This window comes from Solanum dulcamara, chromosome 11 (assembly GCF_947179165.1).
Source record: "Solanum dulcamara chromosome 11, daSolDulc1.2, whole genome shotgun sequence".
Classification (NCBI taxonomy): Eukaryota; Viridiplantae; Streptophyta; class Magnoliopsida; order Solanales; family Solanaceae; genus Solanum; species Solanum dulcamara.
In genome coordinates, this window is record NC_077247.1 from 59226900 (window position 1) to 59353694 (window position 126795).

The 126795-nt window shown below is 32.2% G+C and overlaps 11 protein-coding genes and 1 long non-coding RNA gene across 16 annotated transcripts; 4 read left to right on the forward strand and 8 right to left on the reverse strand.

Annotated features, from left to right (window-relative positions):
• The first annotated feature begins 1209 nt into the window (after positions 1-1209).
• On the forward strand, positions 1210-9308 carry LOC129872914 (uncharacterized). Its single transcript, XR_008762617.1, has 2 exons — positions 1210-1709; positions 8304-9308. It is a non-coding gene; the product is annotated as an uncharacterized LOC129872914 (long non-coding RNA).
• Positions 9309-10323: 1015 nt separating this feature from the next.
• LOC129872913 (vegetative cell wall protein gp1) lies at positions 10324-12330 on the reverse strand. Its single transcript, XM_055947868.1, has 2 exons — positions 11614-12330; positions 10324-11516 (listed from the first exon to the last, which is right to left on the reverse strand). The coding sequence occupies exons 1-2, from the start codon at positions 11801-11803 to the stop codon at positions 10573-10575; spliced, it is 1134 nt and encodes a 377-aa protein (XP_055803843.1). The 5' UTR covers positions 11804-12330; the 3' UTR covers positions 10324-10572.
• A 6448-nt stretch (positions 12331-18778) lies between these two features.
• Positions 18779-24629, forward strand: LOC129872021 (E3 ubiquitin-protein ligase At3g02290-like). The gene is made up of 5 exons (XM_055946855.1): positions 18779-18973; positions 19718-20056; positions 20774-21200; positions 21375-21484; positions 24235-24629. The coding sequence occupies exons 2-5, from the start codon at positions 19940-19942 to the stop codon at positions 24259-24261; spliced, it is 681 nt and encodes a 226-aa protein (XP_055802830.1). The 5' UTR covers positions 18779-18973; positions 19718-19939; the 3' UTR covers positions 24262-24629.
• Positions 24630-24840: 211 nt separating this feature from the next.
• On the reverse strand, positions 24841-27553 carry LOC129872020 (uncharacterized). Its single transcript, XM_055946854.1, has 8 exons — positions 27432-27553; positions 26795-26942; positions 26594-26713; positions 26452-26495; positions 26233-26358; positions 25687-25771; positions 25230-25286; positions 24841-25138 (listed from the first exon to the last, which is right to left on the reverse strand). The coding sequence occupies exons 1-8, from the start codon at positions 27470-27472 to the stop codon at positions 25052-25054; spliced, it is 708 nt and encodes a 235-aa protein (XP_055802829.1). The 5' UTR covers positions 27473-27553; the 3' UTR covers positions 24841-25051.
• A 743-nt stretch (positions 27554-28296) lies between these two features.
• Positions 28297-33913, forward strand: LOC129873323 (ultraviolet-B receptor UVR8). 2 transcript variants are annotated; one of them, XM_055948398.1, is made up of 9 exons: positions 28297-28480; positions 28617-28878; positions 30010-30203; positions 30289-30336; positions 30804-30876; positions 31091-31262; positions 32742-33173; positions 33261-33452; positions 33625-33913. In XM_055948398.1, the coding sequence occupies exons 2-9, from the start codon at positions 28626-28628 to the stop codon at positions 33659-33661; spliced, it is 1401 nt and encodes a 466-aa protein (XP_055804373.1). In that variant the 5' UTR covers positions 28297-28480; positions 28617-28625; the 3' UTR covers positions 33662-33913. The 2 variants fall into 2 exon arrangements, with proteins under 2 accessions (XP_055804373.1, XP_055804372.1); XM_055948397.1 differs by having other exon boundaries at positions 28297-28878.
• A 2185-nt stretch (positions 33914-36098) lies between these two features.
• Positions 36099-41356, reverse strand: LOC129872879 (truncated transcription factor CAULIFLOWER A-like). Its single transcript, XM_055947824.1, has 8 exons — positions 40990-41356; positions 38220-38298; positions 37501-37565; positions 37174-37273; positions 37042-37083; positions 36871-36912; positions 36670-36773; positions 36099-36497 (listed from the first exon to the last, which is right to left on the reverse strand). Exons 1-8 carry the CDS (start codon positions 41175-41177, stop codon positions 36365-36367), a joined length of 753 nt encoding a protein of 250 aa, XP_055803799.1. The 5' UTR covers positions 41178-41356; the 3' UTR covers positions 36099-36364.
• Positions 41357-50280: 8924 nt separating this feature from the next.
• On the reverse strand, positions 50281-55551 carry LOC129872880 (agamous-like MADS-box protein MADS2). 2 transcript variants are annotated; one of them, XM_055947826.1, is made up of 8 exons: positions 55063-55551; positions 52873-52951; positions 52543-52607; positions 51540-51639; positions 51394-51435; positions 51254-51295; positions 50843-50982; positions 50281-50621 (listed from the first exon to the last, which is right to left on the reverse strand). In XM_055947826.1, the coding sequence occupies exons 1-8, from the start codon at positions 55245-55247 to the stop codon at positions 50534-50536; spliced, it is 741 nt and encodes a 246-aa protein (XP_055803801.1). In that variant the 5' UTR covers positions 55248-55551; the 3' UTR covers positions 50281-50533. The 2 variants fall into 2 exon arrangements, with proteins under 2 accessions (XP_055803801.1, XP_055803800.1); XM_055947825.1 differs by having other exon boundaries at positions 50843-50985; positions 55063-55544.
• A 9885-nt stretch (positions 55552-65436) lies between these two features.
• On the reverse strand, positions 65437-70700 carry LOC129874978 (agamous-like MADS-box protein MADS2). Of its 2 annotated transcripts, none has more exons than XM_055950391.1 (8): positions 70219-70700; positions 68029-68107; positions 67699-67763; positions 66696-66795; positions 66550-66591; positions 66410-66451; positions 65999-66138; positions 65437-65777 (listed from the first exon to the last, which is right to left on the reverse strand). In XM_055950391.1, the coding sequence occupies exons 1-8, from the start codon at positions 70401-70403 to the stop codon at positions 65690-65692; spliced, it is 741 nt and encodes a 246-aa protein (XP_055806366.1). In that variant the 5' UTR covers positions 70404-70700; the 3' UTR covers positions 65437-65689. The 2 variants fall into 2 exon arrangements, with proteins under 2 accessions (XP_055806366.1, XP_055806365.1); XM_055950390.1 differs by having other exon boundaries at positions 65999-66141.
• Positions 70701-76064: 5364 nt separating this feature from the next.
• Positions 76065-77031, reverse strand: LOC129874616 (MYB-like transcription factor EOBI). Its single transcript, XM_055949926.1, has 3 exons — positions 76839-77031; positions 76620-76749; positions 76065-76528 (listed from the first exon to the last, which is right to left on the reverse strand). The coding sequence occupies exons 1-3, from the start codon at positions 76984-76986 to the stop codon at positions 76084-76086; spliced, it is 723 nt and encodes a 240-aa protein (XP_055805901.1). The 5' UTR covers positions 76987-77031; the 3' UTR covers positions 76065-76083.
• A 16587-nt stretch (positions 77032-93618) lies between these two features.
• LOC129873101 (tRNA (guanine(26)-N(2))-dimethyltransferase 1-like) lies at positions 93619-102744 on the forward strand. 2 transcript variants are annotated; one of them, XM_055948106.1, is made up of 13 exons: positions 93619-93915; positions 95749-96033; positions 96129-96216; positions 96733-96854; positions 97074-97213; positions 97298-97370; positions 97666-97754; positions 97846-97951; positions 100196-100408; positions 101229-101423; positions 101570-101647; positions 102163-102460; positions 102564-102744. In XM_055948106.1, exons 1-13 carry the CDS (start codon positions 93763-93765, stop codon positions 102566-102568), a joined length of 1845 nt encoding a protein of 614 aa, XP_055804081.1. In that variant the 5' UTR covers positions 93619-93762; the 3' UTR covers positions 102569-102744. The 2 variants fall into 2 exon arrangements, with proteins under 2 accessions (XP_055804081.1, XP_055804080.1); XM_055948105.1 differs by having other exon boundaries at positions 102163-102744.
• Positions 102745-103192: 448 nt separating this feature from the next.
• LOC129874063 (probable UDP-arabinopyranose mutase 1) lies at positions 103193-104794 on the reverse strand. The gene is made up of 4 exons (XM_055949287.1): positions 104461-104794; positions 104115-104365; positions 103739-103907; positions 103193-103665 (listed from the first exon to the last, which is right to left on the reverse strand). The coding sequence occupies exons 1-4, from the start codon at positions 104764-104766 to the stop codon at positions 103324-103326; spliced, it is 1068 nt and encodes a 355-aa protein (XP_055805262.1). The 5' UTR covers positions 104767-104794; the 3' UTR covers positions 103193-103323.
• A 4360-nt stretch (positions 104795-109154) lies between these two features.
• LOC129875118 (cytochrome P450 85A1) lies at positions 109155-112257 on the reverse strand. Its single transcript, XM_055950548.1, has 9 exons — positions 111952-112257; positions 111526-111847; positions 111285-111434; positions 110951-111196; positions 110775-110861; positions 110470-110548; positions 109729-109835; positions 109511-109635; positions 109155-109418 (listed from the first exon to the last, which is right to left on the reverse strand). Exons 1-9 carry the CDS (start codon positions 112140-112142, stop codon positions 109331-109333), a joined length of 1395 nt encoding a protein of 464 aa, XP_055806523.1. The 5' UTR covers positions 112143-112257; the 3' UTR covers positions 109155-109330.
• Between the last annotated feature and the right edge of the window lie 14538 nt (positions 112258-126795).

Here is a 126795-nt window from a genome sequence, read left to right on the forward strand (position 1 = left end):
TGTTATTTTAATTTAAAAATAAATATTTATAAGTGTTATTTTTTTAACTATACTATAAAAATACTTAAAAACTATTTTAACTTATAAGTCAATCCAAATAGACTATTAAATCATCACATTCGAATTAACAAAAAAATATTGTTTACTTTAAAAAAAAAAATCCAATTTATGACATCATGTGACTATTCATTGTAAGATATTATTTTTTATAGTTGATTTAATTGTAGGTTTCATGTAAATTTATCATGTCGAATAATTTTACCATGTTCTAAGAATTTGAGATATAAATCATATTTTATATTTTTTTAGAAAAAATACATTCAAACAATTAAATATTCTCGTAAAAAAACTTATATAACTAAAACAATTCCAACTTCAAAAATTTATAATAAAGTAATTTTTTTACAGCCAAACATTAACTAAGCAAGCATTAGGTCATGCAATTTCATCTCATGAGATGAAATTAGTGTTTAGACATGTAATTTTATATTGATTTTATTTCACGAGATGAAATTTCATATTCACCAAAAATCATGATATGGAAATTTTCAAATATAAAAATTGACCCATGAGTATATATTTTGTAAAAATAACCCATATTTATTATATATGTAAATAAAATTTATAATTCATATCACTACCTTTAAAACCGTTTATATTTCATATAACGATTATTCTCTTCAATATAAAATTTATTTTTACTTCAAATCAATTCTTAGTTTATCATTTATATTCACCAAATTCATTATTTTTGATAAAATTTATTACTACTCCATTCAAAACAATGTTTAATAAAAAAAAAAATTCATCACTATATTGAGGGGAGAAGACTAATAACTGTAGTCTGCGGCATTAATTGCAAAAATAATTTCCTTAGCTACTAACAACTTAAACACTACAAACTTATGTTCAATTTTATTTTCTTATTGAATTAATTAAGCTTTAATCAATAAACGTTGTAATTTTTATAATAGCTTTGTGATATTGTATAATGCGAATTTATAAACTTTTGCTTATTTGGTAAGATTGTACAAACAATTGGGACAATTTGATAGTTTTACAATTTATGAATTTTTATGTTTATAAAAAAAACATACAATATAAAAAATCCAAATCGTACGTACAAACAAAACTTTAAATCTCATAATTTGATATCACATGGTCAAACATGATCTAAATGTATACAAACATGTGTAAATGTAATTTATTTATTTTTAAAATTAAACCCGCAAATAATGTACATTTTCACCGACAAGAAGCGTCCGGTAAGAATGAAAGCCAACTTCATTTTTTTTTTACTTCCCTCCAATTTCTTCTATCTTTTCAAATTCTCTGATCTGCCCGCATTCTGCCCCCCGCCGCCGCCGCCGCCAAGAGTAAACCCAACTCATATCTTTCATTTTTTCCGGCTACCATGGAAATTCAGGTATAAAGCTTTTAGGGTTCACATGAATCTGAAAGAACCGAGTAGCTTTTGGGTCAGTAAATGGTGTTTCTTCTGGACTTTTTATTTGCTTTGTGTTTATACATGCTTGTTTATATGTCTCGTGGTTGCTTAATTTCACTTTGATGTCCCAATTTATTGCTCGTTAGGCTTATTTTTAATGCTTCAGATAAGTGAGCTAATAACTAATCCATTTCCTCTTTGTTTATTCCTATTTCTTTTTGCTATACATCATGGAACGAGAACATACAAACATATGTGTTAGGTGTTAGTAAACTGTATTGGAAAATATTAAACAGTAACAGAAACTTCTGAAAATAATAAAAACAGAATCTGAAAATATTAATGCAGAAACAGAATCGAGCCCACTGAGTGCACAGTGTGTCCTTAAGGAAATTATTCCCCTCAAAGTACCCGAGGTTTTTGGAACCTTTCCTCCCAGGATAGAACAATTACTCACCAAAGTAGAGGTACTGCAAAACTTTGATGACAACGAACCACTTGAAGGATGTATATCACACGATTTTAGGAAGTGCAGAAAGAAGAAGAAGATGATTTGTTTAGAATTTCGTATGGAACATTCTGAAGATTTTACAGATATATATAGACTGTTGATACCTTTTCAGAAAAGGCACCTGTTGGGAAAAGGTTTGCCTGTTGAGAAGGTTTGCAACTTTTCGGACAAGGTTGCAACCATTCAAAATTCCGTTGGAAAAAACGGAGGGAAATTTTAAATTAATCCGGGAAGAAACGGGTCGCGGGTCGCGGGTCAGGATTTTTTTTTTCCACTTAATTAATTAATTAAATAAATAATATTAATTAATTAAAAATTTAAAGAAAATTTGGTCCAAAAAGATTATCAATCAATTATATCAATTGACCAAATCCAAATCCGAAGCCGTAGCCGTAGCCGTAGCCGTAGCCGTAGCCGAAGCCGAAGCCGAAGCCGAAGCCGAAGCCGAGCCGAGCCGAGCCGAGCCGAGCCGAGCGAGCGACGACGATGATGGCGCGAGGGGAGACCCTCTTCTTGACCCTTTAGCAACATGGATGAGTGCTTCTATTTTTAAATAGGAGACTTTTCATTTCCACCACCTATGTGGGACCAAAGCTTATTTAATAAAATAAGAGAGAACATATCATTTCCTCTCCACTTCTTTTTCCCTCAATTTCCCATTCAACCTATCAATTAAACCCAACAATCCCCCACATGAATGGGGAATGTCTACAAGATAAAGGAATGCACGGATAAGTGTGTGATATACAAGCGAAGATTAATTGCATCTGGATAAGTAGGTTTCCCTTTGAACTTTCCATAGTGAACTTATATAGGATATACTCGATCAATCGGTAGATGCGATATCTTTGAACCGTCGAACTTTGTTGTATAACTAGACAACACAAGTCACACAATCAATCATCAACCATCTATGGTTCTCACGGTTGTGTTCGTTTCAGCCATGAACACCGCCTGGTTTCGTGAATGCATAGAGAATGGGCCTTTACTGTCATTCCCCTTGAAGCGGCTTATACTTCACATTCACATAGGTGATTTCTAAACGTGTAGTCCTATAGACACACTATCTAGTTATTTTCCATCAGATTTAGATAATCATTAAAAAACCTTTAAAGCTTTATTAACTCATTAAAAGCCTTAAGGTTTTATCCTTTGTTTCTGAACATTGTCATCATCACGAGAATGGGTTGAGTTATTTGACAATGTTGAACCGTCAATCATAACTTTGTTTGATCTCTTTGAACCTAGTTCTTGGGATCTCCAGTCTACTAGGTAGAGTTACCGCCATGTTGACTTGTCCTAGGCCTAAACCCATTCCCCTCGATGATCTTTCAACAGCCTCTCTAGATAAGCCTTTTGTTAGTGGATCCGATATATTATCTCTTGACTTTACGTAGTCAATAGTGATAACACCACTAGAGAGTAGTTGTCTAACAATATTGTGTCGCCGTCGAATGTGACGCGATTTTCCATTATACATAACATTTCCTGCCCTCCCTATTGCCGCTTGGCTATCACAATGTATACATATGGGTGCCAAAGGTTTGGGCCAAAATGGAATATCTTCCAAAAAATTTCGAAGCCATTCAGCTTCTTCACCAGCCTTGTCTAAAGCTATAAATTCAGACTCCATTGTAGAGCGGGCGATGCATGTCTGTTTTGATGATTTCCAAGACACTGCTCCTCCACCAACGGTGAAAACATATCCACTTGTGGATTTAACTTCAGATGATCCGGTGATCCAGTTTGCATCACTATATCCCTCAATTACTGAGGGATATTTATTATAATGCAAAGCATAGTTTTGGGTGTGTTTCAAATACCCCAAGACTCGTTTCATTGCCATCCAATGAGTTTGATTAGGATTATTCGTGAATCGACTCAACTTGCTAATAGCACATGCTATATCTGGTCGTGTACAATTCATAATATACATCAAACTTCCCAAAACTCGTGCATAGTCCAATTGTGAGTCACTTTTACCTTCGTTCTTTTGAAGTGCAAAACTTACATCAATTGGAGTTTTTGCAACATTGAAATTTAAATATTTAAACTTATCAAGTGTATTTTCAATATAATGTGATTATGATAATGCTAGACCTTGTGGAGTTTTATGGATCCTAATTCCTAAGATTAAGTCAGCAACCCCTAAGTCTTTCATGTCAAATTTGCTAGCAAGCATACGCTTCGTAGCATTTATATTGGCAATGTCTTTACTCATTATCAACATGTCATCAACATATAAACAAACAATGACTTCATGATTTGGAGTATTTTTAATGTAAACACATTTGTCACACTCATTAATCTTAAATCCATTTGCCAACATTGTTTGGTCAAATTTTGCATGCCATTGTTTAGGTGCTTGTTTAAGTCCATAAAGTGACTTAACAAGTTTGCACACTTTCCTTTCTTTACCTGAAACTATGAAACCCTCAGGTTGTTCCATGTAAATTTCTTCCTCCAATTCTCCATTTAAGAAAGCCGTCTTAACATCCATTTGATGAATTTCAAGACCATATACAGCTGCAAGTGCCACTAACACCCGAATAGATGTTATTCTTGTTACCGGCGAGTATGTGTCAAAGTAATCAAGACCTTCCTTTTGTCTATAACCTTTGACCACAAGTCTTGCCTTATATTTATCAATAGTGCCATCAGCTTTCATTTTCCTTTTAAATATCCATTTTGATCCTAAAGGTTTATTTCCAGGAGGAAGATCAACCAATTCCCATGTATGGTTATTTAAAATTGATTGAATCTCACTATTGATTGCCTTTTTCCAAAATGATGAATCAGAAGAAGACATTGCAGCTTTAAATGTTTGAGGCTCATTTTCAAGCAAGAATGTCACAAAATCTGGTCCAAAGGAAGTAGATATCTTTTGACGTTTGCTACGCCTTGGATCCTCTTCGGATGGTTTACTTTCCTTTTGAACTTCTCTTGGTCGTTTAGATCTTTCACTTGAGGATTCACTTTTAGTTTTATACGGATAAATATTTTCAAAAAATTCAGCATTATCTGATTCAATTACCGTATTAACATTAATTTCAGAATTGTCCGATTTGTGAACCAAAAATCGACAAGCTTTGCTGTTTGTAGCATAGCCAATAAAAACACAATCCACGGTCTTTGGTCCGATTTTTACCCTTTTGGGCAAAGGAACTTGGACCTTTGCTAAACACCTCCACACTTTGAAGTATTTCAAGTTGGGTTTTCTTCCTTTCCATAGTTCATATGGAATAGTTTGTGTTTTGCTGTGGGGTACTCTGTTGAGTATTCGATTAGTTGTAAGGATAGCTTCCCCCCACAAGTTCTGCGGTAAACCGGAACTTATTAATAAAGCATTCATCATTTCTTTTAATGTTCGGTTTTTCCTTTCAGCAACTCCATTTGATTGAGGTGTGTAGGGGGCAGTAGTTTGATGAATAATTCCATATTCTAAACATATCTTTTCAAAAGGAGATTCGTATTCTCCACCCCTATCACTTCTAATCATTTTTATCTTTTTATTCAATTGATTTTCTACTTCGTTCTTGTATTGCTTAAATGCATCAATTGCTTCATCCTTACTATTAAGCAAATATACATAACAATATCGAGTGCAATCATCAATAAAAGTTATAAAATACTTCTTTCCACCACGAGTTGGTGTAGACTTCATATCACAAATGTCTGTGTGAATCAATTCTAAGGGACTAGAATTCCGTTCAATAGATTTATAAGGATGCTTAGCATACTTAGATTCAACACATACTTGACATTTTGATTTATTGCAATCAAAGTTAGGCAATATATTTAAATTAATCAGTTTTCGCAAGGTTTTATGATTGACATGTCCTAAACGTGAATGCCATAAATTATTTGACTCAAGTAAGTAAGAAGAAGCTTGAACTTTATTATCATCAACAACCATTACATTTAGTTTGAAAAGACCCTCAGTGAGGTAGCCTTTTCCTAGATACATTTCATTCTTACTAACAACTACTTTGTCTGAAACTAGAACACACTTGAATCCATTCTTGATAAGAAGGCCGACAGACACCAAATTCTTTCGCATTTCTGGAACATGATACACCTTGTTCAGCGTCACCACCTTGCCGGATGTCATTTTCAGAAATACTCTCCCATATCCTTCAATCTTTGCAGTTGCAGAATTTCCCATATAGATCGTCGCATCAGGTGCTGCAGGGGAATAAGTAGAGAATGCTTCTCGGACTGCACACACATGCGAAGTAGCTCCTGAATCAAGCCACCATTCTTTGGGATTACCTACTAGGTTGCATTCTGATAGCATTGCACACAGATCATCAATAGCTTCTTTATTTTCCACCATATTGGCTTGTCCCTTTCTCTTGTCCTTTTTCGGAAGACGACAATCTGGAGCTTTGTGTCCAACTTTCCCACAATTATAACAATTGCCCTTGAACTTTTTCTTGTTCTGCTCCTTATTCTTTCCAAAAGGTTGCTTCCTTTTCTTATTCTTTGGAGCAGCATCTTCAACGATGTTCGCTCCCATAATTGCTGAATTTCCACGCAACTTCTTTTCTGCTGTTTTGTTATCTTCCTCAATCTTGAGACGAATCACAAGATCTTCCAACTTCATTTCCTTACGCTTGTGCTTTAGATAATTTTTGAAATCTCTCCACGAAGAAGGCAACTTTTCTATCATCGCAGCCACTTGAAATGCTTCATTAACTACCATGCCTTCAGCAATAAGGTCATGAAAAATAAGTTGCAGTTCTTGAACCTGGGTTCCAACAGTCCTGCTATCTATCATTTTATAGTCTAGGAACTTAGCAACCACAAACTTTTTCAAGCATGCGTCTTCAGTCTTGTACTTCTTCTCAAGTGCATCCCACAATTCTTTAGAAGTTTTTATAGCACTGTAGACATTATACAAATCATCATCCAAAGCACTTAGGATATAACCCTTGCATAGAAAATCTGCCTGTGTCCATGCCTCAGTAATCATAAACTTTTCATTGGCCGGCATCTCAGCAGCGGGCACAAGAGGGTCTTCATTAGTGAACTTCTGCATACCAAGAGTGGTAAGCCAAAAGAACACCCTTTGCTGCCATCCTTTGAAGTTGGCTCCAGAAAATTTTCCTGGTTTTTCTGCCGGTGGCACAGAAGTGCGGTTTGTTGCAGCAACAGTCGCAAAAGTAGTAGCAGTATCACTTGTCATTTCTTTTCACTGTCAAAATAGACAAACTGTCTTAATATTTCAGAATATCAGACCTTTTACAAAAACAACGACGAAGTTTTTATACTCTTCAAATCGTTGTACAAGTATGAACTTTAATATTCCAATGAAGTTTTTATACTCTTCAAATCAGAATATTTATTTCATACGGAGTAGAAAACCACACAGGTTTTAGTCTCCAAAGACAGAATACAGTTTGGTTAGAAAACAATAATAATGTAATTTCCTTAAGATTGTTAGTAAACTGTATTGGAAAATATTAAACAGTAACAGAAACTTCTGAAAATAATAAAAACAGAATCTGAAAATATTAATGCAGAAACAGAATCGAGCCCACTGAGTGCACAGTGTGTCCTTAAGGAAATTATTCCCCTCAAAGTACCCGAGGTTTTTGGAACCTTTCCTCCCAGGATAGAACGATTACTCACCAAAGTAGAGGTACTGCAAAACTTTGATGACAGCGAACCACTTGAAGGATGTATATCACACGATTTTAGGAAGTGCAGAAAGAAGAAGAAGAAGATGATTTGTTTAGAATTTCGTATGGAACATTCTGAAGATTTTACAGATATATATAGACTGTTGATACCTTTTCAGAAAAGGCACCTGTTGGGAAAAGGTTTGCAACTTTTCGGACAAGGTTGCAACCATTCAAAAATCCGTTGGAAAAAACGGAGGAAAATTTTAAATTAATCCGGGAAGAAACGGGTCGCGGGTCGCGGGTCAGGATTTTTTTTTTCCACTTAATTAATTAATTAAATAAATAATATTAATTAATTAAAAATTTAAAGAAAATTTGGTCCAAAAAGATTATCTTGACCGAAGCCGAAGCCGAAGCCGAAGCCGAAGCCGAAGCCGAAGCCGAAGCCGTAGCCGTAGCCGTAGCCGTAGCCGTAGCCGTAGCCGTAGCCGAAGCCGAGCCGAGCGAGCGACGACGACGACGGCGCGAGGGGAGACCCTCTTCTTGACCCTTTAGCAACATGAAGGAGTGCTTCTATTTTTAAATAGGAGACTTTTCATTTCCACCACCTATGTGGGACCAAAGCTTATTTAATAAAATAAGAGAGAACATATCATTTCCTCTCCACTTCTTTTTCCCTCAATTTCCCATTCAACCTATCAATTAAACCCAACATTAGGATCAGAAGAAAATTCTATAAGGATGTGAGATTTTCCGACGAGATCCAAATAGCTTTCCTACCGTTTTGGATTGGAAGCGCTAGCTCTTATCTTCCCGATTAATATTTCTACTTAAAATCACTTATGTGCTCCACCTCAATAATTTTGTTTTATGTAAATTATATTTCTACTTCAGAAATAATTGAATCTTTACTGGAAGTTTGATTTCTTATTGATATTGAATTCGTTGCATCTCAAAGAATTGAATAGAGGTGTTAATTATGATATACATATGAAGTCTCTGCAAGGGGAAATTTGTCTTACCAAGCCAGGGTTCTATTTCATGGTGGATATTTTTTTTAAAATTGCTACAAGTAGAGAAATTGACGTTTTGATGGATAAAAAAGTTTTGTGGATGTTACATTTTTCTCAAATATCTGTGGATATTGTGAAGTCTAGTTGCTGGAAAACTCTAGCTGCCAGTATATGATGACATTGCTTCTGAACCAAAAGTTAAAGAAAATGTTCTAATGTTGTTGGCCTAAGAGTAATAATTCTTCTCTTGATTATTTGTTGGAAAGGAAGATGGGAAGGGAAGAAAAATGAGGGGAAGAAGCTGATGATTATTATTGTAAGTTTCGATCAAATGACTCACTTCTTCCAGGCTTACATAATGATGTTGCATTAACATCAGTGGAGAAATTTGTTCTGAACCTAACACACATGCTTACTTCTCAGCAATACATCTTACTGCTTTATTATTTGTTGTATATACTTGTGGATGAGCCTGGCACACAATTGTTCGATTCCTGGTTCTACACATTGTTTTATTCATCAGATCGCACATGTAGTTAGTAAGGTATTCATGACTGAGGAAGATGTCAGTTCACGTCCATGTCTTGGTAAAGTTCAGGACATCAATGGAAAATGGGATTATGGCAAATGAGATAGTTTTTCCTTCTTAACACACAAGCACATTACATTAAGTTGACGAAGTGAAAAAAAAAATCAATTGCTACAATGAATTCAAATACTGAAATGCAATCAGCCAGTATTTCATAATTTTAAGAATGTGTGAATTATGATGTTACGAGCATAATTTTCCATAAAGTCATATGAGTTCCATGGTTTTGGTTTAATAATATTGCTTCATTAGTATAGATGAATAAAAGGGACAATTTTGGGTTTTGGTCTAAATGCTTGTGCTTTTTCCTGTCTAAATGGATTTTATTTGCATATCTGACAATATTTCTTAATTAAGGAAGCTAGGCCATTATACTTATTAGGCATCACCTTGTCAACCCCTCTCTTATAAAATATTGATAGTTCAGCTTTTGCTTTAATGGAGAGCCAGAAATAGGAATTCTTTAGTTTCTCAAACTTCCACGAACTGTGGAAATAATGAAACTGATCTGATTGTTTCCAGGGTAAAAAAGAAGCTATTTGATCAACATTGTTGTTATTGATGATAGCTGGAACATTATTGGTATAGCTCTTTTGGTAATCAGAACTCTACGTAGTTAGGAGAACCATAATTCAAAACCTGCAAGGTTCTCTCTAGATAATTGTTTTTTATAGGGGATAGGGTATAAGATTCATAAAATAAAAAAAAGTTTTAGTAATATCAGTATTAGCATATAAGTAACAACTCTCAGATTTGTCCACCAAGCTACACTAATTGTTAGTGTAAAGTTTCCAGTACTTGCTCATCTAAGAATTAGTTCAATTCAGCTCTTCTTTTGAGCAGGAGTTCAGAAACTATATTCAGGCATTTGGTTCCTGACGTATGTAATAGCAGGTCTACCATTTTTCTTTAACACTAGGGGGTCGTTTGGTGTAAGGGATAAACATAAATAGTCTTGGGATAAAATTTTTGTGTCTTGTTTGATTGACAAGTTTGGGATAAGTTATCCCACATTACCTTAGGATCGCTAATCCCAGGATAATTAATCGTGGGATAACTAGTTCCCAATCAAACGACCCCTTAAGGTTAAATATGTACTAGCAATAGCCATTATCTTCTATATACTGTATACTCAGTCACCGATAAGTTTAGCTTTTATTGAAGTAGCTTACATATCATACAATCACTTGATTTCCTATCTAATATGTCTAACAAAACAAAACAAGATGAAACAGAGGATAAAAATTACAAAGGTAAATAGAAATTAAGAAATAAAGAAGGTAGTAAACCACAGTGGAGTCGGTTTATTGGAGAAGTACACTGAGGCGTAAGGAAGAAGTAGTTGCCAAGCTATATTGCTGGTGTTTGTGTAACTGTACTTTTGACTAAGGAGAGGGGTTCTTCTTTTGCATAGATGAAGAAGTGGAAGCTGGAGGAACACCAGGGAAACCAGGTATCGGTGGGAAGAGTGGAGGGAGAGGTGGGAATAGAGAAGGGGGCGGTGGTGGGGGAGATGGAGTTAAACCAGGTATGAGTGGTGGGATAAATGGAGGAAATAGTGAAGGTGGAGGACGTGGAGGTGAAGGGATTACTGGAGGAATTATTGAAGGTGGAGGAGAAGGGAATAAGGGAGGAAATATGGAAGGAGGAGGAGAGGGGATGATAGGAGGAATAATGGAAGGTGGAGGTTGAAATGGGTTTGGAGGAAGGATTGAAGGTGGCGGAAGAATTGGATTCGGAGGCAAGGGAAGTCCTCCTCCTATTGGATTGAAAAAACTTGGCTTAGCTGCAGCTTCTGATTGAGAGTAGTGTTTGCTAGAGTCTTTAGGCACTGGTGATATCGGAAGTCCTGGAAGATCTGGCAAAGGAGGGAGCAATGGCAAAGGAGGTAGCATAGGAATAGGTGGAAGTAAAGTACCTGGCGCTGGTGGATCTTGAATTGGTGGGTAAAATGTAGGATCATTGGGATTTGAAATAGCAGACTTTTGAGGATCTGTTGATTTCTTTTTTGAATTTTGGATGCTTGGCTTTTGGCTACACAGATCTGGCTGGTTGAGAGGTTTGAAAGTGAAGAAACCAGCAGAGAAGATGTGAGTCCCTTGTTTTCTCGACTTGAGATGAAGAGAAGATGAAGTTGCTGTCGACGCCACAGCACAATACGGCTCGCTGCTCTTAATCAGCTTCACAGAACATCCCTTGATTTTCCTGATATGTTTGCTCACCGAGATAGGAAGGTCTACACTGAATTTCCCATGCTCATTGGTTTTCACCTCCTTGTAAAAACTTGATCTTCTGACTGAGTCTACACATTCTACAGCAACAGTAGCACCTAAACGCACAGATTTAAATGCACATTAATGAACTGAAAGCTATATAGAAACCCAATAAAGATGATATAGTTAAAGATTTTGACAAGAATGATGAACCTGAAATGAAGTGACTAGCCCCTGAGAATTGCTGCTGGAAGCAGGTATCACAGAAAACAGTTCCCTCAACAACTGCAGTTGGGTGATGCCTATGCCTAGTACTCTTTGCCTGTGAAGTCGAAAGGTTATGGAATGTGAAACCAAGAAAGAGGGCTACAATCCAAACCCAAGATATTCTGATATTCATCATGTTTTGGACTCCTGTAAAGTTCAGTTATTCAAGATCAGAAACAACCATATGAATTCTCAGTTTGTAAAATAGAGAATTTCAGTCATTTGCTTGGCTTTCTATAGTTAGAAAGGCTAAAATATATTCTGGGATTCTTCTAGTTTAGTGGGAAGCTGAGACATGATATTCAGAACTCTGTGACGTTAATTTATAAGGGGAGTGGCCAAGTCCTCTTTATGTCATTCATGCAGAGACCAGTGAGCTGCTAACTAGCAACAGTAACTTCACTCATCTTCTTACTACGACCAGACAGGGACAAGAAAACGAGAAAGTTTTTGGGACAGATAAGCAGAAGCAGTATTAATTATAAAGGTATAATGCTTACTTTGCTTGTCTGTATCTTTTCTCTTTTCAACATAGTGGGTTTGTTTTTTAGTTGGTAAGGAATGAAAAATACCATCGAGATACAGTTGGGGTCCCAGTTGGTTCACGAGACCTCTGTAGCAGTCACAAAAAAAATTGACACCTTGTGAACTTATGAAAAAAAAAGAGTTGTCCATTTTCTTCGCACCATAACAGTTATAGAATAGGAACAAGAGGGAGGGGCATGCATGTATGTGTATGATAATGTATCAAGTTTTTGCTTATCCACACTTTTAGGTTGGTCATGCCTATTTTGATTTTTACAGTTACCAAATTATATCTGCTTTTTAACTGTCAATGGAATTTCAAGAAATCTCATTCTTAGTCATGAAACTTTTATTATCCTCCATCTTCATAGAATAAACAATAATTCCTCACTCACATGCTGACAGGACTTTAAAAAGTGCTTTACAACTAAACAATCCTCACTCGTTTGTTAAACCTGCTTAATCCTTCTTAAATGCAGAAAACATGTTGCAGAATTCCATAACATAAGATGAATAAGATTAATACCCAAATACATAGCATAGTTGGGAAAAGAGGTTACTGCATGAGCAGTGGTACGCAGTCATACTCCTACTTTCAAAAATTGTTTTCAATACATCCTTCGAACTTGTGAAGCAATAATTTTGATGAGAATGAGATGATTATTCTCTTTTATGATATACTTAAAATTGAAAATGACCCACGTGATCTTTCTCTCTCTTCACGGGTTGTTAGAAGAAAATTGGGCATTGAGGTATAATATCTGTAGGGGTGGCAATTGGACGGTTGGGTTAAGACAATAATTGAGTCAAGATTCAATTCAATTTAAATTAGTTTGGGTCAAAATGAGTTAGTATATAGTGGGTTAGGACTTTATCAGTTCAATTTTTACTAAGCTTAATTGTTTTATTTGTTCTTAAAAATTATTTTAGTACCTAATAAAATTATTTTTTCTTTATTATGGCTATATATAACATATCAAAATGAATAAAAAATATTTTAACAAGATTTCTTGTGAGCCAATTTGATTTATATATCAATTCATTTTTTTATGGATTGAAATGGTTGAGCTAATGAATGAATGGATTAATAACCAACCTAAACTTAATTTATTTTGCCACCCCTAAATATTTGTTCCCTGTTCCTATTTGGCTTCTGGCCAGAAGCCGTGTTTAGGAAGAAAAAAGTTGGACGTCTCTGATCCTATCGAGTCAAATCCAGTTTGGAATTTGCACCAGCTAATACGAAGCATCTCTCATTTTTAAATCCTAATCTTCTCGGATTAAGTTAATAAGTTATATATTTGAGTCCTAATTTAACTATTACTTGACCATAGTTAGCTAAATATGCACTAGGTGTAAGTATTTAGCTAATATTTGACCATAGTTGGCTAACATGACAAAACTTTAATTTTTTTTTGAAGCAAAATGCATGTTCAAACACAATTTCAAAAACTCAAAATTTTAAATTTCAACCTCAAAGTCTATTACCAAACGGGAGCTTAATGGTTGCCGTTTGATTGATTAGATGTTTCTCATGAACATCAAACTTGCGTACTAACTAGACTTAGAAACTATATATGAAACTAAACTGAAAGAACACATAGTGGAATTTTAACATGAGGATGATAAATTATCAATTTTTTGTTAGATTAGATTTTTTTTTTTAATATATACTTTAAGATTGTTTTTCGCCAGAAACTAGGAATAGAGCCTAGTTATGAGGCTCTAAAACAATATATGATGAGGCTCAAAAGCCATTTGACTTCGAAGCAACACAGTAATATATGGTAAAAAATATTTGAAGTTGATGATCGAGCTAAATGACTAGTTTAACAGAAATTTCACTGCAAGGCCTAATGAGACGGTTTTCTTTTTTTTTTTTAAAAAAAAACAAACTCTCTAAAGGAATTGAATATAGAAAAAGGGATTAGAGTTTTCTTTTACCGCAAATAATAAACAATAATCTAAAGAAGCAACAACGCAAGTTTAATATTTCAAATCTTCAACTTTAAATTCAGTCAAATTCTACTACAAAAGCTAACACAGGCCACCAATAAATTTCAATGGCAAGTAGGCAAGGGAGGCCTAACAAATCTTATGGCTTAAGGAGAAACCATATTGAGAAAATTTTAAATTTATTTTATAAAAGTTGTACACTAATAAAAAATATTATATTTTTTTAGATAAGCTAAAAATAAGAGCACAAGAAAAAAAATAGTGGATTATGATATTGAGGTCCAGAACTAAAGTAAAAAAAATGATTTAGCTATCATTACAAACAAGAAAAAAATAAATGAAAATACATAAAATAATAGTGTAAGTTTTGAACATGAATAATATCAAAGATATTTATACCTTCGTATCAATTTAAATGATAATTATAGCTCATTCGAAACGGTCCAACACCGGAATATAGGAGGAAGAGAGGAAGAGGGGTTTAGGTATATTTGAGTGGTTTTATTTTTTTAAATGAATTTTAAAATTGGGTGTTTTTTTTTTCATTGGGAAATAGTCATTGAACAAAATGAGTACGCGTGCCCCACCTTGGTTGTCCGTTAGAGAGGAGGCTATAATTGTACTAGTTTTTGGACGACAGGGATATGGTTGTATTAAAAGTATAACGGAGAGTATATTAGTATAATTTTTGATAGTTCGAAGGTATATATGTCCTTTTTTCCTTGAGTTATTGCTATTGAGTTATTGGATTAATGAGTTTTTAATGATTTTATAAAAAAAAATGTTTATTGGTCGATATTGATTTTTAATATTGGGTAAACCAATAACCCATTAAGACTATAGTAATTTATTATTTTACCCCTAAATAAATATTAAATATTAATATCAATATTTTATTGATTACTACATTTTTCCTTTAACCTTCAATTCATATTATTATTTTGGTTCTTTTATTTGTGTTGCACTTGTAGATTTCTTTTCACGTTAGTCACTATTGTTTCTATTTTATGAGCATTCTGTAAAGTTATATTGTTGTTTTGTCGCACCAAATTATTGAAGATGTCATATAATTTATGAGCATTTTCTTATTGGTTAAACTGAAAATCGAACCATTGAAGACCAAAATTGATAAATTAAAAATAAATAAAAAATATCTTATTGATTTGTTATTGGATTTACATATTTCAAAATTGAAAATCGATAAACCAAATCGAACCGATCGATCGATGCACACCCCTACTTAAAATGCCAAAAATAAAATAAATATATATAAATTTTATTTACCTTTTTTCTTTTTGGTATACAAAAGCATCTTGGTTTACGTAAAATCACTATATCAAACAAAATAAACCATTTATAAAAATTTAAAAGGTATTGATAGTATCAAAACTAAATTAGGACTCGTGAATCGTGATATCTAATTTTCATCAACTTTTTCTTTTTAGTTATTGAAAACACCTGGAGTTTCTAATAAAATCACCATGTCAAACAAAAAAAAATCACTTATAAAAGTTTAAAAGCTGAAAATTAGTACTCATGGATCATCATATCTAATTTTAATCAATGTCTTTTTTTTTGAATCATCTATATTTAATAAAAACGACGAATAAAATTAATTCATAAAAGTGATTATATATCAACTATCCATCCATGATCCATCAACAAAAGAAAAAGAATAATTGAGTGCGTAAAGTGTCGGCAATTGCAGTCTAATGATAATGACCTCATGTTTACTTTAAATGTCGTTACCTACAACAATATGCTGCTAACAGTAGTTTTCTTTGAAAAATGTTAGCGGCATATTAAACAATACAATAAAGTTATATCACAAAAATGATTATATTTGATTTCTGGTACTACATCAGGATTACTCTATTTGTCTTTAAGTATAGTCTAGATTGGTGTACTGTTAAATAACTACTCCGCCGGTTTTATTTTTGATTAAAAATAATAATAATAATAATAATAATAATAATTTAATCATGTATCTTAAATTAAAGATACTCCCTCCATTTATATTAATTATCCATTTTCATTTACGAAATCTTTCTCTCTATATATAAAGAAGGATCACAGACAAAGTGATGTAACACATTTCTAAAACCTTTATTCATATTTATCTTTTTTTCTCTTTTTTTTTGCCTTTTCCCTTTCATTTTTTTCAATTATTTTATTTTATAAAATCATCTCCTTAATACAGAAATTAGAACTGTAGTATCAAATAAATATATATTCAAAACATGACAATTAATAAAATAATGTAATAATTCAAAACTTCATCGGATTTTAGCCAATCATTCCCATGTCTTGAAAAACAAAGTCTTGATCAATTAATTAAAATGTATGTTTTAACTCTTTTGTGTAGGAAATGTATGTTATAGTTGAATTATTTGTAGAAGTATATTGTACCACTAAATATACTATAAATAGAAGATAAAAAATAAAGAAAACAACAAAATACATACCTTCACTCCATATTCTGCATCTTTAATTTGTATGTCTGTATATCTAAACTTTGAATTGCTTAAAATTTTCTTTATGTATTTAGGCAAACGATTTTACTTTTTTTCTCACTCTACTAAGCTTTTCTTCCTTATAGTCGTAATCATGAGTAAGAAGAAGAAAAAGAAGGGAAAAAAATCAATTTGTTTATGTAATCTGCAAAGCAATATGGGACGATCAGTCCCTGTTCTTCTTTTACTTTTACATTATTTTTTATTTTATTTTTCAAATTAAAACTCCATTAGTGTTCATATATGGTTAGAAAAATCCTCTCCGACTACTATTTTATGGACGGAATTTCTTGATTTGGTGTGCAGGGAGATGAGAGAACGTCGAAATCAATGGATTGGATTGTTTGTGAATTTTCCGGAGAAGACAAGGAGAACAGTAAAGGGTGGAGGTCTCTATATATCTATAAATATTTGGTTACTTAATTAACTTTCAACAAAGCCATGAGTTAATATTTTGAACTAAAAGATATTATAGAATTATGACAAAAGAGATTAATTACTAATTTAAGTCTATTTGCTGTAAAAATCCAATTAGGCATAATTAATACATTAAATACTCATTTATTTATAATTACTCAAATCCGTTAGTTTACTTCATGTTATGTTGCTATTATACTATAAATACTAAAAAGTAAGTCATTTCTTTCATCTCAAGCTAATCTATGTATAATATAAAGTTAGGGAAAAAAAAAGTAATGTGACATTTTTTTAATAAGGAATTTATTTATCTTTTTTTTTTCCAAATGTTATATGCAACTATTTAATTGATTTTTTTTATATTTATCATGATTATTAATAACTACAAGATGAAAATTACCAGATTTTAATTGTTTTAACTTTGCCCTTATTTTTAGTACTCATAAAAAACTTTCTTAAACAAAGATAAAAAAATAATAATATTTAATTCATTATTGAAAACCAACAATCATTTCATTTTTTCACTAATATGCTAACTTTTTCACCCGACGTGTTAATTGGTAACTAGGTTTGCCTTACCAAGTTTTGACGTTATTTTTTTTATTTCTTATTTAAGCTAATATTATACATTAATTTAAATGAGTAATTTTATAGACCGCCGTCTCACACATATTCACTCGGTAAAAAAACATATATATTATCTAAAGAATCATGAAAAAGTAATAAAATCATGATTTTTTTTCATTATAATTACTGTTTCTTTTATAAAATTATAATACTAATTACTAATATTTATTCATATTTTATATTCTTTTGAGGACCGCACGAAGCGCGGACAAGTACACTAATTATAAATAAGATGGATAATTTCACTAATTTATCCTTTCTGACTCTTTTGGAAAATAAGAACTTATAAGTATACTTTCGAAAAATATTACTTCCTTCGTCCCTTTTTAGTCGTCATGATAAAGTTTGGATAATCTTTATGAAGAAATTAATCAAAATTGATGTTTGACTAATATATTCCTTATTAGTTATTTAATTTTTATCTATATATGTTCATTTTAATTTTAGAATAATTAATGCTGAGGACAAAGTTGAAAAAAAAGAATTAATTCTATCTTAATTGTTTAAATTGAAAACTATTTTGAAACAAATATTTTTAGTGTACATGATAACTAAAAAGGGATAGAGGGAGTAACTGTAGGAGTAAAATAATTTTTTAATCAATTTTACCTTGAATTGATAAATTGACAAGTACTCCATCCGTTTTTATTTATATGTCACAATTTTAGATTTTACGTCCCTTAAAAAATTAAATAAATTTATCATTGTATCCTTATTTAGTGTTCTCTTGAAATTAGTTTTCAATAAATGAATATAAATTAATTTATTTTAATTAATAAAATTGATCAATAAACTTGAATTAATCATTTAATTTTTTTATGTTGGTCAAATTCATACTTTTAAAGATAAATTAGAAAAAATAATGTTATTTATGTATTAATTTTATAAAATGACGAATATTAATGAGCTAATACAAGAATGATATATAAATAAAAACGGAAGGAAGGAGTAATTTGAAATATCTAGAATGTGAAATAGAAAATATGCAGAATGTAAATGGACAAAATAATATAGTATTTTATTAAATCGACACTATTATTGAGTAGTTCTACTATTTTGGCATTGATTATGCTTTATTTAGTGGTATATTGATTTTGGGGCAACTTTTATTAGAGAAAAAGCAAGAACATTGTTCGGTGTGTACATAAAAACAATAAAATAAAAAAGCTTTGACCTCTGGAATCTGTAATCTGTAATCTAGGCTTATGTCTTCGAAAGAATAGAATCATCCATCTATTTTTATCTCCCGCAATCTCCGCTATTTTCAGGTAATTTTCTTGATTTTTTTTTTAAAAATATTTTCAGTGTATTTTACGCTCTCTTTTATCTATCTCCCACTGATTGGATTTTCACAATAATCGATTGAAAATTCTCATGACCTGAAATGGGTATCATCTGAATCGGTTGATGCACAGATTTTCACAATAAAGTTCTTTTTTTTGGGATCGGAAATACAATTTCTTGATTTGAATTGTAGAATTCTTGCTTTCTTGATCACTGTGTGTTTGTTGATCATTTTTTGTTTTAATTTTTTCTTCTTTTCGGTTAAACGGTGTTTTTAACACTGTTGTATGAGAGTTTCCTTTGCTTCTTTTCAAAGAAATTAGGATGACAATAACAATTTAAGAGTTAAGTTCACACCAGTGGAGTTTATGATTAGGAATTAAGAAAATTCTTTTCTGTAATTCCCTGGAAATTATAGTGTCCATTTTAGTTTCCATATACTGTTTGTTTTTTTCAAGTGATTTTTTTTTCTTGCAATTCGTTGGGTGCTATGCAGCTGGATTATCCCAAAGAAGCATTTTGTTATTATCGAATTTAATCTGATTTTTGCACACTCATATATCTAATTTAATCCGTAAGCTTATTCATTTCGTATACTGGGGACTTCTGCAATTCATCTCTCATTCTTCCAAAGCTATACTTTTGCAAGAATTATGTGTCGTTTGAGGTAGACCATCCATGTATTTCTCTATCAATCCTTCTATCATAGTTGTTCTTTACTTGTACAGGTGACACACAGAAATTTTTAAAATTTCTGCTCAAGTACTTGATCAGGAAGGGCATCAACTCATTCAGGGTTTCCTGAAGAGAGAGGGTGCCCAATTGTATTTTCCATAGTTCCTATTGTCAAACGTTTTGCATCCATAACCACCCAATCACAAGGATGGAGGATTGTCAATGATATCCGTGAAGCTTTTTTGAGTTACGGACATTTGTTTGAAGACAGCATCATGGGTGCTGTTTGTTGCTGCTTGCGAGATGAATGTGAAGATTTTGCCAATCCAAACAGCTCAATATATAGGAACTGCATATGCCTTCGATGTTTTATTCAAAACTTCTTGCACGTGGTATGCTTTTTCCACCATTGTGTTGTACAATTTTCTTTTCTCTGCTACCTGTATTTCACCCCCTTACAATGACCTTTCAGTACATCCAAATCATGACTGATTTCTGTTATAACTTTTCTTTGAATAGTCAAACTGTATGTCTACTGATCTAATTAAGAGTGGTTCAAATTGAACTTGTCATCATTGCTGCTATTTGAGCACATAATTAATCAGTTTTTATCAACATTTTGATATATGATCGGATACAGTGGCAGTCTATTATCAGAAATTCTCAGTTAGGTGTCTTGAGTAGAGAGACTTCTTTGATTTCTTGTGAAACAGAACTGCACTGCATTTTTGGCTAAGTTAGTTAGCTTTGTGTCGGATTGTTCGCAAAATCTAAGGGAAACAATAGCCAACAATTATGGATAAGTAGAAATTACATAACTTTGGGAACCTTGTACATGAGACTCCTCCACGGCATAGCAAGGACTCCACTGGCAATAAGACAACTTTATGATTTCTCTGTTACTGTTCATCAAAAGTTCATGCATGGACTATGAAGAATTGAATACTGCAACATCATTTCAGTAGCTATTATCTGTAATATGTAAGCACATTATCTTAGAGCAGTAATCATCATCAAGACTTACTTCATTCCCTAATGGTAAGTACCAAAGGTAATTGCTCTCCTTCATTTGCCATAGAATTTAGAGCACTCCATGTTTTCTCGTGCAGTATGCATTATTGTTTCATAGGGGAGAACAACATGCCATTGCTTCATCCACTCAAGGTACAACATCTTTGAGTTCCACAGCATCCCTTGATAACTCATTATCTGATATGTACCGCTCTCCTCCAAGACCACTTCCTTACGATGCCGATCCCAGATACTTCCGCTTGCAACGCGATGGGCTAGTCTCAAGAAGGGAGAAAGGCTCAAGTCACTCACATGAGGAAACTGAACCACTACGAAGAAATGATATTGATGATGATTCTGAATTGTTGGGTACGGGTAATAAATGGAAGGAGTCTGTTTGTGAAGAAGGATCAAAAGAATACAATTCTAAGTCATTGAAACTCTCAACAGCTAAAACAACTACTGAATTTACTCAAATTTGTTATTCTTCAGAAGATGAAGATGTCTGCCCTACATGTCTTGAAGGTAGGTCATGCTTTAGGTGTTTTGCGATCCATCTTGTTACACTAATCGCTCCTATAATTTGTTTGTCTTCTAAAATAATTTTGTTTCCATTTTATATTTTAGTTCAATCTTTACCGAAATTCAGGAATATCTTGACTATTAATTTCATGATATTGATGATACTCCCTCTTTCAGAATATACAGAAGAAAATCCAAAAATAATGACAAAATGCTCTCACCACTTCCACTTGGGTTGCATATATGAGTGGATGGAGAGAAGTGACAACTGTCCAGTATGCGGCAAGGTAACTGTGATGTCCTTTATATTATATGGATGCTCAATAAATAGTCTTGTATGACTTTGTGATGAAGTTGTGCTTTCCCTTTGTATGCTACTCCCTCTGTCCTAATTTATGTGGCATCCTTTCCTGTTTAGTTTGTTCCAAAAAGAATGTCACCTTTCTATAATTTGAAATAACTTAACTTTAATTATTGCAACATCGTTTCAACGTTTTAGGAGAGATGGTTAGATTCTTTTTCATGGGTTAACATTTGGTAAGTTTGTTCTTTACCAGAAAGTCCAATCTTCAATCCAGTGTGTACCAAGGTGCGGAAGGGTGTTAGATATATAAGAAGTCCTATATATAAGAGGTCGGCCATCGTCCGCTGGGTATCAAAACATGCACCAATAGGGATTTCTCGGTTATAAAGAAAAGATGTCCTAGATGGTATCAAAGAGATTTCTGAAAGTGTTCATAATGGTTTTTGGATTATTCCATCCGCTGTCTAGGGTGTGGGTAAGAGGTGCCAGATTCTTTTATGGGGTGCAAGTAAAATGGCTGTAATGAGGAAGAGTGGACACTGGACTAATTGGTCTGTCCATTCAGGTCTATTCTTGGCTAGAAAAATTCGTCTATGCTTGATTTGTGCCAGAATATTTGCCCTATAAGATATTGAGTCCAACTAGTGGGGGCCATGCTATGGCCTACCTAGATCATTTATTACCAGATTCTTTCCAAATCAAACTCTGTACTGATGCCTGTGGTTCAGACCAGGGTTTAGGCTGGGCATGAGCACATCTGTCATTTTGTAGAGTACTTTGGCTCACAAGCCTGTTCTCTGCTCATACATAAATCTCTGTTCAACTTGACACCACATTTGACTGTGTTCCTGGGGAGCTTTTATGATAGGGTTGAGTTACGATGGTTGGAAGTTTTGAACTGTATTGCTGTTATTAAAGATGTTAAAATACGGCTCTGGCAGTATTTAGAACAAAGGTTGCTGAACCTTGTTGATTCTGATTCCGTAGCATATACTAGTCTTCAGCCTGATGGATAACGAACAATGAGGACAAAGAATGAGAAGAAAGCTGTTGTAGGTACTTGTAAGGAGATCACATGCATGGGCAGAAAAGTACAATTTCTTTACTGACAGACACCAATGTTAACATCAAGCAACATAAAAGATATGCCTGGAGACCTTATAAAGTTCATGGCAAAATATATCTGTGACTTCCAGAGGCTACAAATTTATACTGATTTACTGTAATACCATAAACTTGCCAAGCCTACCCAATATTCCTTCGTATTGTGACTCTGCCTCTTGTCCTTGCTGTAACCTTTTCTTGGATGTTTGTTCCACTGTGCTTTGCTACTACCCATTCCCAGTGAGTGCTTACTCATTTGGCGAACAAAATAGTAGAAGGCCTGCTAAAATCATGTGGTTGTCATCCATTGGGAAGATAGGATATTGTCACAATCGTTTGAGCTGAAGGTCGACTAGAGCAGTCTGCGGCCCATGGCTCTAGTTTGTGACACCTAAGATCTTGTGGTTTTCTTCATTTATGTGATTGCGGCTGTTTCTTTTAGGATAATTAAGAACTAGAGGTTGAAACTTACATTTTAAATGTTTAATCTTATAGGAGACATCTGGCGTAATGCCACTAGAAAACGTAATAGTAATCTTTCTTTGGAGGGTTAGTCATCAATAAAAATCTAAACTTAGCCACCAATCAAGTACCAAAAGAAAAAGTATGAATTATATTTATTTATTTTGACAAAGGTAATGTTGTATTCCTCAACATTAAGGCTATGCTGGCAACCTCCAAAAATTGTGCCCAGAAATTACACAAGGGTGGGTAAAAACATAATGGCTGTTATAAGTGACTCCTCTGTCTTTTAAAGAATGGCTGTTAGAGAATGGAGTCATAGATGTTATGTCTGACCTTGATGAATGAATATGTTATCCTCTGTGCTCACTCTCCCACAATGAGTAAAATTTCAATTTTAGGAACAGCTGGTGTTTGGCCTGGTTAAGAACACGCCACGTTGAAGTCTATAGTTTAATGCTTAAATTTGCTTCAAATGATCTAAAAGTGTGGTCTAATTTTACAAAATCAGCTTCTGCTGTCACCTCTTGCGGTTAGTTGTGTAGATACATGAATATCTGAACTTCATAATTTGTATCATTGCCTTGTCAATAGAAGTTATATTAACTTCACTTTTAAACTGTCTGGAAATGATTAAAGCTCTTATTTTGGTTAAAAAAAAATGCTAGTAAGCGGGCTGTCTTGCGATTTGGCTGAAGCTTAAGATACTTTGCACCTTTTGGATGCAAAGTTTCAAAGCATATGTCCAAGTGATGGGTTGATAAGTGATGAATCACTTGCAAATCTCCCTTTCCCTTGATGGAGAAAACGAAAAAGAAAGAGAAAATTGATCAGAAAACACAACAGGGAAGGCTGAGAAACAAAATCAATTCAAGAATCCATATAATCGTGTGGATATGATATTTTCCTTCTGATTTCTGTTTATTGTTTGCTTCAACTCAGAAAACATCTAAGAAATTGATGTGGAGTTGATTATAGTGAGGAGCAGAATATTTGAGTGCATAAAAAGTTGTTCAATCTCTCTAAGAACCTCACTTCTCATTAAGTGTAAATTTAGACCGTTTCAAAGTTCTATTGAGTAATTTTTTTACATTCATACGTATATAACATTATATTATATGATGCATGGTATTTTTTTTCTTTTTTAATGACCTCTTTGCTTTGTAGGTGATGGTATTCAACGAGTCGCCATGATCTTTGCTCTTAAAAAGCTCCAGTCGTGGATGAAACCAGCAGGAGATCAGGGCAACAACTAATAAACCAGAAAAGCTAATCAATATGAAGTCATTGTGAATATCTGTCCAGCTAAATGTGTGACCATACATAAGTAAAAATGAAATTATTGTTCAATGTAACTCTCTGTTTGGAATTTTGAGTTCATATTGATCATTTGATGCAACAGAAATTAGTTTCAAAGCAATTTATGTAATCTTGTTTTGATTTGATGAATGATTTCTCCCAGTGTATAGCACATTGTTCCTACTTTCAAAATTTGAATGTTGGCACATTTGTCTGACAATATCACTATAGTATTATACCTTGATTCTGATGTTATCTTATAGTATCTGATCCAACGTCATTGGGTGTAATTTCCTGGAATGCTTTTATTCAAGTCTATTTTCGAATGGTCATTGCACAACTATTAGAAATGTCGTATCATGCAAAAATAAAGAGACTCAAATAACTGATGCAACTGAACCTTTTTTTTTTTTTGACAGTTCAGAATGTGCTCAAATAAAATGTAATCTGCAAATATCATCTCAATTAAGCACATACTGTCAATATTCTAGGTGGATTTTATTATCATGTCATCTTTTCACATCCACTGGTAAAGCATCCACAATATTTACTTACACTAGAGTAGAGGCATATATAATACTAATCGAATATTTCATCCCACTTTAAGAAAGAATCACCAGTATCCTATCCAGTGGGTATACAACTTCACAAAGGTAGAAAGACTCAAAATGAAGTTGGAGACGAACTATGTTGCGACATTTGAAGCAGCTTGAAAAGCTTGGATGAAGCTCTCTGGAGGTTGGCCACCGCTCAACTGGTACTTGCCATTTAACTGCCAAATATATCTGTTTAATAATTTCTTATTCGCGGATTAACATATTGAAAGTGCTTATGGAACAATGTGCTAAAATGTGTCTACATACCACAAAATGTGGGACGCCTGATATATTTGATGAGTGTTGCTGAAGCTCTTCATTCACCTTCACATACCCAAAACCAACAAAATTTACTTTAGATATTTATAAAATTGTGATCTATCCTACTGCTGAGCCAACCCGCAGAGCGGTGGGGGAGTAGTGGTGGGGGAGTAGTAGTAGTAGGAGTGAACATGAGGTAACATGTGATATGAGTGACTTGGTCCATCATGGAGCAGGACAAAAGACAAGTCATACTGCCAATTATAGATATCGTTGAGCTAGGCAGCATTACTTCTGTCTAGCAAAAGTGCTACTACATAATTGACCGTGTCGTTAGCAGTTTTCCAGCAGATACTACCTACACCTCCCCCCTCAGCGAACGTTCTGAGAGAAAGTAAAAGAGCAAGAAAAATAGAAGACAGACTCTCCAGTTGACCATTGAATAAAAGCTGCGAAAACATACCTCCTTTAGCCCATTGTTGGGATCTTCAAGGAAGTCAGCCGCTCCTTCTACACCAACCTTTCTTGCAGCTTCTATAAGAAATTCCCTTCAAGTTGAGAGCCAAATGCTGTCACTTTAAACTCTATATGACATCTTCTATACCAACTATGTCGCCGCATTTATTATGTGTAGCATCTGCTTATGGTCATAAAACACTAAAAGAACGAAAAATGACTATTGACAAGTGATGCCTCACTGTAATGATTCTGTTAATTAGGAAAGGTTAACTAAAGGTCAATTTCTTGCGCTGCTAATCAAAAGGAAAAGCTCATAGTGAGTTTTTATTCACTTGTAAGCAAGAAGCTCAGTTAAATATCAGTGTTGGTCAATAAGCCAAGGGGATTATACAAGGAAGAAACTTTACAATCTCTGCTCGTGAATCACTAAAAGTCAGGAGAAAGATTCAATTATAGAAAGGAAAAGGAAAATAAAATTGAATGTTGTTACTGTGTAGCATAGTATGCTAATGCAACTAATCTCAATCTCTCAGGGAAAGAAGGCACTAACCTGTCACCTATATACCTTCCCTGTGTGAAATAGCCAAGAAAAAGCTCCTCAGCAAGATTATTTTGCTTGTCAAGCCCCTGTTGTCCTGCGAAATATAGTAGCCTGTGGCTGTCCAGACTACTTCCCCTGCATACCCAAAACAAACCAACTATTTTTAGTATTTTACACTTCACAGCTTTCTTATTTTTGGTAAACCAGCCACAAACTAATCAGACTTACGTAAGTCCTGACATGTTATATTCCAGTCCAATGCCCTTAAAAACCTGCATGATTTTGAAAAGGTTGAAATAAGGTAATTCAGACTGGAGGCAACTTTTCAAGGCACATTGTTTGGGCAACAAGAATAAAAAAAAATATGAACCTCTGACATTCTTGACATCATTTGTTCAGAGCGAGGTCCAAACTTATTTCTGTAGTAATCTTTCTTGTTAACCCCTTCTTTAGGCGCAGAAGGGTTGAGAAGAAACGGATGCCACTTAATCTACAAAAAAAGAAGATTTTTTCCAGTGAAGATAGAGGAACAGGCAGTAAGGGAAGTATGGATAACAGAAGCAAATGGCACCTCAAAATCATATTGATCATTGGTTAACGCTATAGCTTTATCAAGGTTCTTTTTCCCCACAAAGCACCAGGGGCACACAGTATCCGAACTGATATCAATTCGTATAAACTTCTTCCCACTGTTGGTGGCCATTGATCGATGCAGGAATCTGATTACACACATTCAGAAACATGTCATCTTAAACTAGCCTCGCCCTCGTACCGTTCTTCTATTATACAAAATAAATCATTTACTAGAATAAAGTACAGATCCCATCAGTTATCATATTTTTCCTAGCCCACACACACTAAAACTAGAATTGGCTTTATCTGTCTTTGATCTTTAATCATTTGTTCTGTAATTTAGCTGATATTCAAAAAGAAAGATGAAAAATCTGAAGAACCCCAATTCCAATCTCCAAGAAAACTGTTGACTTGTGAAAACGGAATTTCCAAGCCTAATAAACTACAATTAAAAAGGTTAAACATATATATGTAGAAAGCAGAACAGCAAGAACATATTTCACTTAAAAAATCATCAATTTCGGAACAAGAAAATTAAATTAAATCCTGATAATGATCAGAAACCCGTAATTAAACATAAATAAATTAGTGAGAAATTGGTAAATTTTAACTCCCATTAAAACGAAAAGCCCTACCTCGCCGGAATTATGAATCTTCGGAGACTCAATGAAAGCATATACTCTCCAGAATTGCTTCTTACATATCTATTTATTTTGTTTTTAAAAGTTGGAGTTTGGTGTGATGTGAAAAATGTATTTAGGAAATTTAAAATCTCGGGTTTGGGACTAATGTGAACAATTGTTTGATGTTAAAATGACACATCAGAGTCTTATTTGAGGTGTCTAAAATGAACAAAGCCTAATTAAAGTGTCAAAGTGAAAGTTGATGCCAACTTTAGGCCTCCGATGAATTTCGCCACCAATAATATATACGGTGTAATTTCATGAAATAGGATCCAAAAAAGTATGCAAATTTTGTTATTATTGCATTAAAAATTGAAATAATTTTTAGATAGATTCAAAAAAGAAGATAATTTCAATTATAACTATTGATTTCGTTGGTCAATATAAAACTATTAAATAAGTCGATTTATAATATCTCACCCTTTTTCGTTCAAAGTCAAAAGCAACCAAATCATAGGTTGAGATTTGAGGTGATTTAATTAATAAGGCAATGTAAAAATGTTTTGAGATTAGGAGTTTTTAGATTAATTTTCATCAAAGCACATGAAATGTCAACTATTAGTATTAAAAATATTATTATTCTTTTCAAAAAAGATTGATAAATTATACCACAAGAAATAATCAATAACACATAATAATATCATATTCAAGTCAAACCATACTAGTAATCAATAAGAGGTTTATTTTCTCTTATTGTGTAAATATTATAAATTCTTTTCATCTATAATACCCCAACCAATCCAATTTTCAATAAAGCAAAATTTTATCAATAATTATAAAAGCAGAAATTCCAATTAAATTCTTTGTAAATTGAGAAGTATCCTTCTTTGAGAATAACAAAATTTGGACATTAGAGTCTTTTAAAGTGTTAGAAAAATCAGTTGGGGCAAAACGGTCGGGCAGGAATTGGCAATCCTGCCCTCCCTTCATCTGTTAACTCCCAATTTCTTTGGAGCTGAAACTGCAACCTTAGATTCTTCAAATTTCCCGGAAGAAAAATCGTAAGTTCTTCAGTGCGTTTCATTTATTACCTCCTTTTCCCTTTTGAAAGTCAAAGTTAGGGACTTGGGTTCAAAATCACTAGTTAAAGATCGAAGCTTTGTGGTTCATTTTTCATCTGGGGTTTTTTCTTGATAGTTGAATTAAATGGATATTGATGAAATACTTGGGGTATCTCGGCCTGTGAGTCTCACAAACAAGAGTGCGATTTACGTTTGGGGTTACAACCAATCTGGGCAAACGGGTCGGAGAGGGAAAGAGAGGAGTTTGAGGATCCCAAAACAGCTTCCTCCAGAGCTATTTGGATGCCCGGCTGGTGGGAATTCCCGTTGGTTGGATATTGCTTGTGGTCGAGAGCACACTGCTGCTGTCGCCTCTGATGGATCGCTTTTTACATGGGGTTTGACATTTTTCCCCTTTATTTCCCTTCATTTTCCAGTATCCATGTTTTTGCTGTATCTCTTATTTGAATTGCTTTGCCAAAGATTTGATCTTTTCTAGCCAAGTTTTTTTTTATTTTCTTGAATTATGTTATCAGCTGTCTCTGTATTTCTGACATAAATTGGGTGGAATGAAGAAAGAAAACCATAGTCTTTTGTTTGATTAGGCTACTATTGGTGTGATGACATTGGATCGAAATTGGGTTGAAAAAAGAGTTTCTGAAGATGTTGTACCCCAAGAATGTGCAAATTATATGGAAGTAAAACCAACTTTTATTTTTTATCTTCTGTTTCTTTTGTGGTCTTAATTTCAATTCACAAACTAAAGTGTTTTTCTGGAAGGTAGGAGCAGAGAGACGTAGTGTATTTTACAACAACAACATACCCGGTGTATTCCACAAGTGGGGTCTGGGAAGGGTGGTGTGTACATAGCCTTACCCCTAGGTAGAGTGTTTTATCAGTGGTATTTGTATGGATTACCTGCCTATACCATCGGAAAAACATTCAGATGTGGTGAAAGAAATTAGGAAGTTGGGAGGATAGATAATGATAGCAAATTTCCTATTGGCTTCTTCCAAATAAATGATGAATTCTCATGTAAACCGTGGTATCATTTAATTTTTCCTGAACATGGTTTGATCTCGGTTGGTTATCCATTTGCTATAAATTGTGCCTTTAAAACCCATTGCCTTATTTGCCCTATTCTTACTGATAAAAAAAGTCATTGCACTATTTTGTTGGTCATTTATTGCCTTTTTTATTTGATTTTGCTACGGTTTCGTGAATTTTCTACTCAAATAAGTTCCTTGATGTAATAGTTGTTTTTTATTCCTAAATTCAAAGAGATATGCTGCAAAGCAGACGTCACCACTTTATGCAATTTAAGTTCATATTGAACAGTTAATTTTACTTGTAAAGTTTACCTCTTTGGGAAAAACCTAGATTTTAATTGATATTTGACAATTGATTTCAGATGCCTGTTCCTGCTTTTGTTTGTGGGGAACTTATTTTTCTTGTAAGAGAGTTGTATTTTGTTCGTTGCAACATGAAATAATTAATAGAACACTCCTAATTTTTATACTTTTAAACAGGGGCTAACGAATTTGGTCAGCTGGGTGACGGAACTGAAAATGCTAGGAAGCACCCCAAGAAAGTGAAACAATTACAATCTGAATTTGTTATTAGTGTTTCATGTGGAGCACATTGTACTGCTGCCATTGCCGAACCACGTGAAAACGATGGTAGCATGTCAGCTCGGAGACTTTGGGTCTGGGGACAGAACCAGGTAAGTCTCACAAAAAAACCTTTAAGTCAACAGCTACCTTGTTTATTTGAGGTCACAATTTGCTTGCCTGTGTTATTCTATGCAGGGATCCAACTACCCACGACTCTTTTGTGGTGCCTTTTCTCCTTCTACGGTACCAATTTTTTCTTGAGAATGAATTTTTGTGGAGATATCTCTATTTCTCATGCAAATGCATCACTTCTGTGTGGTCCTAGTGAGGCTTAGCCGTTTATCTAGTCGCATTTTTGTTACAATAGCAGATTTACCTTTTCCTGATTTCTCTATCTAATCTACGCTCACATTTTTTTGGTTAAGAAGTTGCTTTACATACAAAAACAACATTTTTATTGGGTTGAAGCTTAAGTTTGTTCGAGTTCTAAATAGGCAATTTTATTTTATGTGCAAACAGATGTGCGTTTGATATTGGTAAATATTGCGTGCAAGTATTTATCATGTATACAGATATACATGTATAACTTATATACTTTGGTTGTTACGTGCAAATCATATTATTGAGGGTTTGTTTATACAAGAAGTGACTTGACATTCGCAGCGTGCAACAAATTTTCTGATTTTTGTATGCTCTTTCAATTCATTCAGGTTATTCGCCAAGTTTCTTGTGGTGCTGTTCATGTTGTAGCTCTATCAGAAGAAGGGTTACTACAAGCTTGGGGTAATTTGCACTTTCTTAATTCACCTGTATATACCATTCTATGCTTAACATATCCTCTCAGTAACTTTGATGAAGTCAGTGCGCATGTGTATGGATCCCCGCATGTGATTTTAGTTTTTATGTGTACATTCTCTATAAGGTTACACAGCCTTAGAGTTAAAAACATATTGTGTCATGTATTAATGAAAATTTTGTCACTGCTCTGGTAAAGCAGGCTATAATGAATATGGTCAGCTTGGCAGAGGTGTTACATCTGAAGGCCTTCAAGGCCCTCGTGTAATTAATGGATATGCTAAATTTCTTGATGAAGCCCCTGAACCATTGAAGATTACCCAAGTGTCATGCGGGGAGTACCATACTGCAGCTATATCAGAGAAAGGCGAGGTGTAAGTGTTCATTGGACCTTTCTTGACGGAGATAAGTTTTGATGCTAAACATGAGAATATGGTTATCCGCATGGCACAAGTGGACGTGGATGTCAGGGAAAATTAACCATAAAGATACACACTACTTGATCAGGATTTGTTTTTCCCATTTGTTGAACTTCTCTTATTTATTTTTGAATCATTGAAGTTGCCTGGTCTTACTGAAATATTACATTTAGAATTTTTCTCATGGCTTCTGGTTTTGATTATAGGATTTTGTTAGATAGTCATTAGTAAGAAGATTCCTAGAAACTACCCCATTTAAACATACACACACACAACACACACACAAAAAGGAAGATAAAGGAGAGGGGAATCCTCCACAGTAGAACAAATGTACATGTTGAAAAGCTGTAGAAGATCAGAAAAGGAAAAAGAGAAAAACATTGTGCATTCGAGTAAATGCACTGAAAACTCCATTAATGATCTATAGATTAACAGAGAAATATGTCTCAGTTTTTATTCAGTCGGTCTTGCAATGATTGTTCAGTTCTCTAGGAAGTCAAAAAGAATCTTCTGCGATTACTTTTAGTTTCTTCAGCAGAGATTTGACATGAACTAGTCATATTGATGCATTTTTAAGTATTCCTGTTCTTATCTTTGTATGAGGGAAACAGTGGTGCATCCTTACTCATTTCTTCTTATGAGGTGGTAGTTGTTTTTCTATGCATTAAATAAAACTTAATTGTCAGAGGTTGGGGTAACTTGTATCCACTTTACTTAATTCTTCTGTTCACACGTTCGCTCTTTCGAGTTTTGATTATTTCGATTTCCAATTTAAGTAGGAATCTTTATCATGAAGCTCTTTGAGATAGTAAATTTCCTTCCAACCCCCCCCCCCCCTAATAATATTGTACTGTCATTTGCTTATGGCTTATGCTATAGCAAAGCTAAGTTCTCTTCCTTGCTTGTTCTTTCTTATGCTGTTACAAATTTATGGTAAGAATTGAATTTCTTACCATAAATTGAACTTTTTCTTGTGCTATGATAAACACATCCCTGCTCCCCCGAACAGCCCTAACCAGAAGCCAATAGTGTCCCTCTCCCACTTTGGTCCCTTGGTGACGAAAACTCCCAACCACTTGGTCCCTTAGTCATTGACCCTTCATCAAATGAATACGAAGCTTCACGACATGTATCTTCATGATGACCTGCCATTTTTCTTCTGTACCCCTCATTATACTTTTAGGACTTAACCAACCAACAGGGCTTGTGGACTGAAGCTGATATAATTGTTCTGAGCCTCTTTTTGTTTAATTCTTAATCACATGTTTCATTGAATCTCTTGAAGTCCTGTACAAATTAGTGATGGTTATGTTTTGCTTTTCAACAGATACTACTCTACAGATCATTTGATTGATACCCTTTTCGTTCCCCTGTTCATTTCATAAGATTTTGATACAGGCAGACTTATCGTTCTATCATTTTGACTAACTACAGCTATACTTGGGGATTGGGGAGCATGGGACAACTTGGCCATTGTTCCCTTCAGTCAGGTGACAAGGAACTTTTACCTAGGCGTGTAGTTTCCCTTGATGGCATATTTATAAAAGAAGTTGCCTGTGGTGGTGTTCACAGTTGCGCTGTGACTGCAAAAGGGGCTCTTTATGCTTGGGGTGGAGGTCAGGCTGGGCAATTGGGAGTTGGACCCTTAAATGGATTCTTTTCATGCAAGCTCAATGAATCTGAGATGATGCTCCGTAATATACCAGTGTTGGTTGTTCCAGATGGTGTGCAACTCGTTGCTTGTGGGCATTCACACACACTTATATCTGCTAAAGATGGGCGAATACATGGATGGGGTTATAACTGCTACGGTCAAGCGGCTAATGAGAAGTCAACATATGCCTGGTATCCATCACCAGTTGATTGGTATGATTCGTGAGAGCTATTACTTGACTAGACGTTGGAAATCTTTTGATACAAATGTCATTTCTTATTTAAGTACCCTCTGTTCAGGTGTGTTGGGGAAGTCCGGAAATTGGCTGCTGGTGGTGGACATTCAGCAGTGTTGACTGATGCATGCTCGCTAAAGGAGTTGTGCGAATTTAGGCTTGCAGAAACCGTGAATCTATCCAATGCTTCAGTGGTTGAGGATGTCGCCTCAAGAACAGGAGCTGATGCTTTGGCACGGCTTTGCGAAAGATTGAGGTAGATATACTGTTGAAATGATGTGCTTCTATTTCAAACTTTGCAGGCACTTTAGACGTCCAAAATCTGTCTTCTTATAAAATTTCATTGCTTCCCCTCAATTTCCCTCTCCTTTTCCGCTTTATGTGTGCTATATAGCCAGTCATGATTTATTTTTTGTTGGCATTTGCAGGGAGCATTACTACAATGATGATGAGTTTGGTCTGTGAAATCACTGATGGTGTTAATGTGTAATATATCAATTATTCACCCATTGGGATTGATTCATGAATTCATGTAGTACAATAGAGAAACCAGACTATTTATTTCTTCATTGAATAAATGTATTCCCCTTACTGGAACTGGGGTGGTAGTGCATTATGAAGTTGGTAGGTTTTACTTTGAAATGAGTTGTATATGGTAATAGAAAACTGTACATTTAACCAAAAATTGAACCGTCTGAATCAACTCCGTTTTCACTTCCTCCATGTTTCCTTTCATTCAGTCCGTTATAACAACTAGAGTGACTATTTGATATTGTAATTGCTATTAGCTAGATGATAATTTTGAAACTTAGTACTGTATAATTTTTGAATTTGTAACATAATACGTACTGTATAATTTTTCCACGCTAATCCAAAGCAAAAAATAAAAATAAAAAATAAATCCAGAGCGTGTTTTCGGAATGGTCTAGAAAGTTTTATCAGTTAATTTAAACTTCTTTTGTTATTTCAAAATATCAAAATAAGAGAGGCGAATGTAATAGCTAAAAATCTCAAATTAAGAATATTAGTGTTATAAAGCTAAACAAGAAAGGAAATTGATAGAATATATGCGTTCACAACACGAGTCAGGGGACCAGGTCCCTTGACACAGTCAATTAACAGAATGCTCAATAAATGGATAGCTAATGCAAGTAATGAACAAGACAAGAGTTTTACGTGGAAAAACTCCTTGCTCAAGGGAGAAACAACCACGACCTGTCCAACAGGATTTCCAACCAATCTTCACTACATGCAAGAGCAAAGTGATCTATTACAACCTATGTAACTAGATACAAATACTCTTCACCCCTATGCTTGCAACATCCTATCACAAGACTTCGAGCCCAAGCAATATAACTATTGCCCACTACCCCAACTCACTCTAGTTAACGTAGACTTCAACACTCCGATCAAGGCTAGCTCTAGCAATGACTTGAAAACTAAGCAATAAGACTATTGCCCACTACATAACCACCCCTAGGTTAATGTAGACTTTTCTAACTACTTCAATGTTGACTTTAGCAAAGAAGTCACAATGACACAATACAAAGAAAAGTAATCAAGATTCCTTTATATGATAGGAACTAATTTTACAATGTTTAGCACACTAGACTCAACATTACAACAAAGCAACAACCTAAAACTATTCTTCAATAGTAGCTCAACCAGATCCCTGCTGCCTTGAGGAAGTTTTCTTTCTTTTGAGCACACACACCACCTTTCTTTTTCCTTGTAAAAATGATGTATGAAAACTAAGTTGTTTCATGTCTCAAAGATAGTATTTAGCATATGGACGAAACAACCTAGTACCTTCTGATTGGCTGGACTTCTTGTCCTTCAGCTGCTGCCCATCAACCACAGCAGGTGGTGACAGCTTTTACAGCTAGACCAAGTCGACCGATCCCATGGTTTGTAGTCTCTTCTGATTTGCCCCGATCAGGTCCCATGATTTCTTTTGCCTTCTGATTGGCTGGGCATTTTTTCCTTTAGCTGCTGCCCACCAACCACAGCAGGTGGTGGTAGCTTTTACAACTGGACCAGGTCGACCAGGTCCTCCGATTAGGTCCCATGATTTGTTGATGCATCAAAATTTGAATTATAATATTTTTCCCCTTTTTGATGATGACAAACCATGTGGACTTGTGTTCATGTTTCTACAAACAGGTAGCTGGTCCTCCTGTCACATAGCTTCGAGACATACCATGAACACAACTCAATTTCCCCTATCAGTCTAACCAGGTCCCTCATACATTCCCCCTATCAGACTGCATTTCTTGTCTCCCATGTCCCTCTTTGCATCAATTTTGTTGAACGATAGTTTGTTAAATCATCAAAACCCAAGATACAACAAAAATCTTTAAAACTATACGGTAATCGTTTCATCCTTTTATTCAAGTTTCGGTTTATCTTTTATTCCTTGGACTATATCGCCATCTTTATTGTTATCTCTTACTTACATATAATATCATTTATAAAAGTCAATAGCAAGTAAAGTATATACGTTCATTTTTGTGTTAGATGAAATCGCACGACTGAAACTTGCTCACTCTATAACTTCATAGGTTTGGTCCCCTTCAATATATCTTCTTGGATCGTTCTCATTAGAGCGTGAAGAGCTCTGATATCATGTAAGAACTGAATAAGTTTTGAAATACGGTACTTTATTAATGAAGGCAAAAAATATATATTTTATATAGAGTTACAGAGAAAATACGAAGACTCCTAAATGAACTGAATTAAGGTAATCTAAATAGACAATGAGTACTAAAACAACTGATATAGTATCCTAAATAAAAACAGAAACAGTTGAAACACTAATATGACTAAACTAAGAACTAATAACTGAAATAACTCGTGATGTTCCAATAAATTTAAGGTAACTTTTGAGTGTAACATCGATGGATCGTCTCAGAATAATGCTAACCTAAAATAATAAATAACTATCTATAATATATATTCTTGATTCCATAACATATATATAAAATCGATTACAACAATGTAAGCCTACGCTGCTTAAATCTGTTTAATTTATAGGAATGAGCGATATGATGGATAAAAATTGAAGGATGAAAGGTTTTATACTTTTATTAGCTTAGCTAATTATACATCACAAGCTGGAAGGTTCATTAATATTGATTGGAACAAAACATATACAATTAATTATACGTTTCACCCTTCGTTGCTGACATGTCGGAGCATCCATGGCGGAATCAAGGAAGAATTATTATTATTATTATTATTAGAACCTGGATACTGATGAGACTGACCTGATCCATCTCTGTTCATTCCTCCAAACGCCCCCCTGGCACACATTATATATGAATTATTTTTACATTTAACATGTTATGCCATAGCATATACCATAGGTTACCAAATCCACTTAGCAATTATATGTCGCAGTAATTATCTTTTAGATGACTCGATATTATAAAATTTGTTCCTTTTACGGAGAGAAAGAAATCGAGAGTACGTACCCAATTGTTAGGTTAGGAAGTTGGTGAGACTGTGATGGAGGCACATGAAAAGTTGCTGAGTTTTGGCCGGATGAGTTGGGTTGTGTCTTCTCGTTTTCTTTCAGCTGTTTTCAGCTCACACATTTCTTTTTATGAGGATATAATATATATAGAGATAAAATTGCAATAAGTTTAAGATGTTAAAGAAAGCAGGATATATACCTTCTTAGTAATAAAGTTGTTTTGTTCTTGCAGCGCTTTCTCCTGCTCATATATAGTGGAAGTATTACTTATAAGACAAATTATCATAAATATATAAAAGACTGTATACATAATATATATATTCTTTGTTTACATGATTATGTAATACTAAAAGAATATATATGTTGTTACCTTTTTCTGCAGCTCAGAAATGGACTCGTGCATCAGTTGGTTCTACATATTATTCAAGTGACACACTTCTTGAGAAATAAACTAATGGCACTATAAAAATAAGAGTTCACTTTCTATATATGACTATCTAACCTTCCTGCTTCGAATTCTCTTTAATGAAGTATCAATCTGTTGCTCTAAACTCTGGAGCTCTCGCAAACTGAGAGGGTCCAGATCCTGACCCATGTAATGCCTACACATTTTCATCATGTCATGTGAACACATAGATACATATTATGAACAAAGCATGTTATGTTATGTAGGACGCGTGTGTGTACTTGTGCACATCCAAAGTTGGGAAGGTATAGATGTCAACTGAAGTCAAGTGAAACGACATGCTTATGTATTATGCGAACAACCGTGTATTAATTAATTTCTTGTGCTTGACGTCATGAAGTGAAGTAGGGGTGGGGTACGTACCTTATATTTCTTTGTAAAAGTTCAATCCTGGGCATGAGCTTCGGATATTCCAGACTCCAACTTTCCTACACAATGCATCAATAGTACAGATCAATAGGAAAAAATAACGAGAGAGGATCAAATTAGCAAGTGAAGGATGCATGTTAATTGTTATGTTCAAAACATGAACTTTGCTTGGAAGAAAGTTTGTGAAAATAAAAAATGTGTGAGTAAAAAACACTGGGGAGTATTTCACTTAAAAAGTATCGATCTGTTCAAACTAATATTCCCTCTATTCAACTAATTTGATTGAACATAGAATTTGTGAAAGAAATAAGATGTGATGTTAAATATGTCATTGTATTTGTGTGGCTATAAAAACTTGTTAATAATGATAAAATGGAAAGTTCATGTTTCATTGTGAAAATAAAAAAAAAATAGTTTTTGATAATGAAATAAATCTGAGTTGTTTTTGAATCTTTGTGAGTAATTTGGAGTGAAAAGGGTGAAAACAATTATTCGCTATTTTTGGAATTTTTGAAAATTCTTAAAAAAGGTGAAAACACATTTTTTCAGAATGTTATAGCCAACATAAACTCGGGAAAAAGTGAAAACTTTCATGGCCAAGCGCCCTAAAATGTGCCACTTTTTCTTATTGCCAACAATGATAAAATTCAAAGGATAAATCAAGAGAAAGAAAGAGTTAAGCAAAATGAAGTATTTATTAATTTGCATATCACCTTGGGATGAGAATCATTTGCATTCATGTTTCTCTCTGCATATGAGTATCTTTCGTATCTTTCCAGAATACTCTCCATACTACAAAGAAAACATTATGTAGGTCAATAAAAGCCAGTAAAAAAATTGAACTTAACTGTATGCTTCTTCTAATATTATAAAGTTTATTTTGTTTCTTTTTTGTTTTTCATTTACACTCACTAAACTCTTCCATTAATAATACTTAAATAGGCTTCTAGCTAGGTATTAGAATGAGAAGTTTTTGCATTTAAATCAGGTTAGGTATATCAATTCAAAGTGAAGAAGATAAAATGCAAGGTGAAAGTGGCCTCTATGGTGTATAAGATGAATCTCTTACACCTCCTTACTAGGCCATCTGCACATCTCTTCTTCACATGCCCAAATCATGTGATTGGCGATGACAGGTTTAAGGAGAGGTAAAGGTAGGCCAAAGAAGTATTGGGGGAGAGGTGATTATACAAGACATGCCACGTGCATCTTCTTAGATAGGAGGATAATAAGGTCGTGGATTAGCATAGAAGGTTAGTAGGTAGTTGAGCATCGTCTCGCTTTTCTACGAGCTAGGCTACATTTTTCTCCTTTCATACTAATACTATTGTCATAATTTCTTTTCCATCAATTTATGTGTTCTTATGCTTCAGTCATTACATTATTTTTCTATTGTTACTGATCTTTTTTTAATGCTATGTAATACTTTCATTAATATGTCTTCTTTTCTTCTATATTTTCCTCTTCGCACTACTTTGGTATAAATTAATTGAGTCGAGGGTCTTTCGAAAACAACCGCTTCTCCTCAGTAGAATGAGTCGGCCCACACTAGCTCTATCCTCCTCAAATTCCACCTGTGAGATTACACCGGGTATGTTGATGTTGTTATTTTAAGCTTGAATACATGATCAAAATTGCTTACAATTACTATAACAAGTAAAGCTATACCTAGATCACTATGCCCAAGCTTGTGCCTTTTTTTCTAGCTGAATGAGATTATTTGACAAGATTGTCACAAAATAGTGTCTGTTCTACAAGTTTCATCACAATGATGTTCTACAAGATGAGCCTAAGCGTGATCAAATCTAGTTATTAGGTCTTTTAAACTCATTTGATAATGATACAAGCCAATTCTAAAGCCAAAAGTAATCATGTACCTTTTCATTAATGTATCTTATTATACCAACAAAGTATTATAGTACTCTCATGAGCTCCAAAATTTATCCTTATTAATGAGTCCCTATGATTTACGTTAGTGCATTTATTATATTGGTGTAAGCAGTTGTAGTTTCCTTCTTTTTGAGTGCACTCGTTATGTATTAATCATTTTGATATAACATGAAATCATAGTCTATTAACATTTTACTAAAGGATTTGGATCAATATTAAGACATAGATTGAGTCACTCGGAATAACAAACCATTTACTTTTCTATTACATAAAAGAATCATCAGAGATCGACTGATCAAAAGACATTTTATACATTGACAGTGTAAAGAATTTTTACGCTGATGTGTATTAGACAATTTGACTTACAATATCACATTACAAATCTTTCTTTTCATAGACAATTACCTATATTAATGATGAATTTGACTAATTAGAGTATAAAATTTCATTTATGAATTGTGTATGCATAGAAGTTACTACTAATTAATAACATTGGAGTACACGTACGTCATTAAGAGTGCTCCTCGTACAATCAGTGAATGAACTGACAAAGAGGCACAAGGCTCTAGGCTTAAAAATGAAATGTTCTTTCTTCAGCTTTTGCTTTTGTTGTCGTTTTCTAAATTCCTTTAATCCAAGTAAAATTTCAAAAACTCCCCACAAAAGAGTAAACACTGGAGTTAATTTAGTAGGTTGAGTACCAGTTTATCACAGTTCATCGATGCTTAATTACTTCTGACAATAGTTGTACTAATCGTAATGCAATATTGTCAAAATACTAACATCACTACCTTCAAAATATATTGAAACACAAGGGAAGTAATATATTTATGTGGTTAATTAGGAAGTTTAAGGGTAAAATATCATATTTTTTCGTGTAGCACATATATATAAATTAGTTTTAATGCTTCAAAGATTAAGCTAGCGTTTAGCCATGGATTCTGGAACAAATTTTTAAAATTTATCTTCAAATATCTAGTTGGTCAAAATATTTGAAGATCTTCCACTCTTGTTTTTTTTTTTCCAAATAAACTTCAATTTATCTTTTTTTAAATAAATTTATCTTTTTTTAATGACAAAGAAAAATCCTCAGCCGCTATTCTTTGATTAAAACTTTTTATACAATAACTTGCAAATCATACATAAGAGGTAAAGCATAATAGATAAAGTAATACGTTTAACTGAAACATACAACCAATTACAGAAATTAGTGATCAATGGACTGATTAATAATTACTAATTTATTAAATATATATATTTAGCATATATATTTATATATGAATTTTCATCCCAGTTATTCCGTCGTTAATTAAGTAATCTTTCCGTTTGATTAATTTTGTAACGTAATAATGTCAAAATAAAAAACAACATACTACCAAGTCAAGTGCAAAAAATATTGAAACACGAAGGAAGTAAGAAACTTTAAGGATAAAACAGCATTTTGTTTCCGTATGGCATATATAAATAAATTTCATGCGTTTGTTCATAGATTATTTGTTTCAAAATTCATCTTCAAATACATTGTTGGGGGAGAAATTTTAGTTTGGGTGAGAAAAGGAATGAGTTAGATCGAACAAGTTGTAGATGGAGTACCTGGAGTCAGTGGAGGAATACTCGAATAGCTTTCCTTTGGTAGAGAAAACAATCAAAGCAACATCAGCATCACATAGAACGGAGATCTCATTTGCTTTCTTCAACAATCCAGATCGTCTCTTTGAGAATGTTACTTGCCTGCTTATCTTATTCTCGATCCGCTTCAACTCTACCTTACCTCTTCCCATCTTTACTCGCGCGAATTTGAATTAATCGGACTCAATATCATTTAAAGAGGAGTAATTAAGGTTGTTTGTCCCCTACCATGTGTGAATGAATGGAGAAGGAAATTATATGGAAGGAGAAGCACGAGGACAAATTAAAGGTGTTATTTGTGTTGATTTTTGATTGATTGAGTGAAAGGGCACAAATAACCTGATAATATGATAAAAAGGGAAAACAAGACTGGTTTAAGGGGTGTTGCGTTGTCGATTTCTCATGGGATATAACGTACACACTCCTAGTGCCTGCTGGTTATGGGCCACAGGTTTTTGGTACAAACCAAAGGAGGGTATATACTATTAATCATGTATTTAGATATAATATTTTAATAATTTTTAAGATTAAATATTTAAGTGAGAAATTGTTAGGATATAATATATTATACTAATTATGATGGTTAAAAGTGTGAGTGGGAGATTGTTAGGATATATACTATTAACCATGAGTTTAGATTTAATATTTATTATAGAACAATTATTTATTCAGTTTTAATAGATCATATATTCGTTATGTGTCCATTTACTTATATAAAAGATGATTTAGTGTATAGAGTTTTAGTTTATATACATAGAATTAAATCATCGGTTCTTATGAGCATAAAAGTTTTTGTTCACAATTTAAGATGAAAATTAGACAGGTTATCGGTATGATTTTAGCACAAGATTATATATGATTCATCTTGATTATGAGAATGGTATAAGTTCTAACTTCTTGTGCTAGTGCATTTTGTATGTATTGAACGAGACCGAGTAAAGATAGTTATTTTAGACTGACTGACAAAAGAATATTCTCTAAATTGTTAAATGTACTTATATTCTCAATCTTAATATATCTATTATGATGTGTATATATTAATTATCATTTTTATTTATTAAAAGGTGAGATTCTGAGATGAGTCAATATGCCTGGTAGATTGGATGATAATAATATACATTGGTGAAATAATAAGTTAGTTGATGGAATTCATGTCTCAATATAGAGATTGATGATATGGCTTTTTGAGAAGCTTATAAGTTTTCATTGTGTCAAACCTTGCAAGTAGATTTATGAATTCGACACATGAAATAAGTTAAGTAGTGCTCTAAAGAAAATTAATCTTTAAATTAAATTCGTCAGTAATTTAATTTATTTATTAGTATCTGTAATCTTAACATGAGAAATTACATAAGTGTTTAATGGAGAATTTTGAAATATAAATGGAGGAGTGTAATTACAAATTTCTATTGGAATGATTTGTAATTTATTATGATAAAAATAATATCAAATTAATTATTTAAATTATTTTAATAATAGGGAGCCTCAGTTAATTCCGTGGCCCTACAATGTCCATATTTAACTAGAAATCAAAATTCTATTTTCTTCTCCTTTTTGGATTGGAAAAAGGTTCCTATAAATAGAGGTTTTCTATGCGTTGTGAACTTGGGATCACTGTAGAAGACCGCAGAACTATAATCTAACTTAGGGATTTGCTTGAAAGTATTTTCTCATGCTTCAAGAGGTATTTATCGAATTAAATTTTAAAAAATTTATATGTTCTAGCATTAACATATGTGTTATCTATTGTTCATGTAATCAATATGATTCTAGTATGCTTCCGCTGTACATATAGTTTTCCAACGACCACAAGACAAAATGCAGTAACTCGTGACATTATTGTCATGATGTAGATGTGATGTATTTACGCTTAATCAAATATTTTAAATTTAAAAATTTAAACATAAAAATATTTTCTATTTTAGTAAAGTTTATATAATATAAATTTAAATTAATAGAGATTTGTATATAGATATTTAGTGAAATTAATAAACAAGTACAAACGAATTGCTGGGCCACACTTTTTGACTGACTAGTTGTATGTTAGAGAGCTATTTGTATAGTTGTGTTGACGGCGCTTTACGTCATTCTCATTTAGTATATCACTATATCTCTTTTATGTGTTAAGGTCCTAAGACATTCATTACTTATACCACCTTTAATCTTTTTCCTATGTAATATTTTATTTTATTTTATTTTATATTATTTAATCCTTCTTGACTTAATATATTTTTTAAGAAAATTTAAATTAAATATATATTTTATTAAATTAATTATTAATGGCATTTTGAATTATTAACTTAATTATTATTATTTTCTTTGATTATTTAATATTAAAGATAGTATGGAAAAAAAATATTTTCCAACCAAAAATGAAATGAAAAGATCAGTATATATAATACAGGATCCAAGTCCATCTTACTTGTCAATTTTGTCCTCCATCTTTTTTTCCTTCGAACCACAATTTCTACTTTTTTTAATCATCTGATTAAATCGATGTATAACAACATTTATTCTTTTATAGTCATTTGATACGATAATTTGAAAAATATAATAATAAATTAATAATTGGTCCAATAGTGTGAAAAAACTTGGGAGAATAAGTATATGATAATTCAAATATAACAAATTATGTGTCAATGTCACTAATCTTTTAGTTTTTATCAATAAAGTCATTCAAATTTGCTTATGTGACACTAATATTTCTTGTGGTTTATAACATTATGTTTTTCTTTTTTATTTTTGAGGTAGCTCGCGATCTTTTGTTTGTCAGTGTGACTCCACCATGACACATACCGGATTGAACCGATAATCGTTAGTCAGAAGGGTATAATATTTGAGATGAAAAATAACAGCGGAGCTTTCACGTACGGACTAATAAGTTGGGAAAATGTAGGACAAATCAAACACCTTTAAGGGTAAATTTAAATATTTTTCCTTTATAGTATATTATTACCAATAAGCAAATAATGTAATACAAGTTACAATTTTTTAATTTTTTGGGCTTGAAATCATGAATCAAGCACAAAATATATAAAATGAACAGTTGCAAGCAGCTTAAGGTTTAAGGTGGCCAAAAAAACAAGACGAGGGATGTGTTTATAATTAACTTTGGTGAATTGTGGTCCTTATTTTGTAGTTAAAAGATTTACTAGAATTCTATATTTATATCAGTCCAATAAATTATCATATATCTTTTTTAACTTAACGAGGATAAAGTAGTGTGGTTGGTGGGAACACTGGTCACTTTTGTTTTCCTGTTACCAAGATAAGTTCTTTATTAAATTGGAAATTTTAATGAGTAGTAAAACTATGTACCATGTACTACTTAGGTTTCTTGGAATTTTAATAACAAGTTGTTTCCTAGTAAGACACTTCACGCGTTACAAAAATAAATATAGAATCACAGGGGACCATGGAAATTTTATTAGAATATTTATTATATAGTACAGTAACAATTGGTTTTCTAAATCCTTCAAATTATATTACAGCTTTAAGTGGGGGACCATGACACAAAACTTAAAAGAGCTATTTTATTATGGTAAATTAATATAACAAATAAATAAAAAATTAGATTAGAAGGACAAAAGCATTAGGAGTGTTTAATATATTTTTTTTATTCAGAAGAGACATTACTCCGTTGATTATGTAATACATCAAAATCTTAAAACCCTACTTTATTACTATGTTACTTTAATTGAAGACATTGTATCCGTTGTTATAAGATGAGAAGACAATCTTAGCCATTATACTTTTTTCTTATTGGCAATTTAATTATTATTAACTTTTCTCTTTTTGAGAATGGCGAGGTACTACTATCTTATTATCAGTAGATTTTGGCATTGTTAAATTCCTGCAAGGACAATTTGGTGATCTAGAGGACATATTTTAATGAAAAACTATCTAATTATACAAATATTCTTATCATATTTATTTAAAAAATTACATATTGTCTCGCTATTAATAATTTCATGCCAAATTACAAGTGAGATACACCTAGTGCTACCAGATACACTATGAATACATATTTATAGGGAGATAGGCGAGCGAGAGAGAGGAGAGAAGCAAGCGAGATAGGAGGGGGGCGATCGAGGGAGTCTGTATACTCTAGATACATGTGAATCATAGTAAATACATGTATCTGAGATACCAGATACATTTGGAAAGAAGATACAAAGGAAGAGAGGCGAGCAAGAGAGTCAGATAAATGTGAATTTACTTGGATACAATGTATATAAACTAAATTACACCTTTTGACCCCATGTATCTGTATTAATACATGTATCTGAACGTGCCAGATACATGTATCCGAAGTCTGAATTCTAATAAGATTTGTTATATTGAAAACTCGCGTGAAGAAAGATAATTTGCTCCTAAATTAGTGGAATTTTGTGTTGTTTACCCTATTTTAATCAATTTGCCTTGTAATGGCGAGGTTTTTGATATAGACCCCTACCTTGTGAATTAATAGCCGAAAGATAAAAACATAAAGGAGGAGGGTCGAGACTGATCCAAAATTTAAACTGTATGAGTCTAACTTTTTAAATTTTTTAATATTGAACTTATTATATTTTAAAGTTACGAGTACATTACTTCATTCTACTATTTATTGCAAATTTAATAAAATTTTTACATATAAATAAGTTCAATTGAATCCGTACTTAGGTGTATAAATTAGTATGGAGAGGTCCTCGATCCCCCTACTATAGTGCTAATAGATATGACTTTGCGGACAAATTTGTCTTACTTAAATAAATTTATTGATATAAAATAAATATAAGTAATTTTAGTGAATCATTTGCTATATTTGAATGATCATATATAGATTATTATATTCATTCAATTATGCAAAGAAGAATTGGCCTTTTAGGGGCAAAACATAGTGCGAACATTCTTTTTCTTAATTCTACATTTCAATTTGTCCCTCATTCTTCATTTTTTATATATACTTCACTTAGTTTTGTTTTTATCGTTAATTAAATATTAGCCTAATAAGCCATAAGTTTATATTCAAAACAAGCAACTCTCAAGGGGGGAGATGGAGGTGGAGAAGGGTGTCATAATTATAGAAAGTTTTTTTTTATGCAATTTGAGAGTTAAGAGTACAAAAGGCAAATTAATTAGTCAAACAAAATACAATACTTATATGATTATGGGACACTAACATTCCTGGTAATTATTAACATTTACAAAGTTGCTTCTTGATATGAAAAGGTTAATATATATATATATATATATATATATATATATATATATATATATATATATATATATATATATATATATATATATATTTAACATTCAACCTAGATTATGTTTTATTGGCTAAATTAGGCAAAACATGAGTATCTCAAAGCTCTTCTAATTATGGCAACCACTCAATTTTTTTATGGCCTCTACCAACCTATGTTTTTTAAAAAACAAGAAAAAAAATTAAAGAGTCCATAATGGTGAAAGCTATCCTCCTCTATGTAAATTTTCTATTTTCCATTCAATTTTGTTCCCAAAAATGGCTTGTTGTTTTTAATAAAAGACACTGTCTGTTTTTCCTCTTTTCGTGTCTTTTCTTATCCATTGTACCAAAATAAAATGAATATATAACAACCAAGTTGGGAAAATCCTTTTACATTCTCTCAAGTACTTTTCACATTCATATACTTCATATTTTTTCTATTTCAAGAAAATAAAAGGAATCCCAAGTATAGTGGTGCAACCCCAATTTTCATTAAAAATGTTTAAAATCGAAAGAAGTAAACACATAAAAAAGTAAGATTATTTATTTATATATATAAATAAATAATTTTTCACCGAAAGAGATTCGTCTAAAGCCTGAGCCCTTGGTAGCTCCGCCCAATGGCGGAGGCATAAATTTTATTACGGAGTTCAAAATCTGAAGAAGTAAATGGTTGAATAATGGTCATCAATGAAATAAATTCTCACTAATATGGTATTATGTCACTGTAATTTTCTGGAGGATGAATGTGGACACTTTCACCATAGCAAATGTCAAAAGAATAAATCTTCCTTTTGAGATATCACAAATTTTCCTTGCCACTTAATTAAAATAAGTTTAAATAAAAGATGGATGAATAATCCATTTGAAATTCTCTTCTTTTTCATTTTAATTAATCATGGCATTCTTGTTATTTAAAAGTGTGACAAGGATCAAGGTTTGCCAAATGGAAGAGCATAATATTTATTGGATTAAATAAATTAGATAGAATTAAAACATAAATATCCTAATCATATGAAGCTACACTTATATGATGATCTTGCGGCACACCACAATAACTACTTTTGTTATCAACAAAAAATAAAAATATCATTTTGGTTTAATATATATATATATATATTCCTAACAACTGTCTTCTGACTATCTAATTAAAAAATATGAGTGGCCATGGCGGCTAAAATTAAAAATTAAAAAGAAAAAATGAAGCCCAGATCCGTTGCCAGGGCAATCAGAATTAAATTAATTGGAAACAGAATATTATTGTGTGCTACAAAAGAAGAAAAGCAATTTCAGTTTGCTTAATTTATAGTATCCCTAAAGAGGAAGAAATTATACCACGTAGCCACTTGCAGCATCCATATTTAATACGTATATATTCAATAATTAAAATTTAATTAAGATCTAGCTAGTTAGATTTAACAAACTTCAAATAATTGAAATCACTTGACATTCTGCGGTTCCATTGCATGTGCTTTGGGAATAAATTTTGTATACATGGATTATCATCCTACTAAGTATTTTCATTTAAATTATTTCGTATCTAAGATGTGGAATAGATCAATAACATGATTAAAGCATAATGATCGTATATTTATTTAGGAAACTTAAAAAAAACAACTTATGAGTTAATTATTGAGATACATATTAGTTTGCAATAGTTTGTGAATCTTATCAGATTTTGAAGTGTCTAGATACATTTATCTCAGGATACATGGGTTAAAATTATGTGTAATTTGTTCAAGGTACATTATATCCAAATAGATTCGCATGTATCTAAGATACATAGACAAATCTCGCTCGCCTCTTTTTCATATCGCTCGCCACTCTCTTATGTATCTGGTATCACCGATACATGCGAATTACACTTGATACATATTCAAATACATGTATCTAGTGTATATCTAGTGTAATTCACATGTGTCTGGGATACATAACTATCTCGCTCTCCTTCCTCCTTATCTCGTTCATCTCTTTCCCTATTTTAATGTATCTAGTAGCAAAAATACACGTATCTAGATTTTTTTTTCAATATATAGTACTCTTAATTAGTGATAAGATACGTAATTATTTGAAAGTATAGATAAAATTAATAAATCTAGTATGGATGTATGACTAATAAAATTGTTTAACCTATTTATAATGCATTGTATGTTTCTTACTATTTTCCATTCTTTTACTTTTTTTCGGAATTCGTTGTTTGCCCTACTATTTCTTCCTTTATTTTTTTTTTCGAAGTCAGAGCCTAAATTCAGATGTATGATCTAAAGTTTTAAATTTCATGTATAAAGTCAATTTTGAGACGGCTGAACTTTTCTTTTACAAAAATGTATATTTAAGGTTTTATTCAAATAGGGGTTCAAAAAACAGCTATTTATGCACTTCGGCCGTAAAAAGTATATCTTTGAAGATCCAGCACCTTTGTTTGTAAGTGGTGACACTAAAAGCCCAAAAGAACAATTTCTTTTTTTATAATAAATAAAGCAAGAAAGAATAATAGGGGGTATTTAATTAAATTTATCATTTTCTTTACGAGAAGGTTGTGCAGATACCTAAAACTACTTTACTCTATGAAATTACAAGTAATATGATATAGAATAATTCCTTATTTATTTATATTTTTAATAGAAACTACACATTAATTAGATTCTTAAATAAAACGTGAGGTCGAATAATAAATTGAGTGGGTTTTAGATTTAAAAGAAAAAAAGTTTGGATGGCTACTGCTAACTAACATATATTCACAAAAGAATAATAAATTCAATGTAGTAATCCAACAAATTTATTCTTCAATTAATAATGTAGAAAGTACTTTAACAAAATTCCTGCTAGTGAAAATAATAATTGAGAAAGTAAAATATACTGCACAGATCTGTCAACCCAAGTAGAGTAGTTCATTTCCTCTTTGTTCATAGTTAATATTTGGAGAAACTAGGGTGATTTTATAAGAATGACCTTGTAGGTGAGCGGTTTTGAATTTTCTGATTGTTCCATGAGCAAACCTTATATTTTTATACCAAGCGGAGATCAAAAGTCCAAGACCATTAATTTCCAAGATTATTAGGTGTAATTTCGTGAAAATGATGCATCTAAAAGCCTTTATGGAAATTCCAGTGGGCTGTCTTTACAAATGAGTTTTGAAGGACTAACTTAAAAGCCATGTTTTGTCTTGGGCCATATAGTAGTTCATCTCACTAGTTTGGGCTTTTGATAACAGAAAAAAATAGAAAAAATTACTTAATTGAGTGTTTTTTAAAATTTAATTACTGATTTTAGCAATATTTTTTATTTATTATAATTTATAGAAATACATAGCAATATTATGATAAATCTACACTTGTATTAAAAATGAATTATGCATACAATATAAATGTATTATAAGTGTTTTAAAATATATATTATGTTTGTGTAGTAAGAAATTGACATAATGTATTATAAATCTATTAAAGTATGTGATAAATGTATTATCTATCTATAAAACTTGTATTATATATATTTTATAAATAGTTCTCTGCAATATGTATTAAAACTGTATTATAAGTGTTCAGTGATTTTTTTTTTATTGCTATAGATGGTAAATATTTTCTTAATATTGTATATTTTCTTATGTTCGTGGATAAGCAAAGAAATATTATTCTTTCATGAATAAAGGGTGTATTCAGTAGAAAAGAAAATGTTTTCATGGAAAAGATGTTTATTTGAAAAATAAGCGGGTTCTTGTTTTTCTTATGTTGGTGTGTAAGCAAAGAAATATTACTCTAAAAATAATTAAGTACTATATATATATTATCTATACACATTGGGGATTATGTGGGGGTTGGGGTTGTGGGGTGGGAATTACAGGATGAAATGAAGATGAGGTGTATTGAAAAGTGGGAGGACACAATCACCATGGAATGTCGATTGTTAAACTTGTTTTCCCTACTTCCATTAAGAAAGCCATTTTGAAGGAACTCTTTTTTCTAGAGAAAATGTTTTGATCAATCAAACATAAAAAGTTTAGAACATTTTCGGCACACCCAAAGGAAACTGAATTCACAGAAAAAGATACTAATAACAATCATCCTTCAGCAACATCCATCCATCCACCTTATGATATGAATACATTTCCAAGCAAACAGGTTGTTTTTATGCAAAGAAAATGGTTCACCTTAGTATTTATCAATAAAACTATGCTCAAAATTAGAAAAAGTACTGAAGTTTTCCTTTTTATTATAGAATATGCTTTTATGCAAAGCTGAAGATAAGTCAGAGTAGGAGTGTTTGAGGGACATTAATTCACAGCATCCAGCCAGGTATCATACCAGTCACGTTTTGGGCATTTGTTACTGCTGTTATTTGGCTTGAAGTTGTTATTGGATCGTACCTGTAATAAATCAAAATAAAAGAATTTTCGTTTTAGACTATAAGCGATATTGGTTTGCTTCTCTTTTCTTTCTTTTTTCAGAATCACCTATAGTTTTTGCTCACACTTAATCAAAGGTACTTCGTACTAGAGCAAGTCTTGACATTGTCAACTAATCGTCAATTGCAAATAGAAATAATTCATTAAAAAGTAACATATTTAACGACAATGCTAGAATATACCCAATTTGCAAGGAAGAGTTGCACTCTAGAGGTTGGAAGAAACCCTGAGATTGAGCATGTTGCTGCTGACCATAAGTGAGACTTTGCTCAGCACCACCCCATGTTTGTTGCAGGTTGTTTTCAGCATATATCTCTTCCATCTGCTAACAAATTATATGCAATTCAATGACATTACAACAGTGTGGTTGATCAATAAGTAATTAATAAAGAAATGGATCCTCAACCTAACTCAACCCCAAAAGTTAGTTCGATTGCTCAAGGCCATATAAAGAAAATACACATTTTAGCTAGGTGAATATAAATTGATGAAAAATAAACATTAAGCGATATTTCCAACAACAATCAATTGGAATACAACTATATAAATTGAGCTAGGAAAATGAGTTACAATCACATGTATGGGCAACCTACCTTTCTTTCAAGAACCTTGTTAGCCTCATTCCACAATTTCTCCTGTTATAATTAAATGGAAAGTTAACCTCAATTACTTAGTACTATTTAACACATACATCATGTTGATCTAACAACATTATAGAATCAAATGAGAATACCTTAGTTTGAAGATCAGAAAGCTGGTCAAGCATCATTTGTGTCTATAGAGCAGACAGAAGATACAATTAGGATACTTGAATAAAAGAGGATCCAAAAATTTCTTATTGTTTTATTTTAATAATATGCTATTTATAAGTAAGCTTACCCTGGTGGACCTAATGTGTTTGAGGGAAGTATCAAGTTGGACCTCAAGATGCTCAAGATCATCTATAGTCAGAGGCCCCAACTCATCTCCAAGAAGGTGTCTGTCAATGAATATGTCAAGTATAATAAGTTATCAAGAATACAAGTTGTGTACATTCTAATATGTCACATAATTTAGGTAGCATGATTATGGTTAACTTAGGGGTGTCAAATGGCCGAACGGATTAAAATAGGGCTGAATAAATAATTAATCCGCCCAAATTTACTTGGACTAAAATGAATTGAGCAAAAAATCGGATTAGATCATAACCCGTTCAATTTGATTCATTTAATTTGAACAATACTGACATACTGCAATAATTCATAGATCTATACTAATAAAGGAAAACCAATTTCTCAACAAAAAGAAAAGCTAGAAAATAAGAATATTTGTGAATAGTACTTTTAGAGATGTCACTTACAACCTTATTTGGTTTGCTATATTTATTTATTTTGAAGCTAATGATAGCATTATCGAACCATTAATTGGTGACACTCTAAACCTCCACGTATATAGTTACATAACAAATGATATTAATATGTTGAATTACTATAATGTTACTAGACTGTTATTTAGATAAATAATTTTTTTAACCAAACCAATCTAAAAATATGAATATGTCTACCTTTTATAAGTACTCATAGAGAAGACTAAAGATATTTTTTTTTGAAAAAAGAGAGACTAAAGTATCATATAAACTGATGGCCTTTCGTAATGATTACATAACTGCAGTCAACGTCTATTCCAATAAGCAAAAATAAGTTAAAATGCTGGTTAATTTGGACATAAAATTGGGCTAAGTTGGCAATTATTTTTAAATGGATTGTGATTAAATGTGCTATGATCTATCCCATTTTTAAATGATCTTGATCCCAATTCATAAAATTTTGGACGGATTGGATAGGTCAATGGTATTTAGGTCACATGTGACACCCCTGGGTTAACTAACTAGCTAGTTAATTACCTTTGATATCGCTGCAGTGACTCATACTTAGCTTTGAGTTTCAAGTATTCCCTGTAGCTGCTTTGCTGCAATGGCTCACGAGATGATCAACAACTTGAAAGAGGTCAATATATATATATATATATTTAAATCACGAGTAAAAATCTTAAATCTTGCTTACTTTATTCACGAAAAAAATATGATAAGAAAAAGTTGTGATCAAGCATCATTCAATATCATGTCAGAAATTAAATCAACTAAATGACATATAAGTTATGTTGTGGTAAAATCATACATCTTTTCTTCCTTTGAAAAGGTGAAGTCGAGGTAATTACTACTAGTTTTTGTTACCTCATTATCTTTGATTGATCGATTAACTTCCAATGTTCCATAGCTGCATTTTTGGTACCTCTCAAGGGTTTTGAGCATACTGTTGCACAAGAGAAATAAAAAATAAAAAAGGTAATAATTGTCAGCTTTGTAGATGTTTTACATCACAATTTAGCACTTGCACACTTAAATAAGGGGAGAACATAACTTATATGACCAAGAGAGTGGCAAACAAGCAGATCGAATTAAATATAGGCGAATTTAAATGAAAATAAATAAAATATTCAATCCATTTTTAATTAATACAGCTATAAAATGGGCTAACCAACAAATAATATTTTTATTCAAGGGAAACTTACATAAATATACAATATTAAGAAAATATTTACCATTTATAGCAATAAAAAAATAATTTCACTGAACACTTATAGTACATTTATAATACAGTTTTAATACATATTGCAGAGAACTATTTATAAAACATATATAATACAAGTTTATAGATGGATAATACATTTATCACATATTTTAATAGACTTATAATACATTATGTTAGTTTCTTACTACACAAATATAATATATATTTTAAAACACTTATAATACATTTATATTGTATGCATAATTCACTTTTAATACAAGTGTAGATTTATCATAATATTGCTATGTATTGCTATAAATGGTAATAAATAAAAAATATCGCTAAAATCAGTAATTAATTTTTAAAAAGCACACAATCAAGTAATTTTTCCTTTATTCAATCCATCTTTAATTAATACAGATATAAAATGGGCTAACCAACAAATAATGTGGATAGAATATTATCCATGACTTAAGAAATAGTACACCAGCGAAAAATCAAAATAATTTATTTTTAAAGACATATAAACTTAGACTCCAAAAAGTAAAAACTTACGGAAATAACTAGCATACAAATGGGTATTGATAATATGGATATTCATATTATTCTTTTGTATTTCCATTTTCTTAGTGAATAATATGAACAATATCCTTCTCCGGATTGGATGGCTACTCCTTTTTTATACCATTTTGCCAGCCCTGTATGACCATGCAAATTATAAATGTGATGAAAACATTAAACAGGTTTGAAGAATGCTCTTATCTTTGAGGTTTCGATTTTTATTAATTAATAAAAAAAAATATTTTTTTAAAAAAGGTTTGAAGAATGCACTCGAGAAATAATTGAGGATAAAATTTAGATGTGTGATCTATGTAAAATATCTTTCTAAAAGTAAGATTACAAAGCTGACTTGAGGAGGTTGCATCTAGCAACAAACTACCCTAATGTACCCAACTACTTCATCAGGTCCATTTACTTGTTGTATTAAATAGGTAATTAGTTTTATTTTTAAGATTACAAATTTATTTATTAAAATTGAAAATATCTTTTGAATGACCTGATAATTCTTTATATTAACGATGTAAATAACTTAAATTCTTTAACCGTAACAATCAACTTGATGATTTTTCCCACCGTGTTAATTTACAGCCTTTCCGTTAAAGAAGTCACAACTCAAATGATACGTAAAGGGAAATTTGATTCACAAATGATAAAAAACCAAAACATGCATGCCATCAGATTACCCAAAAGATATTTACTAAGCTTCTTAAAATGTGAAATGATGCGCATTAGTATAACTTAAGCTCTTTATTTAGTTATGAATTTTAAAGTAAGGAACTTTACGAAGCACATAGTAATACCCGGTGGACAGATTTATCACAAATGTCTATGATCACAGAGGTAAAAAAGGGGATTCAAAAAAGACATCTTGAAGACTAATTTGTTAAAAGATGAGCCATATCTTTTACCAGAGTTTTTCCATCAACAAAAAGATCAAAAAAGGCGTAGAATTAAAGACTGGGAGACGGTGTTTTATCTGGTTAATCAGATCTGTAGGTACGACTACTCATATTTACCCTAAGAGGAGATTGACAATATAATATATGATCGATCTAAACTTACAAGTCAGGATCTGACACCAGAGGTTGCTCGGATGATAAACAACCTCCATCACCAACTCGTCACTAACAAAACAAAAAGAGTGAGATCGAGCTCCTAGAAACATATACTATTAAGTAAATTTTTGATGTTGTATTTAACAGATCTTTGATAACATTATGACCAAATTGATTAGCAAGTGTTAGATCATGTAGCTAATTTCAGATCTTAGAAATAGAGTAAAGATTAATTACTTGTTTGTGCTGCAGAATTCATATAGCTTTCCACGATTAGAGAAAACGAGGAGAGCAACCTCAGCATCACAAAGCACAGATAATTCATAAGCTTTTTTGAGCAATCCATTTCTCCTCTTTGCAAAAGTGACTTGCCTGTTTATCTTGTTCTCTATCCTCTTCAGCTCCACTCTTCCTCTACCCATCCTGATCTTTACTTTTTTATTATTATTTCTTCTCTTGGCTAACTATGACACCCTCTTTTCTCTCCTAATGAGTCAACCAAAATTGTGAAAGAAATGCAAACCCTAGCTAGACACAAAGAAAGGAAAAATGATTTTTATGAGTTTTTTTTTTGGAGTTTCAATGAGAGAGAGAAAATGAACATGGGTTGTTCTTTGTCTATGCCATTTCTTCTTATCTTCTTCTTCTTCTTTAGGGATTCTTTGTTTTAACTTTAGGATTTGCTTAGGTACTACAAATTTAGATACCTTAGAGATTTAGGGTTGGTTCTTATTTCCACTACTTTTTCAAGTTTCATGAATTTAGCCAATGCATTAAAGGGATGTCTTACGCTTCAATTTGGTGCGTGGACTACACGACGGATGACTATTCGCAGTTTGAGTTTCACGCGACTGGTTAATTGTTGGAGCTTTTTGGTTTTCATTTGTGCGGTCCATCAGTGAAAAAACAAAGGCGTGTACTAAATTGGATGGACACGTGTCGATGGATTAGTGGATATTACGTACATATCATGCGTATGCAAATTCTCACTTCTTTCACCGTAAAATTAACATTAAAGAAAGATAAAAAAAAATGAATTTATGGAATGTTTTATTGAATTTTTGTTTGACAATTTACAGCAAAGTTAATTTTAATATTATTACATGTTATTTTATTTATTTTGTTTATCTTGTTATTCACGCTTATTTTTTAAAAAATTAATTCTTCTCTAATACACTTTTTTGAGCCGATAATTTATTGAAAATATAATCTCTTTATTTCATAAAAATATAATAAAATTTACGTATATTTTATTTTTCTCATATTTTATTTTATGAAATTGTCCTTAATATGTTGTTATTGTTGTTATTGGTGCCATGGATCAATGGCCTAAGATTAACACGAATAACTGTAAACAATTTTAGAATTAAGATAACATTTTAGAACCAAACGAAAAAGTGTATGGAGTTAAGGAGTGGCACTATCGAATTCAATGTCTTTTTCAACAATTCATTTGTCTACTTATGCCTTATTGGACCCTTTGATCTTAATTGTTTTATTTTATTTCTTCTCTTATGGATCCCATATACTTTTTGCTTAATCAACAAATGGGTACTTGGCCAATGAAGTTTGATGTCTAAATTTCAAGAGATTTTTCTATAATTATTTTATTTCGTTGAATTAATTTTTTCTCGAAATTAAACATGTTTGACATTCTGCAATTTGAGTACATTAGGCAAGTAGTTAATAATGGTCGCTTGTATGAATTTTTGAGACTCCAAATGAAGATTAAGGCTAATAACATCTCCAATATTTAACAAAAATGTATAAACACTCCTTAATACCTAATTATATGAATGACATGAGATTCGTTGATGTTGATGTACTTTATTAATGGAGTAGCTAAGGGGAAAAAAGACAATATCATATATAGGGGTGTATATTTTTTGGGACATTCTTGCACTTACGGGGGGGGGGGGGGGGTGACTTAATATATATTACTCCTAGTAGATCTTTTGAATTTTGGGAAATCGCCCAAGCCAAAAAAGTCTAAATATGTCATTGGGTTTTGGGAAATGGCTCTCGTATGCTATCTGTCGATAGTTGGGGAAAAATATGTTTTTATGGTTACAAAATTGGTCCAAGTATACCAACCTTATTTACTAAGGTCGAAAGCTTTACAACACAAAAAAAAATTCTACGAGAGAAAAAACTCAAAGTTAAACATATTAAGCTTTGAAGGAATAGTCTCGATTTGCTTCTGAACTTGGCAAAATTGTTCTCAACTACCATTCATAGTAGCTCTAAATGAATCACCACTATAACAATTGATTCTTTCCCCTTTAAAATAAATGCCACTTGAAAACCACCATTACTGTACCAACACTTCACCTCAACGACACACACAAATACTCCATACAAAATTCACCATATTCAAACAGTCTCTCTCACACCTTCATCTTCACGCAAAAAATAAATAAATCATGTCTATATTTTATCTCTATTGTATGACCAACAATCTTCAACCACTATAACCCAACCTGACCTCCATAATATTGCTGCAAAAAAATTAGAAGCTAAATACTATATACCTAGATTTATTTTGGCATTAGGAGGTTGATGTGGAGATTTGTCTGAGTTTGGCATCACTATTGTTGATTCGAGAAGGATTGGACAGATTGGTGATGGATCTCTGTTGATTGAATTTCCAACAAAGTTGAAAATTTTACTTATGGTGCTATTGTTCATTGCTTGAGTTCTATTTGTGATGATTTGATGCCTGAAGAGTATTAATTTAAGTTTTTGTTGACTAAATGATTAATTGACAAGCTAATGGTTGTTAGGAGTTAGTTAGACTAACTAAAAGTAGTTAGTAATCTGTTAAGAAGCAGTTAAAGGAAGTTAGTAAGTAGCTGTATTCAATACTCTTCAATGTACAAGTATAAATGTATAGATGTACAGTATAAGGAAGAGAACATACTGATATTTTTCTAAATTCCTCTCTCTTACTTTACTCTTCTATTTCTCTTTATCTCTTTCTCTCTATCTACGCTTTCTATCTCTTAGTTCTCTCTTCTTCTCAGCTCACTCTTCATCTCTGGAAGAGTGTGTTTGAACACCTTCAATGGTGTTTTAACATGGTATCAGAGCCATACGATGGCCTACAGTGTGTTACGACACTAAATTGCTTAAGATTCAAAGCCTAACAATGGAATCAGATTCGCAACTTAGAAGGAAATCAAAGCTCAAGGTGTGAAAATATGGCTGTCACAACTGAGGTTGAAGCTGGATCTGCAGAAATGAACAACCCAAACACAAACTTCGCAGCTAAAACAGAACACTTTAGAGTTCCGATGATAGACCACAACCATCCACTCTATCTTCAACCAAACGACACTCCAGGAAGCTACTTGATCTCCTTGCAACTCACAGGTTTAGAAAATTACGTAATCTGGAGTAGATCCATGCGTATTGGACTTCGAGGTAAGAGCAAGCTAGGGTTTGTGGATGGTAGATTTCCTAAGTCTAAGTTTGGTCCTGAGTATGTTGACATTTGGGAGAAGTGCAATGCGGTTGTCCTGTCATGGCTCATGAACGTTGTAAGACTAGGACTGCTCAGTAGTGTTGTGTATAGTGACGATGCCCACAGAGTGTGGTGTGACTTGAAGGAGAGGTTTGAAAATATCAATAGAGTGCATGTGTTTCATCTTCATAAGGAGATTCATAGTCTAAACCAAGGAGTTTTATCAGTAACTGACTATTATACTACATTGAAGAGCCTATGGAATGAGTTTGACTCAATTATGCCTTGTCCAGGATGCTCTTGTGATGAGTCCAAGAAATTCAAAGAACATTTTGAGTATCAACGACTACTTCAGTTTCTAATGGGACTGAATGAGTCCTACTCAGCTGCCAGAGGTCAAATTCTACTTCAGACTCCCACTCCTAACCTAAACAAAGCTTTCTCCCTCATCCTAGATCATGAGAGTCAGAGAAATCTGATGCATGCAAGTTCGGACACTTCCAATCATAGGACTATTAAAAGCACAGCCCTATTCAGTCAGAAAACTCATACTCAAGGGAGTGGTAACTTTGAACATCAACAAGGAGGATGAGGTGGAGGTATTCAACCAAATAGAGGACACTATGACTCTCAATATAAGCCACATTCACAGAAGCCTCAGAAAGCTGTGGTGGTGTGTGAAGTGTGTGGATACAGGGGACACACCAAAGAACAATGCTTCAAGGTTAAAGGTTATCCTGAAGGCTGGAAGTCAAAGAAGAAAGGTGCTACTTCCTATGCAAATCAAGCAGAGACCTTCCAACCTGATGTTACCAGTTCAAATCTCCCAGCTCCAACAGGCTTCTTCACACAAAGCCAGTACCAACAGATCATGCAGATGCTAGCAAAAGGAACTGAAAATGCAGGGGAGCACTCAGTCAAAGCAGCCTCTGCAGGTAGTATCTTGTCTGCTTTAGTATCCAAATATGTACCTATGGAATGGATAGTTGATACAGGAGCAACAGATCACATGACTGCTAGTCTTGATGCACTGGACACAATTCAACCTGTGCCTAACTCTGATAAGAGAGAAGTACAACTTCCCACTGGAAATGTAACATCCATCTCACACACTGGGATAATAAAAGTGTTTGGAAACCAAAGTATCAGCAATGTGCTATTTATTCCAGACTTCAAGTGTAACTTATTATCTGTATCACAGCTTACTAAGGAACTTCATTGTATGGCTGCATTCTTTCCTGATTTTTGTATCTTTCAGGATCTCTCCAATAGACTGGTCAGGGGGATTGGTAGAGAAGAGCAAGGTCTCTACATCCTCAAGGAAAATTTCATCAATTCAGTCACAGTTGTTCCTGTTCCTTTAGCACATCAATCAAGTCAAATTGAGTCCATGTCTTTGTGGCATAGAAGATTAGGTCATGCACCTATAGATATAATAAAGAAGTCCACAGGTCTTGACCTTGTACAAACAACTGTGGATTTATCTTGCACTGTTTGTCCTTTAGCTAAACAAACTAAACTCCCATTCCCAACTAGTTCTAATGTGTCTAAGTCTGTGTTTGAACTTGTTCATTGTGATATATGGGGTCCCTATAGAGTACCAACTCATGCTGGAATGAAATATTTTGTTACTATAGTAGATGAGTTTTCAAGATATACTTGGGTGTTTCTTATTACCTCCAAAGCTGACACTATAGTGGTGCTGAGAAAGTTCTTCTCACAGGTTCACAATCTCTTTTCTACCACTGTTAAGACCTTTAGATCTGATAATGGCAGTGAGTTCTTCAGTCATGAATTCCAATCTCTACTGTCCACCCTTGGGATCCTTCATCAGAGTACATGTACATATACACCCCAACAAAATGGTGTTACTGAAAGGAAACACAGAACTATCTTGGACATGGCCAGGGCTCTCAGGTTTCAAGCCAGCATTCCCTTGAAATTTTGGGGTGAGTGTGTTACAACTGCTGTCTATCTTCTCAACATACTTCCCTCCAAACTACTTCATTACAAATCTTCTTTTGTATTGCTGTATTCACAGCCTCCTTCACTCACTCACATCAGAACCTTTGGATGCCTGTGCTATGCTGCTTGTCCAAATGTTTCAGACACATTTGCCCTTAAAACCATTCCTACAGTCATGATGGGGTACTCTATGTCCCAAAAGGGCTACCTTCTATATGACCTGCACTCCAAATCACTGTTTGTCAATAGAAATGTAGTGTTCAAGGAAGATGTCTTTCCTTTCAAAGATTTACAAACCTCCTCAAATCCCCTTTTTTCTGTTCTCACTACTCCCACACACACTGTTGAACCCCTTCTACATCACCTCCTCTCTCCCCTCATTTGCCTTCAATCCCCTCTAATGTCTGTCCTGCTGTGCCTTCACCTTCTACAGACCTTTCTTCTCAAATCCATGTTCTTCCCACTAGGAAGTCATCTAGACAAACTAATCCTCCTCTGTGGCTTCAGGACTTTGTCAGTGCCACTCATAGTACCTCCTCCTCATACCCCATCTCTGCACACTTGTCCTATGCTCATCTGTCTCCAGCCTATGTCCACACTCTTGCTGATTACTCTGCCATTTTTTGAACCTTCATCCTTCTCTGAAGCTTCTCTAGATACCAAGTAGATTCAGGCTATGCAGCTTGAAATTTCTGCCTTGCAGGATAATCATACATGGTCTGTGGTGGACCTGCCTCCTGGCAAGAAACCTATTGGCTGCAAGTGGGTATACAAGCTCAAGTATAAGGCTTCAGGTGAGGTTGAAAGATTTAAGGTCAGACTAGTTGCAAAAGGGTACAGCCAACAAGAAGGTTTGGATTACAATGAAACTTTTAGCCCTGTTGCAAAGATGGTCACTGTCAGGTCAGTTATTGCTCTAGCTGCTGCTAAAAGCTGGTCTATTCATCAAATGGATGTCCATAATGCTTTCTTCAATGGTGATCTCTTAGAGGAGGTCTACATGACTATTCCTGCTGGGTTTGCCAGACAGGGAGAGAAGGGTAAAGTCTGCAAACTCCATAAGTCACTCTATGGCCTCAAACAAGCTCCCAGACAACGGAACCTAAAGTTAACAGAAGCACTGGTGCAGCTGGGATTTACTCAGAGTCACTATGACTACTCCTTGTTCACTAAGCAGGATGAAGGTGACATAGATATTATATTAGTCTATGTAGATGATCTTCTAATCACTGGGAGCAGACAAACTCTTATAGACAGCACAAGGAAAGACCTACAGAAACAATTCAAGATGAAGGATCTAGGAGAACTCAAGTTCTTCCTAGGAATTGAAGTTGCCAGATCCAGTCAAGGTATACACTTGTCTCAAAGAAAGTATGCCTTGGAATTAATAGCTGAAGCTGGTCTCGGGGGAGCTAAACCTGCAGGTACACCACTTGAACAAAATCTGAAACTCTCATCTGTAAAGTTTGATGAATGTATTCCTCCCAAAGAAGAACACACAGATCCTCTATTGAAGGATCCTGGCAGATACCAAAGGCTAGTTGGAAGACTTCTCTACCTTACAATGACCAGACCTGACCTAGCATTCTCAGTACAGAAGTTAAGTCAATATATGTATTGCCCCAAGGAATCACACATGGCTGCAGCACTCAAAGTGGTAAGATACATCAAAGATGCCCCAGGCCTTGGACTCTTCATGCCAGCAGTCTCTTCAAATCAACTTCTTGTTTATTGTGACTTAAATTGGGGTGCATGTCTAGAGACTAGGAGATCTATTTTCATGAACATCTAACCTCAAGGAAAGAGTAGGGCACATGGGTGGACTCAACCCATGTTTTGGATAGCCTTACATACCTTAGTGAAGACTTGAAGAAAACCTTGATGTTGGGTCTTCAATGGAGAACTCAAATCTTGAAGCTCTTGGAACTCTTCTTGTTGGAAATGGGGAAGAAGAAGAAGAGAGAGAGAGGGAAGCTCCTGGGGCTTTTTAGAGAGAGAGTGAGGCTGAGAAAATGTGTTCCCAAAAGACCAAAAGCAATACATATATAATTTGGGTAAGTTCCCAAATTGCCCCTCCTCAAAAGTTCTGAAAATAGGCTAAAAATGCACCTGTCACGATAGTGGCGCATCGCGCCATTGCAGCGCCAGACTGAATACGCCTAAAACCTGCATACCTCGTAGTGGCGCGCCACGCCAGAGACCAAACTACTGAGGCATGTTTCTGGCGCAATAGTGGCGCGTCGCGCCCTTACAGCGCCAAGGCCATTGTTCTGAGTTCTGGGAATTTGGCCTGAAAAAACCTGCACAACTTTTAGTGGCGCATCGCGCCAGGGGCCAAACTACTGAGGCATGTTCCTGGCGCGATGGTGGCGCATTGCGCCACTACGGCGCCAAGCCCAGATTTCCAGCGGTTGAACCCCAGGCCTGAAAATCTCTGTTGTGCTCGCTCATCTTAGGATCGCCATACCTTTCGACTCCGAATTCCAAAAGTTACATTCTTGGTGGCGTTGGAAAGAAGACTCAACGACCTTTAATTTGATGGGTCGTGGGCCACCGAGATTATCGTCTTTCAAAAGATAGGGTCATTAGAAGTCGACCCTTTATGCGAACTCCTACCCAAACTTAGCCACGACGAATCTTTTGGATTTAATTTGATCCTAGGGGTCCTTCATGACCCCACCTCACCTCTAACGCTCCTCAAATTCTCAAGGACTCATCTCAACTCATGCATACGCTCCTCAATACTCGAGTTCGACCCTACCCGTATACAAGAAGGGTTTGAATTCTAGGAAAAATTTTTGAGGGGTGTTACAAATAGTTTGTGAATCTTATCAGATTTTGAAGTGTCTAGATACATTTATCTCAGGATACATGGATTAAAATTAGGTGTAATTTGTTCAAGGTACATTATATCCAAATAGATTCGCATGTATCTAAGATACATAGACAAATCTCGCTCGCCTCTTTTTCATATCGCTCGCCACTCTCTTATGTATCTGGTATCCCCGATACATGCGAATTACACTTGATACATATACAAATACATGTTTCTAGTGTTATCTAGTGTAATTCACATGTGTCTGGGATACATAACTATCTCGCTCTCCTTCCTCCTTATCTCGCTCATCTCTTTCCCTATTTTAATGTATCTTGTAGCAAAAATACACGTATCTAGATATATATTTTTTTCAATCTATAGTACTCTTAATTAGTGATAAGATACGTAATTATTTGAAAGTATAGACAAAGTTAATAAATCTGGTATGGATGTATGACTAATAAAATTGTTCAACCTATTTATAATGCATTGTATGTTTCTTACTATTTTCCATTCTTTTACTTTTTTTTCGGAATTCGTTGTTTGCCCTACTATTTCTTCCTTTATTATTTTGTTTTGAAGTCAGAGCCTAAATTCAGATGTATGATCTAAAGTTTTAAATTTCATGTATAAAGTCAATTTTGAGACGGCTGAACTTTTCTTTTACAAAAATGTATATTTAAGGTTTTATTCAAATAGGGGTTCAGAAAACAGCTATTTATGCACTTCGGCCGTAAAAAGTATATCTTTGAAGATCCAGCACCTTTGTTTGTAAGTGGTGACACTAAAAGCCCAAAAGAACAATTTCTTTTTTTATAATAAATAAAGCAAGAAAGAATAATAGGGGGTATTTAATTAAATTTATCATTTTCTTTACGAGAAGGTTGTGCAGATACCTAAAGCTACTTTACTCTATGAAATTACAAGTAATATGATATAGAATAATTCCTTATTTATTTATATTTTTAATAGAAACTACACATTAGATTCTTCAATAAAACGTGAGGTCGAATAATAAATTGAGTGGGTTTTAGATTTAAAAGAAAAAAAGTTTGGATGGCTACTGCTAACTAACATATATTCACAAAAGAATAATAAATTCAATGTAGTAATCCAACAAATTTATTCTTCAATTAATAATGTAGAAAGTACTTTAACAAAATTCCTACTAGTGAAAATAATAATGGAGAAAGTAAAATATACTGCACAGATCTGTCAACCCAAGTAGAGTAGTTCATTTCCTCTTTGTTCATAGTTAATATTTGGAGAAACTAGGGTGATTTTATTAGAATGACCTTGTAGGTGAACGGTTTTGAATTTTTCGATTGTTCCATTAGCAAACTTTATATTTTTATACCAAGCGGAGATCAAAAGTCCAAGACCATTAATTTCCAAGATTATTAGGTGTAATTTCGTGAAAATGATGCATCTAAAAGCCTTTATGGAAATTCCAGTGGGCTGTCTTTACAAATGAGTTTTGAAGGACTAACTTAAAAGCCATGTTTTGTCTTGGGCCATATAGTAGTTCATCTCACTAGTTTGGGCTTTTGATAACAGAAAAAAATAGAAAAAAATACTTAATTGAGTGTTTTTTAAAATTTAATTACTGATTTTAGCAATATTTTTTATTTATTATAATTTATAGAAATACATAGCAATATTATGATAAATCTACACTTGTATTAAAAATGAATTATGCATACAATATAAATGTATTATAAGTGTTTTAAAATATATATTATGTTTGTGTAGTAAGAAATTGACATAATGTATTATAAATCTATTAAAGTATGTGATAAATGTATTATCTATCTATAAAACTTGTATTATATATATTTTATAAATAGTTCTCTGCAATATGTATTAAAACTGTATTATAAGTGTTCAGTGATTTTTTTTTTATTGCTATAGATGGTAAATATTTTCTTAATATTGTATATTTTCTTATGTTCGTGGATAAGCAAAGAAATATTATTCTTTCATGAATAAAGGGTGTATTCAGTAGAAAAGAAAATGTTTTCATGGAAAAGATGTTTATTTGAAAAATAAGCGGGTTCTTGTTTTTCTTATGTTGGTGTGTAAGCAAAGAAATATTACTCTAAAAATAATTAAGTACTATATATATATTATCTATACACATTGGGGATTATGTGGGGGTTGGGGTTGTGGGGTGGGAATTACAGGATGAAATGAAGATGAGGTGTATTGAAAAGTGGGAGGACACAATCACCATGGAATGTCGATTGTTAAACTTGTTTTCCCTACTTCCATTAAGAAAGCCATTTTGAAGGAACTCTTTTTTCTAGAGAAAATGTTTTGATCAATCAAACATAAAAAGTTTAGAACATTTTCGGCACACCCAAAGGAAACTGAATTCACAGAAAAAGATACTAATAACAATCATCCTTCAGCAACATCCATCCATCCACCTTATGATATGAATACATTTCCAAGCAAACAGGTTGTTTTTATGCAAAGAAAATGGTTCACCTTAGTATTTATCAATAAAACTATGCTCAAAATTAGAAAAAGTACTGAAGTTTTCCTTTTTATTATAGAATATGCTTTTATGCAAAGCTGAAGATAAGTCAGAGTAGGAGTGTTTGAGGGACATTAATTCACAGCATCCAGCCAGGTATCATACCAGTCACGTTTTGGGCATTTGTTACTGCTGTTATTTGGCTTGAAGTTGTTATTGGATCGTACCTGTAATAAATCAAAATAAAAGAATTTTCGTTTTAGACTATAAGCGATATTGGTTTGCTTCTCTTTTCTTTCTTTTTTCAGAATCACCTATAGTTTTTGCTCACACTTAATCAAAGGTACTTCGTACTAGAGCAAGTCTTGACATTGTCAACTAATCGTCAATTGCAAATAGAAATAATTCATTAAAAAGTAACATATTTAACGACAATGCTAGAATATACCCAATTTGCAAGGAAGAGTTGCACTCTAGAGGTTGGAAGAAACCCTGAGATTGAGCATGTTGCTGCTGACCATAAGTGAGACTTTGCTCAGCACCACCCCATGTTTGTTGCAGGTTGTTTTCAGCATATATCTCTTCCATCTGCTAACAAATTATATGCAATTCAATGACATTACAACAGTGTGGTTGATCAATAAGTAATTAATAAAGAAATGGATCCTCAACCTAACTCAACCCCAAAAGTTAGTTCGATTGCTCAAGGCCATATAAAGAAAATACACATTTTAGCTAGGTGAATATAAATTGATGAAAAATAAACATTAAGCGATATTTCCAACAACAATCAATTGGAATACAACTATATAAATTGAGCTAGGAAAATGAGTTACAATCACATGTATGGGCAACCTACCTTTCTTTCAAGAACCTTGTTAGCCTCATTCCACAATTTCTCCTGTTATAATTAAATGGAAAGTTAACCTCAATTACTTAGTACTATTTAACACATACATCATGTTGATCTAACAACATTATAGAATCAAATGAGAATACCTTAGTTTGAAGATCAGAAAGCTGGTCAAGCATCATTTGTGTCTATAGAGCAGACAGAAGATACAATTAGGATACTTGAATAAAAGAGGATCCAAAAATTTCTTATTGTTTTATTTTAATAATATGCTATTTATAAGTAAGCTTACCCTGGTGGACCTAATGTGTTTGAGGGAAGTATCAAGTTGGACCTCAAGATGCTCAAGATCATCTATAGTCAGAGGCCCCAACTCATCTCCAAGAAGGTGTCTGTCAATGAATATGTCAAGTATAATAAGTTATCAAGAATACAAGTTGTGTACATTCTAATATGTCACATAATTTAGGTAGCATGATTATGGTTAACTTAGGGGTGTCAAATGGCCGAACGGATTAAAATAGGGCTGAATAAATAATTAATCCGCCCAAATTTACTTGGACTAAAATGAATTGAGCAAAAAATCGGATTAGATCATAACCCGTTCAATTTGATTCATTTAATTTGAACAATACTGACATACTGCAATAATTCATAGATCTATACTAATAAAGGAAAACCAATTTCTCAACAAAAAGAAAAGCTAGAAAATAAGAATATTTGTGAATAGTACTTTTAGAGATGTCACTTACAACCTTATTTGGTTTGCTATATTTATTTATTTTGAAGCTAATGATAGCATTATCGAACCATTAATTGGTGACACTCTAAACCTCCACGTATATAGTTACATAACAAATGATATTAATATGTTGAATTACTATAATGTTACTAGACTGTTATTTAGATAAATAATTTTTTTAACCAAACCAATCTAAAAATATGAATATGTCTACCTTTTATAAGTACTCATAGAGAAGACTAAAGATATTTTTTTTTGAAAAAAGAGAGACTAAAGTATCATATAAACTGATGGCCTTTCGTAATGATTACATAACTGCAGTCAACGTCTATTCCAATAAGCAAAAATAAGTTAAAATGCTGGTTAATTTGGACATAAAATTGGGCTAAGTTGGCAATTATTTTTAAATGGATTGTGATTAAATGTGCTATGATCTATCCCATTTTTAAATGATCTTGATCCCAATTCATAAAATTTTGGACGGATTGGATAGGTCAATGGTATTTAGGTCACATGTGACACCCCTGGGTTAACTAACTAGCTAGTTAATTACCTTTGATATCGCTGCAGTGACTCATACTTAGCTTTGAGTTTCAAGTATTCCCTGTAGCTGCTTTGCTGCAATGGCTCACGAGATGATCAACAACTTGAAAGAGGTCAATATATATATATATATATTTAAATCACGAGTAAAAATCTTAAATCTTGCTTACTTTATTCACGAAAAAAATATGATAAGAAAAAGTTGTGATCAAGCATCATTCAATATCATGTCAGAAATTAAATCAACTAAATGACATATAAGTTATGTTGTGGTAAAATCATACATCTTTTCTTCCTTTGAAAAGGTGAAGTCGAGGTAATTACTACTAGTTTTTGTTACCTCATTATCTTTGATTGATCGATTAACTTCCAATGTTCCATAGCTGCATTTTTGGTACCTCTCAAGGGTTTTGAGCATACTGTTGCACAAGAGAAATAAAAAATAAAAAAGGTAATAATTGTCAGCTTTGTAGATGTTTTACATCACAATTTAGCACTTGCACACTTAAATAAGGGGAGAACATAACTTATATGACCAAGAGAGTGGCAAACAAGCAGATCGAATTAAATATAGGCGAATTTAAATGAAAATAAATAAAATATTCAATCCATTTTTAATTAATACAGCTATAAAATGGGCTAACCAACAAATAATATTTTTATTCAAGGGAAACTTACATAAATATACAATATTAAGAAAATATTTACCATTTATAGCAATAAAAAAATAATTTCACTGAACACTTATAGTACATTTATAATACAGTTTTAATACATATTGCAGAGAACTATTTATAAAACATATATAATACAAGTTTATAGATGGATAATACATTTATCACATATTTTAATAGACTTATAATACATTATGTTAGTTTCTTACTACACAAATATAATATATATTTTAAAACACTTATAATACATTTATATTGTATGCATAATTCACTTTTAATACAAGTGTAGATTTATCATAATATTGCTATGTATTGCTATAAATGGTAATAAATAAAAAATATCGCTAAAATCAGTAATTAATTTTTAAAAAGCACACAATCAAGTAATTTTTCCTTTATTCAATCCATCTTTAATTAATACAGATATAAAATGGGCTAACCAACAAATAATGTGGATAGAATATTATCCATGACTTAAGAAATAGTACACCAGCGAAAAATCAAAATAATTTATTTTTAAAGACATATAAACTTAGACTCCAAAAAGTAAAAACTTACGGAAATAACTAGCATACAAATGGGTATTGATAATATGGATATTCATATTATTCTTTTGTATTTCCATTTTCTTAGTGAATAATATGAACAATATCCTTCTCCGGATTGGATGGCTACTCCTTTTTTATACCATTTTGCCAGCCCTGTATGACCATGCAAATTATAAATGTGATGAAAACATTAAACAGGTTTGAAGAATGCTCTTATCTTTGAGGTTTCGATTTTTATTAATTAATAAAAAAAAATATTTTTTTAAAAAAGGTTTGAAGAATGCACTCGAGAAATAATTGAGGATAAAATTTAGATGTGTGATCTATGTAAAATATCTTTCTAAAAGTAAGATTACAAAGCTGACTTGAGGAGGTTGCATCTAGCAACAAACTACCCTAATGTACCCAACTACTTCATCAGGTCCATTTACTTGTTGTATTAAATAGGTAATTAGTTTTATTTTTAAGATTACAAATTTATTTATTAAAATTGAAAATATCTTTTGAATGACCTGATAATTCTTTATATTAACGATGTAAATAACTTAAATTCTTTAACCGTAACAATCAACTTGATGATTTTTCCCACCGTGTTAATTTACAGCCTTTCCGTTAAAGAAGTCACAACTCAAATGATACGTAAAGGGAAATTTGATTCACAAATGATAAAAAACCAAAACATGCATGCCATCAGATTACCCAAAAGATATTTACTAAGCTTCTTAAAATGTGAAATGATGCGCATTAGTATAACTTAAGCTCTTTATTTAGTTATGAATTTTAAAGTAAGGAACTTTACGAAGCACATAGTAATACCCGGTGGACAGATTTATCACAAATGTCTATGATCACAGAGGTAAAAAAGGGGATTCAAAAAAGACATCTTGAAGACTAATTTGTTAAAAGATGAGCCATATCTTTTACCAGAGTTTTTCCATCAACAAAAAGATCAAAAAAGGCGTAGAATTAAAGACTGGGAGACGGTGTTTTATCTGGTTAATCAGATCTGTAGGTACGACTACTCATATTTACCCTAAGAGGAGATTGACAATATAATATATGATCGATCTAAACTTACAAGTCAGGATCTGACACCAGAGGTTGCTCGGATGATAAACAACCTCCATCACCAACTCGTCACTAACAAAACAAAAAGAGTGAGATCGAGCTCCTAGAAACATATACTATTAAGTAAATTTTTGATGTTGTATTTAACAGATCTTTGATAACATTATGACCAAATTGATTAGCAAGTGTTAGATCATGTAGCTAATTTCAGATCTTAGAAATAGAGTAAAGATTAATTACTTGTTTGTGCTGCAGAATTCATATAGCTTTCCACGATTAGAGAAAACGAGGAGAGCAACCTCAGCATCACAAAGCACAGATAATTCATAAGCTTTTTTGAGCAATCCATTTCTCCTCTTTGCAAAAGTGACTTGCCTGTTTATCTTGTTCTCTATCCTCTTCAGCTCCACTCTTCCTCTACCCATCCTGATCTTTACTTTTTTATTATTATTTCTTCTCTTGGCTAACTATGACACCCTCTTTTCTCTCCTAATGAGTCAACCAAAATTGTGAAAGAAATGCAAACCCTAGCTAGACACAAAGAAAGGAAAAATGATTTTTATGAGTTTTTTTTTTGGAGTTTCAATGAGAGAGAGAAAATGAACATGGGTTGTTCTTTGTCTATGCCATTTCTTCTTATCTTCTTCTTCTTCTTTAGGGATTCTTTGTTTTAACTTTAGGATTTGCTTAGGTACTACAAATTTAGATACCTTAGAGATTTAGGGTTGGTTCTTATTTCCACTACTTTTTCAAGTTTCATGAATTTAGCCAATGCATTAAAGGGATGTCTTACGCTTCAATTTGGTGCGTGGACTACACGACGGATGACTATTCGCAGTTTGAGTTTCACGCGACTGGTTAATTGTTGGAGCTTTTTGGTTTTCATTTGTGCGGTCCATCAGTGAAAAAACAAAGGCGTGTACTAAATTGGATGGACACGTGTCGATGGATTAGTGGATATTACGTACATATCATGCGTATGCAAATTCTCACTTCTTTCACCGTAAAATTAACATTAAAGAAAGATAAAAAAAAATGAATTTATGGAATGTTTTATTGAATTTTTGTTTGACAATTTACAGCAAAGTTAATTTTAATATTATTACATGTTATTTTATTTATTTTGTTTATCTTGTTATTCACGCTTATTTTTTAAAAAATTAATTCTTCTCTAATACACTTTTTTGAGCCGATAATTTATTGAAAATATAATCTCTTTATTTCATAAAAATATAATAAAATTTACGTATATTTTATTTTTCTCATATTTTATTTTATGAAATTGTCCTTAATATGTTGTTATTGTTGTTATTGGTGCCATGGATCAATGGCCTAAGATTAACACGAATAACTGTAAACAATTTTAGAATTAAGATAACATTTTAGAACCAAACGAAAAAGTGTATGGAGTTAAGGAGTGGCACTATCGAATTCAATGTCTTTTTCAACAATTCATTTGTCTACTTATGCCTTATTGGACCCTTTGATCTTAATTGTTTTATTTTATTTCTTGTCTTATGGATCCCATATACTTTTTGCTTAATCAACAAATGGGTACTTGGCCAATGAAGTTTGATGTCTAAATTTCAAGAGATTTTTCTATAATTATTTTATTTCGTTGAATTAATTTTTTCTCGAAATTAAACATGTTTGACATTCTGCAATTTGAGTACATTAGGCAAGTAGTTAATAATGGTCGCTTGTATGAATTTTTGAGACTCCAAATGAAGATTAAGGCTAATAACATCTCCAATATTTAACAAAAAAGTATAAACACTCCTTAATACCTAATTATATGAATGACATGAGATTCGTTGATATTGATGTACTTTATTAATGGAGTAGCTAAGGGGAAAAAAGACAATATCATATATAGGGGTGTATATTTTTTGGGACATTCTTGCACTTACGGGGGGGGGGGTGACTTAATATATATTACTCCTAGTAGATCTTTTGAATTTTGGGAAATCGCCCAAGCCAAAAAAGTCTAAATATGTCATTGGGTTTTGGGAAATGGCTCTCGTATGCTACCTGTCGATAGTTGGGGAAAAATATGTTTTTATGGTTACAAAATTGGTCCAAGTATACCAACCTTATTTACTAAGGTCGAAAGCTTTACAACACAAAAAAAAATTCTACGAGAGAAAAAACTCAAAGTTAAACATATTAAGCTTTGAAGGAATAGTCTCGATTTGCTTCTGAACTTGGCAAAATTGTTCTCAACTACCATTCATAGTAGCTCTAAATGAATCACCACTATAACAATTGATTCTTTCCCCTTTAAAGTAAATGCCACTTGAAAACCACCATTACTGTACCAACACTTCACCTCAATGACACACAAATACTCCATACAAAATTCACCATATTCAAACAGTCTCTCTCACACCTTCATCTTCACGCAAAAAATAAATAAATCATGTCTATATTTTATCTCTATTGTATGACCAACAATCTTCAACCACTATAACCCAACCTGACCTCCATAATATTGCTGCAAAAAAATTAGAAGCTAAATACTATATACCTAGATTTATTTTGGCATTAGGAGGTTGATGTGGAGCTTTGTCTGAGTTTGGCATCACTATTGTTGATTCGAGAAGGATTGGACAGATTGGTGATGGAGCTCTGTTGATTGAATTTCCAACAAAGTTGAAAATTTTACTTATGGTGCTATTGTTCATTGCTTGAGTTCTATTTGTGATGATTTGATGCTTGAAGGTATTAATTTAAGTTTTGAGTGTTGAAGAAGACAATGTCATGATTGTCGCCAAAATAATAATTCCTTTATTCAGATGCAACTTTGAACTATTTCGCAAAGTTTGAGGGGAAATTTGAGTCTATTGATCTCTTGTAAGAAAAAACCACGTGTTGGTAAGCTTGTGAATAAAGGCGTATTGACTGTATTGTCGAGGCTTACGGTATTCTTTTACTATAAAAGGCGAAAAAATATTTCCATATGTGCTCATTGTGAAGCTTTACTGTAGTGTCTGTCAAGTGTGTGTGTTTTTTTTGGAAGGAAAGATAAGTAATTCTACAAATACACCTTCTCAAAAAGTAAGTAATTTTATAGATACTCTAGCCCAAAGGATTTGTTATTGTACATGTACGTAATTTAAACAACAAAAATATGCCTCTTCTAGCCTAGTAGGCCTTTAAACATTTGTAACACGATTTAAGCCTTGTCACGTGTTCCAATTGATGTATTCAGAGTCTTCAAAACATCTTCTATTTCTTTCGTTCGATATAATCCTAGCTACATAAGCATATTGGTGTGGTGTATAATCCATCATCTGAGTTTGCTTTCTTAGCCATCTTCTACGTGTACACCGACGTTTCATTATACACTGCAAGAAAAAATATAAATTTTTGACGGAGAATATTCTAATTGATTGCTAACAAACACAATAATATGCCTTCTGTAAAACTAATTGGTTAGCTATTTTTATTTTTATTTTTTTAAAAAAAATCATATGTTAAATATGCAAATGTATATGGAATGACAGGTTTGATCAAATTAACAACCTGTCAATAACTCAATTATGTGGAAAGTGACTAATACCATACTAAAATGCAACATATATAACAGTCATAAGACATATGGTTTGCATCTTTATTTGTCCCAACGGCAAATCAATTACATCACCCAAGCAGTGATGCATGCATGAAGATCTAATTATTAGGGGAAATTAATTTTTTTGTAAACCTAGCTATATTATATATACCCACAATAGGTAGACTCAGAGACAAACAATTTTGTGGACCTATCTATCCCTTGTAGAGCTTCAAAATTTACAAGGAATAATCTAGAGTTACATAGATGAAAGTCAAAACCTCAAAATATTTAGTGATTGAATTTTTTAAGATAGGATCAAAAAATGATCAATAAACGTTATTTCTACGATATTACGTTGGAGGTATAAACCACTCGCAGTGATAGTCTTTTGGGCATACTTGAACAGCTTTCCTAAATTTATAAAAGGCACATAAAACTGATTTAAAATTTTCAGTCTTTTGGAAGATACATATTCCAGAAATGAAGCTTGATTTGACTCTTGTTTTCTTTAAATGGACATATATTTATAAAAGTCACGTGACGTTGTGGAAACTGGAATTTGATTAGGACCACATAGAAATCAATAATTCAATACACGTACAAATGACCATACAATGTCACAATTCATTAACTTAGCATGGTATCAGATTTGCAAGTTAAACAATTGAGGACTAATATCTAAACATTAAATTAAATACACGAGACGACTTAGGCTGAGATATTTTACAGATTTGAGCTTGTCACTTCGACTACTTATTAAATATTAATTGACATAATTAATTACTAATCAGCATAAATCTAAAGTTAGTTCAATGAACCTACATATAGGCTATATCAGCAAAATTATCCACGTGTCATTATTAGAGTAACTTGAGTAGGTCAAAGTCAACACACACGCTTCAAAACGATAAAGACTATTAGGTACACGATCTAGTCAAAGTCAAAGTCATTCGAACCCACAAAAATGTATGACCCACCTTACATTTTAGGCACTGCTTCATTGGCACTAAATACAGATGAATGAAGGTCTAATAGAAGGGTGACAAATGGGCTTATTGGATTGGATTTAGGTGGATTGAAAATGAATTGGGTTAAAATGGATTTAATTGCAATTTACATATATAAATATGAGTGAAAATGGATATATTTTTTAACTCTGTGATTTAGAGTTAATAGTTAAAAAATGACTCATATATATATATTTTTTATTTTTCATGCGGTGTCCGATATTCACATTTGATCTCGACTAAATCTTAGTTCTCTCTGAAAAGTTCCATATTGAGGGGTAATTAAGACTTATGTGTATACCTTTACTATTACACAAATGACTCAAATATATCTTATTTGACTGACAGAAGTGAAAAAAAATGATTTTAAGTTTATTTTTTTGATATTTTATTAGAATTTTTTTATATATATATTTGATCTTTCACACAAAGTTTAAGGGTATATTTGATCATTCTCACGCGTGATTTTTTTTTACTTTAGTATCTGGTTTCTTGTTCTTAATTATTTCATTTGCTTGTTTTCATTCCTTTAGTGTGAAACTATGAAATAAATAAAAAGAAAGAAGTATAAATGGAATAAAAGAAAAAAGTAAGAAAAAGGCCTAATTTATTTTTTGTATCTAAAAAAATATTCAAGGCATCTATCGTAGAATTTACAAGAAGATGAATTAAAAAATAAATTTGATTATCAAGATAAAAACTCAAATTAGTCGTTGAATTAAAGTAGAACAAAAAAATCATGTATGAAAAATATCAAATATATTCTTGAAATTTGTGAAAAGAATCAAATATATCCCTCTATATGAATTTTATTTTAATAAAAGATTTTTAAAAACTCAAATAATTTTTTTTTTTACTTCCATCGGCCGAAAAGAGTATATTTAAGGTATTTTTGTGTAACGATATATCATGTCTTCCTTTTATTAAATTGTTGTCCACGTTTGCAGGAAAGTGTATTAGAGAATGGAGAATGTTGTGAAGTTGCCAAATAAATTAAACTACTGAAAATTCTCGTGTCCTTTCATTATTATGAGAAGAGTTTAACATTGGTAGTGAATTTTTTAATATGACTTTTGGCGACCCTTAACTCTTGAGTTAAGTACTTTTTAGAATCGAGATTCAACATTCATTTCTTTATATATATTATATTATCTGCTTTTAGAAATATACTCTAGATTCAAACTTGAATGATGATCTGTATAGATAACTGATGTAAATTTTCAGTTCAATGATTTTTATAATTAATCATCATAACTTAGGATTAATCAAATGATCTCTCATCTCCAAATTAACCAAATGACACTAAGATTACAATCTCGATCGGGAGCTATAAAAGAGGTTGATAATTTTGGATATTAATTCATCAAATTAACTATCAATCATGTTAATTAAGTATACAAATCTTCATCATACAGAACCATAATTAATTACTTGTACGGTAACCAAATTTTTTTTATCTTCTTCCTCAAAATTAAAGACATAGAACATACACAGTTTGACGAATTACTTAATTAGTATCATGATCATCAGGTCCATTATTTCTCAGAAAATAAAACCTCCATTATATAAGTTAACTGCATAATCAGTTCCGTAAGAACAATTAGCAGTAGCTGGTTGATTTTGGATTTCCACCTTGCACTTGTCACCCCCTGCCTGCAGTAAATTATGATCATCTAGGTTCCATAATCCTCCCCATAACCCGTCCATCGGAAAAGTCTCCGTCCATACATACGATGTGTCTGAAGAAGTCGTCACTATTGGCAACTCCACAGGTGGGTCCTGATGATAATAATTACTAGTAAACACATTATCGTCATCCCTCTTGATCATGATCACTTCTGGTTGAGGTGACGTCTTTTGTTGCCTTGGAATTTTTTTCTTATTTTGCTTTGCAGGAGCTTTTTCTTTCTTCTTGAAATGTGTCCTCCAGTAATTTTTTATTTCGTTATCTGTCCTTCCAGGCAAGTAACGTGCTATTGTTGACCATCTACAAATTACCATATGAACAAATTAATTATCAAGGGAAGTAAAGGCCAATTTAAATAGCCTAGAAATTTGAGAAAGAATTAAGAATTTACTTGTTGCCCCACAAAGCATGTAATTCAATAATAATGCCTTCCTCTTGAGGTGTTATGTGACCTCTTTTAAGTCCAGGCCTCAAGTAGTTCACCCACCTTAGCCTGCAACTCTTCCCAGTCCTGTTCAATCCTGCATGAGCGAACATCCATATTATGTTAGAAACAACATCTTAAAAAATAAAGAAGTATCGTTTAATTAATATTTATAATAATTTGTACCTGCACAACGAGATACAGAGCTCCATCTTCCCTCACCATGCAAGTTAACGTACTCAGAGAGCAGCTTATCCTCTTCAGGAGTCCAAGGTCCTTTCCTCCATCCTTGTTCATAAGAATTAGCTCCCCAACCCATCATTCCTCTAACCATTGTTAATTTGTTTAATGAATAATAAAGCTGCTTAGTAACTTTCACTAAATCTTCTTGATTGTTGTCTCCTGTTTTATGACAGAATTAGTCACAGGCTAGTCTACCATATATATACCTCATCACCCTGTCAATTTAAAGTCTTTTTAAATGCATTAATCTGATCTCACTAACGTTAAAGTAGTATTGATCTATTCGTTTATAATTAGAAATAACTTAATTTTAATATTCTTTTTTTATCCCTAATAAAATGATTTTTACTCACATAAATATCTAAGATTTATTTTAGATTGTAAATTTCAAAAATCTTATTATTTTTTTAAAAAATTTTGTAGTAATTCAGACAACATCATGTAAATTGAAACGGAGAGAGTAACTCAATTTCTGCTTATTTATTACGAAATCATTCGTTACACCTCATAATATCTGCCATGTGTTATCCCATGGTGCACCTCACTTGATTCTTAACCTATGAGTGAGGAACAAGTGTGCCTTGGAAATCTTATTAGAACCGTACCAACAAAGGTAATTAAGGACAAATATTCCTTGATATGATAAATATTTAGATTTAGCACTAGCAATTCCGTAACAGAATTTAAATGCATGCATGCTTAAATAGTTAAATTATACCAAGAATTAATTTATATGCACCGACAATATTATGAAAAATTCCTAACTCATTTTAACACGTTACAGCTGATAATTGGCTTGTAGCAGATGATAACATGTTTTTTTTCTCTTTTATTATTATGAATATTTATATGTTATTATTTATCAATAATCTAATGGCATAAAATTTATTTTACGCTATCAATGTATAAAAATTAAACCCTTAATCATGGCATAATGACCTCGGACTAAGCCGTGAAAAAATTAGTGCATGGTTGTTGGCATGTCCCCTTGAAAATGGCTTATTAACCAATGTTTATGTAACAAATGTTGATGTGCGTAAGCCTCGGCCGTATGCTTTAAACATAATTAATTAAGTAGTAATAGTGCAGCTAGCAGCCTTAATTAATATTTTAAACAGAGGAGATCGAAGCTTCTGGGGTTCTAATTTGGGGATAATGGCGCATTAGAATAAGTGAAAAAGGACAGGTTAATGAGTCATAAGATGGACACGTCGTCAACCTTCGATGTCAAGTAGCATTTCTAGTATTTTGAGGCATTGTTTAATTGGCTAACCTCATTAGTTTAAGTAAGTAATGCCATTTATAGGTAATGATGTGTATTATGCCACTAATTAATTAATTACCTATGATTTTGTAAAAGATTGTGATCCAGCGATTGTTGAAGATTTCAGTTTGGATTTTATTGAGAGGGGAAAAAGCTTGACTCGATACTGATATAATTAATGAAAGCTGAAAAGTTGGTGGTACTCTTCTCCTCTCCTTTTCGCAGTTTCCCCCCTCAAATGCAACTGCTACGAAGCTGAAAAAACTTATGAGTTATACCCTTACATCAACTCAATAGATACATGATATGATATGTATTTTAAATATTTAACTAAAGTAAATTCACATAGTTTTAATATAAACACGTGAGTGCAAATAAGTATTAGATAATATTGTATTAATTTATCGTGCTTGATAGATAAAATAAATAAGATGAAAATGGATTTTAATTAATTATCATAAATATGTGATAAAAGTTAATAAGCAAACGTTATGCATTTATTAGTTAGTTTAAAATAAACATGGAGTGCCAGTAGTTTTTTTCTGTTAGAAAGTCCCTATGGAAATGTAAAGTAAATATTGAGGGAGTATTCTATGTGTGCCTAAGGGCATATACCACCTATGTGCTTTTATTTTCTAGGTTTTTTCTCAAGTAGAGTTTAATCCCAATATTTCAGTTCGAATGCATAAGGAATTTAATTTCAATAAGTTGCGGAGTTAGAATTATGATTATGAAATATATTCAAAATTTTTAAAAAGGCAATCTATATTTCTTAGTCAATCCATCAATCCATGCTTTCACCTAAAGGGAGGGGGGGTTAAAAAAAGCTATTGACCTTAATCAGTTCATAAAACAAAAACAATGAAGCTTATATATCGTGCTTTCTAGCTCCGCCCTTGCTTTCACTACGTATATATTGTTAAAATTGACAAGATTCTAGTTGAATTAGTGTGAAGATTTGGTAGGAAAATAATTTTTTTTTGGTATAAAAAGTCAAGGTAGAAAATTTGTATTTGAAATATTGGTAAACCATTAAATGGTTTCACAAAATAAACCTTGACATTTTAATCCATAGTGATGTCATGGATGACATCACTAGGAAAATTTCATTCTTATAAATAGGCAGTTCTTGGTTCATTTGTAACACACCTCTCACTTGACTTCTCATCTTCTAAGTCATTTGATCTTCTTTTTCTCTTGTAGTATTTCACTTGTATTCTTTTGGAGTAAAATAAATATTGGTTAGTTGTGTCCGAGGATTAAGGGGAAAAAAAAATTGCCCAACCTCGTAAATTTCTGGTGTTTTTTTTTTATTGTTGTTTCATTTACTATTTATTAGCTGTCTTTAGATATAGTGATTGTGATTTCATCACTCTCTATATATTCGGCTTCCGCAACAATTGGTATCAGAGCCAAGATTTTATCTGAGTATGCTCTGTAGTTGCAGCATAGTCTGAACTTCCACATAAAAAAAAATTTAATTTGGCATTTTGCAATTGTTAGCTAATAAATAGTATTTGTATCAAAATGGGAGATAAGAAAAATGATAAGTCCATATCGAAGGTCAATAATACGTTATCGTTGGCATCTTCGCTTATGAAAACAATTGTGTCAAATGCGAAATTTGAAGTTGAAATTTTTGACGGTTCACTCATTACCTAACCTATTTTGTACCCAACCCGTTTTGATCCAAATAAATTTGGGTTGAGTTGGGTCTTAATTCTTGACCAATTGTTGTATTAACCAATTATGACCTGTCCAAACTTGACCCAACCCGTCTAATTGCCACCCTTATATATATATATATATATATATATATATATATATATATATATATATGTACACATACACATCTTTTTTCCAAATTAAAGTAAATTTTTAAATTGGATTCAACTTTCTTGTGGTCCAAATTAATAACTTAGTATTAATCACTAATTCACTATACGTGGATGGTTAATAACAAAGGTATCCCCTTTGTTAGTGCATGGCAACTAAGAAAATGAGTAGAGAGAATACTAGAACACATTTTTTCCGTTCGTTGCTTCACCAATTTCAAATCAAAAAGGGCAAATAAAACTTGACCTGTCATCCTCTCCCCCCCCCCCCCCAAATAAATATGTCCAAACGCTGATATAAATTTTGAGCCCGTTTGGATGAGCTTAAAAAAAGTAACTTTTATGTATGAAGTGTTTTTAGAACTTTAAAGTGCTGAAAGTTATTTTTATAAATAAGCAGTTGAGTGTTTGGATAAAAATGCTTAAATAAGGAAAATTATGTGAATTTTAGGGTTAAAAGAATAAAAAAGGTAGTTTAGGAATTTAGTTAAAATATAAGGGATATAAAAGTAATTTCTATGGTCAAAGAAAATGACTTTAAGCACTTAGAAAAAAAAAGTTAGGAATCCTAACTTTTCATTTTTGACTGACTTTAAGAACTTTTTTGCTTAAAGTTAACATTAGGCAAATACGTCCAAAAGCTGAAAAGGAGCTTTAAACCAACTTAAAGTCAATCCAAACGGGTTCTTTATCTATTGACGGTATAGAAAGATATTTACAGTAAATATGTAAATATAATTCACTGCAGTGTATATTAATTAAATCTTATAGTACATACATAGAGTTGGTTTTAGTAGTATTACACATTTAATGATCTTGTCTCTTCGCTTTTTCACCTTTTTTTTCGCTCTTTAGCTGTTCAACAGTCATTAGGCCAAAGAGATCAGGAATATATAAAATCGATCTATTTTCGACGTAATATTCATGGTTAGTCCATTCATTTTAGTTAGCAGAACACTCTAATCTATATTAGAATATCACTTAGAATAAAAAAAAATTGTTCAACAAAAAAGTCTTTTGTAGAATAAAAGCTTTTACAGAAACAATTAACAACAAAGCTTCTAGCAAGTTTCTCAAATCAGAAATTAAAACTAGTAATGAAAACAGAATCGGTAAGAAAAAACAGAAATAATATTGGAAAGAAGAAAATTGAGTCCGCTGAATGCACAGTGTGTCATTAAGAAAATTATTTCCCTCAAGTATTCGAGGTTAATGGAATATATCCTTCCAAAATAAAACAATCTTACTCACCGGTGTATCTGTACCTAAAATCTTTGTGTCAGCGAACCACTAAACAACAGTAATGTACACTAGAATTTCTTTGTGCAAAATAAGAAGAAGTTCCGAAAATTCATTGTTGAAAAATGAGAGGAAAATCATCTATTTTATAGACATAAAAGGATAGTGTGAACAAGTATTTATTGAGTCTTATCGGAAAACCCAACAAGCAGTTTCAGTTATGTATCAATGTCACGATCTATATCGTCATATCATCAATATCAATTTCATTAAGAAGAAAGCCTTAGGCTCGTTATCTAGGAATTTGTTTTAAAATATCACAATCTATATTATATTAAAAGCATGAAGATCCTTAAAATATTGATTGAACTTTTTGTCCTTCACTAAAAAATTTTGCTTTAGACAAAATGGTCTTTTTTCTATTTTTTTAATATTTAAAACTTTAAAATCAATTAAATTTTTCTATATAATATATCCTTCTGTATTTGAACTACTACATAAAAAGTCCTAATAACTTGACTAGGAGTTTACTAGAGTAGGAGTATAAATCAGTCAGGGATTTGTGAAAGTCAAAATACCTAAAACACGTTTAAGATAAACTAAAACGAAGTGACCTAATATATACAAGAATTCATTCTTGTCCTAATATATTTTAGTTATTAATTTATTTTCTATTTGAACATATCCTAAAATTTATGATTTTAATCAATTTAGAATTATATTTTGTATAAATCACTGTTGACATTCAATTTTGACCGACTCATAACTACTTTTCGGATTACTATCTTAATAGATAAGACATTTTTCAAAAAATATTTATTTATTAAGTAAGTGAGTTTATATTTAGTTTAATCAATAAATCGTATATTTTGACATTCATAATTTACAATATTTTTGCTATTTATTAATAGTATTACTTTTATCTTTATTTTTTTTATTTTATTTGTAATACCAAGCTTCATACGTTCAAATATTTTTACATGACTATTTATATATATTATGTATATGTATGCATTTTCTGTATATAAAAAAATATATTACTTAATTAAGTTTATTTTATAATTTACTTATTTATTAATATATATATATATATATATATATATATATATATATATATATATATATATATATATATATGCATATCTATTTTAATACATCTTATACACATGTGCATATAAAAAGTTATTACGTAATTAAGTTTATTATATATTTTACTTAATTATATTAATATATATAATATACATCTATTTTAGTATGCATTATATATATACGTGCAGTAGGACTTAATGAATATATTATTAATTATACATCATATCTAAATTTTAGCATGTTATTAATATGTAATTGTTAGGAAAATGGATGTTATTTTCCCAAGTGGGGCCCACTTGAAGTGGGCAACTTGCCCACTTTGGCTGCTATCATGTTGAGTATCCTCTTATATATATGCCAACATTGGCATTAAGATGAATGCCAAGAAAATAATACAGAAAACACGTACCAATTAATTTCTCCTTCTTATTTCTCTTAATCTCTCTTGTTATTATTTTCTCCTTCTTAAATTATTAATCTAGTCTATTTTACAACACGTTATCAGCACGAGGCTCTGGCTATTTGTTTTTGAAGGTAACAAAAAGCGGTAAGAATTTTATTTTATTTTATTTTCATAAAATGGCAAATATTTCAAAAATTGAATTTGTTGCTTTGGATATCTCTAGAAAAGATTACTCCTCATGGGCACTAGATGCCGAAATTCATCTTGAATCGATGGGTCTGGCAGACACCATCAAAGATGATAACACGGCATCTAGTCAAGACCGTGCAAAAACTATGATTTTCCTCCGCCACCATCTTGACGAGGGTCTTAAATTACAATATCTTACATTAAAAGATCACTTGAAATTGTGGAAAAATTTAAAAGAAAGGTATGACCACCTGAAGTTGGTCATGCTTCTACAAGCACGTTATGACTGGTTAAATCTGAGACTGATGGACTTTAAAAATATAACTGAATATAATTCTGCTTTATTTAGAATTATAGCTCAGTTAACTTTATGCGGAGATGAAATCACGGAACAAGATAAACTTGAAAAAACATGCTCCACATTTCCACCCGCGAATATGCTCCTGCAACAGCAATATCGCGAAAAAGGCTTTACAAAATATTCTGAATTATTATCTCACTTACTTATTGCTGAACGTCATAATGAATTATTAATGAAAAATCATGATAGTCGGCCCGTTGGTTCTTTGCCACTCCCTGAAGTGAATCAGGCAATTCTAACCAACGAGAAAAGAGGCCATGGCCCCAGTCGTGGTCGTGGTCGTGATCGTAGTCAAAGAAGAAATTTTAATCATGATGCTCGACTGGCACCGAGAAATAACCAGCAATATAAAAGGCAGGGTAAAAAGCCAGAAGCTTTACCGAAGAATAATTCAGAAACAATATGTCATAGATGTGGAGGTGTGGGGCACTGGTCGCGGATTTGCCGGTCGTCAAAACGCTTAGTTAACTTATATCAAGCATCGTTAAAAAGGGCAGAAAATAATCCAGAGACAAATTTCATCTCTGAGGACAATATTGAGCCCATGCATCTGGATGTAGCTGATTTCTTTAATTTTTCAGAAGTAAACATGAATGTTGATAAGCCTGATAATATTTAAATAATTCTCTTTGTTGTTGTATGTATTAAATATTATGTTTGTATTTTTCTAGATCCATGTAATAAAATAAAATTTTGTATAATAAATTATGTATTAATTATAATATTTACTTTCTTTTTAAAATATGGAAATGCCTCAAATTTTATTTGGATCAATGATCAATCAAGAAGATATTTGTGTAATTGATAGTGGAACAACTCATGCTATTTTTAAAGACGAGAAATATTTTTCCAACTTGCTTAGAAGAAAAGCTAATGTTTCTACGATATCTAGCAATTCCAAAATGATTGAAGGCTCCGGAAGAGCTACTATAATTTTGCCTAAGGGGACAAAAATTGTTATAGAAAATGCCTTATTCTCTTCTAAATCCCCAAGAAACTTGTTAAGTTTTAAAGATATCCGTAGAAATGGATATCATGTTGAGACACTAACTGAAATAAATACTGAATATCTTGGTATAACCAAGAGTGTCTCAGGCCAGAAATATATTTTGGAAAAATTACCAACTTTGTTATCTGGCCTATATTATGCAAAAATTAGTGCAATTGAAACACATATGATCGTAAACCAAAAGTTTACCGATCCAAATATATTTGTGCTATGGCATGATCGAATAGGTCATCCTGGATCAATAATGATGAGACGAATTCTTGAAAATTCAACTGGACATCCGTTAAAGAACCAAAAGATTCTTACGAATGATGAATTTTCATGTGCTGCTTGTTATCAAGGCAAATTAATTGCCAGGCCAATTAAGGCCATTCGCCTTGATAATGCTGGAGAATTTACATCCTAAGCATTTAATGATTATTGCTTATCAATTGGGATAAAAATTGAACATCCTGTTGCTCATGTTCATACTCAAAATGGTCTTGCAGAGTCATTTATTAAGCGCCTACAATTAATAGCAAGACCTTTACTAATGAAAATAAAATTGCCAATTACTGTTTGGGGTCATGCTATCTTACATACAGCAACACTTGTACGTCTCAGACCGACACATTATAATAAATACTCTCCGTCACAATTAGTATTTGGTCATGAACCAAATATAGCCCATTTAAGAATTTTTGGTTGTGCGGTATACGTGTCTGTAGCACCACCACAACTTACAAAAATAGGCCCTCAACGATGGTTGGGCATATATGTTGGGTTTGACTCACCCTTCATAATTCGATACCTTGAACCATTGACTGGAGATTTATTCACTGCTCGATTTGCAGATTGTCGGTTTGATGAAACAATTTTCCCGCCATTAGGAGGAGAGAAAAAGAATCCCAAAAAAGAAAAAGAAATTGCGTGGAAAATTTCATCACTATCACATTTTGATCCACGTACCCGCACATCGGCACATGTGAACAGGAGGTCCATAAGATCATCCACTTGCAGAAAATAGCAAATCAAATGCCAGATGCATTTACTGATTTGAAACGGATAACTAAGTCACATATTCATGCAGTGAATGTACCTATCCGGATTGATGTCCCAAAAGGACCATCTACAAGTATCATAGCTTCTGAATTCCAAACACGCCAGAAGCGTGGTAGACCGTTGGGTTCAAAGGACAAAAATCCTAGAAAAAGAAGCGTGAGAAATAATAAAGATGATACTACAATAGAACCTCCTGAAGAAGGTCAAGATTTGAGTAATCCTGATATTCTTGAAGAAATCAGTGAACCCGAGACTCAAGTGAATGAAGAACTTTCAATAAGTTCTTTCGGTGATGAGATAAAATTAGATCGATCTAAAATCACGGTTGATAATATTTTTGCATATAATGTTGCACTTAACCTCATGCAAGATAGTGAAAGTCTTGAGCCTAAATCCGTCGAAGAATGTCGACGTAGACGTGATTGGCCAGAATGACAAAAGGCAATTCAATCAGAATTAGACTCACTCGCTAAACGTGAGGTTTTTGGACCACTAGTCCAAACCCCTGAAGGTGTAAAACCAGTTGGCTATAAATGGGTTTTTGTGCGAAAACGAAATGAGAAAAATGAAATCGTAAGATACAAGGCACGCCTTGTTGCACAAGGATTCTCTCAAAGACCGGGAGTCAACTATGAAGAAACATATTCACCAGTTATGGATGGAATAACTTTTCGATATCTCATCAGTTTAGTTGTACATAAAAATCTTGAAATACATCTAATGGATGTAGTTACAGCTTACCTTTATGGTTCACTTGATAATGAAATTTACATGAAATTCCAGATGGATTAAAATTGCCTAAAGTATGTAATAAGTCTCGGGAGATATACTCAATAAAACTGCAAAGATCATTATATGGTCTGAAACAATCAGGGCGTATGTGGTATAATCGCCTTAGTGGGTACTTAATAAATGAAGGATATATAAATGATGTCATTTGTCCATGTGTTTTTGTTAAGAAAACGGAATCAGAATTTTTTATACTCGTCGTTTATGTTGATGATATAAATCTCATTGGAACCACTGTAGAGGTTCAAAAGGCAATTGAATATCTAAAAAAAGAATTTGAAATGAAAGACCTTGGAAAGACAAAACTTTACCTAGGTTTGCAAATTGAACATTTAGCAGACGGGGTTTTTGTTCATCAATCTGCCTACACTGAAAAAATCTTAAAAAGATTTTACATGGACAAAGCACATCCATTAAGTACTCCAATGGTTGTTCGATCACTTGAAGTGGAAAAAGATCAATTTCGACCTCCAGGAGAGGATGAAGAATTCTTGGTCCTGAAGTACCATATCTCAGTGCTATTGGTGCACTTATGTATCTTGCTAACGTAACTAGGCCTGATATAACATTTTCTGTTAATTTGCTAGCAAGGTATAGTTCTTCCCCAACGCGAAGGCATTGGAACGGTATCAAGCATATTTTGCGATACCTGAAGGGTACTATTGATATGGATTTGTTTTATACTAACAAAGGTTGCGCAGACCTTATTGGTTATGCAGATGCAGGTTATTTATCAGACCCACATAAAGCTCGATCTCAGACAGGTTATCTGTTTACACACGGAGGGACTGCTATATCATGGCGATCTACCAAACAGTCCATTATTGCTACTTCTTCAAATCATGCTGAAATAATAGCAATTCATGAAGCAAGTAGAGAATGTGTGTGGTTGAGATCGATGATACAGTTCATCAAAGAAAGATGTGGTCTGGAAAATAATGTTAAAGTACCCACAATTATATTCGAAAACAATGCCGCATGCATAGCTCAATTGAAAGGTGGCTTCATAAAAGGAGACAGAACGAAACATATTTCACCAAAATTATTCTTCACACATGATCTTCAGAACAACGGTGAAATTGATGTACAACAAGTTTGTTCAAGTGATAATCTTGCAGATTTATTCACAAAGGCATTACCAACATCAACTTTTGAGAAGCTAAGGCATAAGGTTGTAATGCGCCGTCTCCAAAATATCAAATGAAGTTTTCATCAGGGGGAGTAAAATACGCGCTGCACTCTTTTTTCCTTAACCAAGGTTTTGTCCCACTGGTTTTTCCTGGTAAGATTTTTAATGAGGCAGTACTCAAGGCGTATTACCAGATATGTGTACTCTTTTTCTTTCACTAGTTTTTTTCCAATGAATTTTTACTAGTAAGATTTTAACGAGGCACAACATCTATTGATATTGAAAATTTTTTTATTACGTAAACATCCAAGGGGTAGTGTTAGGAAAATGGATGTTATTTTTCCAAGTGGGGCCCACTTGAAGTGGGCAACTTGCCCACTTGGGCTGCTATCATGTTGAGTATCCTCTTATATATATGCCAACATTGGCATTAAGATGAATGCCAAGAAAATAATACAGAAAACACGTACCAATTAATTTCTCCTTCTTATTTCTCTTAATCTCTCTTGTTATTATTTTCTCCTTCTTAAATTATTAATCTAGTCTATTTTACAACAGTAATGAATATTTTTCAGAAGGTTACTTTAAGCAAAAATAATATCTATAGATTAAAATTGATCTCATTAATTAATCATGTCTAAATATTGGTGACATCTATTCTTATCAATTTAGATATCATGTTCATAGGATTTAATTTGATATTTTTAGCTTTTTAATATGTATAGAAATCATGTTCATAGGATTTTAATAAATATTTATCATGTTAATAAAATCATGCCTATAGAATTTTAATAAATTTTCATATAGAAACTATGCCTATAAGATTTTAATAATTTTTAGCATATTATAAATTAGAAATCATGGTCATGGATTCTATTTTTTTCAATATATTGCGTCTATAGATTTCAATCAATAACATTTTCAACATGTCATTTAGAAATCATGTTTATAAGATTAATGATAATTTTCAGCATGTGTAATAATGGATATCATGTCTTATAATTTCAACCAAATTTTAGCATATTAGTTTATATGAAATCATGTCCATAGATTTTAAATAATTTTCAGTATGTTATGTATTTTAGAAATCATGCGTATAAAAAATTAAAACAATTTTAAGTATCATGTCATAAAATCATGCTTATAAAGTTTCGTTCTTTTTCAACATATTAATGCACATAAAAATTGTGCCAGGATTTAATAAATATTTTAATATATTATTTGTGTAAGATCAATCTAGTGAGCACACACTTATTATGTCAAGACTTTTTGCTATTTATCTGTGTTTTCAAGCATGTTAATTTATTAATCTACACGCTTACTTGAGTTTCTATGTGCTAACTGCTCATCCTATCTGTTTTGTTTGATGATGTGTCTAATTAGAATGCCTATATTTTCTTTAGTCTAAAATCTACCCTAATAATACGTTCAATGCCTCTTGAACATTAAGTTGAACGTTAGACACATTTTAGGACGTTAGTTTTTATTATTTCTTTTAGATCGCTTTAGAATTATAATAATAAATAAACCTAGGAAGGGTAAGGATAGATAGACCCTTTGAAAATGATGGAAGTTGACCCAAGCAGAAAAACGACAAAACACTATATTTTTGTCTTTCGATTAATAAGTCGGCGTTGATCCGAAGAATATGAGTACATAAATATTTTTATCCCGTCTACTTTTAAATATTTTCGTTTGTATATATTTGGGGTAGTTTAATGTTTTAAAAAAATTGAAATGATTCATTTTAGGCATTACTAATTTCTATTATTTCGCTTGCCTTTACTCTTATTTAATTAGTTGATGATATTTATTTATCATGTATTAATTCTAACATTAATTGTTTAGTTTAACTTAATTAAATCCCTAGAAGAGAGGCAATTTTTATGATCATTTGTTTCATTTAAATGATTTATTTAAATTATCCTCTTTTTATTTAATCGTTTTCATACCAAGTCTATTTCTCTTATAAATATCATAAATGTTTTAAAGTTTATATTCATTTCAAAATATTTAATGCCTCGATTATTGTTAAACATATTTTCCCAAAGTTAGTCAAAATCAGAGTTTTCAAATTGCCGGATAACCGCGCGTTAGCGGCCACTTTGAATGCTTAACACCTTCTCAAAGTGGAAATAAGAACCTCGTACCTTTTTCTCTAAATTTTTAAAACTTAAATCTGTTAGGGTCTTTTAAATTAAGTTTTCTTAATTTCTTTAAAAAATTAAGTGGCGACTCTTCTTTTCTAAAATTAATTTTTTCTCTATAAAGTTGAAATTAATTTTAAACCGTCTTTTCCCGACATAACAATCACTTCCTTGCTTGAATTAAATATCACAACTTCTCTCACATTCTTTTCCTAAAATTTAGAATTGTAGTTTGTACAAAAATTTTCCTTACTTGAATTATCACAATTAAAATACCTCATATGTCTTCTTCTTCTTTTCCACGTTCACGTACTGCTTCTTGACTTCTTCCAATTGAAATTGATTTTACTTAGTATTTGCTTTATGTTAGATTAATTATTATCGTTTCTTCAATTTTGATTAATGTTTGCTATATTTGACAGTCACATAACATAGAGACAAGGGTAAGTAAAATCAGTATTTTAAAAAAAAAATTGTGGTAGGTTGTTCAAGCATTAAGTCTTATGTTTCTTTCTTTTTGTTTATTTTTTTCCCAGTTATATGATCTCCCCACTCTTACTTGACGTCAGTTTCTTTAATTTTTTAGCATTATCAATTGTTTATGGATTATGCACTTTTATTGGTTGATTCTTAACGTATTACACTACAGAAAATGGGTATTAATGTTCTTGTGATATAGAATTAGTTTCAAGTGTGGTTGTCACGTTGATATTTTATATATGAATGTTCATTCAATTTACTAACATAAAAGTAAATTTATTTCTTATACATGTTAATTTTGAAGAATAATGCGCTAATCATGATTCTGGCAAACTTGAATACTTCAATATGCAATTGCATGATCACAATTTTTTTTATCTTAGACTAAATAATTTTTACCGTATGTTTTCTTATGTGGCTAATGATATATTGAACTTTTAAAGAGGAACATTCAATGTCGTCAATAAGAACTTTTGTCATTATAGGTCAATTAAAGTTACAACAAAAAGAAACATGCCCCAAAAACATCATCTATGAGGAGAATGGAGATATTAGGTGAGATACAACTATATATAACATATTATTATTTCATGCAATAAAATATGCATAACTATATATATTATATATCTGACTTAACTGAATTATTTTTCTTTGCAAATTCTGAAGGCATCCAATTTTATTTTCCAATTATTGCATCTTGTAGTAATGTTCTTTTTTACTATTTAAATGAATGTTATATTTATCTTTTTGTACTTAATAATATCATACACACAATAATTTTTTATTTAGTTAACGCGATACATACGTGTAAAGCATGTACATCTGACTAGTTAATATTTAAAAGAACATAAGAATTTTTATCGCTAAATACTTAACTAAATAGGACCATTTATAACTAAAATACCCCTAGAATGGGCTTTGCATATGTCGTAATTAACCGAATCTTGATCCAAGTCAGTTTTTCTTGGTGTCAAGCCCAAAATTTTCGGCCAATTTTATCAATGTTTCTGGATAGTCACAGTTAGTTTTTAAGTTCATTCGGTTAGTTCGACCAAATTAAAAGTGTTTCACTTTAACAAATTTAAGGAATCAGAGATGCTATAAATTATATTTGAAGAATCAAAATAGATCTACTCCCATAGACAATGGACAATTTTGACTAAAAATCATTCTATTAGCTAGATATATGCCTTTTCATTAGAGGATAAATAAATCATGAGGTTAAGTGTCCAATGTAAAGTATCGGTTTGGAATCATGTCTTTTTAGGACTATTTGGGTGTACAATTCACTTTCAACGGTAATATTTCATTTCAGTTCAAAAGTGCAGTCAAATAGCCTTTTAGGTGTGTTGTTTAAAATATAACTATATTTGCAAATGTATTTAAAATATAATCTTGATTTAAAAGAAGTGGCAGAGGTCTGGTTCTTCAAATTTTAGAACATCCAGAAGTTCAAACTAAAAGGTCAGTTCAAACAGATCAAATTTAATGTTACTCTGCTGAACTGCAATTTTATGATAAACCATGAAGGTAATGTAACTAAAAAAAAAATTGAGCCATGGCAATTGAAGTGTTTTCAATGTTTTGTCTTGATAGGTGGTAATTGAGGGTATGAATATCTGAAACTGATAGAAAATTTTCACAGAAGTCAGTTGTTTTATTGTTTTTGTATATGTCAGCTTTTTACAAGTGAAGTGGCTAAATTTTAAATACATTTAATAACACCATTAAAAGTGGTTACATTTTGTCATTTTGACTAAATTGTGTGAACAATGTCATTGGCGGATTAATTTGAGCAAAATACTACCTTTTTAAAATAAAAAAAATGTTTAGGCCAACTTGAGCAATCTAAGATACCTAAATAGTATAGTCTAATGATCAATAAACTATATTGCGAATTACGTAATTTTAGGTTTAAGTCTCACGAAAGAAAAATTATGTGATTTTTTTTCATATTCCCAAAATTTGGTGAATACAACTCAAGTATTGATGTTGACTAGCAGATAACAAATACTCCAAAAAAATTGTCAAGATACTTATAAGTTGGACGGAATACAACTATTTAAAAATAAAATAAAAGGCTATGTTTTATTTTATCTATTTTTTTAATTATATATAAAAAGTTATATATGTTGTTCCATTAGATGTGTTTACGCCAAATAAGTTATAGAATATTAGTTGCTAAAAATTCAAATGATAATAATATTATTATATAATGATAATTAAGTGATAAATGTTATACACGATATCTATATATTTCATTTATTAATTAATACAAATATTGGGTGCAATAAATGTTTATTAATTTTATAACATGCCAGCATGATATACCTCTTTTTATAACTTACTGATTATGATGTCTTCATTTTTCAGTTCTGTTGTCATTTTTTCATAAGTAATACAAATATCCTTTTCATTATTCAATGTCATCTTCAGATAAAATTTAGTTTTCTTTTTTTTTATACTATTAAAATAAATAGATCAAGAAAGAATAATTTTTCACTGAAGTAAAAAAAAATACTTAGTTCGTTGTTATTTTAAATTCTTAACATGCTAAAACTTAAACGAAAAGATAACACAATCTTTTGAGAGATTGATTGACTATCATGTAATCAAGAAAATATTTGAAGCTTCAAAGAGTCATTGTCTTTGTTGTGTTGCTTGTTACTAGACACCTCAAGTTTTTAGAAAACATCTACAAAAATAGAGATAAATATATAAATTAGTAATTCACCACTTTTAACTATTTCCCCAAGAGATTTTTCTAAAATAATGAAGAAAAATAGTAACTAGAGCTCCAATAAGATTAAGCAAAAGGACAAATTCTTCATTTAACTGAGATATAGAAAATGAAAAGGTTAGAAAAGGTTTATTTAGTAACTTTTTCATCACATTTTTTTTTTCAAAAAAAGAAAGGAGAATTGAATTAAATGAAATAGTAAGTCTAGCTAGATTATGATACATAGTAGTCAAAATGTTCAAGCTGAAAATTAGGTTAAAAGTAACTTATAAGTCAATTCAAACGGGTTAATAAAAAAAATTGTTATCCTATTTATCACTGTAATAACATGAACAAAATAATTGACTTGGTTAAATCTTCTGTTAACAAAATGTCTTTACAGATTTAATATGTTTTGAAAAAAAACATAATTATTTCTTAAATTCATGACTTTATTTTTATTTGATTATAACAAAAATAATTGAAATATAATTATTTACAAGTAATATTTATTGAGAATCACGTAAAATAAATCACCACGCAGTCAAGAGTAAAGTACATTTAAATCTTACCTTGTAGAGAGTAAAGTACATTTAAATTTTTTAAAATCTAGAAAATATTTTTGGAGAAATCTGGAAAGATAAGTATTTTAAAATAATTAATTTAGAAGAGAAAAATAAAATCCATAATAGGATTTAATTCCATCTATGTACAATTTCATACTAAAAAATAATAATCAATTTGATAAATTATAGAGAAATTTTGATTTCACTATATTAATGTTTTGATTGTTTTTTTTTTTTCATGGTTCTTAAATCTACCTTTGTTAGGCCATAAACTTTAAAATATGAATTTTTGAAATTGTGAAGTTTTATTGCGACATGCATTTTATTACTTGGAAAAATTTAAAATTTTGTGAGTGAAAGTCTCAAAAATTCTTTTGATTATATTTTTTATGTCAAACATATTTAAAGATAAATTTTTAAAATCTGATTAAAAAAAAATCTAATAATTAAAAAGGGCTGCAACTGCCCAAACCCCAAATTGAGGAAGCACTAGGGTTTTTGTTCATGCTTAAAGTGTCCACTTTTCATTCCCTGCAAAATCCTTAAACCGTTCTTCTTTCTTTTGCCTCATTATCCCCGCAATTAGGCGTTCGTTCATTCCTCCATTATGTCAGAGGAAACAGTATCAATGGCGGTTGAGAATGAAGAAAAGAAGCAGAATGGAAATTCCTTTGATCTGAATGACTTCACCATCATCAAAGAAGGAGATGCTGAGATTCTTATGCATGCCAAAAATGAAGTCTTTTACAACAATTCCCAGGTCTTTAACAACAGGCTGTTTCTATGGTTCAAAGCTTTATATATGTTAATTACCTTGACTTATACGATTATATATGTAAGAGTTAACAAAAGAGTGACAATAGTTCCCTCATTTTCTATTGTTTTTTAATTACAAATTAGCATTTAGAAATTTAGGGAAAATTTCACGAGGTACTATAACAGCTAATTTGTGGATCTAATTTCATAGATACAAGATTGGAAGAGGGATAGGGATCAATTCTGCTTGAGTGCTTTCTTATTGAGAACCAACCATTTATATATTGTTGTTGTTTTCCTCGAAGATTACTATCCATCTAAAGTGTTGTCTTATTAGAGAATTAACCATTTGTACATCCATAAGTTTTTGGTAAGTTCTACAATTTCTAGAATGCGCAATGTCTCCAATGTAGGTGTTTCTTGGGTTATAGTTCTTGTAATGTAGGAGAGAGAGACAGAACAACATTGCCAAAAGTGAAAAGTATAGGAAAACATTAAGGTCAAACTCTGCTAGGAATTTAAACAGAAAGCACGTGCAATCTTTGGTGGAAAATCTGTAGATGAAGGAAAAAATAAAAAAGTTGTGTAGCTCTATTTATCACAAGACTAATCAAACATATCAATTTATAAATAAAACAATTGTATGGATCATGAAATTGACAAAAAACAACAACACTGTTCCTGGGGGTGTTTACCAGGACTAAGAAATAAAAGATCACAAGACCAGAAGTGATATTAGATACCAATCACATTTTGGGAAAATCTCAGTATTTCGTCTAAATGGAGCTTCTCAGGTGCTTGCCAGTCTCTCACGGAAAGTGCAGACTCAATTGCCATGGTGAGTGCAAAAACAAAAATTGTTTTCATTATGGTTTTACAGACGAAGATTACTTGGTACATCTGTATGCCAGAAAAGCCAAGAGGTCAACCAGACAAGTTTTACTACAATTACGTGAATGGCTTTTGGATAACATCCTTTTTCAAAATGTCATTCCTTTATCAAAATACATCCTCCTTCGGCTGTGTGTGGCTTCAACTGTAAACACAGCCCATCAAATAGTTAATTTTCAACATATTTTAGTTAATGATATACTGGTTATCACTACAAACGTCGAGATAATATTACAACAAAGGATGAATAAAAATACTGAGTTTGATTCAAAATCTTCATAATTCATCCCTTCATGAAGAATTTCCAAACCATTTGATCCTTTGCTCGACTCTATGCTGCATCTGACAGATTAATTGCATAAAGCCAACTTCTTTTTCTTATTATTTTTTTTGGTTAACTTTTTTCTTGGTGAAAAGGAGGTAATTGGGAACTATATTACATTTACTCATTTATTGGTGATATCAGGTATGTATCTACCGTGGTGTGAGTAAGTGTCCAACATGGGTACATTCAATTTTAGTAAATCTTTGGTGTATTACAACGGATCTTTGCAAATGTCAAACTTGCTACATGTGTAGACCTCCATGGGCTCAGAATGTAACTAGGACCATATTTTTAGGATAAACAGAGTTGTAGACATTTCCTTTCTTTTTGACTTTGTGACAGCTCGATTCATGGTAACTTACTCATGCAGGAATTTCCACTCAGTAAATATTTAGGACAGGGTAATTTAACCCTTTCAAGATGACTATTGGCAACTTGTACGCAAATATGTAGTCCTCGATGTTCTTGACATGCCACCCTGAACAATATTTGCTTGTATGGCACTTTGTGGTTTATTGATAGTGGTCAAAGTTACATCCCTTTATTCTCTACTCTATGTGGTAACATTTAAGGACAGTGGTAGCCACCTTATTTTAGCTCATCCAAAACTACCTGCAACAGGTGAATAACAGAGATATGTCTATAGCTGTTTTGAGGACCTTTATATCACAGCGAAAGCAAGAGCATGAAGCAATGTTGGCTAGACGAACCAAGGCTGGAAATAAGGTACCTGATGCTAAAGCGGAAAACCCAGGTGATTCAGTGCAGTGTAATGGTGAATCCAATGATGGATCTGAAGTCTTGAAAGATGCATCCCATGGTGAGTCATGTAGCATTCCGGAGGAACAGACTAAAAATCTACGGGGAAAAGGCCGAGAAGAACTAAAGCCTCCACGAGTTCTCGAGGTTTATTGCCATTTTTTGTTGATTATTAAAGATTTATCAGAAATGAGGTATCTGTGTGGTTGACCAACAGTTTTTCTTTCAATGTGACTTAACAGGCTCTCTCAGCTTCTGGATTGAGGGCTTTAAGGTATGCTCGTGAAGTAGAAGGAATTAGCCAGGTTGTGGCCCTTGACAATGATAAAGGTAATTCGGATTAGTCAATCAAATAATAGATGATAAATGGGCCGGTTTGAAAATAAATGAATTGCTGGTCGTAGATGTTATTCTTCTAAGACTTTCTATCTTAGTTTAGGTGGTGCTGCATAAAATGTCTATTGCTGTTACAACACTAACCCTCACTACCAACCATGGTAAAAGAAAAAGAAATGCATCTCTTGGGTCAAGAGATCAGTCACAAAGGTAAGAATGTCTGATGGAATGGACTTGAAACATCTACCTAAGAGTTTCGTTTTATATAAATCATTCAGGTACTGGCTTTACAGTTTAAGTATTAAAATGGTAAATTAATGCAAGGATACAAGTGGATTCCTTGTAGTCGTGATAATATGAGATAAAACCTGTGACATAATTCAGAGAATATTACGTAGCTTTAACCAACAGATTTACTTGTGTTGTTTAAAATCTCTGTATAATAACGTGATACAGATATTATTTGTAATGTTTGATCCAGTATTTGACTAGGTATTCCTTATGTCGCAGCCTCTGTGGAAGCTTGCAGGAGAAACATAAAATTTAATGGTTCAGTGGCATGCTCTAAGGTGGAGTCTCACCTTGCTGATGCGAGGGTTTATATGCTTACCCACCCAAACGAATTTGATGTGGTATGAATATACAATGAATTATCATATTTATATTCCTGTGCACCTGTAATGAGTGAAAGTTGTTCTTTGGTGCTGAATTAGTAAGTCAACCATGTGCAGGATATTTATTTTACACATTAAATTCCTTATCCTGGGGTTAAATTATGTGTCAAATAATTGTTTAAATATCTATTTCAAGCTGAGCTATCATTCATACATTTTCGGTTAGTGTTGTTTCAGGTTGATCTCGATCCTTATGGAGCACCTTCTGTGTTCTTGGACTCAGCAGTTCAATCTGTTGCTGATGGAGGGATGTTGATGTGTACCGCAACTGATATGGCAGTGTTATGTGCAGCAAATGGAGAAGTTTGCTATTCCAAGTAACCAAATAATCCCTTTGCTTCTGGCGTTACATAACTTTATTAGTCATTATATCTTGCTTACGTGATCTCATCTGCAACTAGATATGGCTCTTATCCTTTGAGAGGAAAATATTGCCATGAAATGGCTTTGCGGATCCTTCTTGCGTGTATTGAGGTACTTCATTTGTGAACTTTTTGTTTATAGTTATTTTAAGCAGTGAGTAATGATTTCTGGCTATATTCATGCAATTTCTTTCTTTACATACTTTTTTGCATTATTCTAAAACTAGCCGCTGCCCTTAGCATTTAGAAGTTTTACCAACAGAGTAGAAAAATCCGTCACTTATAATTTAATATTGAAATTAGAAGTATCATTAACTTCTTTTTGTTAAGTCTATATCCTAATAACGGGCGCTTCTTTAATTTTTCTTAGCTCTTAATTTTTTTGTTTGTTTGTTATTTTATTTCAGAGCCATGCAAATCGTTATAAAAGATATATAGTTCCGGTATTATCTGTTCAGATGGATTTCTATGTTCGCGTTTTTGTTCGTATATACACGTAAGTGTTTATCTTTCTACAATTTAGCCAATTTTTCATAGGTTATCAGTTTTCTCTCTACAGATGTGAGTTTTCTAATAATTGCTTGCAGTTCTGCAAGTGATGTGAAAAATACTCCTTTGAAGCTCTCATATGTCTATCAATGCACTGGCTGTGACTCATTTCATCTTCAGACAGTTGGGAGGACTATCTCAAAGGTATTTCTACATTCACAATCTTTGAATATCTTACTCGTACAAACTGGTTGTGATGGATTGACCAGCTTATACTCTAATCTAGATATCTTGGTAGATGAAAAAAAGGAGTGCCTAAAGATGCAGATTCATGGTGCTCACTAATGTTCTTCATCAGCCAATAGTCTCACAAGCTTTATGATGCTAGATGTAGTTGAACACATTTGGAATAACTACCATAAAACTAGAAAAGTAATTTGAAGATGGGGTTTCGAACAAAAGAAAAAGAACCTTGAACCATAATCATGACATGTTTTGGCTAGTTAGTTTTGCTAATATGCACCAGGAATTAGGGCTGGGCATAAATACCGAACCGAACCGAACCGATTTTTTTCGGTTTCGGTTGTAACTTCGGTTTTTCGGTTCAGTTTACGGAAACACAATTTTTGTGTTTCGGTATTTCGGTTTAACCAAAATTTACGCACTAGTACATTGTACAATATACATACTATATTAAGTCTAGTCTATTAGTATCATTAGATATTTTAATTATTAAATACTTTTATAATTATTCCCTTTCTACCCTTAGCAGCACATTTAGTGTCATTAGATAGTTTCATTTTTCTTTACTTGTTAAATCTTAAATTAAAAGCATGCACATTTGCAATTTGTAAATTGCAGCCAGAAAGGCACGAAATTGCTGATTGCATATGTAGTCTGATTAGATATAATATAATTTCAGTTATGTATGCAAAAAATGTAAGAAGTGAAATTAAAGCAACTTCCAAACGAATAGCATATATATGGTTAGGTCCGATTCCAACAATGTAAAAACATGAATAGCAATAGTAACAAGTTGGAAAGTTTCATGTAACAGTCCAAAATATACACAATTGGTGCAGCACATGCACATCATCTACTGTTAGTTATATAACATGGCGGATCACTTAATTAACTTGTGGGGACCAACTAATTAATACTGTATAATAAAATATAGTCAAAGTTAAATAATTTTAATTTTTAAGAGTTTTTTTTTCATGGTACGAGCTATCTATATATAATGTAGTAGCCATAGTACTTGTAAAAAATCATATAATATAAAATCTAAAAAAATCCATTAAACAAGCCCATAACACAAAAAACCGAATTAAATAAACCAAACCAAACCGAATCGAATTACAAAAAATCGAACTGAACCGAATTGATTCGGTTCAGTGTTCGGTACAACAAATACATAAACCGAAAACCGAAATAAAAAAACCGAACCGAATTACCAAATACCCAACCCTACCAGGAATTGCAAGAATGACTTCTGGGACCCTCATTATTGGAGGAGGAACACCAACTACCTGTATTTGTGCATACTGCTAGGTTTTATTCTTGTTCTGAATGAAATGGGGCGTGGAAAAAACTTAACAGGGTACAAAACATAGTTTTCTGATAGGTTCTTGGTAGCCTTACCTTAGAGTTATAAAATTGAGCTTTTTCCTGCTTTCGTTCAAAGAGATCTCTAGAAGAAGTTACTAGGACAGGTGTACAAATGGCAACTCCGAACGTCACACATCCCCCCAATCTTCTGTTTAGGTGGCCCCAGGGAGATCCAACTAAGGTAAGGAACATGTTTCTAATATAAATTCGATCTCCACTTGGAATCAGGGCAAGCGCCTACGAAAAGATTGCTTGAATTTAAGAAAAGGTCGTTATAACCCAACACTTCCTTGACTGTGTGAAAATTCTTTCCTCAAGTCTTGTCATATCCTACCAAAGCAATGCTTGGACCTCAGGTGGATTGTTGGTTCTAGTGATATATGCTTTGGAGGATGGAGTGCCACTCGTTTAAGATAAAGCTTAGATGCTGCATTTTGTTATCTAAATTCACAGAATTTATTTTTCCTCGCTCAATGAAGAACATACATCAATTTTTCCTTGCTTAATGAAGAAGATAACCTCAAGAAAATAGATGATTTTTATCAACTTTAGCAAGCTCCAAGATCGGCTGTTCTGTTACTGCTATTGTAGCGCGATCTAAATCCTATTTGCATGCTTGTTTCTTCAATTTTTCTTTCTTTCATGTCGTTACCAGAATGATGACCTGCTAGGAAGTTGGAGGAATCCCTTCGGATTCTTGTATGTTCATTGGGGAAGTCTCTCCTCTTTGCCTTAGATCATGAGTTCAGTTTGTCGTACCTTTTAATCCTTAGTAGATACTGTTTTAATCCATATTTTCAAATATGAAAATTTATATATTTATTTTTTCTACTTATTTAGAATAACAGTGTCAGATACCTCCCTGGATTTGGCCCTGCGATTCCTCAAGAGTGTAGTGATTGTGGTAAGAAATTCAACATGGGTGGACCCATTTGGTCTGCCCCCATTCATGATCAAGAATGGGTAGCTGCGATGCTTGCAAATGTGAAATCAATGAAGGAACGTTATCCTGCTTATGAGCGGATCTCTGCTGTGTTGACAACTGTATCAGAGGTGTGGTTTGCCTTAAAATTTATATTATGCTCATTTCAATTCTGTTCATAAGGCTGTTTCTTTCTCTATTCCTTTTAAATGTATCCAGAATATGTTACATAATTTAAAGAAATAAAAACTGCTTGAAGTTTTTGGCAAATTAAACTGGCAATTACATCTTTTTTCACTTTTGGCTGATTTAGTGTTAACTCTTTTCCAATGATAGGCACAAAAACCTTTTCTTCATGTTTTTACGGGGAGTGTTTCCGGGGTAAAGGAACAAACAATCCTCTGAGCATATGTCATTCAATTGTTCCTATCCTGATGAATGTAATTCTGCACAGGAGGAAATCCTTAGTATTGCTACATCTTTTCTTTTCGTTTTGGTATAACAATTATGCCAATTGTTGAAGAAGTATTGCATAATAGTGAAAAAGGTAGCTATTCACAATTAGACATCACAAATTGGTCGATAGCACTTTACCTGCTCTAATGGCCACAAATGTAAAGCTTGATCTTGTAATGGGGCTTCTGACATGTTCAACGAAATATAAATCCAGTTAGCGAAGTTAGTTCTTCAATCTACTCACAGTTCTACGTTGATGAATTTGACAAGTCATGGAGTGACTTCTGGTACAGCAGCCCAAATTTTTTTGGGGTGAAGAAACTTTTTTTCTTCACGAAGGATTTGGCGACATTACTTATTCAGTGAAGATCATATTGATGAGCATTAGTTTAATCAGTTATTTATTCAGTGCAGATCATATTGATGAGGAACAGTTTAATCAGTTATTTTCTGTGGACGTTTTTTAAACGCTGATCAAAGAGTGTGCTTTTGCAGGAACTACCTGATATTCCTCTGTTTCTTAGTTTGCACAATCTCTGTGCAACACTGAAATGCACTTCTCCCTCAGCAGTAATATTTCGCTCGGCCGTGATCAACGCAGGATATCGCATATCAGGGACTCATGTGAATCCTTTGGGGTTGAAAACAGATGCTCCTATGCATGTCATTTGGGATATCATGCGTTGCTGGGTAAGTTTTAATCGTTTACTTGTTTTTGGCAGTTCTTGCTTGATGTTCTTAGTAGTAGCTTAAAACATGCATTTGCTTGTTTCATATCTTGACAATAACACATCCTTCTCCATCTACCATCTGGGCTGACAATGTTCTATTTGCAGGTCAAAAATCATCCCGTGAAAGCTCAACCATCTGACCAGTCTGGAAGTGTGATTCTTGCTAAGGAGCCAGTTCTGCAGGTGAACTTTAACCTTCTCGAAGTGTGTCCTTATTTTACTGCATCATTATCACCTGGCATATAGGGTACTTTTTGGTCCAAACTACAGTGAATTTAGACATATAAAGGTGTATAAGATAAGGACATATATGAATGTTAGATTCTGGTCCTCTATTCTTAATCCTGTACCCGTTGACTATTGTCTCCTTGACTTCAATATCTGGGTATCATTTTATGTATAAGATATCACCACAAGTCAATGGAGATTTGGTTCTGGTTCTGCAAATCCATCTTTTGCACTAGTCACTATATTTATTTATTTTTAAAAAAACTAAATTTACCACTAGGCTTGTCCTTTCACTGAGGTCAGTGATTTTGAAGCAACACCCACATGCCTATCATGAAAACTCTTGCTATTTGTACACACAAGCTGTTTACATGTGTTTACTTGTATGATAACTAACTTTTTATTTACAATCAAGAATATAATCTTTTGATTCTCATATCTGGAATATTGATCTTGGTGTGATATTACAGGCTAATTTTTCTCGGGCTGTAGCATCCCTTAGCCAGGCACAAGCCAAGAAGGTCGCTCGTTTCCTCCCTAATCCAGAAAGGAATTGGGGTCCAAAACTAAGGGCAGGTCGACAGATCACCAGCAAGCACGTGTCTCTTTTGGGTCCTAAAGCATTGAATGCAATTAACAACCATGAGAATGGCGAGGGTAGTAACCATGAGAATGGTGAGGGTAGCAACCATGAGAATGGTGAGGGTAGCAATCATGAGAATGGTGAGGGTAGAAACCATGAGGATGTCGAGGAGCCTGTTGCCAAGCGTAAGAAGACCGAAGAATCTGATTCATAACTTATATATATTGGCCAAATGTCTGCAGTATTTACTCCATCATAATCTATCTCTTCTGCTGCATTTTCTTGCAGATTGAGATCCATCCTCTCTCTGATATTGTGAAAATGCCTATCGATAATGGGGAGGATTTTATCCTTCTTTATCTGTCAGTCCGTTTTAATTTTTAAAGGCTGTAGGGCTATTTATTTTTATTTTGTTTGTCCCTTTTTGCCTTTATTTCAATCTTAGTTAAAGTTTGTGTTGTCTATTTGATCTTCCTTGCCAACAAACATTAGTTAATTTTTCTTCTGATGCTTGACGTTTAAAGTTGCAATCTGTTTTGTCTAGTGTTCATGGTAGTGACTGGTTATATCTAAAAATTTGTTCATGAGAATACTTAATTAGCATATCTAACTGAATATTGATGTAGGATTAGTAAGTTCTAAACATGCAAAAATGGTCCATTATTTTAATAATTGTTCCTAGATTAATCAGATAGTCCAAAAGCAAGATGGTGGAAAGCAATAATTTTCTTCCGACAGGTTTTGTAGGAAAGTGACGTAAATTAAAATTTTCATCTGATCTTCGCACCAAAGTGAAAGATCTTATGGTTTATTACAGTTTACACAAATTAAAGGAGGATACACCAACTATAGACTTCCCCTATAACTCCCAAGTTCATTAGCCCTGCCTTGGGCATCTCCCAAGTTCGGAGGGGCGGTGTATACACGGCTTGAGAACGAATTCACTGCCATATGTTTAAAAAGGATACAAACGACAACATTACATAAATCCAAAGTTATAAAATACTGCAAGTAAACAAAAAAGTTACAGAAAAAGCTATGAAATAATTTATTTGGAAGCAACATTAGTAACTTTGGCAGAGTCTTTAGTAGCAGGATTGAGCTCATCCCAAGCCTCAATCCAAGTGACCATAGCATCAGCAAGCTTCACAAAATAAGGATCTATTTTCCCAAGTTTTTCATTAACCTGCTTGGCCATTTCCACGTAGCATTTCTGGACAGTAGTTGACTCTTTGGACAGGTTCATTTGCTGGAAAAATGGAATGATTTCTTCTTGCCAGAATATTCCATTGTACTCTTTCTTCAGGTTCACAAATGGATTGCTAGCCTTGCTGTGGTAGATGTAGGGTAATCCAGTCTTGATACCCAATCCCAAGTGATCACATATAACCTGCATATTCGTTAAGAATTTAAGTTTTATGCACTAACATGTTAAAATATCCACATAATAACAAGTGGCGAACCTTGCAGCACCAACCAGCCCACATATCGTCATAGCGTCCAATAGGCTGTCCATCTCCCATGAGACCAAAGTACATAGCTGGACCAATAAGGTCACGGTCAAATGCCAGATTCATACCACACATTGGGAATAGAGTACCCTTTGGGATTGTCAACACCGTATCAACATATCTGTCCATAGGATTTCAAGCAGAAGCGAAATTCAGAATTAAAACTTAATAATTTTTATCTTTTAAAGTTCCCAACATTGAACTCATACTACTTTTGACATTGTGGATACTAATTAAATTGCATTAATTAGAACCCTTAAAATTATTCGTATTGTCAATGTATATAAGTGAAATTCGTTAAAAAAAAAAATGAAATAAGGAGAGAGACCTAGTATTCCTCTCGAGTGGCTTGACAAGTTGAGTAGGTGCATCATAATCAGGTATGTTGAGCCAGAGGCCATGAGAGACTGCAGTTGAGACACCCTCACGTAGGCTAAAAGGGTATCCACGCACAAAATCAGCACCATCTCTGAATGGATCATAAAGTGTGTTGAAGAAATAGGGAGTTGATGGGCAAAGAAGGTTCTTTATGTGTTGTTCCAATGCATTGATATCTTTCCCACTTGGATCCTTTGCAACCTATGAATTCAATTTGTGCAAAACAAACAAGTCAAAATATAAAAGCTAAAAACACGATATATAATACAGGAATTCAATAAAGTGAGATGTCTCACGAAGCAATCATCGTCAATGGTGTAAATATATTTCTTCTTGGAGACCATATAACCAAAGCAACGACAAGCCGAATCTTTGAATGAGATGCAAGAAGCCCTCGGGCCCAAAATCTTGTTAATGTCATTACGGTTGTATAGCTCATAATCAAAACCATCAGGAACCTTAATAGTCTTTGAAGGGTCGCCATCTTGTACAATAATTAGATGATATGGCTCAAAAAATGGCCTCCACATCTCAAGAAAATCCAAATTTCTAATTGTTGGTATCACAATGTCTAGCTCATCTTTCAGAGGAACAGTAGCCATTTTGAGAGAATTGATGTACAAATATTTTTCAATTCTGCTTGTATTATATAGCAATGGGAAGAATATATTTAGTGAGAAATGAAGACAAATGGGAAGAGCTTTTATACATTGAGAGTCAGAGTAAAGGGTGATGACACGTGTGGGGTGTGGAAAAAGGTTATTGTTACTGACTTTGTCAAAAAAACATGCAATGCCGTCCCGTACTCGCCGTTATTGGCAACATGGCCTCATACACATATATCCATGATTGTTCAAGTTTTATTTATTTTATGAAATAAAGTTATTCAAATGATATTTATAAATAAGTTTATTTAAAATATAAAGTAAGTTGATTCCACAAATAATTATTTACTCACCGTATATAAAATTTAAACTATCAGCGACATATCTGCATGGGGCCATGTTGCTACTAACCGGAGTACAAAGACAAGCATTGCATACTTTTGACAAAGTCAGTAATCATATCCTTATATATGAATTTTTTCAGGAAAGAAATTTAAAATTTGGAATTCGTTTGCTATACTCAACTTTCTTAACATGTCTCTTTTGCATTTTTAATCTAACCATCACAATGAAGAATTCTACTATTTCGTTGACTCACTTTTACTTGCTATTATATTTTTTAAAAAAATTACTGTCTATTTTAATATATCAAAAAGAAGGTTAATATTTTTTTAAATTTTTATCCTTATCATTAACTATTTAATTTTATCCTTATCATTAGGATGATCAAGGACATGTATGAGGGTGCCAAAACCAGGACAAGGAGAGTAGGAGGGGACTCAGATCACTTTTCAGTTGTGATGGGGTTGCATCAAGGATCAGCTCTTAGTCCGTTTTTATTTGCCTTGGTGATGAATGGATTGACGCGACAAATTCAAGGTGAGGTGTCATGGTGTATGCTTTTTGCGGACGACGTAGTCCTAATCGATGAGACTCGTAGCGGAGTTAACGCTAAGCTGGAGGATTGGAAACATACTTGGAGTTTAAAGGGTTTAAGTTGAGTAAGACCAAGACAGAAAGCAAGTTTAGTGAGATACCTCAAGAGGTTGACGCGGAAGTTAAGCTTGGTGATCAGGCCATCCAAAAGAAAAGTAGTGTCAAGTACCCTGAGTCTATCATGCAAGGCAGCGAGGAAATTGACGATGATGTCACACATCGTATTGGGGCAGGATGGATGAAATGGAGGCTCGCTTCCGGTGTGCTATGTAACAAGAAGGTGCCATCACAACTTAAGAGCAAGTTCTACAAAGTGGTGGTTAGACCGGCTATGTTATATGGGACGGAGTGTTGGCCAGTTAAGGTCTCTCACATTCAAAAGATGAAATTTGCCGAGATGAGAATGTTGAGATGGATGTGTGGGCATACCAGGAGTAATAGGATTAGAAATGAGGCTATTCGGGAAAAGGTAGGAGTGGCCTCAGTGGAAGACAAGATGCGGAAAGTGCGACTTAGATGGTTTGGGCATGTGAAGAGGAGAGACATAGATTCCCCAATGCGGAGGTGTGAGAGATTGGGCATGGATGGTTTCAGAAGAGGTAGGGATATGCCGAAGAAATATTGGGGAAAGGTGATTAGACATGTCATGACGCAGTTACAGCTTACCGAGGACATGACCTTAGATAGGAGGGTGTGGAGAACACATATTAGGATAGAAGGCTAGTACAAAGTATCGTTATACTTCTTTATTAGTAGGCGCATTAGCAAACTATAATTTCTTGTACTCTGATTTCTGTTATTATATATTACTCTCTGTACTTTGATTATTATATTTTATCTGGGTCGCTTTCGTTATTTGCTTTCATATAACGCTTTGAACTTCTTGTACTTCTTAGTAGTATCTAATCTCTTTTTATGCTTTTATTGAGCCGAGGGTTTCTCGGAAATAGCCGTCCTACCTTGGTAGGAGTAAAGTCTGCGTACACTTTACCCTCTCCATACCCCACGTTGTGAGATTTTACTGGATTGTTGTTGTTGTATCCTTATCATTAACCATTTATTTTCAAATCATTTTTCAAGTCCACTAAAACTATACCTAATTAATATGGATATCATAATTAATTGGTTTAGGTGCTTTCCTTTTTTGGGACCAGATTCTTGTTTTTGGTTCCTTCTTGTTTTTCAATAAAGGCCTGCTTAATTTTAAAAAAAGAAAGATATCATAATAAAAAATATACTCAATTAATTATTTCTTAAGATATATACAAAAATTTATTATGAACAAATAAATGTGAAACGAAAAATAATAATTAAAAAGTTAAAGCTTGGGGTATACATTTTCAAAGAGATACGTAAAGTTTAAAGTTTTTAAGCCAAGTGTTGAGATTAAGGAAAGGTGGTTGAGCAGTTCCATTAATTTATAAAAATCTCATAACACAATCAACATTAAAAATTAGTGAAAAAATATATATATCCAGCCAAGTCCGAAAGAACAGCAAAATTTTGTTAAGCCATAAAAAAGTATTGCCATATATTTTGTAGCAAGCTACTTTTAATTGAGAAAAAAAAAAGAATCCTATATTTGTGGTTAGCTTGAATTCCGGAAAATTGAGTTTATTGAATAATTTGAAGAAAAAAAAACAATTGTACATATTTCTCTAACAAATAGATAATTCTTTTTCTTTTCAATCTATGAAAATTATTTATTTTCTCGCGAATCAGCCCAAAAAATTCAAAATGCCCATCGTGGAGGATGAAGATCAAAAAGTAGACACCATGGAAGTCATAATATTTGAGTCCGAATGTGTGGAGTGTATTTCTTAACTTCACTATATATGCTCAACTCAATATCCACAGACAATAACGAAAGTTTTGTTTCTAATGGGATGTTGATGACCCCATTATTCTCTAGTATTGAAGGAGTATCCAGTACCTAAAGAGCCACATATCCTAATTTTGACTAATTGGAAGAGCACAAAAGTTATTTCTCTACTTCATCCTTCATCCAACAAAATCAATAAGTTCAACCTTTTATTTTTTAAAAAATATGGTATAAATAACATGAGGGGTGAACAATTCTAAAAAATAATGTATCATTAATTTTGATATATTAGTTATAAAAAAATCTCAAAATGATAAAATATCATTTAGGATCATAAGTTTAAAAAGACTATTGTACAAATTCTATAAAAAAATTGTAATACTATATTTATATATATATGGAGGAGGTGAACTCATTAACAATAAGTATATAGTGGTTATTCATCAATTATACACTATATATTCAATATATAATATAGATAAGTAAGATATATTTATTTTAAATTGACCTAAATGTGGAAGTTTGGCAAGTTGGTGGGTCTTAATTTATCCCTTAAAAGTAGGCTTAAATTACTAATTATAATATAAAGTAAATAATCGCTAGAATGATTTTCTAATTTGTTTTTCTGGAGTAATAAAATAAAAATAGGTTTATTATCAATTTATTGTTAATATTAAGAATGTCTGAATAAAATTACTTATTTTATTTTTACTAGACTAGACTCTACGTTTGAAGGTAGTACTCCCGAAAGATATAAAGCATTTAGGAATTTAAAATAGTAATATTATTATTTATAAAATAAATAAATTATTCTAATTAAAAGAATGCTAGCCATTTACTTGTCATACATTATCTTGGATGTTGTAGTAAAAATATTATTTATTAATCTGAAAATTTAAGTTGTTTATTAGATAGTTTTTCTTTATTTATTTTTTATATAAATTTTGTACCTTTTTTTAGGAAAATCTTCAATATTATTTTAAATAAATAAAATTCACTACTAAAAATTTGGAGCCCTTTAATAACTTTGACCCTTGGGCCACTTCTGCTAATTTTTAGTCACTACTAAAAATTTGAAGCCCTTGGGCCCTTTGTTAATGGGCTTCGAATATGTGTGGGCCGGTCAACATTAATCTAAGGAAAACTTACATAAATATACAATATTAAGAAAATATTTAACATTTATAGCAATAAAAAAATAATTTCACTGAACACTTCTAATACATTTATAATACATATTGCAGAGAACTATTTATAAAACATATATAATACAAGTTTTATAGATGGATAATACATTTATCACATATTTTAATAGACTTATAATACATTATGTTAGTTTCTTACTACACAAACATAATATATATTTTAAAACACTTACTTATAATACATTTATATTGTATGCATAATTCACTTTTAATACAAGTATAGATTTATCATAATATTGCTACAAATAGTAATAAATAAAAAATATCGCTAAAATCAATAATTAATTTTTAAAAAGCACTCAATCAAGTAATTTTTCCTTAATCTAATGGTCTTTCACTTTCTAATCGACATTTTTTTGCGTTGGTTCTTTAATGATTTCGTTTTATTCATTTATTGCCTTTTTTTCCTTTATGACAATTGCGTAGAAGTAATTGACAGTGTACAAGATTGATCACCTCTACAAAAAAAATTGTGTTTAATTCGTCATTATGTTAGTGGGAATATTAAGTTGTACATCCCATGTTACTCTTAGCTTTGCATCCTACAAATCTCTCTTTTTTTTGAACTTTTTTTCTCTGTACATTCATGATTTGATAGTTAGTTAGTTGAAACTCTAATCCGTAGACCATTTGGTGCTTCAACTCTTGGAAACTTCATCAGTTTATCTCCTCCTACTTCTTCCCATCTGCATAAAGCATAACACAACAACATTTAGTAACATATCGATACGCTATAAAATTTATATATGTTAAAGTATATAATCTATTTGTTAGTTACCTGTATTTTGTTACGAAGTAATGAAGAAATGTAGAAATTTCTGCTACACCAAGTTCCTTTCCAGGACATTGTCTAGTACCACCTCCAAATACCAAGAATGAATTTTGGTGTTCCAGGCTCTTATCCTATAATTAGGAGCGTAATTATTTGTTAACTCCGATTTAAAAAATTAAATTAAGCATAATTTGTTTGGGTGCGCGTAATTCAACAACACTAACCATCCATCTCCAAGGATTGAATGTATATGGATCAGGATAAAGCCTTGGATCGTAATTCAACTCCCTCGTGTATACGTATATTCTCCATCCTTTAGGAATGATGTATCCTAAAAAAATACACATAAAAAAATTAATAATAAGACCAACTATACAAATATTTCTTTTCAAGACAGACTTTAAAGCATCTACTTAAAAGAAAAAAAATGTTCAAAGTTATGATTTAAATTGCTTTTTTAATGATACAATCAAAAAATCGCACAAGTCGGCCTTTTTTTTTAATGATAGAAAATAATATTAGGGAATTGTACTTTCCCAAAAAGTTTAGAGACGACACATGGGTCAGGAAGGGAAACTGTATAGGCTGGAATGGTAGGTGTGCCATGTGGATCGTGGTATTAGAGGGTCCATAACACAAAAGATGATCATATACTATATACATCTATTATTATTTTAAAGATTTTAATGAGTCTAAATGAGAAGAATATTGTACCCGCACTGACACTCATAATTTCAGCAAATCACTCAAAACATAACAAATATATAATGAATTTAAGTTATATGTACCGTAAATATAAAGGAATATCTATCATACCATTAGATCATTTTTACTTGTTATAATAAATAGATTATTTTACTTTTAAGGAAGCTGGTATGTAATGATCGTGGAGGTTTTTTATATATGGACGACGTATAAAAACTTGAAACATAATATGCATGTGATTTTCCCCATATAATACTTACCATTTATTTCCATATCTTGAGTTGTTTTTCTCAGAACCCCATTTACTATTGTTGCTAACCTGGAGGTCTCTAAAATCACCTGCAAAAGCAAAAATATATATATTGATTCAATTTGCTGACCATTCATCAGTTGACAAACTGTTCCATCTCAATTAATGATTTATCTTATATACACTAAAATGTAACAATTTTTTTTAATCTATCGATGTAATTTAACGTGTTATATAAGATTGTCTAATTTAAATTTTCGGTTATCTTTCACTGACCTGTTGTTTTTAAAAGATACAACATATATAGACACTTACAGCTCGTGTGAACCGCATTGACTTGTAATCATTGTAATCGATAGGATCCTCAGGTTTTTTCTTTTCTCTAATTGCCATGTGTTCTTTCTGCAGAAATACAAAAATCAAGGTTATAAATTAAGAAAAATTAAAACAGTAATGTAGTTTAATTAATTGCTGTTTAGTTGTGGCCTTACTCTAAGTTCTTCAAGAACTTTTGGATGATCATGAAGATATTTGACAGCCATCATAGAAGTAGTGGAAACAGTTTCATATCCAGAGTACAAAATAGTTATGATTAAATCAATCATCTCATCATCTGTTAATTTGAATCTATTTGCTTCTTCATTCATCAGGTAACCAAGCATATCGTGTTGAATTTGCTTTGAAGCTCTTCTTTCTTCTATGAGTGTTCTTAGTAGGTTCACAATTATTTTCCTTGCCTGAAAGACATTTATCTTAACTATTTAGATACGCTATGAAAGCGTGTATAACATGTTAAATTACACTGATAGTATCGCGAAATTTTACCTGAAATCCGCGATGGTAGTTGGTGTTGGGAAGGTTGATAGGTAGTGAAAGTGTGCCTAGTACTAACTTGAAGAATTCGGGCATGAATTCTTGAGCTAAAGAGCTAGATTCAATCCCAGCAATTTGTTTCAATGATGATAGAAATGCCATCTATAGGAAAACTCAGATTAGAACAGAGTAAAAAACAGATACTTTGTTTTTTTTGTCAAATAAATTTATTAAGAGTTACGGACTGACTGACCTTATTGGTTTTTTCTTGAATGTCAATGACTTTGTTATCCCAATTGGTCAAGTGGGATCTCATGAACTCATCAATTTTGGGCAAAAGTTGATCTCTGATCATTGTAGGGCTAATTAGAGATAACAATGCACCCCTCATGTACTTGTGAGCTGAACCATTGACAGCTGCAATATTACATTTTCCTAAAATGTCTAGCATAGATTGTGGGTATCCTGGGACCAGTCCTTTTGCTTCATTCACCAATATATATCTATTCAACTCTGGATCCATTGAAACTATTGTTGGACAACCAAGTATGTGTGATTTGAAAAAACTCCCAAATCTGGTACACAATAAAATTTTAATCAAAATTAGAGTTACATAGTGCTATCAAATGATTGAACAACGGGGAGCAAAAGGATGTAATGACTTATGAGTTGATTTTACCTGGCTCTTTGGCTTTTCATGAAACTTGGGCCAAGTTTAAGAAACTCAGTAGTTTCACCAAAAAGTGGCCAACCCATAGTACCAGGGGGCAAGTTTTTGTTGTTATACTGGACTTGGTTCCATCTTAATAAAGCAGCACAAAAGATGCATAGGCCAAAAAAGGAAGCAAGAAAAACTAAGAAGAAGGCCATTGATGCAACTTAAAATCCACAAGAAGCTCCAACCACCTCACAGACAGAGTAGTCTAAATGGTATGGACTTCCTTCCTTTATTACTTCACAGAGAGACCTTTAAGTCATAATAGCTGGCCAAGCGTGTGCTCTGTTTATATAGACTCTCATAGATGAGGAGGAGATGGGTATTTCGTCTTTAAAAGGACCAAGGGACCACTAAGGTTGTGGTTGGATGGTTTATTCCGCCGTTCTTAATCAAATGATTTAAAGTCTGATTAATCTGTAAGTCTAAAAAACATCTCCTCAGCAGTTGCTCATATGTAAAATGGTGATTAATTGAACATCATTCATCAAAATATTATATTATATATAAAAAATTGTATAAAATATATAAATTAATCTATATTAAAATTCTTGAATACTTTTAATAAAAAATTTAATTTCGCCACCGTTTCTTAAATGAACTTATGTTACACGAATATAAGCTAGTCCAAATATTGAATAATACAAATTTTGATTAATTAGACTAGTGATTTTTTGAATAGATAAATCGGAAAAAAAGAAAAAAAGAAATATAGAGAGAGTTGTGATGGGGGAGGTAAGCCTAATACGTCAAAACCCCACGCTCTACAAAGGAAAAAGGTCACTGTGAGCCTCGGGTAACAAAAACTTCATAAATGGCAATGTCTTTTACTGCAGAGTAACTTTTAGTGCTACTTGTATTTCATGCAAACGACTTATAAATGGCTAGTCAAGATCTGAAGGGCCTCCAATTTTATTTTTAAAAAATTTGATCACCGATTCCTTTTTGTTTATTAGCCATTTGTTTAATAAAGCAAGAATTTGGCTGTCAATAATTTTTTGTTTTTATCCCTTTTGAGGTCATGTGTATTGTTAAACCGGATGAAAACAAAACTAACTATTCAGCACTCAGCAGCAGTACTTAAAAGAATGATCTGTTTTATTTCCTTAATCATTAGGGTATTGATGTGTATACGTATATATTTTTGAAATATGAAAAGGACTTTAACTAATGAAAATTTTATACGTTGTGTTAAGCGAAGTAGCACATGCACACCACCCTATTGGAGGGTAAAAGAAAATGTAAATAAATTAAAGGCATTTCAAGACTAAGTGGTTCACATGTATTTAATTATGTTCATCAAATAGATCTGCTGCCCCTAAGGAATTACTTAAGTCACTAAAGGACACATTGTTTGGTTACCATGTGAATATAAGTGGACACACACACACAGAGAATGGTGGGGCTAAGGAGTTTAAATTTTTTTCAGTTCAATCCTAACTGCAAGTTTGAAATTCCTAGACTGAATCCTGTAGTAGTCGTCTGAATCTCTGTACTTGGAATTCATACAAAGACTAATTTCTTGCAACGTTGGAACTTTTGTGCACTGTTTTCCCAAATAAATTTACAGGTCATTTGTTTGCTCGTTAGAAATATTATTATTTATGTATTAAAGGTAGCATAATTGACATCATGTTTGGTAGCTTTTAAGTATTATAAGATGCAATACTAATATGTCAATTACTACACTCTTTCATATATTATTAATATCTACATAACTAATTCTTATACATTATTAATATTAGCATAATTGTAACGAGAAAGAAAACGACCCCTTACTGATTTTATGATGATTTTGATAATAATCTTATCTTTTTGGACATTTCACTGTGGAGACAAAGCAATTATGTTATAATTCGCTAAAAATGATTAGATTGGATGCTTATAGATGAGGAGATAAAATTCCACAACTCTAATCACATCAAAGAAGACAGATTCTGACCATTATATATATATATTGGAAAATATATATACTTTATGCACACGTTTGTGTCAAATCTAAACCACCATTATCAAACATTTAAGGATGTCCGATATATTGCAATGATTTACAAATAATTACTATTGCTTCTTATGTGTAGGAAAATGCTCCACATTTCATCTTCAATAAAACCACTAGAAAGAAGAAAAAATAAAAATTAGAGGAGTATTATTGTAAGATATATTATTCACATTTGGAATATTATTATTTATGAATAGTTAAAAGGAAAACGAGTTAGAAGCTGACGAGGCTAGCAATAGAAGGCATTGCACTTTGTGTATTTTATGTCAAATCCAGTTACCTATGTGTTGAATGTTTTGTCACATTGCTCGATGAATCTTTCTTTTATCTTTGACTGATTTATGCAGCACACGTGCGTTTGGATTGTTGGATCATCAATTTGATTTTTGGAAACCAATTTTCTCATCCTACACCTTTAGGTTAGGGTGGGGGTATCTCAAATCTGCTTGTACTAGGAGTGGTAATACATTTGACTCTTAACAAACTTAAAAAGAGCACTCCAACCCCTACCCCTATGCCTCACCCTCCACCACCACCACCCCTCCAAAAATAAAACACTCCAAAGTCCCTAGCTACTCGCCACATCATCATATTTGTCTAAATTATACATTGTGACTCAAACCAACAACAATAAAAACACATTAAGTGTAATTCCACAAATAAAATTTGGGGAAGAAGATGTGTAGGCACCCTTATTTCCTACCTTGTGAAGGTAACAAGATGTGTTCAATTAATCATGTATGCGAAATAAATACAATAACAAATAGGTCATAATAAAAATAATAAAGAAGAGAACAATACCAACGTGATTTGAACATACTGAGCTATATGAATAGCTCTAAAGTTGAATGAAATAAAGCCAACTAAATAGAAATAAATAACAATTTCAACCGAAAAGCTAGGACATGGACTAAAAAAAATATAATTTAAACATCAATTTTTTTATTTAAAAAAATCATTTATATTGATTGAAAATAATTTTAAAATTAAAAAATATTTTCCGTCGTGCCAAACACACCATTGATGAATCGTAAAAATCTCATGACTTATTTACGATCATAAATTTTAAACGTCTTTCTTTTTTAAACGTGTATTCCATCAAATAGAAGTGGAGCTGGATTATAATTATGTTATTAACTACAGGTCCGAACGAACCCACGCTGTAATTTAGACCGTATACTACTGTAATATTTTTTAAAAAATATTAAATATGCAATTATAAACCCAGTAACTAAGACAAGTTAAAAGAAGTTCTTGTTAAATTTGTGAAATAGAGATTCTACCTACACCTTTGATCTACTTATAGGGTAGGGGTATCTCAATTCTACTTGTAATACATTTGACATTTTGACTCTTAACAAACTTAGAGACCTAGCTACCCACTATCCTTATTCCTTGGTCCGTTTTTTCAATCAGTGAACGTAGAAGTATTACCTTTCTTTACGAACATAGTTCCTTGTAAATCAAAAAAATATTTTTTATGTTAATGGTAGAAAAAATAAGTCTTATAAATTGTATTACCTTCTTCCTTCATTCGATTGGGCATAAAAAAAATTAAAAAAATATATAAAGGAGATTTTTAAATCTTATAATTTTAAATTTAAGATGTGTGTATTGTTCTTTAAATTTTGTGGACTTCAACTTACGTAGAATATTTGAATTATAAAATTGACGAAATATAAAAAAAGACATTTTTTTTAGAATATACTAAAAAATGGTACTAATACACTAAATTAGGACGGAAGGAGTATTCCATATCCAATACTACACCTTAGCACCTCAACCCATAACCCTCACCGTCCCAACACACACCCCTTTCTACCCCCCTCCCACCCACCAGCCCACCCCCACTTTTTAATCACCTTAATATTTGCCTAAATTCTATGCGAATATTGAGATAACAAATATTTACCTCTTAAACAACATTTATTTTTTAATTAAAGGAATCACTTATTTTGCAGGAAAATATTTTGTATTAAGAAAAATATGAAAAATATTTTCGTGAAATGCTTTTAAAACCCCATTAATCTCATGATATATCTATGATTATAAATTTCAAGGTTCTTTCTTTTTTTCCTTGAACGTCGTATTCTATCAATTACAGAAGCGGGGCTAGATCATTAGGTATCCAAAATTAGTAGTTTTTACTTAGACCTTGCATTTATATTAGAAAATTCATCAGATATATAATCGCAAATCTTATAACTTAGACGAGCTATAGGTTATTTAAACGACAATATTCAAAACTCATAAACGTAACATCGGACATTCGTAGTCTAATGTTAGTACTTCAAATAAATGCGTACGGTGGATGATGAGTGTGCATCAAGGCTTGAGTATAGAATTAATAAAACTAGAACAAACTTGCTAGTTCCTTGGATTCAATCTTTGGTTTTCTTACAGCTAAAAGTGGCACCATTTGTGGAAACAACTTTGTAATTTATCTGTTACATGTCATTATCGTTTCATTATGTTCCATTAAATGGTTAAAATCGATTGTTACACGTCATTAGTGTTGCAAAAAGCAAATGAACCATTTATTAATTGCAAGTGTACGTGGAGATTTGCTATCCAATGGAACATGAAGCTAATAAGCCATACAAAACATATGAAAATAATACGTACTTTATACTAATGTAGATAGGACGTGAGAGACCGTACACACGAACGTACATGAACATGAAGATGAACGACTAGTCTAATCAGTAGGTGGGATATATTATTATTAATAATTATTATTATGGATTGGAAAAGGACACAGATTTTATGCAAATTTGTGAAATGAAATTTTTATTTTTCAGGCAATGTTGATCTTCTAGCTAGAATTACTCTAAATTTTTTTTGACTTTGTGCTAGAAAATTGATGGATTGTCTTGGTGTGGCAGAAAAGGCCGATTGGGATGGGGACTTGAAGAAAAGTATAGATCTTTAGAGAGATCCTTGGATAGGGATTTGACAATATGATGGGATCTCCCCCAACCCCAACCCCCCTACAACCACCCACCCCCCAAAAAAGTGAAAATTATTTCACCTAGTAACGCTATCAATGTGTATACATATGCCGTATATAATCAGTGTATAATATGTTTGTATTGATATGATATAAAAATATTTGTTTTGAATTTTTGGGTGAAATTAAATATGGAGTTTTAATAGTATATTTTTATTTTTCATGTAAAACGGTTTTATTGTTTTTGAATTTAAAAGATTCTTTCATAAGAAAAGGTTTTTGTTTGTTAAAATTCTATCTTTGTCTCTTTTATTTGCTTTCTACAAAATAAATGTATTGATATAATATAAAAATATTTGTTTTGAATTTTTGGGTGAAAGTAAATATGTAGTTTTAATATAATAATTTTATTTTTCATGTAAAACGGTTTTATTGTTTTTGAATTTAAAAGATTCTTTTATGAGAAATGGTTTTTGTTTGTTAAAATTCTATCTTTATCTCTCTTATTTGCTTTCTACAAAATAATTTTTTTTGGTCTGGTAAGAAATTCAAATTAATTGTTGAACTTTGAATTCCATTGACTTTGTAAAATTTTAGAGGAATTCTAACATACAAAGCTTAAATTCATTTAAAACAAATAACAAATACGTATCAAACCTGATAATTACTTTTGCAACTTTTTTCTTGTAACAGTGATAATATTTAATTTAATTTTGTTAAGTATGAGAGTATTTAATTTCACTTGACACGACTTTTAATCACTTATCTTTTTAATAAAAGTCAAATTTTAATCAGAGTTTGCTTCTTGTGTTTGTTAGTTTTTGTCATGCAGTGTCAGCGTCGTTATTCGACAAAAACGGCACGGAGAAAAAACCTCTTATTCCTTCCCGTTGATTTCCTGCCCCCTTTGTTTGTTTTAATTTATTTCCCTTCCTTTTTCTTTTCTTGTAGTGACAACAGCGTTTTGTAGATTCACAAAGCAAGTAGTTTGTTCAGTTTATTTATTTATTCTCACAACTAAATATGTTGATTTCACATTTTTTGAATCGAGAGTTTATTAAAAATAAATTTTTAATCTCATAAAGATAGAAGTATATTATATTTAAATTCTATTTGTTAAAACTAAATATGTGTAAATAATATTTTTCAGACATGAATTCCAATATAGTAAGACATGGTACTAAGAGGTCAATAATAAGTTATTCTTTTTTTTTGTGCTGACTACAACAATCATTATTAAAATACTCAAACATTTGGATTTTTGAAGGAATTGCTTCTAGGCATTATCCAGACTGAGCTGAGCCAACATATCTCAATTTTACTTCCAATTTAATTTGCTGTCAAATTGGCTGCGTGTCGGCCAATAATAAAAGGAAAAAGAAATAATTAATTGCCGACAGAGGATAAGAGGGAAAAAAAGGAAACAAGTCTAAAAATTGATAAGCAAAAGAGTAGTAGTATTAATAGAGAGAAGGGGGCCTAATATTAAGAGAAGATAGGGATGTGTGAAGGATAGAAATTAAAAGTGCAGAGAAAAAGAAAGGCATAAAAAAAGATGGCATTCATTAGCCCTGCAAAAGGTTCATTTGTTAGAGAGAGAGAGAGGACCCTCCGCACGGGTGGATTCTTTTTTATTTTATTTTTGGATGTTCGACTGTTGAGGAAAAGAATTAATGTCTAGCTGATCTAGAAGTTTGAATACAGATTCATGTTAATTTAATATTTTTTATTAAAATTAAAAAAATAGTTACTTATAAATTTAATTATTACATTTAGAATAATATTAAATTAAAAAAATTTATAAATTTTAAACTTTAATTCGATAGGTATATGTCGTGCTCATTTCATTAAAGGAGTGATGTATTTATTGTGCATTGATTGGAAGTCCAGAGTTGCACGCACGGGGAGGGGCTCATCTTTTGTTCGTTTGTGCTTTTTGCTTCACTCACTTGCTTCCCATACCCCCCACATACATATCCTTCCAATTTCATTCTCTCCCTACCATTATTTGGACTTGTCAATTATTGCATTATGTATTTTTGTTCCAACCAAAAGTCTAATGATAAAAAACATAACTATTTGAGTAGTGAAACTTCTAAATATTGAAAACCTCAAAAAGTATCTCTAACCTGTATATTCATAATAACGATTTAAATTTACCTTTCTTCAATTATTGGACTTCAATCATCTTTAAAAGTATTAATTTTGGGGGGTTAAAAAGAATCTAATTTTTTTCATTTATTAGGCTCTTGTTGCGCGCAAGTTTTTTGGTTAGAAATATTTCTTCTTATAAAAAAAATATATGTGATACTTTAATTAAATAGGTGATACTAATTTAAATAATCTGACTAATCTAGGTTAATCCAAAAAACCTAGAATTATTTGTTTGTGCTCAATTTTTTCTATACTTCGCGTTAACTGAATGAGTAAATTAAAAAATAATATAATAATCTACCTCGCTTGAAGATATAATTTTTGGTTCAAAACTAGTGCAAATAGACTCCAATCAATTCAAGAGCTAAGTTCAATTCAACTTCTTCATCCTTTTAAGAATGGTGAATTCTTAGAAATACAGCCCTGAACAATTCTTGTTGGAGTCCCATATTGATGGGACAAATGCAATCATTGATCTCATAATTATATGAATTTTAAGCAGTCCTTTTCTCGTAAGATAGTTTTTCAAAATTGAATAAGGTTTAAAATTTATTTTTATGACATGGTATCATAGTCAAACTAATCTCAGCTCATTATTTTTAATATTGAGCACCTACTTTAAATTATCCACACTCTAAATATTAAGTATTAAGCATTCGGAGAGATGGGGGGGGTTGAAGTCCCAAATTACGATATGCAGAGTGACAGATGACTAATGATAAATTATTTACACACTAGGTGAATTTATTTATTAAAAAACCATTTTTTATCTTACGTTTGTTAAATTCCTAATAAAGTTAATATACGTAGATACTTTACATATATTTATAAAATAAATATTTCAATGGTGATCATCGATTTCAATTATTATGGAGAAAGGTGTTTCTAGATATATCCTAGTAAAGACCAGGTCATCAATATTTGAATTCCTACTACGCTTTCCATCCTGTACAGCTATCTCATCTTATTCTTATTCTCCCTTCTTTTTTTTAAAGGGTTATTTAGTTGGAAATAAATTATTTTAAAATTATAATACAAGATTAAATAAAATAATAATATAATTATTTTGTGAATTTATTTTATTGATAGATGTTTGGTTTATTATATGAAAATGGGCATATGCAGTGTAATTTAATATGTTTTGAGTTAAATTGATAAATTGAAATACATTTTTATTTCTTGTTTTAACCTTGGTTTTTCTTTAAAAGAAAAATGGAAGAAAAGCTTGGGGAAAATTACAAATCTATCAATTTATTATTTCTTTTATGTAGTAGTACGTAATACAAGTATTGTTATCCCATGTAGAACTATGGTATAAAATTTTTACCCCAATATATGCAATTCCAAAATTACTACTTCCAAATTAAAAGTTATAACAAATATCGCCTCAAAAATTTCAAAATTTATTTCGAAGTTATGTTACGTAACTTTCTTGAATCGGGGTATATCAAGAATAACAATTCTAACTCAAATAAATAAGAGTAAGATTTGCGCATTTTCTATACCTTTGAAACTCTTCCTTAATTATGAGACGACATATCGTTGTTTGTTTTGTCTAATGACTTAACTAACCAACGGGTTTTTGGTCATTTGAGATTTGGGTAAATTTGTCTTTTAATGCAACAATGCACAGTGTATACTGTACACGCTCTACCTCGTTGGTTTATGACATGCTTTTTGTCAAACATCTTAATCAGGGATCACCTTTTCTGCGTCGCTAATTTCGCCCAGTTAATGTTGTGAGCCCTAAACCCAAAAAGGAACAAAATGAGAACAATTCAAGATGAGGTCTAAGTTATTATTTTAAATAATTTAATAAAAAACATGTAATTAATGATTTTACTTGTACAAACAGTTGTGAAATTCTTCTTTCTGAATTTTCTAAAATGAAAAATATATTTTTTAAAAATAACAAATATCCAAACACATTTTTAATGGAAAACAGTGCTCGAATATTTTCGAAGAAGCACATACGATAACTTGTCCCAACGGAGTAAGCACATGCAGTTTCTCACATATAAACAGTTTGACATCATTAATTATAAACAATTTTCATAAATTCTTGATAAAATCAAAATATTGAGCAGTTCAACTTAATTCATGCTATATTTTTCAAATTAATATTTTTAAGCGTTTCGTCCAAGAAATATATAAGTTTTGTTTTCACTTTTGTGTTTTATGATGAGTGATTAGCTTAATCCAAGCAAGAGATGATGCCAAAAAGTGAAGGCGAAATTATGTTTTTATTAATTAGTTATACAAGGATGATTGATTCTAGATTTCCAGCAACACATTGATAGCATCTCTTCCTTATTATTATTTGTTTTAATAGATTGATTGACAGAATATATAATTAATTAATTGGAATATTGGATTTCTCTTTCAGCAAAATGAAAAAATAATTTAAAAAAATGGTAAGGTCTCTATCATAAGAAGGAATGGAGGGTGGCAGTAGATTGATGATTGACCACACGAGTGGGGAGGTCAAGTCCACGTGCACTTGGATTTATTCGTTTGATTTGATCTATTTTTGTCTTCTTTATATTCCTTGTAGGAATTATTATTTCCTTATTAATTAAGTACATATTATATACTTCTCTTCATTTAATGTTCCTATCCTTTCACTAATTTTTCGTTTGCTTGCTTCCATATTTTCACATAAGTCACAATCCCTGTATCCCTATCATATTATATAATTTAAATTCACGATATGGTGCACAAAATCAATAGTAAAGTAGGAAATTAGAAAAGATAATTTAAATTAAAACCTACAAATATCACATTTGATGGTATGCAGACATGCATCTCATATGTACAATATAAGTTTTCAAATAAAGGAGATTCAATTAAACTCTGATTGATTTTGAACTTTATGAAATAATTCAAATTTACTTATTTTAATAATTGAGTTAAATATACCTTTATCACTACAAGATTGTCCAATTATACTCTTATTAGTGATGAAAACTTTTCAACCTGTTTACAAGAGAAAATGACCGAATTTGTCTTTAAATTTTTCGAAATGAAGTGGAGAGAGTATCTCGGTTAAGGTCCTCACTGCAAAATTATGAAGATTTCATTTTTCTCAACTAGTATTCACTGTCGCTTTAATTTAGTCCCTTTTTTTAAAAAAATAAATAATTTGAGAACAATTGTTACTTCACCATCAAATCACCCCACGAACTCGCAAAAAGAACATGGAAATTTTACATATATAAAGCCCACCTCGTTCAAACATTCTCTTTTATATATATCTTCATTTTTTAAATTTTCTCTATAACAATTTTACCTCTGTTGTATGACTACCGAACCTCAACCACTAAAATCCCACTTGGACTGTCACGATAATTGGTGACAATTGTTCATTGTTTGAGCAATAAAGACATTTTAATTGAAAGTTTTGAGTGTAGAAAAAACATGTTATTGTCATAGAAACTGCGGCCCTTTTCTTCAAAATTCAAGGGGAATTTTGGACCCTTTTTCCTTGTTAAAATAATGTTCATTTGCCGCAAAGCTTCCATCCTTAGTCAAGAAAAGTATATTATAATAACATGACACATTTGACGTAACTATTAACTAACAGAAATTTGAACCATTTTGTCAAAGTTGGGGGCAAATAGGACCTTTCCTTTTACTAAATTAAATTGGAATTGTGATATGTGTTGAGTTGTGTGTGCTTTAATCTCTCTGTTGAGAAATAAATGAAAGTTGAAAAGGGCAGAAACCAAGAAAGATTGCTAAGTTTAGCAAACAGTCCTTTTCACTTTCCCCAAGCTATCTTATTCATAGATGGTCCACTTCCTCCTACTACTATGCCCTTATAGCCTGCAACTCTTTTTCATTTTTCACTTTTACCATTGCTAAAAGAGTATTTACAGCTGATGGACGACCCATGCATTCACTACTTAATTCTGCCATCCCAGCCTGCCCCCATCCCTCGTGCTCTTTTATGTTCCTTTGCTCAATTTTCGTCAACCGTCCTTCCAATTCACGAGCAGTAAATCTTGTACCCCTGCACCACTATCTTTGGACCAGTTCTTATATACCACTACTTTTTCAATCACAATAACTACTCCATATTTTTAATCCACTTAATAGTTAAAACACATCTAAACTCTATAAATTTAATTTTTAAGATTTCGAGCATTAAAACATATAAGAATTTCAAAACTATAAGCTCAAACCTAGTATTTTATTAGTTCACTGAGAGATTCAAAATATAAAGTAATAAATATTGAAGTAATTGAGAAAAATCAATAAAAACTCTATTCGTCCTATTTAACCCGTTAGAATTGGCTAAGCTGTTTTTTGACTTTTGGCTGCCAACTTAAAGGTATTTTGTGCTTAAAAAAATCAAAAAAAATTGAGTCTGTTTGGCTTAACTTATTTAAAACTAACTTATAAGTTGTTTTCAGCTTATAAGCCCAAATCAACTACCCCAACTTATTTTTTTGAAACTTATAAACTGATTTTAACTTATAAATTGTTTTAAATAAACTAATTCAAACATACTATTTTTAACACTAATCAAATAATATGAAATGCATGGAGTGAATAGTAGACACTTTTTTGGAAAGCAGAAGCTATTTAAGTAATTTTGACTAGCACAGCACTGAAACCGTATTAACTGTGGTCACCTTTCTGGTTCTACTAACTCTGGCCACACCATTGTCTGAAAGAATCTACTTCCACTTTCCATCTTAGTATTATATTTCAACTCAATTTCACTCTTTACCCATCTAATTACTTTCTCTTATCCTTTACCTAAAGTAGATTACCTCTTTAAATGGTCCAACTATACACGTTTCTTTCAATTTGCAGCATGCATGAAATATGTTGTTGGAATTATAAACTCCTATTGCTTTTATTTGGCTAAATGTATCGACAGCCTTTTTAATTGTCTACAAATTTAATTTAGACACTTAAAATGATATATGATAAAATATTTTTGTTTAAGATATTTTTTGTGCATGTTCTCAATGTTCATAACATGGATGTGTTAATTAATTAAAAAGATTAACTTTTCTAAATATACGTATTAGCCTTAACTGGAACATGTTTGAGATTTTATGGCTTATTGCATTAGGCTGATGACATATAATCAATTAAAGTAGGTGCCATATTTTAAAGTGTCTAATATATCTATGTAATAACAAAAGTTTTGAGTCAAACGTGCCTAATTAAACTATCGCCTGTAAGTATCTATGTATCATCCTTAAAATTACATGTATGTTCGTTTTATTTGATTGTTTTGAATAGTCACGTTTGATGACCGATTACTTCCTTGATGTGAGGAAAATTATATAATTAAAAACAACACATTCTTTATAAATGGATCCTTAATTCGACTAATCACACTTAAAGAAAAAAAAAGGAGAGAAATTCATTCATTCATGTTAACCCCCCCCCCCCCCCCCAACTCTGCGCGTGGACGATAGGTATTCTCTGGGTACGGTGGCCATGTTTTATATGGCCTCCTCTCATTTTGAAAAGGAAAATTGTCTAATCTTGAGATAAAAATAAAGTGGAAACTTAGATTTGTTATTAGCAGCGATTTTATCCCTTAAAAAGTATGACCGTAGAATAAGCTTGTTGGCCATCTATTTATTATTCAAATATATTGTATGCATTTGTAATTCTGTAAGTAAGTTACATTGGTTAGTTACACTGCACAGTTAAGTTAGTTACACTGCACAGTGCACGTGTCCAGCTTGATTAGTTGTTAGTTAGTTTGTTGAAGAAGATATTTTGTAATCCTTGGCTATAAAGCCTCATGTATAGCTCATTCAAGCTTGGATTGATCAATAATATTCTTAGCTCTTCTCTTCTGTTTCCTTCTATGTTTCCTCTCTAGCTTTGTAATGGAGTTTTGAGCTCTTAAAGTTCACATTTTATCATTTATTAACTTAGCATATTTTGATACGCTGAATTCAGGTTATATAAAAAGTTGAGATGATATGTAGTCCAAAATGATATATGAAAATTTTTATCAAAATAATTTTATTTTTTGTATGTTATAATACATCACAATACTATAAAAAAAGGTTTTATTAGATACTTAATAAATTATAAAAATAATTAAATTTTAATAAAATTTAGATTGAAATATTATGACCCGTTTGTTAGCGTATTTCAGCCCAATCTATACTTTTGACACTTTCATTGCAGCTCTATCGAAAGGTTAGTTTAAATTTCCTATTGCACTCAAAATTCTGTAGGTTATTATAGCAGTGCATTTACACTTATTCATTGAAAACTTCCAAATAATTTTTTTTAAAAAAAAAAAAAGAGGAGGGAGAATGGGGTGGAGGTGACTCTATTTACTATCTTGTCAGAATTAATTGAACGGATTAAACAAATCGACCTTTTTATATTCTTTAAAATTGCAAATTAGACCTTGAAGTTTCTTATGATCTCTTTACATCCTTCACATATCAAAATTGTCGGTCCTCTCAACGGCTCGACCACCGAATGTCAAATTATTATTTGGAGAGTATTAAATATTTTTCTAATCGCGTTTTTGCAAGCACATTTTAATATTTTTAACTGTTAATTATTGTGATTCATATTGATTTTGTATGTCGTTTTTAAATATGAAATTTTTTTTCTAAAAAATTTGAAGTAAGAATCTGCATCAAAAATCGAAATTAGTTATTGTTTTATGCATCACAATATCACTGTATGTAGGCTCATTACATTGGTGAATATAGTACATTTCCAGGGACTTCCACCACTTGTATCTTCCGGCCTAGTTTCCAACTCAAACTAGTATTGATAAAAAATCATTGCAAGAGAGAAATGTCAAGTGACAAAAAGGAGAGTTATAAATGCATCATCTTTGAAGTTGTACACAAAATATTCATCGATTTGAGTGAAGGGATCGATTATGGACCCCTAGCCTAGGATGTCCAAATAAACAACATCACGTTTTGCACTGCTTTTCTTTGTAGTGTTCTTTAGTTTGTCAAACTTCTATAACCAATTTCAATAATATAATGTTCCCATTTACACTTGAGTAGTTGTACTAATGATGATCATATCGACCAATAATTTGAATATTAGATCTAGCTAGTTGCTATATCACCTTTTTTATCTGGCCGGCACACTGAAATTGAGATGATGGACATGTAAAATCAATTTTAATCATAAGAATTGATTATAAAAAAAGGGGTTGGGATTGATCATGATCATGATCAAGAGAAGGTACAAGCTTGCCCCAAAATGTGTGCCTCCAACCAACATATTGCAAAAGAATCATTTCTTGTAGCTTTTGGTTGGCTCCACTCATGAATTTGCTATAAAAAAAATACATAAGCGCAAGGGCTAAAACTCGAAGAAGAGAAAATATTAAGTGCACCCCACCCCATGTGTAAATAGGGTCCCCATTTAAATTTGTAATTGAACGAGAGAGATGCCTATGCTATGCAATTTGTCTTTCTTCTTGTTTCTTCCCCTCTTTGCTTTTATATTTGTACACTTGTTCTTTTTGCTCCCTCAATTTTTTTCCTTTTCTTTTTGTTTTTCAATTTCTTTAATTATTCCTGTCTCAAAAATGAAAGATAACTAAATGAACTTGCTCACATTATAGCTAGCTAGGTCTCAAACTTGATAGAATAAAGAACATGATTGGACGTATTAATTAAGCTGAACATAATCAACGTAAAACCATACTCAATACATAATATATACAACGCACTTAAAA

What these genes read in the sequence shown, in the direction of transcription:
- LOC129872913 (XM_055947868.1), bottom strand. Translation starts at nt 11,803, where the DNA reads ATGATGAATATCAGAATATCTTGGGTTTGGATTGTAGCCCTCTTTCTT. An exon ending in GGCTAGTCACTTCATTTCAG is followed by an intron (nt 11,517 to 11,613) that starts GTTCATCATTCT and finishes CTGTGCGTTTAG; the next exon opens with GTGCTACTGTTGCTGTAGAA.
- LOC129875118 (XM_055950548.1), bottom strand. Translation starts at nt 112,142, where the DNA reads ATGGCCTTCTTCTTAGTTTTTCTTGCTTCCTTTTTTGGCCTATGCATC. An exon ending in TTCAAGAAAAAACCAATAAG is followed by an intron (nt 111,435 to 111,525) that starts GTCAGTCAGTCC and finishes GTTTTCCTATAG; the next exon opens with ATGGCATTTCTATCATCATT. An exon ending in AAGTTCTTGAAGAACTTAGA is followed by an intron (nt 110,862 to 110,950) that starts GTAAGGCCACAA and finishes GTATTTCTGCAG; the next exon opens with AAAGAACACATGGCAATTAG.
- LOC129872021 (XM_055946855.1), top strand. Translation starts at nt 19,940, where the DNA reads ATGGGTGCTGTTTGTTGCTGCTTGCGAGATGAATGTGAAGATTTTGCC. An exon ending in CTGCCCTACATGTCTTGAAG is followed by an intron (nt 21,201 to 21,374) that starts GTAGGTCATGCT and finishes TCCCTCTTTCAG; the next exon opens with AATATACAGAAGAAAATCCA. An exon ending in ACTGTCCAGTATGCGGCAAG is followed by an intron (nt 21,485 to 24,234) that starts GTAACTGTGATG and finishes TTTGCTTTGTAG; the next exon opens with GTGATGGTATTCAACGAGTC.
- LOC129872879 (XM_055947824.1), bottom strand. Translation starts at nt 41,177, where the DNA reads ATGGGAAGAGGTAAGGTAGAGTTGAAGCGGATCGAGAATAAGATAAGC. An exon ending in CAAATGATTCTCATCCCAAG is followed by an intron (nt 37,566 to 38,219) that starts GTGATATGCAAA and finishes TGCATTGTGTAG; the next exon opens with GAAAGTTGGAGTCTGGAATA. An exon ending in AGAGAATTCGAAGCAGGAAG is followed by an intron (nt 37,084 to 37,173) that starts GTTAGATAGTCA and finishes AATAATATGTAG; the next exon opens with AACCAACTGATGCACGAGTC.
- LOC129872020 (XM_055946854.1), bottom strand. Translation starts at nt 27,472, where the DNA reads ATGCTTTCATTGAGTCTCCGAAGATTCATAATTCCGGCGAG. An exon ending in TGATGTCAAGAATGTCAGAG is followed by an intron (nt 26,496 to 26,593) that starts GTTCATATTTTT and finishes AAAATCATGCAG; the next exon opens with GTTTTTAAGGGCATTGGACT. An exon ending in CAGGCGTCCCACATTTTGTG is followed by an intron (nt 25,139 to 25,229) that starts GTATGTAGACAC and finishes TATATTTGGCAG; the next exon opens with TTAAATGGCAAGTACCAGTT.
- LOC129874978 (XM_055950390.1), bottom strand. Translation starts at nt 70,403, where the DNA reads ATGGGTAGAGGAAGAGTGGAGCTGAAGAGGATAGAGAACAAGATAAAC. An exon ending in AACACATTAGGTCCACCAGG is followed by an intron (nt 66,592 to 66,695) that starts GTAAGCTTACTT and finishes TCTGCTCTATAG; the next exon opens with ACACAAATGATGCTTGACCA. An exon ending in AACTCTTCCTTGCAAATTGG is followed by an intron (nt 65,778 to 65,998) that starts GTATATTCTAGC and finishes GATTTATTACAG; the next exon opens with GTACGATCCAATAACAACTT.
- LOC129873323 (XM_055948397.1), top strand. Translation starts at nt 28,626, where the DNA reads ATGGATATTGATGAAATACTTGGGGTATCTCGGCCTGTGAGTCTCACA. An exon ending in TGGATCGCTTTTTACATGGG is followed by an intron (nt 28,879 to 30,009) that starts GTTTGACATTTT and finishes ACTTTTAAACAG; the next exon opens with GGGCTAACGAATTTGGTCAG. An exon ending in CGGCTTTGCGAAAGATTGAG is followed by an intron (nt 33,453 to 33,624) that starts GTAGATATACTG and finishes TGGCATTTGCAG; the next exon opens with GGAGCATTACTACAATGATG.
- LOC129874063 (XM_055949287.1), bottom strand. Translation starts at nt 104,766, where the DNA reads ATGGCTACTGTTCCTCTGAAAGATGAGCTAGACATTGTGATACCAACA. An exon ending in CCATTGACGATGATTGCTTC is followed by an intron (nt 104,366 to 104,460) that starts GTGAGACATCTC and finishes TTGAATTCATAG; the next exon opens with GTTGCAAAGGATCCAAGTGG. An exon ending in GGGCTGGTTGGTGCTGCAAG is followed by an intron (nt 103,666 to 103,738) that starts GTTCGCCACTTG and finishes ACGAATATGCAG; the next exon opens with GTTATATGTGATCACTTGGG.
- LOC129872880 (XM_055947825.1), bottom strand. Translation starts at nt 55,247, where the DNA reads ATGGGTAGAGGAAGAGTGGAGCTGAAGAGGATAGAGAACAAGATAAAC. An exon ending in GATCAATCAAAGATAATGAG is followed by an intron (nt 52,608 to 52,872) that starts GTAACAAAAACT and finishes GAGCCATTGCAG; the next exon opens with CAAAGCAGCTACAGGGAATA. An exon ending in TCACTGCAGCGATATCAAAG is followed by an intron (nt 51,640 to 52,542) that starts GTAATTAACTAG and finishes ATTCATTGACAG; the next exon opens with ACACCTTCTTGGAGATGAGT.
- LOC129873101 (XM_055948105.1), top strand. Translation starts at nt 93,763, where the DNA reads ATGTCAGAGGAAACAGTATCAATGGCGGTTGAGAATGAAGAAAAGAAG. An exon ending in TTGGGAGGACTATCTCAAAG is followed by an intron (nt 97,952 to 100,195) that starts GTATTTCTACAT and finishes CTACTTATTTAG; the next exon opens with AATAACAGTGTCAGATACCT. An exon ending in CTAAGGAGCCAGTTCTGCAG is followed by an intron (nt 101,648 to 102,162) that starts GTGAACTTTAAC and finishes GTGATATTACAG; the next exon opens with GCTAATTTTTCTCGGGCTGT.
- LOC129874616 (XM_055949926.1), bottom strand. Translation starts at nt 76,986, where the DNA reads ATGGTTAGAGGAATGATGGGTTGGGGAGCTAATTCTTATGAACAAGGA. An exon ending in CTCTGTATCTCGTTGTGCAG is followed by an intron (nt 76,750 to 76,838) that starts GTACAAATTATT and finishes TCGCTCATGCAG; the next exon opens with GATTGAACAGGACTGGGAAG. An exon ending in CATGCTTTGTGGGGCAACAA is followed by an intron (nt 76,529 to 76,619) that starts GTAAATTCTTAA and finishes GGTAATTTGTAG; the next exon opens with ATGGTCAACAATAGCACGTT.